The sequence below is a fragment of the Coregonus lavaretus genome, assembly GCF_964263955.1.
Source record: "Coregonus lavaretus genome assembly, chromosome: 10".
Taxonomy (NCBI): domain Eukaryota; kingdom Metazoa; phylum Chordata; class Actinopteri; order Salmoniformes; family Salmonidae; genus Coregonus; species Coregonus lavaretus.
In genome coordinates this window covers 37619963-37764141 of record NC_139997.1, presented here as the reverse complement: position 1 = coordinate 37764141, position 144179 = coordinate 37619963, and the positions used below count along the sequence as shown (strand labels likewise).

Here is a 144179-nt window from a genome sequence, read left to right as displayed (position 1 = left end):
TCAATTTCGAGTCTCATAGCAAATGGTCTGAATACTTATGTAAATAAGACATTTATGTTTTGGCTTTGTTATAAATTTGCAAAAACTTCTAAAAACCTGTTTAGGCTTTGGCATTATGGGGTATTGTGTGTAGATTGCTGAGTATTTAATTATTTAATACATTTTAGAATAAGGCTGTAACGTAACAATGTGTAGGAAAAAGTCAAGGGGTCTGAATACTTTCCGAAGGCACTGTAGTTGATGATCCCTGCCCTACTCCAATTCCAACCCCAACAACGAGTATATAGTATCAGTTCTCTATGTTTAACAATTAGTATGGAGCTGCGGCACGTAGTATTGTTTCTTCATCCTATGTAATGTATTCTTGGTGATGTTTGTTTTCCCTGTTCAAAGAAATTAGTCATTGAAGTTGTTGGGTTTATGTCCCATCCTACATTCTGATATTACCAGGTTCTGACCCCCCCCCCCCCCCCCCCTTGTTAAAGGGATAGTTATCCAAATTACAAAATTACATATTGGTTTTCTTTCTTCTGTCTATGAACCAGTTATGACAGCAACCCATGCATCCCGTGTTTATTGTGTGAATGAGTGATGCACACTATACACACACAAGCTATAACACACACACCTCATACTCACAAACACACACACATACATACACACACTCACTCACACATTCATTTACATTTACATTTTAGTCATTTAGCAGACGCTCTTATCCAGAGCGACTTACAGTTAGTGAATACATATTTTTTTTATACTCACACAGCCAACACTGCTGTCACATGTTATAGAGAGATTGAACCACTGGACACTTCCCATTTCACACTGTGTATTTAAATTCTGTATCTCTGACATAGCTCATTCTAATATTTCTACTACTGTACATTGTATTTTAGTTACACTGTTTATACACACCACATATTTATTTATATACTGGATTCTTGACATAGCGCATTCTAATATATCTACTGCTGTACATATTATTCTTAGTATATGTTTTGTAGATTCTCCAGGTGTACATACATAAAAATCGCATTTTGATTACTGCTGCAGTGCTATTTGAATTCTTATTTTTTTATTTAATGTCTGTCGCTCTCTCACTCTCTACCTTCTCTTTATCCCCCCTCATTCTCTTCTCTCTCCCTCCCCCTTCTTTCACCCCCTCCACCAGCTCCCTCCTCTCTCACACTCTCCGTCTTTCTCTCCCCTCTCTCCCCCTCCCTTACTCTCCCCCTTCTCTCGCTCTCCCTCCTCCCTCCTCCCCCCTCCAATCTCACTCCCTCCTTCTTTCCCTGCCTCCCCCTCGTCTCATCTCTCTCTCCCTCCTCTCTCTCCCCCATCCCTCCTTCACCCTCTTCCTCCTCTCTCCCCCACCCTCACTCTCCCCCTTTTATCTCTCTCCTCCCCCCTCCATTCTCTCTCCCTCCTTCTTTCCTTGCCTCCCCTGCCTCTAATTTCTCTCTCTCCCTCTCCCTTCTCTCTCTCCCTCCTCTCTTCCACAGACAGGCCGACAGACAGACACAGACAGACAGACAGGCTGACAGGCAGACAGACAGACAGACATGCAGGCAGTTAGGCAGGCAGACAGACAGACAATGTACGGCATCCTGGGGACACTCTTTAATGATACCTTGAGTTTCAAGTCTTTGCGTTAAGAATTGACCGTTCTACAGATGGAAGACAGTGTTTTTGTGTAACTGCAGCAGGGAGAGAATGAAAGGCCATGTTGAGGATGAATTAATACACTTCCTGTTGCCACAGAAAGCTGAACCTTATCACAGGGAATCCCTATAGGTTCATGATTGGTTGTGTGCAAGGATGGTTAGCTAGCTCAATAGCAGTCAACGGGGGCATCATGGTTATGTCAGGGCTGTAGATAATGCTTTTCTATGGAAGAAAAGCCTTGTTCTCTGTGGGACCAAGTTTTCACTGTGAAGAGTTAATTTCACATAGTCAGATGTAGGCTTGTGTTCATTGGGAGCATCTGTTGAACGATCCCAGGCTTGAATTTTGTTTCTAGCCTCAACCGTTCTGCCGATGTCGCTCAAAGCACATGAACTCTAGGTCAGGCTTCAAGTGAGGCCTACTTTTCTGCCATGTAGTGGGGGGAGGGGCAAATTAATTCATTGTTCATTGGATGAAGGTTAGGGTTATGTCTAGGATTGAGGCCCTAACTCTAACCCTGGCTTCATGTCCACATCCCGGCTCAACCCTAAACCTAGCCTCAACCCTAACCCTAACCCTAACCCTAGCTTTATATCAACTCCCGGCTCAACCCTAACCCAAAAAGTGGCGCCGGAGAAGGTGGCTGCCGTTTTACAGCCCTCTAACCAATTGTACTATTATGTGTGTTTTTTCGTGTTATTTGTAATTTATTCTGTACATAATGTTTCTGCCACGGTCTCTTATGACCAAAAAGAGCTTCTGGATATCAGGACAGTGATTACTCACCTCGTATTGAACAAATATATTTTCTTCAACGAGCCGGACGCGAAGGATATCCTACAGACACCCGACAAGGCCCAAATCCCTGTCATTCGCATGAGAAAGAGACAGAGATATCGTGGACATAGGTCGGGGTGCCTTGTAAGGATCCGACGGCGAGCGAGTAAACTGCCTCTTCCATCAATCCTATTAGCCAATGTTCAATCATTTGAGAACAAATTGGACGACCTAAGATTACGGTTATCCTACCAATGGGACATTAAAAACTGTAATATCTTATGTTTCACCGAGTCGTGGCTGAACGACGACATGGACAACATACAGCTACACGTCAGGATAGAACAGCTGACTCCGGTAAGACAAGGGGTGGCGGTCTGTGTATATTTGTAAACAACAGCTGGTGCACAAAATCTAATACTAAGGAAGTCTCTAGGTTTTGCTCTCCTGAGGTAGAGTATCTCACGATAAGCTGTAGACCACATTATTTACCAAGAGACTTTTCATCTATATTTTTTGTATCTACCACCACAAACCGAAGCTGGCATTAAGATTGCACTCAATGAGCTGTATAAGGCCATAAGTAAACAGGAAAACGCTCATCCAGAGGCAGCGATCCTAGTGGCTGGGGACTTTAATGCAGGGAAACTTACATCCGTTCTACCTAATTTCTACCAGCATGTGAAATATGCAACGGGAGGGAAAAAAAACTCTAGACCACCTTTACTCCACACACAGAGACGCATACAAAGCTCTCCCTAGCCCTCCATTTGGCAAATCTGACCATAACGCTATCCTCCTGATTCCTGCTTATAAGCAAAAACTAAAGCAGGAAGCACCAGTGACTCGGTTAATAAAAAAGTGGTCAGATGATGCAGATGCTAAGCTACAGGACTGTTTTGCTAGCACAGACTGGAATATGTTCAGGGATTCTTCAGATAGCATTGAGGAGTACACCACATCAGTCACTGGCTTCAACAATAAGTGCATCGATGTCCCCACAGTGACCATACGTACATACCCCAACCTGAAGCCATGGATTACAGGCAACATCCACACTGAGCTAAAGGGTAGAGCTGCCGCTTTCAAGGAGCGGGACTCTAACCCGGACGCTTATAAGAAATCCCGCTATGCCCTCTGACGAACCATCAAACAGGCAAAGAGTCAATACCGGACTAAGATTGAATCGTACTACACCGGCTCTGACACTCTTCGGATGTGGCAGGGCTTGAAAACTATTACAGACTACAAAAGGAAGAACAGCCGCGAGCTGCCCAGTGACACAAGCCTACCAGACAAGCTAAATCATTTCTATGCTCGCTTCGAGGCAAGCAACACTGAAGCATGCATGAGAGCACCAGCTGTTCCGGATGACTATGTGACCACGCTCTCCGTAGCCGATGTGAGTAAGACTTTTAAGCAGGTCAACATTCACAAGGCCGCAGGGCCAGACGGATTACCAGGACGTGTACTCCGAGCATGTGCTGACCAACTGGCAAATGTCTTCACTGACATTTTCAACATGTCCCTGACTGAGTCAGTAATACCAACATGTTTCAAGCAGACCACCATAGTCCCTGTGCCCAAGGACACTAAGATAACCTGCCTAAAGACTACCAACCCGTAGCACTCACGTCTGTAGCCATGAAGTGCTTTGAAAGGCTGATCATGGCTCACATCAACACCATTATCCCAGAAACCCTAGACCCACTCCAATTTGCATACCGCCCCAACAGATCCACAGATGATGCAATCTCTATTGCACTCCACACTGCCCTTTCCCACCTGGACAAGAGGAACACCTACGTGAGAATGCTGTTCATTGAATAAAGCTCAGCGTTCAACACCATAGTGCCTTCAAAGCTCATCACTAAGCTAAGGATCCTGGGACTAAACACCTCTCTCTGCAACTGGATCCTGGACTTCCTGACAGGCCGCCCCCAGGTGGTAAGGGTAGGTAACAACACATCTGCCACACTGATCCTCAACACGGGGGCCCCTCAGGGGTGCGTGCTCAGTCCCCTCCTGTACTCCCTGTTCACCCATGACTGCATGGCCAGGCACGACTCCAACACCATCAGAAAGGTGCTGACGACACAACAGTGGTAGGCCTGATCACCGACATCGATGAGACAGCCTATAGGGAGGAAGTCCGAGACCTGGCCGTGTAGTGCCAGCATAACAACCTCTCCCTCGACGTGATCAAGACAAAGGAGATGATTGTGGACTACAGGAAGAAAAAAAGAGGACTGAGCACGCCCCCATTCTCATCGACGGGGCTGTAGTGGAACAGGTTGAGAGCTTCAAGTTCCTTGGTGTGCACATCACCAACAAACTATCATGGTCCAAACACACCAAGACAGTCGTGAAGAGGGCACGACAAAGCCTATTCCCCCTCAGGAGACTGGAAAGATTTGGCATGGGTCCTCAGATCCTCAAAAAGTTATACAGCTGCACCATCGAAAGCATCCTGACTGGTTGCATCACCGCCTGTTATGGCAACTGCTCAGCCTCCGACCGCAAGGCACTACAGAGGGTAGTGCGTACGGCCCAGTACATCACTGGGGCCAAGCTTCCTACCATCCAGGACCTCTATGCCAGACGGTGTCAGAGGAAGGCCCTCAAAATTGTCAAAGACTCCAGCCACCCTAATCATAGACTGTTCTCTCTGCTACCGCATGGCAAGCGGTACCGTAGCGCCAAGTCTAGGTCCAAAAGGCTTCTCAACAGCTTCTACCCCCAAGCCATAAGACTCCTGAACAGCTAATCATTGCTACACAGACTATTTTCACTGCCCCCCCACCCCCACCCTCCTCTTTTACGCTGCTGCTACTCTGTTTATTATTTATGCATAGTCACTTTCACTCTACCCACGTGTACATATTACCTCAATTACCTCGACTAGCCGATGCCCCAACACATTGACTCTGCACCGGTACCCCCCTGTATATAGCCTCCCTGCTGTTAATTTATTTTACTGCTGCTCTTTAGTTATTTGCTTAAATTTTTTTTACTTAACACTTTATATTTTTTAAATCTTTAAAAAATGCATTGTTGGTTAAGGGCTTGTAAGTAAGCATTTCACTGTAATGTCTACACCTGTTGTATTCGGCGCATGTGGCAAATAACATTTGATTTGATTTGATTTTATCCCTAACCCTCGCTTCATGTCCACATCCCGGCTCGACCCTAACCCTAACTGTAGCTTCATATCATCTCCCGGCTCAACCCTAATCCTATCCCTAACCCTCACTTAATCTCCACATCTTGGCTCAACTCTAGCCATAACCCTAACACTAACTTCTAGTTCACATCCCGGCTCAACCCTAACTCCAAGAGCTGAGCCAAGATGTGGAGGGCTAGGGTTAGAGATATGGCTAGGGTTAGGGTTGAGCTGGGATGTGGACATGAAGCTAGGGTTAGGTTGAGTTTAGAGTTTGTCTGTCTGCCTGTCTGCCTGCTTCCCTGCCTGTCTGTCTGTCTGTCTGTCTGTCTGTGAGTTTATATATCTGTCTGCCTGTCTGTCTGTCTCTCTCTGTCTCTCTGTCTGTCTGCCTGTCTGAGTCTTTCACCAATTTACCCACCACCTATCACCAACTTCTTTGCCTTGAAGGCGATGTATTGACTTCTGCGCCAATACCCTTGATGCAAATCTATGCGTCAATATCCTCTCTGTGGAGGTGGGAAAGTGGAGAGAGAGGTGGAGGTGGGAGAGAGAGGGAGGGAGAGAAATAGATTAGAGGGAGGGAGGGGGGAGGAGGTATAGAGAGAGGGAGAGAAGAGGGTGTCATGTCTATGATACCTTTTTCTATGCATCCATATTGTGAGGCTAATCTTCCCCCATTGAGTGCAATGTATTCACTTAGGCATCAACCCTGTGACACTCATATTTTCACTTTGACTGCAATGTATTGACATGAACGTCAAGCCTATGACACTCATCTTTTCCTATTGACATAAGCGTCAACACTGTGACACATCTTTTCCCATTGACTGCAATTTATAAGACTAAATTGGTTGATGCTTATCTTTTCCCATTGATTGCTATGTATTGACATAAGCATCAACCCTGTGACACTCATTTTTTCACATTGAACCCAATATATTGAGAGAAACATCAAACCAGTGACAATCATCTTTTCCCATTGACTGCAATGCACTGAGAAAAACGTCAAACTGTGGCACTCATCTTTTCCATTGACTGCAATGTATTCAAAAAAACAACCATGTGACACTCATCTTTTCCCATTGACTGCAATGTATTGACAACATGTTTTTTCCCATTGACTGCAATGTATTGAGATAAACATCAACCTTGTGACACTCATATTTTCCCATTGACTGCAATGTACTGAGAAAAACTTCAACCCTGTGACACTCATCTTTTCCCATTGACTGCAATAGATTAGAGGGAAGGGGGAAAGAAGGAGGGAGATATAATAAAGGGGGAGGAAGTATAGAGGGAGAGGGTGAGGGAGGGAGGGAGGGAGGGAGGATTAGGTTTCATGTCTGTGATGGATTTTTCTATGCGTCCATATTGTGATGCTCATCTTCCCCCATTGAATGCAATGTATTCACTTAGGCATCAACCCTGTAACACTTTTCCCATTGACTGCAATTCATAAGATTCAATTGGTTGATGCTAATCTTTTCCCATTGACTGCAATGTATTGAGAAAAACGTCAACCCTGTGACTCTCATCTTTTCCCATTGACTGCAATGTATTGAGAAAAATGTCAACCCTGTGGCACTCATCTTTTCCCGTTGACTGAAATGTATTGAGAAAAACTTCAATTACTATTTTCTCTGAACAGGGGAAAGAAAATATCACCAAATTAACAGAGAATACATTACATGGGATCAAGAAACAATCCTCTGAGCCGCAGCTCCATACTACTTGTCAAACATAAAGAACTGATACTATATCATTGTTGTTGGGATGGAATTGGCGTGGGGGGTCCGTGGGTGGCTTCTGATATTTCTTTGGGATTCCTCATGTCTAATTTATTGTTCAAATTTGTTTTGTCCAAATCAGAGGTTAGAGTACGTACTATATTTACTGAATATTATATGAATCCTATAAATTAAAATGACCAATTTGTGTGCAATCAATTAGCTTAATTTCTCAGAGATCAAATTATATTTCAACAAAATAATGTTGCAGGAATGCTAATCTTATCTGTTTTTAACAACAAAAAACGATTTTAGAACCATCTGAGATGGTGGGTGTCGGAATCCTCTTTCTTGTGCTTTTTGAGGTGGAACGACCCTTAAGGCATTAAAGAATCAATGTGCATTATTAATTAAAATTACAATTGAACAGGTAAAGAGGTATGCTTAGAATATAATCTACGCAGAAAAATATACATAATGTTGACATGGAATTGGGCATAATGATTATGGTTCTATATTGCAGGAAAAAGCTGTCCCCTCTAAAATAATGGGAGCATGACGCCCCTGACCCAGAGGCTTGTGCTTTTCTGATGAGTACCTACTGCACTCATCTTCTCACTGAGGCCCACAGGACAACAGCAACTAGGCCTACACTACTACTCACTAACTTTAAGCATCAGTTGTCAGAGCACCTTACCGATCACTGCACCTGTACACAGCCCATCTGAAATTAGCTCACCCAACTACCTCATCCCCATATTGTTATTTATTTTGCTCTTTTGCACCCCAGTATCTCTATTTGCACATAATCTCTTGCACATCTATCATTCCAGTGTTAATACTAATTGTAATTATTTTGCACTATAGCCTATTTATTGCCTTACTTCCATAACTTGCTACATTTGCACACACTGTATATATATATTCTGTTGTATTTTTGACTTTATGTTTTGTTTTACCCCATATGTAACTCTGTGTTGTTGTTTTTATCGCACTGCTTTGCTTTATCTTGGCCAGGTCGCAGTTGTAAATGAGAACTTGTTCTCAACTGGCTTACCTGGTTAAATAAAGGTGAAATACAATTTTTAAAAATAAACTTGAGAGTCCAATCACAACCCTTTAAATAGGCAGAAGAAGGGTGTGAGCTAAAGCATTAGAGTTGAGAGAAACACACAAACAGCAAAACAAACAAAATACACATTCAATGGAGCGCCATGAAGACCTGACCCTAAGGCTGACCCTAAAATACTTCAGTTGTATCCTTCGGAAAATCTGACTGCTTCGCTAATCGCTATGTGTTCATGTCTGTGTGAGAAAGGATCCTCTGTGTTTTACTGGCTGCAGGAAGGCCACCTACAGAAGTGAGTGGGAGAACAATACTCTGAGGTAGAGGGGGGCTGGGTTGGAGTGCAGAGTGGAAGTGTCTCCTGGCCTTCCTCTGCTCATAGTTCTTGGCTTCACTCCACTGTTGTCCTTCTGTTGTTTCAAGGATTTTCCACCATTAAGTGTTGAGAGATAACGACCAGTTAATTACCTTAACAAGCCCCTAACGACACCCCTGAGAGGGCTGTGTGTTCCCAAAGCACCTGGCCCCATTGTTCCTCTCCCTGTGTGTGTGTGTGTGTGCGTGTGTGTGCGTGTGCGTGTGCGTATGTTTGTGGGTGGGGGTCCATGCGTGTGTGAGTGTGTGTGTTAGGGATGGCTGGCTTACTCAGTTCAAAAGATACAGAGAGTGCTCAAACAAACTAGAGGGTATTGGTTGTAGTAGCACTGTGCTGGAATACAGGATGTAGCCTAGCCTTGAAATTCTGGTCTGTACTGGTGGATTATAGTACAGTCATAGGTGGATAATTCACAGTAGGTATATTTTTATTTGTGTGTCTGGTCCCTTGTGATTTTTTTCTGATGGACATGACAGTGAACTTCTCTGGGTATTAATTCCTGTCATGTTTGCCATCAGAATACCATGGTTTACATGTACACACCTTTTTAGCAGCATTGGTCAGAACCTGACTGGGGCTATGGCCTGTATTGACTGTATATACATCCCAATACGCTATCTCACAATCACACAATAGAGGAGCTTAGAGACACTGTTTATATTCTTGAAATGTCATCATTGTTTGATTTGTGTTCTGCATGTCTGAACGTCCTGTGTGTGCTTTCCTCTGGTTGATATGGTTGTTCCTAACATTCCTCTTGTGGAGGTATTTATTTGCAGTGCTGTGGTGTTGTCAGTATACACTACCGGTCAAAAGTTATAGAACACCTACTCATTCTAGGGTTTTTCTTTATTTGTACTATTTTCTACATTGTAGAATAATAGTGAAGACATCAAAACTATGAAATAACACATATGGAATCATGTAGTGAAAAAAAAAGTGTTAAACAAATCAAAATATATTTTATATATGAGATTCTTCAAATAGCCACCATTTGCCTTGATGACAGCTTTGCACACTCTTGGCATTCTCTCAACCAGCTTCACCTGGAATGCTTTTCCAACAGTCTTGAAGGAGTTCCCACATATGCTGAGCACTTGTTGGCTGCTTTTCCTTCACTCTGCGGTCCGACTCATCCCAAACCATCTCAATTTGGTTGAGGTCGGGGGATTGTGGAGGCCAGGTCATCTGATGCAGCACTCCATCACTCCCCTTCTTTTTTTTCTATTTTTGTTCTTCTTTTTTTTTTAAATGTTTTTTATATATATACTCCCCTTTATTACTTTTCAACCCTGCCATCCTTTCCCTACTTGGGGTAAATTAGTGAACAACAATGCCCAGGCCTCTACTTCCAACCTATACTTACTATCTACACCTTATGGACACAGTCAATTTTACAATAATTCTATTTTATTTGTTTTTGCTCCTAAACTTCTTCTACTCTCAACCTCTCCAATCATTTTCATGATGTCCATCCGGTTTGCTTCTATATGCCATATCTTTCTAACTGTGCTCTTTCCCAAAAGCTCCCAACATACAACCTATATACTTATTATAGACACAGTATGCTTACATTATTAGTTATCTTGTTATTATTTGTTGTTATTTGTTATTAGTCCCATCCTTCAACTCCATTCAATACCTCCCATCTATCTCTTAACACCATCCATATAGGATTCCTATTTGCCATATATATTTCAACCGTACTGTGATGTTTTACAAAAGTTCTGAACCTTTCTATTCTCATTGCTTCTACAGATTGTGAATTAAAAATAAAAAAAATTGCTAAAAGTATTATTATATTATTGATCGATTGACTATGACTTTTCAGATCACCCAGTAATGCTATCTGCAAGGTTATCTCCAGGTAAATATTGCAATCCTTTAGCCATTCCTGGACCTGTGTCCAAAAACAAGCTACAAATGGACAGAACCAAAACAAATGATCTAATGATTCTGTCTCTTCACAGCAAAATCTGCAGAGCTGGGAAGATTGTATCCCCCATATAAATAACATTCTATTGGTAGCAAGATATATAATAATTTAAATTGAAAGATTCTAATTTTTGAATCCGGTGTCGTTTTGCGTGTCAGTTCATAAACACTATGCCATGGGATCGGTACGTCAAAGATCTCTTCCTAACTATTTTGCAATTTATATGGGACGGCTGTTTTTCTTAACCAATTATGTTCTTTAATGCAAGGCCGACAGACAAGTTCCTTACTTTCTCCCCCTTCCACTTTCCTCTTCCACTTTTGCGGTAAGGCTGCAATTATTTGGTTGTAATTTTGGATAGAGCAGACATTTCCATATGTTTTTGTTAGCTGCATGTGCGACATAACTCCACCAGTCCAACCGATGATATCATTTACGAAGATTATACCTTTTTTAAACATTCTGTCAAAAAATCCCCTTCTTGGTAAAATAGCTCTTACACAGCCTGGAGGTGTGTTGGGTCATTATCCTGTTGAAAAACAAATGATAGTCCCACTAAGCCCAAACCAGATGGGATGGCATATCGCTGCAGAATGCTGTGGTAGCCATGCTGGTTAAGTGTGCCTTGAATTCTAAATAAATCACAGACAGTGCTTTACGGTGGGAAATACACATGCGGCGATCATCCGTTCACTCACACCGCGTCTCACAAAGACATGGCGGTTGGAACCAGAAATCTCCAATTTGGACTCCAGACCAAAGGACACATTTTCACTGGTCTAATGTCCATTGCTCGTGTTTCTTGGCCCAAGCAAGTCTCTTCTTCTTATTGGTTTCCTTTACATAGTTTCCTTTAGTAGTGGTTTATTTGCAGCAATTCGACCATGAAGGCCTGATTCACACAGTCTCCTCTGAACAGTTGATGTTGAGATGTGTCTGTTATTTGAACTCTGTGAAGCATTTATTTGGGCTGCGATTTTTGAGGCTAGTAACTCTAATGAACTTATCCTCTGCAGCAGATGTAATTCTGGGTCTTCCATTCCTGTGGCAGCCCTCATGAGAGCCAGTTTCATCATAGCGCTTGATGGTTTTTGCGACTGCACTTCTTGACATTTCTCAAAGTTCTTGACATTTTCCGTATTGACTGACCTTCATGTCTTAAAGTAATGATGGACTGTCGTTTCTCTTTGCTTATTTGAGCTGTTCTTGCCATAATATGGACTTGGTCTTTTACCAAATAGGGCTATCTCCTGTATACCCCTCCCTACCTTGTCACAACACAACACAATTAAGAAGGGAAGAAATTCCACAAACACCTGTTAATTGAAATGCATTCCAGGTGACTACCTCATGAAGCTAGTTGAGAGAATGCCAAGAGTGTGCAAAGCTGTCATCAAGGCAAAGGGTGGCTGTTTGAAGAATCTCACATATATTGATTTGTTCAACACTTTTTTGGTTACTACATGATTCCATATGTGTTATTTCATAGTTTTGATGTCTTTACTATTATTTTACAATGTAGAAAATAGTAAAAATGAAGAAAACTCTTGAATAAGTAGGTGTTCTAAAACACCCAATCCCAACTCGACCCTCTGCCCAACCCTCCATGCACTTGTGTAGATCTAAGAGGTTATGTATGCAATGTGGGGAAAATTACTCCAAGCCTATCAGGGGGCAAAGTGAGGATTATGCATAGTGGATAGTGCATAGTGGTAGGGCCAGGGGGTCAATTTGGGATTATGTGTATCTGGGAAAGAGCAGCAGGCAATGAAGGCTCTCTCTCTCTCTCTCTCTCTCTCTCTCTCTCTCTCTCTCTCTCTCTCTCTCTCTCTCTCTCTCTCTCTCTCTCTCTCTCTCTCTCTCTCTCTCTCTCTCTCTCTCTCTCTCTCTCTCTCTCTCTCTCTCTCTCTCTCTCTCTCTCTCTCTCTCTCTCTCTCTCTCTCTCTCTCTCTCTCTCTCTCTCTCTCTCTCTCTCTCTCTCTAGGAGGTGGGTGGTGAGGGCAGAGTTAATCTAGTCATGGAGAGTACTCTGACAGCGCGGGACAGGATGGGGGTGCAGGACTTTGTCCTGCTGGAGAACTACACCAGCGAGGCGGCCTTCATTGAAAACTTGCGCCGACGTTTTGGGGAGAACCTCATTTATGTAAAGAATCATGTCATTATGGAAAAATTGGTCCTATAAAAATTATCGGCACATGCTTCGTAAACAACAGGTGTAAACTAACGCCCCCCACCAAAAAAAATTACACGAGAAAGGAATAACTACACAATGAGTAACGATAACTTGGCTATATACACGGGTACTAGTACCTAGTCGATGTGCAGGGGTAATTGAGGTAAATATGTACATATGGGTAGGGATAAAGTGACTAGGCAACAGGATAGATAATAAACAGTAACAGCAGCGTATGTGATGAGTCAAAAGAGATAGTGCCAAAAGGGTCAATGCAGATAGTCCAGGTAGCTAGCAATTGGTTAACGATTTAACTAACTATTTAGCAGTCTTATGGCTCGGGGGTAGAAGCTGTCCAGGGTCCTGTTGGTTCCAGACTTGGTGCATCGGTACTGCTTGCCGTGCGGTAGCAGAGAGAACAGTCTATGACTTGGGTGGCTGGAGTCTTTGAACATTTTTAGGGCCTTTCTCTGACACCGCCTGATATAGATGTCCTGGATGGCAGGTAGCTCTGCCCCAGTGATGTACTGTAGCGCCTGCAGTCGGATGCCAAGCAGTTGCCATACCAAGCGGTGATGCAGCCAGTCAAGATCCTCTCAATGGTGAAGCTGTATAACTTTTTGAGGATCTGAGGGCCCATGCCAAATCTTTTCAGCCTCCTGAGGGGGAAGAGGCATTGTCGTGCCCTCTTCACGGCTGATACTACATAGCTTTACATAATGTTTGGTTAAGGTTGATTTTATATCAGTGTTTGTGTGGGTTTTGTGTTTGATGGGTTGGTGATGGCAGTGTGCGGGTTTTGTCTCCCTGTATCAGACCTACATAGGGTCAGTGTTGGTGTCAGTGAACCCCAACAAGGACCTGGAGATCTACTCCAAGGTGCACATGGAGCGCTACCGAGGGGTCAGCTTCTACGAGATATCACCCCACATGTGAGTCACCCTCTGACCCCTGACCTCTGACCCCTGATCCTTAACCTCTCTCTGACTCAGCAGGACCAGCATGAGTGTGTAGATGTCTTTATGTACATACAGTAGGCCTACATATGAATCTGCATTGGGTACATTACATTTAAAGTATGTAGTGTGTGTTTGCTATATGATCGTGATCCACTGTATGTGAAAACACCAGTATGAGCTCAATCATTAGCTGATATCATGTTTGTATCCCACCCCTCTGTTTCTCTATACTGTAGCTTTGCGGTGTCAGACAACACGTACCGGGCCATGCGGACTGAGAGGAGGGACCAGTGTATCCTGATCTCTGGGGAGAGCGGAGCAGGGAAGACTGAGGCCTCCAAGAAGATCCTCCAGTACTACGCCACTACCTGCCCTGTCACTGACCACATGAGTACGCTCCGGGACCGCCTGCTGCAGTCCAACCCTGTTCTGGAGGTACCGTATACCCCCCGCCCCCTCCCAAGATCCCCTGCCAAGGATTTCTTCCCATGAGCACTTCTAAGGCTCTGGAGGAGGAAGAACATTTATAGCAGGGGTACTGAGACTGGTGTAACATCAATGAGAGAAATGAATGGCCCACTACAAAATCATGTTGCTTCAAAGAAGTAAATCTATTGGTGGATGAGGGAAATCATGTTGATACATTGCATATTTGAACCAATCTCTGACAAAGCCATAACAATAGATACGTCCTGCTGTGAACATGCTATTACTGTACTGTTAATGTTTCCTATCTCTCAGCTGTGTTTGATCTTATCTCTGTTGTTTCCCTCGCTCACTTCTTCTTTCTCTCTGTTTTCCTGGCTCTCTCTCTACAGGCCTTTGGGAATGCCAAAACATTGCGAAATGACAATTCCAGCCGTTTTGGCAAATACATGGATGTCCAGTTTGACTTCAGGGTAAGCCTGTTGTTCTTCCTTCCTTTGGCTCCTGGGTTAAGGGATTTTCCACACGTAATTCTACTATCGCTGACACTCCAATCCATCAAAAGATTGTGCATAGCTAAAACATTTTGCATTCAGATCTTAACATACTGCATGCCTTACTATGAGTCTAAGTCATGAGGGCATGATTCAGCTAAAAGCCGATTTATGGTCATTCCGGAATCTGCATTGGCTGTACAGCATTTACTGCGATGCAGCCTCTGCAGAAGTCCGGACATTCATACTTCTTGCGCTTTGCGGAGCAGAGCTGTTATGAAGAAAGTTGTCAAGGAAGTGAGTTTGTGTTTATATTGTGTCACATCCTCCGTACGGAGCCTCCGGACCGGATTTTCGGATCAAGCATAAATCGTCTTTAAAGCAGCTCTAACTGTGCCACTAGAGATCCTGGTTCGAATCCAGGCTCTGTCGCAGCCGGCCGCGACCGGGAGACTCATGGGCGGCGCACAATTGGCCCAGCGTCGTCCAGGGTAGGGGAGGGAATGGCCGGCAGGGATGTAGCTCAGTTGATAGAGCATGGCGTTTGCAACGCCAGGGTTGTGGGTTCGATTCCCACGGGGGGCCAGTATAAAAAAAATATATGTATTCACTAACTGTAAGTCGCTCTGGATAAGAGCGTCGACTAAAATGTAAAATGTAAAAATGTAATAGGACCACACTTAGCAGTACTTTGACTGTCCCTGTCCCTAACCTCCCCTAGGGGGCGTCGATAGGAGGCCACATCCTCAACTACCTGCTGGAGAAGTCCCGTGTGGTGCACCAGAACCATGGAGAGAGGAACTTCCATATTTTCTACCAGCTGCTCGAGGGAGGAAAACAGGACCTTCTCAGCAAGCTGGGCCTGGAGAGAAATGCCCAGAAATACCAATACCTGGTCAAGGTGTGTGTTTGTGCGTGCGCACGTGTGTGTGTGTGTGTGTGTGCAGTTATTTGATCAGTGATGTCCTGTTCCTCTCAGGGTTGCTGTCCTAGGGTGAGCTCCATCAATGATAAGAATGACTGGAAAACAGTGAGGAAGGCCCTGACTATCATCGGCTTACGTGAGGATGAGGTGGAGGTTAGAATTTTTTTTGTGTATAATAATACTGCACACCGTTTTTCACTGCAAACAAATTTCACTCAACCCAAAGTTTCACCATGACCATGCTTTAAATTTGTCTGTTCTCTCTCCCTCTTTAGGATCTGTGGAATATAATTGCCAGTGTCCTCCATCTTGGGAACACTCAGTTTGGAGAAGGAGAGAATGGGGAAAACCAGATCACCACTGAGCCACAGCTCAAATACCTGTCGAAGGTTGGAACTATGAAGATGAACGATACCCTCCTCCCCCCAACAAACACACACACACACAAACACACGCACACACACATATTCCCCATTCTAAAGGCAGATGTTGATGTTGTCCTGCTTGTTCTGCAGCTGCTGGGTGTGGATGGAGCAGCATTGAGAGAGGCTCTCACTCATAAGAAACTCACTGCCAAAGGGGAGGAGGTGAGTGTCTATGGTGGGCTGTTTCACTTGATACAGAACTATGCCTGGTAATATAATATAATGTAATATCCCACTTACAAACAAGTAAAGCAGTATGCCTTTGATGTGTATGGCATGCATATTTAGATTTTGGTTTTAAAGAGAGGGTACTGATACAGTTCAGCTGAGCCCAGAGGATAACACATTAAAGTATTTTGCATCTCTAATTTCCAATATGTACAGTACCAGTCAAAAGTTTGGACACACCTACTCATTCAAGGGTTTGTCTTTACTTTTACTATTTTCTACATTGTAGAATAATATTGAAGACATCAAAACTATGAAATAACACATATGGAATCAGGTAGTAACAAAAAAGTGTTAAACAAATTTTAAACAAATCTCAAATTTGGACTCATCAGACCAAAGGATAGATTTCCACCGGTCTAATGTCCATTGCTCGTGTTTCTTGGCCCAAGCAAGTCTCTTCTTCTTATTGGTGTCCTTTAGTAGTGGTTTCTTTGCAGCAATTCGACCATGAAGGCCTGATTCACACAATCTCCTCTGAACAGTTGATGTTGAGATGTGTCTGTTACTTGAACTCTGTGAAGCATTTATTTGAGCTGCAGTTTCTGAGGCTGGTAACTCTAATGAACTTATCCTCTGCAGCAGAGGTAACTCTGGGTCTTCCAATCCTGTGGCGGTCCTCATGAGAGCCAGTTTCATCATAGAGCTTGATGGTTTTTGCGACTGCACTTGAAGAAACTTTGAAAGTTCTTGAAATTTTCCGGATTGACTGACCTTCATGTCTTAAAGTAATGATGGACTATCGTTTCTCTTTGCTTATTTGAGCTGTTCTTTACGTAATATGGACTTGGACTTTTACTAAATAGGGCTATCTTCTGTATACCCCCCTACCTTGTCACAACACAACACAATTAAGAAGGAAAGAAATTCCACAAATTAACTTTTAACAAGGCACACCTGTTAATTGAAATGCATTCCAGGTGACTACCTCATGAAGCTGGTTGAGAGAATGCCAAGAGTGTGCAAAGCTGTCATCAAGGCAAAGGGTGGCTACTTTGAAGAATCTGTGTTATTTCATAATTTTGATGTCTTCACTATTATTCTGCAATGTAGAAAATAGTAAAAAATAAAGAAAAACCCTGGAATGAGTAGGTGTGTCCAAACTTTTGACTGGTACTGTATGTGTGTGTGTGCGCATGCATGCTCACTTGTGTGTGTTTGTGTTCCAGATGATCAGCCCGTTGAGTTTCGAGCAGGCTGTGGCAGCCCGTGATGCCTTGGCCAAAGCGGTGTACGGCCGTACCTTCACCTGGCTGGTGGTGAAGATCAACCAGTCTCTGGCTTTCAAGGTCTCACACAAGCATCACTCATGATAGCTAGCTAGCAAAACAATTTGCTTATTTGCTCGTAGTTACTGCTCCTCTCTTTGCTAGCTACCTAATGCTGCTTCCTACCTCCAAAACTGAGTGTATTGTGTGCTGTCTATCTGCAGGATGAAGTGTACAACAGCAGTAAAGGCTCATCATCAGTCATAGGACTGCTGGATATCTATGGCTTTGAGGTTTTCCAGCACAATAGGTACCTGAACACATTTTTGTTAATTTACTCAGTGCATGAATATGTGTTTAATAGCAATGTGTTGTACAGTATGTAATTGCTTTGCTTTGACTCAATTCAAGAATCACTCACCGATCTTAAATTAGTGGTAAATGTTGATAAAACCAAGTTTATGTTTTTCTCCAGGTCTCGTAAAATTGATCCTAATGACTTGCGTATCTGTACCTTGAGAGGAGCCCAAATTGAGTTAGTCCCCCTTTATAAGTATCTAGGTATTTGGATTGACGATAAGCTGTCCTTTAAAACACACATTGATAAACTGACAAATTAGTTGCGAGTAAAGATTGGTTTCCTATATAGAAATAAATCCTGTCTCACTTTTGAAAATAGGGGGAAGATTGTTCAAGCAACCCTCCTCCCAGGAACTGACTATGGCGACTCAATCTACATGCACGCTGCAGCCTCTGTGTTAAAACCTCTAGATTCAGTCTACCGTGGAAATAGGGCTAATGATGCATAGGGAAATTATCACCAGTGATAAAACGCAAGGCTGCGTGCCTTGCGTTTTATCACTGGTGATAATTTCCCTACGCATCATTAGCCCTATTTCCACGGGATTAGGTTTACTGGGGGAGATACGGTTTTGTAATGATGTGCACAAGCACATATCACCACATCTGTAATTTAAGTCCTGTCTGAATCTGCTATGTCTGTCATTTTTACATCGCAGAAGAGTAATAATTCCAGCCGAAAAAAACTACTGTTTTTCAACTAACTCCAAGGTCCTCTGATAATACTAGTCCTGTGCGAATCGAAATCCCTGTGTTTTGAGAGAAATGTCTGAGTTTGACAGGTGTTGCTCACGGTTGGAGCAAGAAAACAATAATTGATTCGATACATTTATGCTTAAAACAAAGTGCTACGCATAGCCTATATATGAAGGGCCTATATGTATGCATCAACTTTCACAGTGAATTATTTTGTTTATACGTTTTGTGCCATTGAATTGAACATCGGCAAATGCGTAAGTAAAAAAATATTGTTCCTATTTAATGCAACCCTTGCTGTTAATAGAGCGCAAAGCAGCATTACAACTGAGCTAAACTTTTGGATTTAGCAGTTAACTTTCTCATCCATAGCCTAAAAACGCATCTTAAGTGCAAGTGTACGGTTTAGCTCACATCTGCAGGCTGGGGGGCATTTAGGACGTCTTCTACTGCGGATCACTAAAATATCCTAATTTGATTGTGATCACATTTCCTCAATTCAAATATTATGGCCACACTATACCAAAGATGGTATGGTATGGTTTAGAAACTTGGGAGCCAAGCACGAGTTATCAGTGTAGCCTGTTCACCTGGACATGTTGATATACAGTGCCTTCAGAAAGTATTCATACCCGTCGATTTATTCCACATTTTGTTGTGTTACAGCCAGAATTCAAAATGTATTAAATAGATGTTTCTGTCACCCATCTACACACAATACCCCATAATGACAAAGTGAAAACATGGTTTTAGAAATGCTTTGCACATTTATTGAAAATGAAATACAGAAAAATCTAATTTACATACACTACCGGTCAAAAGTTTTAGAACACCTACTCATTCAAGGGTTTTTCTTTATTTGTACTATTTTCTACATTGTAGAATAATAGTGAAGACATCAACACTATGAAATAACACATATGGAATCAAGTGTTAAACAAATCAAAATATATTTTATATTTTACATTCTTCAAAGTAGCCACCCTTTGCCTTGATGACAGCTTTGCACACTCTTGGCATTCTCTAAACCAGCTTCATGAGGAATGCTTTTCCAACAGTCTTGAAGGAGTTCCCACATATGCTGAGCACTTGTTGGCTGCTTTTCCTTCCCTCTGCGGTCCGACTCATCCCAAACCATCTCAATTGGGTTGAGGTCGGGGGATTTTGGAGGCCAGGTCATCTGATGCAGCACTCCATCACTCTCCTTCTTGGTAAAATAGCCCTTACACAGCCTGGAGTTGTGTTGGGTCATTGTCCTGTTGAAAAACAAATGACAGTCCCACTAAGCCCAAACCAGATGGAATGGTGTATCGCTGCAGAACGCTGTGGTAGCCATGCTGGTTAAGTGTGCCTTGAATTCTAAATAAATCACAGACAGTGTGACCAGCAAAGCACCCCCACACCATAACACCTCCTCCTCCATGCTTTACAGTGGGAAATACACATGCAGAGGTCATCCGTTCACCCACACACTCCAGACCAAAGGACAGATTTCCACCGGTCTAATGTCCATTGCTCGTGTTTCTTGGCCCAAGCAAGTCTCTTCTTCTTATTGGTGTCCTTTAGTAGTGGTTTCTTTGCAGAAATTCGACCATGAAGGACTGATTCACACAGTCTCCTCTGAACAGTTGATGTTGAGATGTGTCTGTTACTTGAACTCTGTGAAGCATTAATTTGAGGCGGTCCTCATGAGAGCCAGTTTCATCATAGCGCTTGATGGTTTTTGTGACTGCACTTGAAGAAACGTTCAAATTTTCCGGATTGACTGACCTTCATGTCTTAAAGTAATAATGGACTGTCATTTCTCTTTGCTTATTTGAGCTTTTCTTGCCATAATATGGACTTGGTCTTTTACCAAACAGGGATATCTTCTCTATACCAACCCTACCTTGTCACAACACAATTGATTGGCTTAAACGCATTAAGAAGGAATGAAATTCCACAAATTAACAAGGTACACCTGTTAATTGAAATTCATTCCATGTGACTACCTCATGAAGCTGGTTGAGAGAATGCCAAGAGTGTGCAAAGCTGTCATCAAGACAAAGGGTGGCTATTTGAAGAATCTCAAATATAAAATATATTTTGATTTGTTTAACACTTTTTTGGTTACTACATGATTCAAAAGGTGTTATTTCATAGTTTTGATGTCTTCACTATTATTCTGCAATGTAGAAAATAGTAAAAATAAAAAAAATACCTTGATAGAGTAGGTGTGTCCAACCTTTTGACTGGTATTATAAATGTGATATTTCAGGTTTTTTATTTTTTATAAATTAGCAAAATTTTCAAGAAACCTGTTTTTGCTTTGTCATTATGGGGTATTGTGTGTAGATTGATGAGGGGAAAAAACAATTTCATCAATTTTAGAATAAGGCTGTAACGTAACAAAATGTGGAAAGCACTGTATATTTGTTTCTACTGCCCTTTTGAATGTAACGTAATTTATTTGAAGTGTTGTAACTGTAATTTTGTAGTGATCATGCTTAAATTTGTTGCTCACATTGCTTGAACTGTTGTTCTCAGGAATGAGACCCTGGTCTCAGTGGGTTCCCCTGGTTAAATAAAGGTTAATAAATAAATACAAAACATATTGTAGCACAGTTGTTTTGTGCCATATTTTTAACCCTAACCATCTCCCTGTAGTTTTGAGCAGTTCTGCATCAACTACTGCAATGAGAAGCTACAGCAGCTGTTCATTGAGCTCACCCTCAAGTCTGAGCAGGAGGAGTACAAGGCAGAGGGCATCACAGTGAGTCAGGGAGGGTTGAGGGGTACTCAGAGAAAGAGAGGGGTGTTTTCATTCAAATAGACAAAACAAGAATTAAGGTATACTAAGAAAAGCATATTGTCAAGTAGTGATGAGGGTGTAGTTCGCTAATGATACTGTGTATTTCAGTGGGAGCCGGTGAAGTACTTCGACAACAAGAATATCTGTGACCTGGTAGAGGAAAAGCACAAAGGCTTCATCTCCATCCTGGTGAGAATGACTGGCATTCACTTCAGTTTAGTAGTTTATTTGACTCTCTTTAGCCTTTCACCTCTTTCTAGTATCGCTCGCCCTCTGTCCTCTCCCTGTCTCTAGTTGAATGTTAATGTATAAATGTGGAATGTGTTTTAGGATGAGGAGTGTTTGAGACCAGGAGAGCCCAGCGATATCTCCTTCCTCAAGAAGCTTGAGGACACTTTGGGAGGCCATGCACATTTTGTCACGTGAGTCTCTTTTACACACACACATGCACAAAACACATGGGTGCCTTCACAGTTTGTTTGTGTATTTGCACCATATTCCAAATATGTTTTTGTGTGTATATTTGTGGCTCTGTATCTAATATATGATTTGTCTCTGTATGTCTGTCAGTCACAAGTTGGCGAATGGGAAGACTCGCAAGGCGGTGGGCAGAGAGGAGTTCAGACTGATTCATTATGCAGGAGAGGTCAACTACACTGTCAATGGTGAGCTAGCTAATCAATCTGGCAATAGTAAAACTGCAGAAAATAATTAACTGATTTCATCCTCACACATACTTTTTGTAATATTTTGTGTTCATCTGTATCAAAGGGTTTCTGGACAAGAACAATGACCTTCTCTACAGAAACCTGAAAGAGGCGAGGCTGGAGCAACAATGGAGAAATGAGAACACACAGACCACACACTCACACTCACCACACAACTACTACAGGTTTCCCATGATCTCTCTCAGATCTCCCACACATGGTTTATGTGTGTACACAACAGTAGGTATAGAGTGTGGGGGATGTTTTGGTGTGTTGTGTTTACATGGTTCTGTGGTGTGCTTTCTCTGTCCAGGTCATATGCCAGTCAGATAACCAGGTCCTGAGTCAGTGCTTCCACAGAGAGGAAGTGACTGACCAAAAACGCCCAGAAACAGTGAGATACGCACGCACACACACATAGACGCAAGCACGCACACACACACACACAGTTTGATATCTCACCACTCTGCTTCCCTCTGTAGGCTGCCACTCAGTTTAAGAACAGCCTGGCCAAACTGATAGAGATCCTGATGTCCAAGGAGCCATCCTATGTGCGCTGTATCAAACCCAACGATGCCAAGCAGTCAGGTAATCATACACCCTGTGAAGTCAATCAGTCAATTTATCAATCAATCAGTCAATTCAATATTCTCACTCTCCCCAGGGAGGTTTGATGAGGCTCTGGTCAGACACCAGGTCAAGTATCTGGGTCTGATGGAGAACCTGAGGGTCAGGAGAGCTGGGTTTGCCTACCGCCGATGCTACGAAGCCTTCCTACAGAGGTCAGTGTGTGTGTGTGTGTGTGTGTGTGTCTATATTATGTCACTCTGTTTACATGTTTCTATAACCACAGTTTCTATATTAACTATATACATTTCTGTAACCAAAGGTACAAGTCTCTGTGTCCCGGGACGTGGCCTAACTGGGAGGGCAGACTGGCTGATGGAGTAACCACACTGGTCCAACACCTGGGCTACAAACCAGAGGAATACAAACTGGGCAAGTAGGTACACACAGAGAGAGAAGGAAGGGGACATACATTTCCCTTAGTCATGTTGTGAGGAGAAACACGAGACAGTATGTCGTTGATGTATAATTCCATATCTCTTTGAAGGACCAAGATCTTCATCCGCTACCCTAAGACTCTGTTCAGCACTGAAGATGCCCTGGAGGCCAGGAGGCCTGCCCTTGGTGAGACTATACAGCAGGGAGGAGGATGACAAGGCCATTTGGGGGAAATTAATGTAATTAGCTAGGAGAATAACACAGATCATGATAAACAGAAGAGTAGCAGTAGCAGTGGAAAACAGGGAACTGCCCACTTGGTCAACTAAGCAGCAGCATGAGGATGGATAATACAGTAAGCTAATGTAATTATACTGAACAAAAATATAAACACAAGCTGCAACATGTTCAAAGATTTTACTGAGTTACAGTTCAAGGAAATTAGTCAATTCAAATAAATTCATTAGGCCCTAATCTATGGATTTCACATGACTGGGCAGGGGTGCAGCCATGGGTGGGACTTGGAGGGCATAGGCCCACCCACATAGGGAGCCAGGCCCAGCCAATCAGAATGAGTTTTTCCCCACAAAATGGCTTCATTACAGACATAAATATTCCTCAGCTGTCTTGGTTACACGTGGTCTGCGGTTGTGAGGCCGGTTGGAAGCCGCTTATGGTAGAGAAATGAACATTCAGTTCTCTGGCAACAGCTCTGGTGGACATTCCTGCAGTCAGCATGCCAATTACGCGCTCTCTCAAAACTTGAGACATCTGTGGCATTGTGTTATGTGAGAAAACTGCACTTTTTAAAGTGGCCTTTTCTTGTCCGCAGTACACTACCGATCAAAAGTTTTAGAACACCTACTCATTCAAGGGTTCTTCTTTATTTTTACTATTTTCTACATTGTAGAATAATATTGAAGACATCAAAACTATGAAATAACACATATGGAATCATGTAGTAACCAAAAAAGTGTTAAACAAATCAAAATATATTTTATATTTGAGATTCTTCAAATAGCCACCCTTTGCCTTGATGACAGCTTTGCACACTCTTGGCATTCTCTCAACCAGCTTCACCTGGAATGCTTTTCCAACAGTCTTGAAGGAGTTCCCACATATGCTGAGCACTTGTTGGCTGCTTTTCCTTCACTCTGCGGTCCGACTCATCCCAAACCATCTCAATTTGGTTGAGGTCGGGGGATTGTGGAGGCCAGGTCACCTGATGTAGCACTCCATCACTCTCCTTCTTGGTAAAATAGCCCTTACACAGCCTGGAGATGTGTTGGGTCATTGTCCTTTTGAAAAACAAATGATAGTCCCACTAAGCCCAAATTAGATGGGATGGTGTATCGCTGCAGAATGCTGTGGTAGCCATGCTGGTTAAGTGTGCCTTGAATTCTAAATAAATCACAGACAGTGTCACCAGCAAAGCACCCCCACACCGTAACACCTCCTCCTCCATGCGTTATGGTGGGAACTACACATGCGGAGATCATTCGTTCACACACACCGCGTCTCACAAAGACACGGCCGTTGGAACCAGAAATCTCCAATTTGGACTCCAGACCAAAGGACATATTTCCACCGGTCTAATGTCCATTGCTCGTGTTTCTTGGCCCAAGCAAGTCTTTTCTTCTTATTGGTGTCCTTTAGTAGTGGTTTCTTTGCAGCAATTCGGCCATGAAGGCCTGATTCACACAGTCTCCTCTGAACAGTTGATGTTGAGATGTGTCTGTTACTTGAACTCTGTGAAGCATTTATTTGGGCTGCAATTTCTGAGGCTGGTAACTCTAATGAACATATCCTCTGCAGCAGAGGTAACTCTGGGTCTTCCATTCCAGTGGCGGTCCTCATGAGAGCCAGTTTCATCATAGCGCTTGATGGTTTTTGTGACTGCACTTTCAAAGTTCTTGAAATCTTCCGGATTGACTGACCTTCATGTCTTAAAGTAATGATGGACTGTCGTTTCTCTTTGCTTATTTGAGCTGTTCTTGCCATAATATGGACTTGGTCTTTTACCAAATAGGGCTATCTTCTGCATACCACCCCTACCTTGTCACAACACAACTGATTGGCTCAAACGCATTAAGAGGGAAAGAAATTCCACAAATTAACTTTTAAGAAGGCACACCTGTTAATTGAAATGCATTCCAGGTGACTACCTCATGAAGCTGGTTGAGAGAATGCCAAGAGTGTGCAAAGCTGTCATCAAGGCAAAGGGTGGCTATTTGAAGAATCTCAAATATAAAATATATTTTGATTTGTTTAACACTTTTTTGGTTACTACATGATTCCATATGTGTTATTTCATAGTTTTGATGTCTTCACTATTATTCTACAATGTAGAAAATAGTAAAAATAAAGAAAAACCCTTGAATGAGTAGGTGTTCTAAAACTTTTGACCGGTAGTGTACAAGGTGCACCTGTGTAATGATCATGCTGTTTAATCAGCTTTTTGATATGCCCACCTTTCAGGTGGAATGGATTATCTTGGCAAAGGGGAAATGCTCACTAACATGGATGTAAACAAATGGTGCAGGAAAGTTGAGAGAAATACGTTTTTTGTGTGTATGGAAAATGTCTGGGATTTTATATTTGAATGAAACATGGGACCAACACTTTACATGTTGCATTTATATTTTTTTCAGTGTAGGATCAAATTAAACATGTCTGTTCTGTGGTCCAACCATTTTGTCTCCTCTTTTCCTGTGCTCTGCTCTAGTTCTCACCCTACAGACCTCATGGAGGGGTTACAGAGAGAGGGCCAAGTACCACCGCATCAGACAGGCAGGTGAGGGCCTGGATCTGCTTCTCAATTACTGCTTCCTCAAGCAGTTACACTGCAGCCACTTTCTTGATATCTGCAGAATCTATGAATGAAGTAATGCCGAGGATATGACTTTGTTGTTTGTTCTTATGAGCTCTGCACAGTTGTTGCTTGTTGTGGTGTGTCTGTGACATGACTGATTGCATCCTCTCTCTCTCGCACGCGCTCTATCTATCTATCTATCTATCTATCTATCTATCTATCTATCTATCTATCTATCTATCTATCTATCTATCTATCTATCTATCTATCTATCTATCTATCTATCTATCTATCTATCTATCTATCTATCTATCTATCTATCTATCTATCTATCTATCTAATCTATCTAATCTATCTAATCAGTTCTAGTGATCCAGTCTGCGTGGAGAGGGATGAAATCCCGCCAGAGGACCAGGCGTCGCAGACACGCTGTGGACATCATACGCAAGTTCATCAAAGGCTTCATCTACCGCCACTACGAGCGCTGTCCAGAAAACGAGTACTTCCTGGACCATCAGCGTTTCTCCTTCCTGATGACGCTGGTTAGGAACCCGCCTAAGAGTGTCCTGGACAAGAGCTGGCCCATCCCCCCACCTAGCCTCACTGAGGTACTACAACCAGCCCAACAACACTCCACACAAAACTCACTGAGGGACATTAAGCGTAAGCCAAGGGGTGACGGTGCAATGCATCTGACTGTTGTACCTTCAATGTTTTATTTGTATCTGTCCCTATGTCTGTGTAGGCATCAGAGCACCTGTGCATGCTGTGTATGCAGAACATGATGTGGGCCTACTGCAGGAGGATCCAGCCGGAGTGGAAGAAACAGGTAGGCTACTCTACTGTCTGTTACTGTCACTCACCTGACGGGAGCACATAGAAAGGATATTTCTGTCCTATTTCTATCCGTTTTTTAAATCTCACACACTCTCTCTCTGTCTCTCTCTGTCTCTCTCTCTCTCTGTGTCTCTCTCTCTCTCTCTCTGTGTCTCTGTCTCGGTCTCCTTTTCTACATTCTTTCTCCCTCTCACTCTCTCCAACCTCACTCTACAGGCATTTCTTCTGTCCTCTCTCTATAGATGGAGCAGAAGGTGTTAGCCAGTCAGATATTCAAGCACCAGAAGGACAGCTATCCCCAGAGTGTCCCTAAGCTGTTTGTGGCCTCCAGACTAAGTAGGGTCCACTCACTAACACAGTGTGCACACACTTCGAAACTTCACAAACCACATACTTGACAAACACACCACTGACAGATGTTCTCTCCTTTATACAGACAGTGAGGAGTTCAAAGTGATACCGACTCTGGGCAATGACAAAGTGAAGGTGAGTAATATGATATTGTAATACTATCCCCCTGTAGTGTTTGTGTCAGTTTGGACTGGAGTCTACCACGACCCCTGTCTCACCTCTGTCACTCTGCAGTTGTTGGCTGAGTAGTTTAATCCTGCTAATTGGCTGTTTCCTGTGTACAGCATCTTTACAATGTCATGTATTGCTTTGAATCAATATTGATACAGTTATACTTTGACAACTTTGGGTTTTTATGACAACCCCTCCCTCTTTCTGTCTCTCCCTCTCGCTCTGTCATTCTCTCTCTTTCTCTCTCCATCCCCCTCTACTTCTATCTGTCTGTGTCAGTATGGAGTTACAGTGACTAAGTATGATAGGAGGGGTTACAAGGCGCGGCCTCGCCAGCTGCTCCTCACCTCCTCCTTCGCCATGCTGGTGTCCGAAGCCAAGCTGAAGCAGAGGATCGACTACGCAGCCCTGAGGAGTGAGTCTGCTGGGGGCCATAGGGGATTGAGGGGCTGGGGGTGGTGGGCCAGGGGGGGTGTAACCTTGGTTATGAGGTAGTTGTAGTGTATGTGTCCAGTGTATAACAGGGTTCTTCTCTTTCCAGGCATCTCTGTGAGTTCTCTCAGTGATGGTTTCATGGTTCTGCACGTGGCCAGTGAGGACAACAAGCAGAAGGTAACAGGATGACCTCATCCTGGTCATTTTATCTAGCGGTTGTCATGGCGACATACTATCATGGTGCCGTAAAGTACAGTACCTAACCTCTGACCCCTTGTCTGCCCTGTAGAGTGATGTGGTGCTCCAGTGTGATCATGTGATCGAGGTGGTGACCAAGCTGGCCACTATGGCGGACAAGAAGAACAAGGTCAACATGAGCCAGGACAGGTGAGTTTGGCGCCTCTGATCATCTGGACACTGGATAGCTTCATGACATTTTTCTGAGTATCTTTGAGAGCCTGCTGACATTTGTCAACCCTTTCCAACTGTCATGCACTGTTAGTGATCATGACACTTTTCTATTTTATCCCTCTTCTCTCTCATCCCCTCTCACCCCCCACCCCTTCCCTCTTTTCCTACTCACCTCCCTCTGGTCTTCTCCTCCTGTCTGTTCCTGTGTGCAGTATTACATTTGCGGTGGCTCGGGGGAAGGAGGGGGTCATTGACTTCACCAGTGGACCAGAGCTGAAGGTGGCCAAAGGCAAGAAAGGACACCTGCTAGTGGTGAGTCAGGGGACGGGAGAGACCTATTATTATGAGGACAGCAGGGCTGAGGAAGGGAGGATGAGAAAGGGGGGTAGAGGAGAAGAGAGGACTTGTAGATGGAGCATGAGGAGGACTGGGATTGTAAAGTGGAAAGCAGTGGAGTTTAAAGATAGCTACCTCTTTCATCTCTATATTTTCACTGGAGGTTTTGACCAATAATCCACATTAGGCAATAACAATGACGCCATTTGTGAATTGACTTGTTTTGCAGACGGCTCCTAAACTCAACCCATGATGATGATGGGAAGTAATGACCGCCTCGCTGTAATCAACAGCGAACCAATCATTCCACAGGATGATTTCCTGCCATAGCCAATCAGATTATAGCCACACAGGAGTTGTTTTTCTTCTTTAAATGTGAGACCATAGCCATACACTCACTGCAAAAAAATTAGAATGATTATTTTCTCTGTTAAAACAATTGTACTTATTAATCTGCATTTATATACAGTTGAAGTCGGAAGTTATACACTTAAGTTGGAGTCATTAAATCACGTTTTTTAACCACTTCACAAATGTATTGTTAACAAACTATAGTTTTGGCAAGTCGGTTAGGACATCTACTTTGTGCATGACACAAGTCATTTTTCCAACAATTGTTTACAGACAGATTATTTCACAATTCCAGTGGGTCAGAAGTTGGCTTTGCCTTTAAACAGTTTGGAAAATTCCAGAAAATTATGTAATGGCTTTAGAAGCTTCTGATAGGCTAATTGACATCATTTGAGTCAATTGGAGGTGTACCTGTGGATGTATTTCAAGGCCTACCTTCAAACTCAGTGCCTCTTTGCTTGACATCATGGGAAAATCAAAAGAAATCAGCCAAGACCTCAGAAAACAAATTGTAGACCTCCACAAGTCTGGTTCATCCTTGGGAGCAATTTCCAAACCTCTGAAGGTACCACGTTCATCTTTACAAACAATAGTACGCAAGTATAAACACCATGGGACCACGCAGCCGTCATACCGCTCAGGAAGGAGACGCGTTCTGTCTCCTAGAGATTAACGTACTTTGGTGCAAAAAGTGTAAATAAATCCCAGAACAACAGCAAAGGACCTTGTGAAGATGCTGGAGGAAACAGGTACAAAAGTATCTATATCCACAGTAAAACGAGTCCTATATCGACCTAACCTGAAAGTCCGTTCAGCAAGGAAGAAGCCACTGCTCCAAAACCGCCATAAAAAAGCTAGACTACGGTTTGCAACTGCACATGGGGACAAAGATCGTACTTTTTGGAGAAATGTCCTCTGGTCTGATGAAACAAAAATAGAACTGTTTAGCCATAATGACCATCTCTATGTTTGGAGGAAAAATGGGGGGCTTGCAAGCCGAAGAACACCATCCCAACCGTGAAGCACGGGGGTGGCAGCATCATGCTGTGAGGGTGCTTTGCTGCAGGAGGAACTGGTGCACTTCACAAAATAGATGGCATCATGAGGAAGGAAAATTATGTGGGTATATTGAAGCAACATCTCAAGACATCAGTCAGGAAGTTAAAGCTTGGTCGCAAATGGGTCTTCCAAATGGACAATGACCCCAAGCATACTTCCAAAGTTGTGGCAAAATGGCTTAAAGACAACAAAGTCAAGGTATTGGAGTGGCCATCACAAAGCCCTGACTTCAATCCTATAGAACATTTGTGGGCAGAACTGAAAAAGCGTGTGCGAGCAAGGAGGCCTACAAACCTGACTCAGTTATACCAGCTCTGTCAGGAGGAATGGGCTAAAATTCACCCAACTTATTGTGGGAAGCTTGTGGAAGGCTACCCGAAACGTTTGACCCAAGTTAAACAATTTAAGGGCAATGCTACCAAATACTAATTGAGTGTATGTAAACTTCTGACCCACTGGGAATGTGATGAAATAAATAAAAGCTGAAATAAATCATTCTCTCTACTATTATTCTGACATTTCACATTCTTAAAATAAAGTGGTGATCCTAACTGACCTAAGACAGGGAGTTTGTACTATGATTAAATGACAGGAATTGTGAAAAACTGAGTTTAAATGTATTTGGGTAAGGTGTATGTGAACTTCCACTTCAACTGTAGTTATTGATTTAAAATGACATATCATATATAATGGATTCAGAGGTTTTGCCAGCATTCATAATACTTTGTTGTTTATCAGTGAAAGTCGTATTAAATGAAACCACGCATTTGAAAATATTATGCTTCATCTTTATTTTGTAGTCCTGTTTACAATATATTAGCTCTTGCATGTAATACAAATACAAAACAATATTTATATTTCCATAGTAACAACAATAAACAGCATTTTAAAATAAATAAGTAATAAATAATAAATAAATAGGCAAATAGGCATCTTTGGAAAGTGCAGTGAAGTGAGTGAGGGCTTTGGAAAAAGGGGATGTTGGGTAGTGTTTCTCAACACACTTCCAGTTCTCGGCTGTTAAAGTCAGAGAGAGAGAGAGAGAGAGAGAAAAGACGGAAACTCAGGGAGAAACCCAGAGGAGAGTAAGGATGTAACACTTACAGTAATACTACATGTAAACCTTGTTTCAGTCTAACAAAGTGAACAGAGCATATCTCAACAATGAGAAATCATGATCTTAGGGTAAATACCAGAAATTGAACACAATTGAAGTTGAAATAAGACCATGAGGTATTGACATCACTTGGCAATATTGAGTCACAGTAAAGTCTTTCTGTCAAAAGTAATACTGAATTACTTATAAATATTAATAATATTAATATAATTATTATTGGTATTAGCTGTCTTAACTTACTACTGCTGAAATAAACTGTGTGCATTGACTACATCAAATACTGTTGTGTTATGATTCATAATGCTATGTAAATTCTCACATCCAATAATATCCCTAGTCCACAAAATAATTTAAAAGCCACTCTGACCACAACTTTTACAGGCTAGTGCAGTACTATTATGCATTATTAATATGAATCCATGCACACCGTGTCTATCTGCCCCTGGGCTGGGCGCCTGGAGGACCACTTTGTTTGGTCTTCAGGAGGATGAAGTCTCTGGCCAGCTTGGTGAGGTAGCGCTCCAGGTCCCTGAGGATGACGTAGCCCTCCAGGCGGCTATTCCATAGGGACTTTGATGGGGCCTGGTGGCTGGCGGAAGGGCTCACTGGATGGGTCAGGGCTGGGGGAGAGGTGGGGCTCACACTGGAGCTGTTCACATACCTCAACTGTAAAGACCACAGACAGGTTTATCAGACTGAGCTCATTACTATATTCTCCTTACAGTGGATATACAGTAGCTGCTGAGTAATGGGTAGCTATGTGCACACCTAATTCAGTGTGCAAAGACAATAAGTATACACACAATGTGTGAACACCGCAAATGTGTATCTGTGCATGTGTTCGTTCATTAATTTATATGGTGCAAATTGTACCTGAAAGTTTACTTTTGTCATGAGATCCCGCAGGTCTGTCTGAATGCACTGTATACTCTCGGGTATGGTGAGTTTAGCCTTCCCCATGCTCCCCATCCGGTGGGCTGCCCTCTGTTCCACCTTATCCCCCTCCATCTCCTTTCTCTTCATATCCAGGTGAGCCCAGAAAGTGTGCAGGTCTCGAGAGGCAGCACTCAGACGCTCCCAGTCCTGTACAGGCCGGATCATAACATTATACACAATGTCCCTCCTACTCCATCGTACCTTTTAAAGCATTAAACCACCACAGGTTAACAGTGATTCATACACAGGTCACACACAAACACACACCTTCATCTGAAGCCAGTGGTAAAAGTCTGTAGAGAGGGATGGTATGGTTTGTAACTCCAGATCTCTGTCCTCAAACTGCTTGTCATCCAACAGCTCCTCTTTCTGACAAGACAAATGAGGGTACATTATGATAACAGCCTGTAGTAGGTGAGGATAGCTGTTGTCTGGGCATACAATCGCTAGCAGACTAGCCACCAGTAACAGAGGAGTCAACTCACATATCTCCTGAGCAGCTGCTGAACCCGGGCGTGGGTGCACCTGGTGGATTTGAGGGAGTATGAGTAGGCCTGGAGTAGGCCTGGAGTGGAAGAACAACATGGGTACACCCAGCTCAGGGTGAGGAAGAACAGGGGAAACAGAACGCGCCACCAAACAGCCATCTGGAGAGACAGGGAGAAGATGTATGATTGCTAAACTGCACAATCATGGCAACATGTATTAGAATCAATACTCATTACATGTTAATTGCTTGTGGAACTCTCTCTAATGGCTCTATTCAATTTGTATCGCAGAAGTTCAGCTTTACAGCGTGATTGAAATTTAAAGGCAGTGTTCCGGCGTTAGTGGAGACTGCATTGATGGATGGTAAATGCTACATATGTCAGCTCAATCGGAAATTACCTTTACATTTCTATTGCCCAATCTGTAATGCTTCAGCAATACAAATTGAATAGAGCCCTAAATATGTATTACTTTACAACCACAATACAAATACAGTACAAATTGTAGATCCTTGACAATCTAGTACCAGCCTACTATGGAAAACTGGAGAATTTGACAAGCTCGTTCCTTTCTTTTTAACCTAGTATCATTCTCCCATCACACTAACACAGACTTCTTAGTATCTAAGCCTTATAGAGATAAAGAAGTACACCACAGGTGGTCCAGCTATGGAACACCTGTAAAGCTCAACACTAGCTCAGAAAGTGAGCTCGAGAGACAGAGCAGACTTACCTTCTATCAATAACAATCTGTGATTGACATACATCCTAGTGGCATCCTTTGATATTTATATAAGTCTTTAGTTTCTCTTGTGGTCAAGTGTTATTCTCAGCAATTTGTGTTGTGGTTTCTGCACGATGATGATTCATCTCAATTGCCCATTTCTATGTAGAAGTTCGTAAACACATCATTACATCATTATTCCGTTTTCACTTTGAGATAAATAGGGACTAATATGATGTATAATTATGCTAATAAATGTTGTATAATTATGCTAATAAATGTTATCTTATTTTGATCGAACTCTACAGTTTTGTAACTTTTTACAGTGTAATTGCAATCTAACCTAATTAGTCATTATATATGATATTCTGATGAGTTTAGTAATTAAACTACATTTTTATTTTTGTATCTGATTTATTAGACCATTGGATTTATATTTTTTCCGGTATTGTGTTTAAAGACCTACAATCCCTCGTTTACTCTTTACATTAGTACTGGGCCAAATTATTTTAAACGGGGCTTATAAGTAGTTTATACACTGTTAGTTACTTGTTAATCGTTTATAAATAATTCATATACAGTTATAAAACAATGATTAAACTTGTGTGATTGTCATTTAGCTGCTTGCCAAATACTGTCATATAACCAAAATAACAATCACACAAACGCAGCCATTGTATTCCTAGCTGTTTATTACTAATCTATAAACTACAGGTAACTGCCAAAATAAAGGAATAACAACATAAAGTGTCTTAATAGGGCGCTGGGCCACCACGAGCCAGAACAGCTTCAATGGTGTTTTGTTAATGGTGGTGAAAAATGCTGTCTCAGGCGCTGCTCCAGAATCTCCCATAAGTGTTCAATTGGATTGAGCACTTTGGTTACTACATGTAATAATGTAGTAACCAAAATAGTTTTAAACAGATTCTTCAAATAGCCACCCTTTGCCTTGATGACAGCTTTGCACACTCTTGGCATTTTCTCAACCAGCTTCATGAGGTAGTCACCTGGAATGCATTTTAACTAACAGGTGTGCCTTCTTAAAAGTTAATTTGTGGAATTAATGTGTTTGAGCCAATCAGTTGTATTGTGACAAGGTAGGGGGGTATACAGAAGATAGCCCTATTTGGTAAAAGACCAAGTCCATATTATGGCAAGAACAGCTCAAATAAGCAAAGAGAAACAACAGTCTATCATTACTTTAAGACATGAAGGTCAGTCAATACGGAACATTTCAAGAACTTTGAAAGTTTCTTCAAGTACATTCGCAAAAGCCATCAAGCGCTATGATGAAACTGGCTCTCATGAGGACTGCCACAGGAATGGAAGACCCAGAGTTACCTCTGCTGCAGAGGATAAGTTCATTAGAGTTACCAGCCTCAGAAATTGCAGCCCAAATAAATGCTTCACAGAGTTGAAGTAACAGACACATCTCAACATCAACTGTTCAGAGGTGACTGTGTGAATCAGGCCTTCATGGTCGAATTGCTGCAAAGAAACCACTACTAAAGGACACCACTAAGAAGAAGAGACTTGCTTGGGCCAAGAAACACAAGCAATGGGTGTGGGTGAACGGATGATCTCCGCATGTGTATTTCCCACCCATTATTTCACTATGATAGAAAGAGCAGAGAGGAGTTTCTGTCCTGCCAATCTCCTGGTGATCCCCATGAATCAGCTGCCTGGAGGGGGACTGCCCTGGGAATGTCTCAGAGAACATCATCAGTACCATTTTTTGCCACCATTATGGTGTGGGCATGCTTTGCTGGTGACACTGTCAGTGATTTATTTAGAATTCAATGCACACTTAACCAGCATGGCTACCACAGCATTCTGCAGCGATACGCCATCCCATTTCGTTTGGGTTTAGTAGGACTATCATTCATTTTTCAACAGGACAATGACCAAAACACATCTCCAGGCTGTGTAAGGGCTATTTTACCAAGAAGGAGAGTGATGGAGTGCTGCATCAGATGACCTGGCCTCCACAATCCCCCGAGCTCAACCAAATTGAGATGGTTTGGGATGAGTCGGACGGCAGAGGGAAGGAAAAGCAGCCAACAAGTGCCCAGCATATGTGGGAACTCCTTCAAGACTGTTGGAAAAGCATTCCAAGTGAAGCTGGTTGAAAGAATGCCAAGAGTGTCCAAAGCTGTCATCAAGGGAAAGGGTGGCTATTTGAAGAATCTCAAATATAAAATATATTTCGATTTGTTGAAAAATTTTTTGGGTTACTACATGATTCCATATGTGTTATTTCATAGTTTTGATGTCTTCACTATTATTCTACAATGTAGAAAATAGTAAAAATAAAGAAAAACCCTTGAATGAGTAGGTGTGTCCAAACCTTTGACTGGTACTGTATATTTTTGTATAAATAAAAACAATTTTAAGTGTAGAAAGCACCTACAGCTGTTATCAAACATTTGTTACAGCTTACCTGTTGCTGCACAGTATGAGATGATAAGTCAAAAGAAAACATTTCACAAAGACAGACAGCGTTCTTGCATGCACACACACACACACTGTTTCAGTCATCATGGTGCGTACCCACTCTGGTCGTTGCACCATATAAATGATGTACAGTAAAGGGCAAAGGTGTGCAGGTAAAATGTGGTAATCAGACAGTGAAGGGATCAAAGGTCACTCAATAACCCTTTTGCCTAGACAATAATTTTCCCGCCACTGCACAATCATTGCTGCAAAGGCAGCAGTTTACTGTTTTTGACTTTCTGTCTTGCAAGTTATTTATACAATTTGACAGTTGAGATTTTAGGAAAATAAACATTTCAGGCAGTTTTAAAATTTACTTTTGATGAGAAAAAATATATTTGTAGGTTGTTGTATCATAGTGCCGTCTTGAGAGAGCATTGAGTCACCTCTGTCTGTTATACGCAGTCTGACTGAGTAATTGTGGTCTCTCTCTTTTTGCTTTCTCTTTCTATCTTCTCTCTAGATTACGAGCGAGCAAGAAAGAGAGGGTTGAGTCATTTTCTGTATTGCGGAAGAAGGCTGTTTCATCACAGTCTTATGCAGAGAGTGGCAGGTGGTTGCTGTTTGGCATACTCACCATTATTTCACTATGATAGAAAGAGCAGAGAGGAGTTTCTGTCCTGCCGATCTCCTGGTGATCCCCATGAATCAGCTGCCTGGAGGGGGACTGCCCTGGGAATGTCTCAGAGAACATCATCAGTACCATTTTGGGCATGCTTTGCTGGTGACAGTGTCAGTGATTTATTTAGAATTCAACACACACTTAACCAGCATGGCTACCACAGCATTCTGCAGCGATACGCCATCCCATTTCGTTTGGGTTTAGTAGGACTATCATTCATTTTTCAACAGGACAATGACCAAAACACATCTCCAGGCTGTGTAAGGGCTATTTTACCAAGAAGGAGAGTGATGGAGTGCTGCATCAGATGACCTGGCCTCCACAATCCCCCGAGCTCAACCAAATTGAGATGGTTTGGGATGAGTCGGACCGCAGAGTGAAGGAAAAGCAGCCAACAAATGCTCAGCATATGTGGGAACTCCTTCAAAACTGTTGGAAAAGCATTCCAGGTGAAGCTGGCTGAGAGAATGCCAAGAGTGTGCAAAGCTGTCATCAAGGCGAGGGGTGGCTATTTGAAGAATCTCAAATATAAAACATATTTTGATTTGTTTAACACTTTTTTGGTAACTACATGATTCCATGTGTTATTTCATAGTTTATGTCTTCACTATTATTATACAATGTAGAAAATAGTAAAAAATAAAGAAAAACCCTTGAAACTTTTGACTGGTAGTATATATGTGTTGTTACTGTTGTGGCCCCACTGGCCCGTGCACACAGGTCAGGTTCAGACCTGGAGAGAGGAAGTGGTCAGTGAACTACAGGTCCGTGGTCAGGACAACAGTGCTGATGGACAGATACAGTATCTACTTCCTATCCTTGGGGTGCAGAGAACTCTCACAGGGATGTGGTCTCAGGAGGGGCTGAGTGGGAGTGTGTGGGTGTGTGTGTTGTGGAGAAGAAGCTCTTTATGAGTCACATACATACATACTACCCCTTTCAAATTACACACATGACTCACCAGAAGGGCTTCCCTCATTCTCCTGACTCCCCCCTCTGCTCTCTCAGTTTGAATGAACACTGACAGAGATTCCCCGTCTCTGTCACTTTTAGTTTCATTACCTTTCCTTCCCATTTTTGGTAACCAAGAGAGCACTGATGATACCATGGAACACCAAAACGCTTGCTCAGCTCTGCTGTTTTGCAATGTGTGGACAGTACCTGACCTCAGCAATCCCTTTCCTTATATCTCTATCTCCCAATATACATCTGTACTCTGCCGTATTATTTGCACTAGAGAAGCCCTAAAGACAGTAAAAGGCATAAACTGTCAATATTAAATTGGATAGTAATTCTGTTTCCTCTCCCTTGTCACTATGAGAAATGTATTGGGAAAAGGTGCTATGCTGAAGAACAGTTCAGTGTTAGTCTAGATCCACTCGGGGGAGTGCTAGCCTAGAACCATTTCAGTGTCATTGCATACACGAATCTAAATGCACTAAGATGAGCTCTCCTTGTCCGAGCGATAACTTAGTTTTTGTACGTGATCCTTTCTCTCTCTGTATGCCAGGGTCAGAATCTTTCATGGACAGTACTGTCTGGATTTGTATCTTATGTAGACTTTGGACATGTACATATATTACTAACTGGGCCGTGCATGTGTAACATGCAGTGGCGATTTTAGCATGTAAATCTTGGTGGGGCAAAAAAATTATAACGTGGGATGCATGCCAGCAAAGCCACTACACAACATAACACTAAACAATACATTCGTTGCCCTATAACGGTGAAAAACAGTGCCTACATAAAGCTGTCCCAATAGCAGAGTCCCAACAGCAGTCCCAACACCTTATCACTGCTACACCTGGCTATCAGCGGAGCCTTGTCTGGCAGCGAAACAAGTTCATTCAGCCTCATTTACTGCCTTTAAAAAAACATAGCTGATATGGCTGACTCACCAGAAGGGCTTCCCTCATTCTAATGACTCCCCCCTCTGCTCTCTCAGTTTGAAGGAACACTGACAGAGATTCCCCCTGTCTCGGTCACTTTTAGTTTCAATACATCTATTTTAGTTTCATTACCTTTCCGTCCCATTTTTGGTAACCAAGAGAGCACTGATGCATGCCAGCAAAGCCACTACACAACACTAAACAATACATTCATTGCACTATAACGGTGAAAAAAGGTGCCCACAAACTGTTAGGGCCTACATAAAGCTGTCCCAATAGCAGAGCCCAAACAGCAGTCCCAACACCTTACCACTGCTACACCTGGCTATCAGCGGAGCGTTGTCTGGCAGCGAAACAGTTCATTCAGCCTCATTTACTGCCTTTAAAAAAACATAGCTGATATGGCTGACTTGCTTAAACAAATGTGGTTTCTACTGACAATTGAGATGTACAAACTATGGCATAAGGGGATGAAAAGCGGATAAGAGGCAATCCGTAATTTCGATTAAGACATTAATGAGCGAGCCAGGACGGACATAGTCAATATAACTATTTGTTCAGCACTTTTGAAATGTACAGCGACAGAATTCAGAACATGGGCCATTCTTACAGTGTTCTCCCTGTACACCAAGTCAGAACCGTAGGATAAATAAAGGGGGCATATAAGCAGACAATGAAAGCTCTTACAATATTCAATGATTACATTTCTCAAAAACAGGTTATAGGCTACATGTGCACCACCGGTGTCAGAACAGCAGGCGAAATTAAGAGGTGAAAATAGACCAAATTATTAGGGTGAAGCACATGGGCTACTAACAGCTTACTACACAACATACACTTAGTATTACTTTCTTAGCTACAGTATACATATCTCCCTGGCATATTACATCATTTATGCAGCAGCATATAAGACATTTTTGGACTCTCCTTGTTGTGATGTGCTCACTTCAACAGGAAGGTGGAGTTGCGGTCCTTCGTGGGCAAATTTTGTTATTAAAGAAAGAGGCCGGATTTATAATTCTGAGTTGGATGACCGTTCAAAACTTATTTTCCCAGTCTGAGCTCGTTTATTCCCGACTTCCCAGTTGCAATGCTTGCAGTTAGCCACTGTGACAGGTTTCCTTCCAAACCACTCATTGTTGAATTTGCCATTTCCAACTTGTTGTGTAATGTTTATGTCCAATGGCCGATGAGCACCGATACGTTTTATCTATAATTTCTCTTCATATGACAAGGATTAAAAAGGATTTGCCAGTAGATTGTCGACTTGATTCATGATGATGACTGCTAGCTATGATTTTGAAAGTAAGATGTTGACATGATCAGTCCAATCAAAGTTACTGTACATATAACGTGATTTGATGTCATTTTATCTGTGGCCAATGACCTTGAGCCTTCTTGGAAGGGCACTTCTAATGTAACTCTATGGGCAGGACCCAAACGGCTTGAATTTTCGATGTCTACCCTTACTAAGGACTGAGATTGGCGGTGATGTAGTGTCCCCATGAGTGACAGAACACTGAATGACAGGGCTTTTCCCCACCTGCCCTGAATAACGGGTCGCCACTGGTAACTTGGTGAAAGAAAACATTTGATTGCACCTAATTTTAACATTCTGTCATAAAGAGCATATGTTCAACTTAATAAAAAACATGTTTTCCATCTAAAGACGTAAAAAAATATACTAAAGTATTAAGTGACAAATAAAGTAACAGGGTTGTTCAGGGTTGAAGATGACATGTTAAATCAGCCATAAGTCCCCTTGTGACATGGGAAATGGAAGCTTGCAAGCTTCACCCAAAAAAATGCAATTGTTAAATAATTTCTAGCCTGTCTATCTATGGGTAAGAGGGTTGGGGTGTTACGCTCGACCCACTCAGTTTTCCACCACAAACAACCTAAAATGAAAATAGTAGAAAATGAATCACTAATCACATTAAATAAATAATATAATCTTCAGAAATGACTGTCCAAGCAAAAAAAATAAGTGTCAAGGCGTCAGTGTAATGCGGTAGGCGAAGTCAGGCGCAGGACACAGAGCTAATCAAAAGGCGTACTTTACTCGTAGGTAAATGTATGAACAAAAACCTCCACGCAGGGAGGAAACAAACCCGCACACTAACGACAACCAAAACATGAACAAACACGCACAACACACAATGTGAGACAGAGGGTTAAATAGGGAAGACATAACTACATGATGGGAAACAGGTGTGACCAATTAAGACAAAACAAGTCGAACATAGATACATGGATCGGTAGCAGCTAGTACTCCGGTGACGACGAATGCCGAAGCCTGCCCGAGCAAAGAGGAGGGGCAGCCTCGGCTGAATCCGTGACACTAAGACATTACAATCATGGTGAAATTGTGGGGTTAAGTGATGCATTTTGACACTTTAGCAAGTCTTTATTCATATAGAAAAAAATGATTTATTGAATTATCCATGTGGTCTATATTAAAGGGCACTTCATTGACTTTTAAACAGACTTTTAAAATTCAATATTGGTGCACAATTCCTACTTAAAATATGAAAAGGCACTCATTTCGTGGAACAACCCAACTATTACAGTGTTTGGATTGTGTCTATTACAGCGTATCCAGATTTGAATCCAGAAGCATGTGGATGTCCATGCATGTCAGATCACCGATTATAGACCAGTCAACAAGCCGTGTTACCTGAGCTGTGGAGCAGTGAAATGTGCTGTATATTCAATATCTCACAATTGTAACACTTTTTCAATAAAAGTTGAAGATTTAGTGGAATGTAACCTTTTCAGCAATGAGATCATATTCATCCTCTCAAAGGAAAAACAAATATCTTCTGTTATATTGTTTGATATTGTTTGCTGTAGAGCAACAGAGGACAGACAGCAGGACGACAGTAGGCTGACCTCATTCAACCAGGGCCTTTAGTGTTTGGATTGGACACTGCCTTAGTTCTTCAGAGGACGGCTGGATCTTTCATGGCCATAGAGACAAAAACTGAACAGTACAGAAAGTGAGTCACGTGGCAGACAGGCATCAAAGCATTAATTTACTGTTCGATTGAACGTTAGAATGGGGAAAACAAGTGACCCAAGCAACTTTGAGCGTGGTATGATCGTCGGTGCCAGGTGCGACAGTTCCAGTATCTCAGAAACGGCCAGCATCCTGGGTTTTTCACGCATGAGCACGACAGTGTCAAATCACACAAATGACTCACTAGTAGGGCTTCCATCATTCTCATGACTCCACCCTCTGCTCTGTCAGTTTGAAGGAACACTGACAGAGATTCCCCCTGTCTCGGTCACTTTTAGTTTCAATACATCTACACTACCGGTCAAAGGTTTTAGAACACCTACTCATTCAAGGGTTTTCTTTATTTTTACTATTTTCTACATTGTAGAATAGTAGTGAAGACATCAAAACGAGCTTCACCCAAAACAAGCTTCACCCAAAAAAATGCAATTGTTAAATAATTTCTAGCCTGTCTATCTATGGGTAAGAGGGTTGGGGTGTTACGCTCGACCCACTCAGTTTTCCACCACAAACAACCTAAAATGAAAATAGTAGAAAATGAATCACTAATCACATTAAATAAATAATAATCTTCAGAAATGACTGTCCAAGCAAAAAAAATAAGTGTCAAGGCGTCAGTGTAATGCGGTAGGCGAAGTCAGGCGCAGGACACAGAGCTAATCAAAAGGCGTACTTTACTCGTAGGTAAATGTATGAACAAAAACCTCCACGCAGGGAGGAAACAAACCCGCACACTAACAACAACCAAAACATGAACAAACACGCACAACACACAATGTGAGACAGAGGGTTAAATAGGGAAGACATAACTACATGATGGGAAACAGGTGTGACCAATTAAGACAAAACAAGTCGAACATAGATACATGGATCGGTAGCAGCTAGTACTCCGGTGACGACGAATGCCGAAGCCTGCCCGAGCAAGGAGGAGGGGCAGCCTCGGCTGAATCCGTGACACTAAGACATTACAATCATGGTGAAATTGTGGGGTTAAGTGATGCATTTTGACACTTTAGCAAGTCTTTATTCATATAGAAAAAATGATTTATTGAATTCTCCATGTGGTCTATATTAAAGGGCACTTCATTGACTTTTAAACAGACTTTTAAAATTCAATATTGGTCCACAATTCCTACTTAAAATATGAAAAGGCACTCATTTCGTGGAACAACCCAACTATTACAGTGTTTGGATTGTGTCTATTACAGCGTATCCAGATTTGAATCCAGAAGCATGTGGATGTCCATGCATGTCAGATCACCGATTATAGACCAGTCAACAAGCCGTGTTACCTGAGCTGTGGAGCAGTGAAATGTGCTGTATATTCAATATCTCACAATTGTAACACTTTTTCAATAAAAGTTGAAGATTTAGTGGAATGTAACCTTTTCAGCAATGAGATCATATTCATCCTCTCAAAGGAAAAACAAATATCTTCTGTTATATTGTTTGATATTGTTTGCTGTAGAGCAACAGAGGACAGACAGCAGGACGACAGTAGGCTGACCTCATTCAACCAGGGCCTTTAGTGTTTGGATTGGACACTGCCTTAGTTCTTCAGAGGATGGCTGGATCTTTCACGGCCATAGAGACAAAAACTGAACAGTACAGAAAGTGAGTCACGTGGCAGACAGGCATCAAAGCATTAATTTACTGTTCGATTGAACGTTAGAATGGGGAAAACAAGTGACCCAAGCAACTTTGAGCGTGGTATGATCGTCGGTGCCAGGTGCGACAGTTCCAGTATCTCAGAAACGGCCAGCATCCTGGGTTTTTCACGCATGAGCACGACAGTGTCAAATCACCAATTAAGACAAAACAAGTCGAACATAGATACATGGATCGGTAGCAGCTAGTACTCCGGTGACGACGAATGCCGAAGCCTGCCCGAGCAAGGAGGAGGGGCAGCCTCGGCTGAATCCGTGACACTAAGACATTACAATCATGGTGAAATTGTGGGGTTAAGTGATGCATTTTGACACTTTAGCAAGTCTTTATTCATATAGAAAAAATGATTTATTGAATTCTCCATGTGGTCTATATTAAAGGGCACTTCATTGACTTTTAAACAGACTTTTAAAATTCAATATTGGTGCACAATTCCTACTTAAAATATGAAAAGGCACTCATGTCATGGAACAACCCAACTATTACAGTGTTTGGATTGTGTCTATTACAGCGTATCCAGATTTGAATCCAGAAGCATGTGGATGTCCATGCATGTCAGATCACCGATTATAGACCAGTCAACAAGCCGTGTTACCTGAGCTGTGGAGCAGTGAAATGTGCTGTATATTCAATATCTCACAATTGTAACACTTTTTCAATAAAAGTTGAAGATTTAGTGGAATGTAACCTTTTCAGCAATGAGATCATATTCATCCTCTCAAAGGAAAAACAAATATCTTCTGTTATATTGTTTGATATTGTTTGCTGTAGAGCAACAGAGGACAGACAGCAGGACGACAGTAGGCTGACCTCATTCAACCAGGGCCTTTAGTGTTTGGATTGGACACTGCCTTAGTTCTTCAGAGGACGGCTGGATCTTTCACGGCCATAGAGACAAAAACTGAACAGTACAGAAAGTGAGTCACGTGGCAGACAGGCATCAAAGCATTAATTTACTGTTCGATTGAACGTTAGAATGGGGAAAACAAGTGACCCAAGCAACTTTGAGCGTGGTATGATCGTCGGTGCCAGGTGCGACAGTTCCAGTATCTCAGAAACGGCCAGCATCCTGGGTTTTTCACGCATGAGCACGACAGTGTCAAATCACACAAATGACTCACTAGTAGGGCTTCCATCATTCTCATGACTCCACCCTCTGCTCTGTCAGTTTGAAGGAACACTGACAGAGATTCCCCCTGTCTCGGTCACTTTTAGTTTCAATACATCTACACTACCGGTCAAAGGTTTTAGAACACCTACTCATTCAAGGGTTTTCTTTATTTTTACTATTTTCTACATTGTAGAATAGTAGTGAAGACATCAAAACGATGAAATAACATATGGAATCTTGTAGTAACCAAAAAAGTGTTAAACAAATCTAAATATATTTTATATTTGAGATTCTTCAAATAGCCACCCTTTGCCTTGATGACAGCTTTGCACACTCTTGGCATTCTCTCAACCATCTTCATGAGATAGTCACCTGGAATGCATATCAATTAACAGGTGTGCCTTCTTAAAAGTTAATTTAGGAATTTCTTTCCTTCTTAATGTGTTTGAGCCAATCAGTTGTGTTGTGACAAAATTTGTCAGACCGCAGAGTAAAGGAAAAGCAGCCAACAAGTGCTCAGCATATGTGGGAACTCCTTCAAGACTGTTGGAAAAGCATTCCAGGTGAAGCTGGTTGAGAGAATGCCAAGAGTGTGCAAAGCAAAGGGTGGCTAATTGAAGAATCTCAAACTTCTAAAACTTTTGACCGGTAGTGTCCATTTTTGGTAACCAAGAGAGCACTGACGATACCATGGAACACCAAAACGCTTGCTCTGCTCTGCTCTTTTGCAGTGTGCGGACAGTACCTGACCTCTGCAATCCATTTCCTTGTATCTCTATCTCCCACTGTACATCTTTACATTTTATTGCACTAGAGAAGCCCTAAAGACAGTAAAAAGCATAAACTGTCAATGTTAAATTGGATAGTAATTCTGTTTCCTCTCCCGGGGTCATTGTCACTGTGAGAAATGTATTGGGGAAAAGTGCTGTACAAATGAAATTGTATTGATTGCTTCAGTTTCTTGAGGGTCCAAATGCTGAAGAACAGTTCAGTGTTAGTCTAGATCCACTTGGGGGAGTGCTAGCATAGAACCTTTTCAGTGTGATTGCATACTCGAACCTGTAGTATCGGTGATCTATATCTGTCCATATTAGTTACTATGCTGTTACTAAGCAGTAATGTATTACGGCAGTGTTGTGTTATGACACCTAATAGGAAGTGCACATGCTACTATTGTGCCGGGAGCTGTAGGGCACGAGATGTTTTTACTAAACAACACTAAACTGTACTTACGTCTCCTGCCTGGTAATTTTTGACGAGGTGATTAAGCTTCTTAAACAGACATTGCTTGAAGGGAAGAATGTTGCGTGAGTAATGAAACTCAATATAATGATGTAAATCGTCAGTTACAGTGGGGGAAAAAAGTATTTAGTCAGCCACCAATTGTGCAAGTTCTCCCACTTAAAAAGATGAGAAAGGCCTGTAATTTTCATCATAGGTACACGTCAACTATGACAGACAAAATGAGAAAAAAACTCCAGAAAATCACATTGTAGGATTTTTAATGAATTTATTTGCAAATTATGGTGGAAAATAAGTATTTGGTCAATAACAAAAGTTTCTCAATACTTTGTTATATACCCTTTGTTGGCAATGACACAGGTCAAACGTTTTCTGTAAGTCTTCACAAGGTTTTCACGCACTGTTGCTGGTATTTTGGCCCATTCCTCCATGCAGATCTCCTCTAGAGCAGTGATGATTTGGGGCTGTCACTGGGCAACACAGACTTTCAACTCCCTCCAAAGATTTTCTATGGGGTTGAGATCTGGAGACTGGCTAGGCCACTCCAGGACCTTGAAATGCTTCTTACGAAGCCACTCCTTCGTTGCCTGGGCGGTGTGTTTGGGATCATTGTCATGCTGAAAGACCCAGCCACGTTTCATCTTCAATGCCCTTGCTGATGGAAGAAAAGGAGGTTTTCACTCAAAATCTCACGATACATGGCCCCATTCATTCTTTCCTTTACACGGATCAGTCGTCCTGGTCCCTTTGCAGAAAAACAGCCCCAAAGCATGATGTTTCCACCCCCATGCTTCACAGTAGGTATGGTGTTCTTTGGATCCAACTCAGCATTCTTTGTCCTCCAAACACGACGAGTTGAGTTTTTACCAAAAAGTTCTATTTTGGTTTCATCTGACCATATGACATTCTCCCAATCCTCTTCTGGATCATCCAAATGCACTCTAGCAAACTTCAGACGGGCCTGGACATGTACTGGCTTAAGCAGGGGGACACGTCTGGCACTGCAGGATTTGAGTCCCAGGCGGCGTAGTGTGTTACTGATGGTAGGCTTTGTTACTTTGGTTCCAGCTCTCTGCAGGTCATTCACTAGGTCCCCCCGTGTGGTTCTGGGATTTTTGATCACCGTTCTTGTGATCATTTTGACCCCACGGGGTGAGATCTTGCGTGGAGCCCCAGATCGAGGGAGATTATCAGTGGTCTTGTATGTCTTCCATTTCCTAATAATTGCTCCCACAGTTGATTTCTTCAAACCAAGCTGCTTACCTATTGCAGATTCAGTCTTCCCAGCCTGGTGCAGGTCTACAATTTTGTTTCTGGTGTCCTTTGACAGCTCTTTGGTCTTGGCCATAGTGGAGTTTGGAGTGTGACTGTTTGAGGTTGTGGACAGGTGTCTTTTATACTGATAACAAGTTCAAACAGGTGCCATTAATACAGGTAACGAGTGGAGGACAGAGGAGCCTCTTAAAGAAGAAGTTACAGGTCTGTGAGAGCCAGAAATCTTGCTTGTTTGTAGGTGACCAAATACTTATTTTCCACCATAATTTGCAAATAAATTCATTAAAAATCCTACAATGTGATTTTCGGGAGAAAAAAAATCTCAATTTGTATGTCATAGTTGACGTGTACCTATGATGAAAATTACAGGCATCTCTCATCTTTTTAAGTGGGAGAACTTGCACAATTGGTGGCTGACTAAATACTTTTTTTCCCCACTGTATTTTTTCCGCCAGTAGAAGACTGCTTATGCTAAGCGCTGCTTACAGGCACAGAGTTCGGGAGCTGCCAAATAGCAAGCCTATTGGAGTCATGAATAGCGACACTGCACTCTGGTGGTTAAAGTAAGACCTGTCATTGAACCTGTTGAAAATAGATGATCACAGTGTAGAAATAGTGTAAAGAAAATAGACGAAAAATAAGAAACGTAACACAGTGTGTACATTATTACAAATTAGTGCAGAGAATGAAGAAATTGCAGAAACTTCTGAAATGGAGAAAGTGAAGAATTAGATGAAAATTCTGAAAATGAAGGAATACAAGGAAACTGAACATTTGGTAGAGTACCAGAGTTTGAGGCTACAAAATAGGATTTTGATTCCTATTTATAGTGTTTTGAGCGTTGGCTGCCTGCAAATGAAATTAAAGATGAAAAGAAAAACGTATTTCTCAGTGTTTTGGTCTCAGTGTTTTGGGTCCAACTGAGTATGGATTGCTGAAAGGTCTCATTGAACCAATAAAAGCAGTGGAGTTGACCTATGCAGAACTGACTGAAACTCTCTCAAGGCATTTCAAGCCTAAGCCAATTCTCATTGCAAAACGCTTCAGATTCTACCAACATTACCAGAGTCAAGGGAAACCATGGCTGACTACATCCTTGCCTTGAAAAGGCTAGCAAGTACATGTGAGTTTGCACAATTTCTTGATGACGCTCTCCGAGACAAGTTTGTATGTGGTCTCACAGGTGAAGCATATCACAGACGGCTTCTGTCAGTGAAGGACTTGACTTTCAAGAAAGCCTGTGATATCGCACTTGGACTCGAGCTTGCCCACAGGGAATACTTTTGAGCTATCGGGACATACAGATCATCAGAAAGGAGTTCACAAAGTCAGTGACACACGTGGAGGAAAATGCTCACAAAAGTCACATTTTTCTCAGTCCCATCCTCAAGGCAACACAAGAACACAGCAGCCCACATCCCAAAATTCTAAGCCAAGTTGCTACAGATGTGAGGGAGATAATCATCAGCACATTGCATGTCGATTCCAAAATGAAAAGTGCCACAATTGTGGAAAGGTTGGACATTTACAGAGAGTATGTAAAGCTCCAAAACACACAGCAAGAGCGCACAAGGTGTCAGATGCAGCACAAGAAGAGGAAGGTACAGCTGAAATCGTATTGGAACTGTTCACAGTCTACACAGCTCAACAACAAAAAGATGGAATCTATCTCAGCATGGAGTTAGCTGGAAAACCAGTAAAAATGCAGCTGGACACCGGAGCATCTGTATCTCTTGTTCCAGAGAGAATCTACAAAGAAAAACTGAAAGAGTGCCCTCTTCAGCCAGCATCCATCCGCCTTTCACCATACACTGGTGACACTATTCCTGTGTTAGGGCAGATCCAAGTACCAGTCCAGTATGAGGGGAAGGAGTGGATGCTACCGCTTACCATTGTTAAACGAGAGAAACCAGCCTTGATAGGCAGAAACTGGCTACAGAAGATCAAACTGAACTTGGGAAATATCTTCAGTCTGAGAAATGAAAAACCAGTGAGTCAGGCTACACTCACTAACATGCTGGAGAAGCACAAATAACTTTTCAAAGATGGCTACGGCGAGATACAAGATTTCAGAGCAAAAGTCAGAGTGCAAGAAGGAACCAAGCTTATCTTTCACAAACCACGTCCAGTTCCCTATGCTCTTAAGGAAGCAGTAGAGAAAGAACTGGAGCGCCTAAAGAAGAATAACATCACGAAAGTGGAGAGGAGCGACTGGGCCACTCCGATCGTTGTAGTCCCAAAGAAAGACAAGACCGTCAGAATGTCAGAACGGAGACTACAAGGTCACAGTAAATTGCTGCATACTACCAGAGGAATATCCACTACCAAATGCTGAAGATCTGTTTGCCACTCTAGCTGGTGGGAAGGTTTTCAGTAAGCTGGACCTGTCATCCGCTTACCAGCAACTGAAGCTGGAACCGGAGTCAGAACAGTATCTGACTATCAATACACACAAGGTGCTAGTCAGATTCAATCGCTTGGCCTATGGGATCTCGACAGCGGCAGTGATATTCCAACACGCAATGGATCAGATCTTGGACGGCATAGACAATGTTGTGTGCTTCATGGACAACATCCTCGTGTCAGCACCAACCATTGAAGAGCACCCCGTAGTGCTGGACAAAGTAATGTCAAGATTTGAGAAATTACGGAGTGAGAATGAAACGCAGCAAGTATGAGTTCCTCCAGGACTCAGTGGAGTATCTCGGATACAATATTGACACACAAGGCCTGCACCCAACCAACAGCAAGGTGGAAGCAATCGTAAATGCACCAGCATCCACAAATGTCTCAGAGCTGAGGTCATTTTCGGGGCTCCTGAACTATTACGGAAAGTTTGTGGAAAACTTGTCCACATTGTTGCATCTGCTTCACCAACTGCTGCAGGCCGATACAAAGTGGAATTGGTCTCCACAATGCAAAGAAGCATTCAAGACTTGCAAACACTGTCTGCTAAAGAGCAAGTGGCTTGCCCACTACAACACAGAGATGAAGCTGAGACTTGTGTGTGATGCATCTCTATAAGGAGTAGAAGCCGTCGTCTCACATGTTCTACCATCAGGTGAAAAACACCCTATCGCATTTGCATCATGGACTTACCCCAAGTAAGAAAAATTATGCTCAAATTGAGAAGGAAGCCCTGAGTATAATATTCGGAGAGAAGAAGTTTCACAAATAACTCTACGGAAGGAAGTTCCAACTGCTGACAGATTACAAGCCTCTGTTGGCCATCCTTGGACCAAAATAAATAAATTAGTCATTTAGCAGACGCTCTTATCCAGAGCGACTTACAGGAGCAATTAGGGTTAAGTGCCTTGCTCAAGGGCACATTGACAGATTTTTCACCTAGTCGGCTCGGGGATTAGAACCAGTGACTTTTCGGTTACTGGCACAACGCTCTTAACCACTAAGCTACCAGCCATACAACCCTTGGCTGCACTTCGAATGCAACGTTGGGCTCTGATATTGCTAGTGTACGACTACGAGATCGAGGACAGACGTAGTCACTATCAAGACTACCATGTAAGTGACACAGACAGTGAAGATGATAGAGCAGTCTTCCAGATCTCTCTCATTGACGAACTGCCCATATCTGTTTCAGACATAGCAGAGGAAATAAGGAAAGACCCAGTGCTTTCAAAAGTATTGGACTTAACATTGGCCGGCTGGCCAACCTTCGTAAACGACGATAACCTTAGTCCATTCATCGAGAAGGTTGTGTTCTGTGGGGATCAAGGGTGGTGGTACCTCACAAATTCAAGAGGAGACTGCTATCTGACCTGCATGAGGGACATCCAGGGATCACTCGAATGAAAGCACTCGCCCGCAGTTATCTGTGATGGCCTGGACTGGATCAGGACATTCAGCAGCATTTATTCCACTGCTCACCCTGTGAAGCTGTTCGCAACAAGCCTGCTACTGCACCTCTTCATCCATGGTATTGGGCTACTACAACATGGGAACGCATCCATGTGGATTATGCCGAGATTGACGAGCAACATTTCCTTGTTGTCGTCGATGTCCATTCCAAGTGGATGGAAGTGTTCCCTACTCAACTGACCACAGCTGAGAAGACCATCAATCTTCTCAGACACCTGTTCACATCCTTTGGACTAGTCAAGGAGCTCATCTCAGACAATGGCCCTCCCTTCACGTCAAACGACATTGAAATATTTCTCAAGAACAACGGAGTAATGCACATCATGTCACCACCTTACCACCCAGCATCAAATGGAGCAGCGGAGAGAGCTGTGCAAACTTTTAAGAAGGCCTGGACTAGACTCGAGGTTCAGTCTGTGCCCACCCACCAAAGGCTTCCCCGTTTCCTGTTTACTTATCGTAACACATCACACACAGTAACGGAATGTACACCAGCTGAACTGTTTCTGAAACGCCAACCACGTAACCGCCTGACATTGTTGAAACCACACTGTGGCAAAGCACCAGCTACAGCAGAAGAAAGCTCATGACAGACACTCAAAGACTGTCAGATAATTCAAACAGGGAGAGAGGGTGATGGTGCATGATTTCAAACACCCCAAGCGCCTGTGGAACTCAGGTGTGATCTTGCAACGCAGAGGACCTTTAACTTACCAAGTCCAAGTTGGTCATCGCCATGTGTCACGGATTCTGCCGAGGCTGCCCCTCCTCCTTGCTCGGGCAGGCTTCGGTGTTCGTCGTCACCGGAATACTAGCTACTGCTGATCTATGTTCTATGTTTCTATGTTTCCTGTTGTTGTCTGATTGTCACACACCTGTTTCCTATCATGTCATTACTCCTTCCCTATTTAACCCTGTGGCTCCCATTGTGTTTTGTGCGTGTTTGTTTTTTGTTTCGTGTGTCGTTTGGTCAGCGGGTTTGTTCCTCCCTGTGTGGAGGTATTTTGCATTGGTTTCTTTACTTCCTCAGTAAAGTACGTTTTCATGGAGTTCTGTGTCCTGCGCCTGACTTCGATCCACCACATTACACTGACACTCGTGACAGAAACACGCACCAAAGATGGAGTCAGCAGGTACAGCCAGTCAGTCCGGATCGATGGAGGAACGCATTCAACGACAGGAGAGCATGATCCAGGCTCTCGGCACCGCTATGGAGAGAGTGGTAAATGCTATGGACCGATGGGAGAGAGGTGGCTTTCCTACACCTCCTCTAACCACTCAACCACCCATACCACTGCACCCCTTCGCCACCTGGGCCCAGTGGGATTCGGCTCTCGCTCCTGAGGGCATATGACGGTACACCAGCCGGGTGTCAGGGTTTCCTTCTCCAGGTAGAGCTCTACCTGGCAACCATTCACCCGGCGCCCTCGGGATACGAGAGCGTGTTCGCCCTCATCTCCTGTCTGTCGGGGAAGGCGCTCGAGTGGGCCAACGCCGAGTGGGGAGGAATTGACGCTACATCTGTCCGCTACGAGGATTTCACCCGCCGCTTCTGGGCGGTATTCGATCATCCACCGGAGGGGAGAGCGGCGGGCGAGCGTCTGTTCCACCTAAGACAGGAGAGGAGGAGCGCCCAGGATTTTGCGCTGGAATTCAGGACTCTGGCAGCCAGCGCAGGATGGAATGAGAGGGACCTGATCGACCACTATCGTTGCAGCCTAAGGGAGGACGTTCGGCGTGAACTGGCCTGCAGGGATACCAACCTCAACCTGGACCAACTGGTGGAGATGTCCATCAGGCTGGATAACCTGTTGGAGACCCGGGGACGTTCTGATCAGGGCCCGTTCATTCCATCTCCCAGCACCTCCGACCCTACCCCCATGGAGCTCGGAGGTGCTGCGCTTAGGGAGACCAGGAGAGGGGCCGTCCCCTGCACCAACTGTGGCCGCAGAGGACACACTGCGGGTCGGTGCTGGGGAGTGTCCCCAGGGAGTCGAGGCAGTAGGCAGAGCACTAGTCGACCATCTTAGGTGAGTAAGCACCCGACTCACCCAGAGCTCCCTGTTGGTCAGCTGTGTATTGAGGTAGTTTTCCCCAGAGGTTTCTCCTCATTCCCAGCATAAAGCGCTAGTAGATTCAGGCGCAGCTGGGAATTTAATTGATCGTCAGTTTTCACTTAGTTTAGGGATTCCCACTGTTCGTGTTGATGTGCCCTTTCCTGTACATGCATTAGATAGTCGCCCGTTAGGGTCAGGCCTAATCAGGGAGGTCACCGCACCACTCTTAATGAGGACGCAGGGGGTCATGAGGAAAGGATTAGTCTCTATCTGATTGATTTTCCTGTGTATCCTGTGGTGTTGGGACTCCCCTGGTTAACCACTCATGACCCCACTATTTCTTGGCAACAGAGGGATCTCAAGGGATGGTTCAGTCAGTGCTCAGGGAGGTGTGTAGGGGTTTTCGTAGGGGCTACTACGGTGGAGAGTCCAAACCAGGTCTCCACAATGCACATTCCTTCCGAGTATGCCGATTTGGCTCTCGTCTTCAGTAAAAAGAGGGCGACTAAATTACCACCCCATCGTCCGGGGGATTGTGCGATAAATCTGGAGAGAGTCAACCAGGAGGTGGGTAGGTTTCTGAGGTCGTATTGCCAGGACCGGCGGGGGAAGTGGTCGGTTTTCCTCCCCTGGGCAGAAATGTCCCAAAACTCACTCCGCCACTCCACTAACCTTACTCCATTCCAGTGTGTATTAGGTTATCAGCCGGTTCTGGCACCTTGGCATCAGAGCCAGATCGAGGCACCTGCGGTGGATGAATGGTTTCGAGTGCCGACCGCCACCGCAGTGAGGCTCCGGTGTATGCCCCGGGAGACCGGGTCTGGCTCTCAACCCGAAACCTGCCCCTTCGCCTGACCTGCCGGAAGCTGGGTCGGCGGTTTGTGGGGCCATTCAAAGTCCTGAGGAGATTGAACAAGGTATGTTATAGGTTACAGCTTCCTCCTGATTATCATATTAACCCCTCGTCCCATGTGTCTCTCCTCAGGCCGGTGGTAGCTGGTCCACTCCAGGAGTCTGAGATACGGGAGGTTCCTCCGCCCCCACTGGACATCGAGGGGGCACCGGCGTACTCGGTCCATTCCATCTTGGATTCGAGGCGTCGGGTGGGAGGCCTGCAGTATCTTGTGGAGTGGGAGGGGTACGGTCCGGAGGGACATCCTCGATCCCTCCATGTTGAGGGATTTCCACCGCAGTCATCCGACTCGCCCCGCGCCGTGTCCTCCTGGCCGTCCCCGAGGGGGGGGGGGGGGGGGGGGGGGAGTACTGTCACGGATTCTGCCGAGGCTTCCCCTCCTCCTTGCTCGGGCAGGCTTCGGTGTTCGTCGTCACCGGAATACTAGCTACTGCCGATCTATTTTCTATGTTTCCTGTTGTTGTCTGATTGTCACACACCTGTTTCCTATCATGTCATTACTCCTTCCCTATTTAACCCGGTGGCTCCCATTGTGTTTTGTTTCCTGCGCCTGACTTCGATCCACTGCATTACACTGACACTCGTGACACCATGTCAACATTCATGTGGATCATCTGGTACTGTTCAGCGCCCCAGCAGAGACATGCCGAGAGAACAAGAACAATTATGACCCACAGGACTATTCTCCTGACTGTGGACGTACGGGAGAGACAGAGCCTGACCTGCCACCTGAACCTGACCTTCCACCCAAACCTGGCCCACCACCGGAAGCCCAGGTGGAGCGGAGATATCCTGTTCAACAGCCAAGAGCACCTTAAAAGCTTGACCTGTGAGCTGAGCTGTTTCAGGAGGTAATGAATAGTAAAAACAAACACTTTAATATGTCCTAGATAAAAGGAAAGAAAAAGGACATTACCTGGGTTAGTTATCAGGGCAGAATATCACCTGGATTTGTGCTGGGCTCTGAAAAGTCTGCTTCAACCCAGTAGTTAAGAAATGTTTAAGAATACATTGTTCAGATATTGCATTAGTATTTCACAAATGTATTTACCTTGTTCTCTGGGAGTTAAAAGCAATGGGGGAGGAGTGTAGTATCGGTGATCTATAGCTGTCTATATTAGTTACTATGCTCTTACTAAGCAGTAATGTATTACGGCAGTGTTATGTTACGACACCTAATAGGAAGTGCACATGCTACTATTGGGCCGGGAGCTGTAGGGCACGAGATGTTTTTCTTAAGCAGCACTAAACTGTACTCCCATATCCTGCCTGCCACAATACAAATATTACAGAACCTATATGCACTAAGATGAGCTCTCCTTGTCCGAGAGATAACTTAGTTTTTGGATGTGATCCTTTCTCTCTCTGTTTGCCAGTCACGGTTCTCTAAGACCGAACCCAGAAGCAGACCAGGACAAGGTGAGTTGAATGAATGAGAGTGTTTATTTACAGATAAAAGATGCAGAATAGTCCAGGAGACGGAGTGGGTGGCGGAGATGAGTAGGTGGTGGTGAAGTGGCAGATGAACTGATGGCACGGCAGGGGTTGGGTGAAGGTTGCGGGAGAATGACTGTAGACAGAACAAACGGAGGTAAGTACAAGGCAGGTCAACAAGGTGCAAAAAAACAACAAAACTAACGCTAGTACTCAGAGGCTGATACGCTGGCAAAACATACTGTTTATGGCTAACGATCCGGCAGGGAATGGATGTCAGGTCAGAGCTTATGAAGGGGTGATGATCAGGACCAGGTGTGCCGAAGCTGATGAGAAGCAGGTGCGGGTAATCGAGAGATCACCCGCCTAGCAACGTCGCCCGGCAACCGGACAGGGTGCGTTCAGGCACCTTCGGGAAACAGGAGATACAGAGCAGAAAAACGGCAACACAGGCAGGAACAGACTCAGGACGCAGGGTTCATGACAGTACCCCCCCTCCGACGAACGCCACCGGGCAGACTACCCGGAGCGCCAGGATGGAGGCGGTAGAAGTCACGAAGGAGGTCAGCATCAAGGATCTGACGCCGAGGAATCCAACTCCTCTCCTCAGGACCATACCCCTCCCAGTCCACGAGATACTGGAAACCCCGGCCCCGCCGTCTGGAATCCATGATGCGGCGCACCGTGTAGACAGGACCTCCTCCGATCATCCGAGGAGGAGGAGGTGGAGGGGGCAACAGAGGGCTGAGGAGAACAGGCTTGAGGCAGGAGACATGGAAGGTGGGATGGACTCTGAGCGTACTAGGCAACTTGAGTCGAACCACAACAGGATTAATCACTCTCTCCACCACAAACGGACCAATGAACCTTGGCGACAGTTTCCTTGACTCAGTCCGCAGAGGAAGGTCCCGTGTAGCCAACCAGACCCTATCTCCGATTGCATAAGCGGGGGCTGGAATACGGCGACGATTCACCTGGAGCTGATAACGGTCAGAAACTCTAAGGAGGGCCTTTCTGGCCCGATGCCAGGTCCGGTGGCAACGACGAATGTGGGCCTGGACAGAGGGAACCGAGAGATCTTTCTCCTGAGAAGGAAACAAGGGGGGTTGGTAGCCGTATAGGCACTGGAAGGGAGACATCCCAGTGGCAGAAGTAGGGAGAGTATTGTGGGCATACTCAACCCAAGGCAACTGAGAGGCCTAGAGGTGGGGTTGGAGGAAACAAGGCAGCGCAGCGTGGATTCCATCTTCTGGTTGGCTCTCTCCGCCTGTCCATTAGATTGGGGGTGAAATCCAGATGTAAGACTGACTGTAGCTCCAATGGCCAAACAGAAGGGTTTCCAGACAGCAGAGGTGAACTGAGGGCCACGGTCGGAAACTATGTCACTGGGCAATCCGTGGACCCTGAAAACCTCCCTAACCAGGATCTTGGACGTCTCAGAGGCAGAGGGAAGCTTGGAGATGGGCACAAAGTGGGCGAACTTGCTGAATCGGTCCACAACAGTCAGAATGACCGTGTTCCCCTCAGAAGAGGGCAACCCAGTCACAAAGTCCAGAGCCAGATGCGACCATGGTCGCCGGGGGATCGGTAGGGGGTGAAGAAGTCCAGAGCTGGGCCGATTGGCACTCTTGTTCTGCGCACAAACTGGACAGGCAGCAACAAACCTCCGAGTATCTTCTCCCATGGCAGGCCACCAAAATCGTCTGCGTAGAAGCGCCATCGTCCGAGCCACGCCAGGATGACAAGCCATCTTGCTGGCGTGGGACCATTGGAGGACAGCCGAACGAACCGACTCAGGCACAAACAACCGACCGGGTGGACCGTTACCGGGGCCGGGCTGCGTCCGAAGGGCCGCCATAACCTCCTCCTCAATCCTCCACATAACGGCTCCCACGACAAGGTTCCGGGGAAGAATCGTCTCAGTCTTGGCCCCACTCTCCTCCGTCTTGGAGAACATCCGGGACAAGGCGTCCGCCTTGCCGTTCTTAGACCCCGGTCGGAACGTCAAGGAAAAATTAAAGCGTCCAAAAAACAACGACCACCTGGCCTGACGGGAGTTGAGACGTTTAGCCGATTGCACGTAAGCAAGATTCTTGTGGTCAGTCCAGACAACAAACGGTTGCTCCGCCCCCTCCAACCAGTGGCGCCACTCCTCCAAGGCAAGTTTCACCGCGAGAAGCTCCCGGTTACCCACATCGTAGTTCCTCTCCGTAGACGAAAGACGACGAGAGTAGTAGGCGCAGGGATAGAGTTTACCGTCAGTGGAGCATCGCTGGGACAGGATGGCACCAACACCCACATCAGACGCATCCACTTCAACGACTAACTGACGGGCAGTGTCAGGTTGAGAGAGAATCGGAGCGTTGGTGAATCGCCTCTTCAAATCCAGAAATGCTCGGTCCGCCTCAGGATTCCAACTGAAGGTTCTGGTACTAGAAGTCAGGGAAGTTAAAGGAGCGGCCACACGGCTGTAATCACGGATAAATCTCCGATAGAAATTCGCAAACCCCAGAAACCTCTGGAGCTGCAATCTCGTACCGGGCTGGGCCCAATCCAGAACCGCCCTAACCTTCTCTTGGTCCATCCTAATCTCTCCCCTGGAGATGATGTACCCGAGGAAGGATGTAGTGTGGGCGTGAAATTCACACTTCTCGGCCTTCACAAACAGGCGATTCTCCAGCAATCGCTGCAGAACCTGCTTGACATGCTGGACGTGGCTGGAAGGCTCCTTCGAGAAGATAAGAATGTCATCCAGGTAAACGAACACAAAAAGACCGATCATATCTCTCAGGACGTCATTCACCATACTCTGGAACACTGCTGGGGCATTGGTCAGTCCGAACGGCATCACCTGATACTCGAAATGACCCATCGGTGTATTGAAACCAGTCAACCACTCGTCCCCCTCTCTGATCCGGACCAGATGATACGCATTGCGTAGGTCCAGCTTGGTGAACACAGTAGCACCCTGTAAGGAGTCGAAAGCAGAGCTCATCAAGGGCAGGGGATACTTGTTATTGACCGTGATATCATTCAACCCCCGATAATCAATACAAGGTCGAAGAGAGCCATCATTTTTACTCACAAAGAAGAATCCTGCCCCCAGGGGTGATGACGAGGGACGAATGAGACCAGCAGCTAGGGACTCCTTTATGTAGGTCTCCAAAGCCTCACGTTCAGGTCGGGAGATGCTGTCTAACCGTCCCTTGGGATAGGCAGCTCCAGGGAACAGGTTTATGGCACAATCATATGGTCGGTGGGGAGGGAGTGACAGAGCCCTCTGCTTACTGAACACTTCCCCCAAATCGTGATATGTCTCGGGAACCAGGGACAAATCTGGGGGGTTAGCCTCAATCACCTGACTGGGAACAGAATGGGAACAGGCAGTCTTGAGGCAGTTAGCATGACAATCAATGCTCCAACTAGTTACCTTGCCAGTCACCCAATCGAACGTGGGATTGTGTTCTTTCAGCCAGGGGTATCCAAGGACCAGAGGAACATGGGAAGAAGGCAGAATGAAGAATGAGATAACCTCAGAATGATTCCCTGACAACAGCATCTTAACCGGTTCAGTCCTCATCGTGATACGTGCCAGACTACTGCCGTTCAGAGTGGTAGCTTCAATGGCTTCCGGTAATCGCTCCTTGGAAAGCCCCAGCTGTTCCACCACGTCGGCATCAATAAAGCTTCCATCGGCACCTGAATCGACGAAAGCGTTAATCGCTAAACTCTGATTCCTGTTCATGAGGGTAGCCGGGAAACGGGGTCTGACAGGGGTATTGAGAGGTTGGAACTGGCTCGCTAAAAGTCCTCCCAACTTTAGCGAGCCGAGCAGTTTGACGGCCGCTGGGAACAAGTGGAGATGTAATGTCCCGAACTACCACAGTAGAGGCAGCGGTTGGTCTTACGTCTATGTTGGCGCTCCTCCTTGGTTAACCCGTGCCGCCCCACTTGCATGGGTTCAGAATCTGGAGGCAGGACCTCTCCACTAATCCCGTGTGGTGGACAATGATTGACGCATTCTGGTCCACCTCCTGACCCGACTGGAAACTGAGAAGCTGATTGATTGGACGGGCCCCATTGCTTCTCCCTCCTTCTCTCTCGAACTCTGTTATCCACCCGAATAGACAAAGCTACCAAACTGTCCAGGTCACTAGGCTCCGGATAGGAGATCAACTCATCCTTGAGTTGCTCCGACAGCCCCTGGTAAAAGGCCGCTTGCAGTGACTCCTCATTCCACCCACTCTCCACAGCCAATGTCCTGAATTCGACTACGAAGTGTCATGGGCCTCTCACTCCACCGGGTTACCACCTTAATTTTCTTCCACTCTGCTCACCACTCTCTCTACTCAGCCTAACTAGCTCCACCTGTCCCTGCTCTGCTCTGCTCTAATTACTCTGCCAGCTGCGCTGCATTACCCACTACCTCTCCCAGTATTTAAGGCCCTGTCTTTCAGCTCTCCGGTGTCAGATCGTCTGCAAAGCTCACACCCGGAACCTGTTTTCTCGCGCTTCTGGCTCACCCTGGTTTTGTGACCCCGGACCTGCCTGTTTTTTGGATACTCTTCTGCCTCAGGAGATCCAGACCTGCTTCTGCCATTACGACTCCTGACTACTCTTCTATCCCGGTAACTCTGACCAGCCTTCTGCCTTGCTACTACGTATTTTGGATTTCCCTTTAACTGTACTGCTGCCTTGTTTCATTCCGCCCTGTTGTGTCTGTGTCTCCCCCCCCCAGGACTTCTGGACCACCCACCACCGGCTTCATAGGACGCATCGCTGCCACTGGGGGGGGCACAGACCCAGCACATTGGACGGGATCCCTGTTACCCCTGGAGCCTTCATTCACTCCCTACTTCCCTTTTCCCTTAAGTTTAATAAACTTTCTGGTGTGACGCAATTGTGGTCCTCTGGTCGTCTGTCTGAACCGTGACAGTACGATCTGACCATTATGGACTCAGCGCACACTTTCCCCGACATGGAAACCGATGAGCATGAGCAGCAGTTCCAGCAGCAGCAACAACAACTCGCCATGATCATTCAACTCCTCACCAACCTTACCCCAGCCAGTCTGCCCACCAGCCCTGCCCCCGAGTTACCTGCCCCGGTCATTGCAGCCGCTGCTCCGGAACCCAAGATTGGAAACCCCGAGCGGTTCAACGGCGATTCAACCCAGGTCCGGCCATTCCTGACTAGCTGCCGACTTCAGTTCTCCTTGCAGCCAAGGACCTTCGCCACGGAGGGGGCTAAAGTTGGGTATGCCATCACTCACCTGACGGGCCGAGCTCGACTCTGGGGAACAGCAGAGTTCGAACGTCAAACCCCCGCATGTGCAACCTTCGACCTGTTTGCTGAGGAGATGCTGAAGGTGTTTGACCTGGATTCACCCACCGCAGAGGCGTCTCGTGAACTGTTCAGTATTCGACAAGGCAGACGTACAGTCGCAGACCATTCCATCGACTTCCGAACCCTGGCTAGACGAAGTTCTTGGAACACACCATCGTTGGTGGACGCGTTCTTCCATAGTTTGGCTGACTATATCAAGGACGAGTTGGTCTCCCATGAACGGCCTTCCACTCTTGATGAAGCCATCGCACTGACTGTCAGGATCGACAGAAGGATACAGACCCGTCGTCGTGAGAGGGGGCGCCAAGGTCCACCTACTACCGGCATTCGGAGAGATCCGACTGGGCTCCTGTCATCTACTGCCACTCACCCAGGTCAGCTTGATCAGTCTGAGCCTATGGAGATTGGGCGAGCCTCTCTCACTCCTGCAGAGCGCCAGCGCCGCTTCACCTCAAACCTCTGCCTCTATTGTGGAGGTGATGGACATCGTGTGGTAACCTGCCCTTTAAAGGGCCGAAGCTCACCGGGCATAGGGGGAGTCCGGTTGAGTTCTATGACCATCCAGTCCTCCGACCGCAAACCCCTGCTGCAAGTTCACCTCCGCCTCTCTGACTCAACTCACACCCTGGCTGCTCTGGTGGATTCTGGCGCCGAAGCCAACATAATGGACATCAAGCTGGCACGCCAACTGGGACTGGAGAACCTCCGTTTGACACCTCCTATTCCTGCCCGGGCACTGGACGGACACTTACTCGGATCGGTCACTCATGTCACGGCCCCGGTCTCGATGGGTCTCTCCGGAAACCATCAAGAAACTATCCAGTTTCACCTGCTCCCCTCTCCAGGCCAACCCCTCATCCTGGGTTACCCATGGCTCCGCCGGCACAACCCTCAGCTCGACTGGGTGACCGGGGTGATCAGGGAGTGGGGAGAGGACTGCCACCGAACCTGCCTGCTTGCTGCCGCACTACCCCCTCGGCCAGTACCTACTAACTCCGCTCCTGACCTCTCCAATGTCCCAGAATGCTACCATGGTCTCAGAGAGGTGTTTAACAAAGCAAGAGCCACATCTCTGCCTCCTCACCGACCGTACGACTGTGCCATCGACCTCCTCCCTGGAACAGCTCCTCCAAGGGGTCGTCTTTATTCGTTGTCTGCTCCTGAAAGAAGGTCCATGGAGGACTACATCAATGGCTCTCTGTCCGCAGGATTAATCCGTTCATCTTCATCTCCTGCTGGTGCTGGCTTCTTCTTTGTGGGGAAGAAGGACGGATCTCTTCGCCCCTGCATCGACTACAGGGGACTCAACGACATCACAGTGAAAAACCGTTACCCTCTGCCTCTGCTCACCTCTGCTTTTGAGTTGCTCCAGGGAGCCACTGTTTTTACCAAGTTGGATCTCAGAAACGCTTACCACCTAGTGCGGATCCGGGAGGGAGATGAATGGAAAACCGCATTCAATACACCAACAGGCCACTACGAGTATCTGGTTATGCCTTTTGGCCTCACCAATGCTCCTGCTGTGTTCCAGGCTCTAGTGAATGATGTACTGCGGGACATGTTAAACAAGTTTGTCTTCGTTTACCTGGATGACATCTTAATCTACTCCAGAGACCTGTCTGAACACACCCGCCATGTCCAGCAAGTCCTTCATCGTCTTCTGGAGAATTCCCTCTACGCCAAGGCAGAGAAATGTGAGTTTCACGTCAAGACAGTGGCCTTCCTGGGGTACATAGTGGCAGAGGGAAGTATCCAAATGGATCCTGCCAAAGTATCAGCAGTCACTTCATGGCCAGTTCCGGAGAACAGAAAGAAGCTGCAACAGTTTCTGGGGTTTGCTAACTTCTATAGGAAGTTTATCCGGAACTACAGTACCGTTGCTGCCCCTCTCACTGCTCTAACCAGCACCAAGCAACCCTTCACCTGGACCCCAGCAGCCGACAAAGCCTTCAGTACCCTCAAGGTGAGGTTCACCTCCGCTCCCATCCTCCAGATGCCTGATGTGGACCGGCAATTCATTGTGGAGGTGGACGCCTCGGATGTGGGAGTTGGTGCTGTGATTTCTCAGTGGGCTGCGGAGGATAGGAAGCTCCATCCCTGTGCCTTTTTCTCACGTCGGTTGTCCCCCTCTGAGTGCAATTACGACATAGGGAACCGTGAGCTGCTGGCTGTGAAGCTTGCCTTGGAGGAGTGGCGTCACTGGCTGGAGGGGTCCACCATTCCATTTCTCGTTTGGACCGATCATAAGAACTTGGAGTACATCCGCACGGCCAAACGGTTGAACTCCAGGCAGTCCCGCTGGGCCCTGTTCTTCACCAGGTTTAATTTCACTCTGTCATACCGGCCTGGATCACGCAACACCAAGCCAGACGCCCTCTCCCGTCAATTCCAGAAGGATGACACCCCCTCCAAGGACCCTGTGTCGATTCTGCCAAGTCCCTGCATCGTTGCAGCTCTGACCTGGGCTGTTGAGGAACAGGTGCTGGAGGCTCTCCGTAACCAGCCAGGTCCCAGCACTTGCCCAGCTGACCGCCTTTTTGTCCCCGAAGACCTGAGGTCCCAGGTCGTTCAGTGGGGACATGACTCCCGCCTAGCTTGTCACCCTGGCTCCACCCGCACTTACAACCTGCTCGCCCAGAGGTTCTGGTGGCCCTCTCTGAGGAAGGATGTACGGGAATTCGTCCAAGCCTGCCCCATCTGCAACCAACACAAGTCGTCCTGCCAGCCCCCAGCCGGATTGTTGCAGCCCCTGCCTGTGCCCAGACGTCCCTGGTCTCACATCGCCCTTGACTTTGTCACGGGGCTGCCCCCTTCAAGGGGCATGACCGTCATTCTCACCATCGTTGACCGTTTCAGCAAGATGGCACACTTCATTCCCCTCCCCAAGCTCCCAACCGCCAAGGAGACCGCCCAGGTGGTCCTGGAACACGTCTTCCGGATCCACGGACTGCCAAGGGATGTAGTTTCTGACCGTGGTCCACAATTCTCCTCCGCTTTTTGGAAGGAGTTCTGTCACCTGCTGGGAGCCACAGTCAGTCTGACTTCCGGATTCCATCCCCAATCCAATGGGCAGTCAGAGCGGGCTAATCAGGAGCTCGAGAAGGCACTGCGATGCATGACTTCACGCAACCCCCACTCCTGGTCGCAGCAATTGACATGGGTGGAGTACGCACACAATTCTCTGACCTGCTCTGCCATCGGTATGTCCCCTTTCCAATGTGTTTATGGATACCAGCCTCCTCTATTTGCCAGCCAGGAAGAGGAGGTTACTTGCCCATCTGCACTTGCTTTTGCCCGTCGATGTCGCCGCACCTGGTCACAAGCCCGAGCCACACTCCTCAGATCCGTTGCCAGCTACACTACCGGGGCCAACCGTCGGAGAATTCCTGCTCCCACCTACCATGTTGGTCAAAGGGTGTGGTTGTCATCGAAGAACCTGCCACTCAGGGTGGAGTCGCAGAAGCTGGCACCTCGGTTCATTGGCCCATTCCCTATCATAAGAGTGATTAGCCCAACTGCTGTCCGGCTCCAACTGCCTAATTCCCTGAGGGTGCACCCCACTTTCCATGTGTCTAAGATTAAGCCCATCCATGAGAGTCCGCTGGTCCCTGCGGCGCCTGGTCCTCCTCCTCCGCGGCTCGTCGATGGTGGTCTGGTTTACACCGTCCGCCGCCTGCTTCGGTCCAGACGGAGGGGTAGGGGTCTCCAGTACCTCATTGACTGGGAGGGCTATGGACCTGAGGAGAGGACCTGGGTGCCAGCTAGTCGGATTGTGGATAGGACTCTCATCACCGCTTTCCACCAACGGCATCCTGATCAACCTGCAATCCGTAGGGGCCGCCCCAGAGGGGTCCCTAACCGTCCTGCCCGCTCGGCTTCCTGTCCTGTGCCTGATCCTGTCTCGGGACCTGTCCCATCTCCCGACCACGGCCCTCCGGCTTCCTCCGAGGATGAGGACGTTCACTCGGACCGTTCGGAGGAGTTCTAGCCCTCCTCCGGCTCCCCTCCTCCCGCCCGGCGTGGTGTTGCTCTTGGGACTTCTGGGGCCGTCCCTTGGGGGGGGGGTTCTGTCATGGGCCTCTCACTCCACCGGGTTACCACCTTAATTTTCTTCCACTCTGCTCACCACTCTCTCTACTCAGCCTAACTAGCTCCACCTGTCCCTGCTCTGCTCTGCTCTAATTACTCTGCCAGCTGCGCTGCATTACCCACTACCTCTCCCAGTATTTAAGGCCCTGTCTTTCAGCTCTCCGGTGTCAGATCGTCTGCAAAGCTCACACCCGGAACCTGTTTTCTCGCGCTTCTGGCTCACCCTGGTTTTGTGACCCCGGACCTGCCTGTTTTTTGGATACTCTTCTGCCTCAGGAGATCCAGACCTGCTTCTGCCATTACGACTCCTGACTACTCTTCTATCCCGGTAACTCTGACCAGCCTTCTGCCTTGCTACTACGTATTTTGGATTTCCCTTTAACTGTACTGCTGCCTTGTTTCATTCCGCCCTGTTGTGTCTGTGTCTCCCCCCCCCAGGACTTCTGGACCACCCACCACCGGCTTCATAGGACGCATCGCTGCCACTGGGGGGGGCACAGACCCAGCACATTGGACGGGATCCCTGTTACCCCTGGAGCCTTCATTCACTCCCTACTTCCCTTTTCCCTTAAGTTTAATAAACTTTCTGGTGTGACGCAATTGTGGTCCTCTGGTCGTCTGTCTGAACCGTGACACGAAGTCGGCAACGCTGCGAGTTCCTTGGCGAAGAGAAAACAGGCGCTTAGCTGCGTCCTTACCTCGGACTGGATGGTCAAACAGCTTCCTCATCTCTGCCGTGAACTGCTGGTATGACGCCATGCAGGTGTCCTGTCGTTCCCATACGGCTGAAGCCCACTCCAGGGCTCTACCACGCAGCAATTCAATAACAAAGGCTATCCTAGCCTTGTCTGTGGCGTAAGAGTGGGGCTGTAGATCGAACACTAATCCACACTGCATAAGAAAGGAACGGCATCTTCCCAAATCCCCTTCATACTTCTCAGGCGTCGGAACCTTGGGCTCACTGAAGGGCACAGCTCCAGAAGCGGCAGGCGAGAGAGGTGAAACCGGTGGTGGATTCTCCACCGGCAAACTGAGCTGAGCCTGGATCTTCGTCAGCCTGGCAGAAAAGTTCCGAACCGATAACGCTATCTCCTGTAGCGCCGTACTGTGTTGTCCCAACATCAGCTCCTGATGGGTAATGGCATGGCGAACAGAGTCCAGGTCCGCTGGGTTCATTTATGGCCGGATCGTTCTGTCACGGTTCTCTAAGACCGAACCCAGAAGCAGACCAGGACAAGGTGAGTTGAACGAATGAGAGTGTTTATTTACAGATAAAAGATGCAGAATAGTCCAGGAGACGGAGCGGGTGGCGGAGATGAGTAGGTGGTGGTGAAGTGGCAGATGAACTGATGGCACGGCAGGGGTTGGGTGAAGGTTCCGGGAGAATGACTGTAGACAGAACAAACGGAGGTAAGTACAAGGCAGGTCAACAAGGTGCAAAAAAACAACAAAACTAACGCTAGTACTCAGAGGCTGATACGCTGGCAAAACGTACTGTTTATGGCTAACGATCCGGCATGGAATGGATGTCAGGTCAGAGCTTATGAAGGGGTGATGATCAGGACCAGGTGTGCCGAAGCTGATGAGAAGCAGGAGCTGGTAATCGAGAGATCACCCGCCTAGCAACGTCGCCCGGCAACCGGACAGGGTGCGTTCAGGCACCTTCGGGAAACAGGAGAAACAGAGCAGAAAAACGGCAACACAGGCAGGAACAGACTCAGGATGCAGGGTTCATGACAGCCAGGGTCAGAATTTTTCATGGACAGTACTGTCTGGATTTTTATCTTGTGTAAACTTTGGACATGTACATATATTACTAACTGGGCCATTCCACCAAGTCGATGGCTTTTGAGATGTGTAACTTGGTGAAAGAAAACGTTTGATTGCACCTAATTTTATCATTCTGTCATAAAGAGTTCAACTTAATAAAAAACATGTTTTCCCATCTAAAGAGGTTAAATAAATAAAATACTATAGTAAAGGCCTATTAAGTACCAAATAAAGTAACAGGGTTGAAGTCCCCTTGTGACATGGAAGCGTCACCAAAAAAAATGCTATTGTTAAATCATTTCTAGCCTGTCTATGGGTAAGAGGGTTGGGGTGTTAAGCTCGACCCACTCAGTTTACCACAAAAAAACTGAAAATGGCCAAAAAGAGTAGAAAATGAATCACTAATCACATTAAATAAATAATAATCAGAAATGACTGTCCAAGCAACAAAATAACAAAGACTTTACAATCATGGTGAAAACCTGGAGACATTTTGGAGTTAAGATCTTCTTAGCAGTCACAGAGGGACATGTCAAAATGATGAATTTTGGCACTTTAGCAAGTCTTTATTCGTATATATATATTTTTTTTTTGATTTATTGAATAGTCCATGTGGTCTATATTAAAGGGCACTTCATTTAATATAACAGACTTTTTAAATTCTATATTGGTGCACAATTCCTACTTAAAATATGAAAAGGCACTCATTTCGTGGAACAACCCAACTATTACAGTGTTTGGATTGTGTCTATTACAGCGTATCCAGATTTGAATCCAGAAGCATGTGGATGTCCATGCATGTCAGATCACCGATTATAGACCAGTCAACATGCCGTGTTACCTGAGCAGTGAAATGTGCTGTATATCAAGGTAACATCTCACCACTTTTGTAACGACAACGCAGGGAGTCAGGAAGCAGGTGCAGATGGTGAGTTTAATAATAACAAACATAGAGAGTTACAAAACAAGAGAATTGTCTGGACATGAAAACAGAACCATTATTGCCTAATGACTGAGGTTGGTGAGGGCTATAAGAAGGGAGAGTAATCAGGGTGGCAATGAAGTCCAGGTGTGCTTAACGATGGGTAGCAGGTGTGCGCAATGATGGTTGCCAGGTGTGCGCAATGTGGGTTGCCAGGACTGGTGGTTAGTAGACCGGCGATGTCGAGCGCCGGAGGGAGGGAGCAGGAGTAGGCGTGACAACTTTTTCAACAAATACCTTTAAGTTGAAGATTTTGTGGACTGTAACCTCTTCAGCAATGTGATCATATTCTCAAAGGAAAAACAAATCTCTTGTCTGATATTGTTTGCTGTAGAGCAACAGAGGACAGACAGCAGGACGACAGTGGGCCGACCTCATTTGACCAGGGCCTTTAGTGTTTGGATTGGACACCCCCTTAGTTCTTCAGAGGACGGCTGGATCTTTCACAGCCATAGAGACAGAAACTGCACAGTAAGCACAATTAATATACTGTAAGGGCATTAATAAAACTTTCGGTAAAGTTTTAGAAGAACAAAGGGGATGTATCTTACACAGTAGATATTCTATGCTACTACACAGTTTATTGTTGAAACGCCATCGAATCAAGTATGTAGGCTGTCTTATTTACATTGGTCTCATCCCTCACACAAGCCTTTAAATACTGTGACACCCTGTGGAGATTGGGCCTGGGAGTGTTTAGGTTACTGTAAACTTGTTATCGTTTGATTGGTCAATGGTGGTTGGTTTTGGGTTGAAAGGTTACACCTTCAGATGTTAAGAAATTGAATTAAATGCCTTTGTTCTCTCTCTTATCCTGTATCCAGTCCATGGAGGAAACTTGTATGATCAGTTCTCATTTCCTATGCTTCTAGGCCTCTGGCCTAGTAAGCATCTCTTTGTTCATGCTTTGTTCTGTAAGTTAACCTTAGTTAATGCTTAGTAACTTAAGCTTTATGTCTTGTATGTGAATCCATTCATTGTACAATGTTAATTAAATATCTGCCTTTGGTATAGACAATTCTCAGACCAATTCTTGCTAGTCAACGTCAACTCATTGCCTATGCTTGCTTGTATATTTTTATTATCTTTATGGAGTCAGATAAACATTTTAATAGGCTAATTGCTTAGTCTTATTACCAGTCACATGTGAGGTATTTATAATATCATATATACTGAATATACACATGTCAAATTTTACTGTCCACTACAAGTACATTTATGACCAAGCAGTAAGCATTCATACATTATAATTATTATCTGAATATTGTCTCATGATTTACAAACTAATTGGGTGGACCATACCCAATGAATCATAGCATATAGCACAAGATGCTGACAAGACAAGGGACACACAAGGACAGAACAGGAGACGCAATGGCAAGGCAGACCATTGCTCCATAATGACTCCATGTGGCTTGTCCTTAAGTCCCTGTTTATGCAGATGTTGTTTGTCAGGGTCCAGGTGGAAGGATAGGTCAGCAAGTTTAAACCACCCCCCCGTCTCTTTCCAAAACATTGTTCCATTGTTACAGACACTGTGGGGGTTGGACCCATAGAGGTGTTCTGTTTAATCCCATGGTTGGACCCTATAAAAGGACCAGTGTGTCCATCCATCCTGTCACAGTACCTGGAACCACTTGGAGTCGTGATCATCCTCTCTGAGTTGTGAAAGTTTGAGTGTTAACCTCAGTCTCCCTCCACAAGAAGATGCAGGACTTCGCCTTCGCTGCCCTCTCCATCTGGCTGTGTCTGGGTGCCACCACTCTGGCAGAGTCCCACGGCCCACAACACTGCAGTAAGGATTATCTGCTTTATATCTACTTGTAGAAGTTCATGTTGCTGTGCACTGTGTAAAACTGTTGTTAGTTGTATGACTATTTCTGAAATATTGTTAAGGTTTATAGATTTGACAGTCTCTTCTAACTTAAATTATACCTATATGTCTACACATGATCTCTGAGTTTGAAAATCTGTCTAACTGCCGTCTTTGTCTTTTAGCATCACCTAATATGACTGGGGTCCTGACTGTGGTGAGTTGTCCATTAATCCATTAACCATTATCAATGTCCAGTTTCATGTAAGGACACTGTGTGGCTATTTTTCCATTATTTCAAAACCAAACCAGACTCTCAGCTCAGGCAATCCTGTTTTTGTCCACTGATGTTTTCTCTTAAACACAATTATATTGGGACAGTTGGCTAAGTTTTTGCAGGTACAGAATTGGGTCATATTCATCTCTCTCTCTTCCTCTTGCTTTTTCTCTGTTGATAAAACAGATGGCCCTTACAGGAGGTGAAATCAAGGCAACTGGACATTACAGCTACGACTCTACAGACAAGAAGCTACGTTTCACTGAAAGTGAGATGCACCTCAACAAGACTGAGCATCTGGAGGACTACCTGATGCTGTTTGAAGAGGTACCACTGAGAACTAACAGAAATACACACTTATAAGGCAAGATTTCAGTTGAGTCCAACCCAATTGTAATGCAGAAAAGCTGCTTTATAACATCACAAAGTCTACATGCATAACACACTTGTTACTGTGGTTATGACACTGCATCATCATGTGGTCCTCTGTAGCTCAGCTGGTAGAGCACGGCGCTTGTAACGCCAAGGTAGTGGGTTCGATCCCCAGGACCACCCATACACAAAAATGTATGCACGCACGACTGTAAGTCGCTTTGGATAAAAGCGTCTGCTAAATGGCATATTATTATTATAATATTATTATCATAACCGAGTCTTCCTCCATCTCTACCGTCTCTCTCAGGGGGTCTTCTATGACATTGACATGAAGAACCATTCCTGTAAGAAGATGTCTCTGCACTCTCATGCTCACGCTCTTGAACTCCCCGCTGGTGCAGCCCATCAGGTTGAGCTGTTTTTGGGGAGTAACACTGTTCAGGAGGAGAACATCAAAGTGAACATATGGATGGGATCCGTGGCTGAGACTAAGGGTGAGTATGATACGCATTAGGAGTCAGACTGTCAATGTGATTTTTATTAACAAAGTAATACATGATGGTTTATATACTGTATATTGGTTTATATAGCAAAGCTATTGAGGTGTATCAAATCAAAGCATTCACATAAAGTATACGTCTGTCCTAATGTCTGTCTGTCTATCTGATCTCCAGGCCAGTATTCTGTGTCAACTACTGTGGGAGAATGTCTACCACTTAGTACTTTCTACTCAACTGACTCCATCACACTCCTCTTCAGGTGTGTGACATACGTTTAACTTGCTTAAAGCAGTGTAAGGTCACTGAGATGTATGTAAAGTATGCTTTTACCATATTGCCCTATTACAGTACTAGATTTATTTGAAGATTGATGAAGATTTCGTTCTACACTGTATATCTGATTGTGCTTACGGTGTAGGTTCTTGCATGCCCAAAATCTTCATGTGTTTTCTCTTTTTCTCACAGTAATTCTGAAGTGGTCACTGAAGTGAAGGACCCTGAAGTGTTCACTCTGCCATCTTTCTGTGAGGCTGTGGAGCTGGAGGAGACTCCAGAGGGCCAGAATAATGACTTCTTCAATCTTTTCAACACGGTCTGAGACAGTGGCACCAGGATCTCCAGCCCCAACCCACCAAGAGCCTGGCCAGCTAATCCACCTAGATGTTTCTCTCTCTCTAATGACTACATTTGAGTGTTTTATTACAATCTCTCCTCTTCTGTTAGATAAGATATGTATTATAATTTACTTTCTTTATTGATTCCCCTTTGAAGACATTGCATAAAGATGGATCAGATGTAAAAAGGAAAGTTAATTTCAAGTTATCATGTTAATGTAATCTCTACGTTTGAACAGGATATAATGGGATATAACGTTTGTACCTTACACTATTAATCTGTCACTTTAAATTGCTAATGCGTAAGAGGTCTGCATAGGCAAATAAGATAATAAAAACTCCAAATCTTTTCCAGTCTCCAAATGTATTTTTTTATTACCGAAGTCATCTTCAACTTTTTCCACAAACATACATAAGAATATCTCATAATCTCTCGCTCTCGCTCTCTGAAACTAATTGCAGCCCCATAGCGTCTAGCCCCTGTAGCCCACATTGGCTAAGCTCTAGTCTCATTAATTAGTCATGCCCTTGATCCAGAACAATAGTGTCACTGTCTTTGTGTCTGTCAGTATTTCTGGGGGTAGGTTTACAGAAATGTATTTCACATTCACAGACATGGTCACTCGTGGCCTGTTGTAAATGGGGTTTGAAATCACTTTTAAACTATTTCTGGTTAACAGAGAGGGATGTGATACCTGAAAAAGCGATGAAGTCATGAAACCCAAAACAAGCAGGGAGACAGAGAGTGAACCCTATCTGGGGTGAGTTGCTGAGCATGAGGCCAGCTGCTGTCCTTGGTGCTGCAGCTGCCAGGGCTGGGATAGTGAGGCTGACTGGAACCCTCCTCCAAACATGCCGAAATGTGTAGGCCTACTGGCCCATTTCAGCACTACCACATGGGGGCCACTGCACAGCAGCAGTTGCAACAGTGGGGGACTAGTCAGTGTATCAAATTAAACTGTCAAAGCAACGCTACGAATCAGGCCTACCTAATTTATTCCTGGAGAAGAGAGATAACATACTTTTGTTTTCTGTAACGCTCAGTGCGAGGACCTTGGAAAGGCACTGGCAGTCTGGCACTACTCTTCCATTGACAGTAAAATAATAAAAGGCTGTGAGCGTTGAGGCGGGTCACGTGTCGATGGCTCCTTTGCCACTAGCCCATCAGTGCAAGTCTAGACGATGAGTCACAGGCGTTATTGAATGCACTTTCAGATAAGGAACATGCTTGTTGTTAATTACATGAAATCTTAGTTTCTCGCCGTCGTCATAGCAAATAGGCCTAATGTGCGTAAAAACTTGGACATCGGCTTGTTTTTTTTGGATTAACAATACATTTTATTAACTGTCTATTACTTTGAAATTGGTCGCACGGTGACTATTTAACTTTGAACCATGGCGATTGCACACGTTGCTACAGAATACGTTTTCTCCGACTTTTTATTGAAGGATCCAACAGAGTCGAAGTACAAAGGAGTGCGTCTGGAGCTGGCGGTAGACAAAATAGTAACTTTCATCGCGGTTGGTCTCCCTTTGTTACTTATTTCCCTCGCGTTTGCCCAGGAGGTGTCAGTAGGTGAGTTGAATTACTGATAGATTATCAGAACACACGCTAAAATGTTTAAATCGGTCGAATAAAGCATCTGGGTCAAACATAGAAATTGATAAAATAGTATTCTCTGTAGAATTGAGCGCACGCACTACATCAGAGCAGACTAGCGGGTTCTCTCGGCGAACAAACTCTGTCTTTCTTTGTTTAGTTTCTTGCAGTCCATTGCAGTCAAGCACTGTAGGCCTAAACAATAAAACACTGCTTCAATGATTTCAGTGCCAACATTTACACGAATGGATTCTTACATTCTCGTCAGATGATCTCGTAAACATGTCTAATCCCTGGGTCGTTCTTTGTCTGCTCCATATAGCCCATAACTAAAATTCAGACCACCACCGTCTGTCAAAGGAAAACAGGCAATTTCACTGAAATGTGTCGCCCCTGATTAACCTATCCAATATTGTTAAATGTTTATCTTGTTAAAACAGCTGTGTTGCTTGTCCCTCAAAATGTAGTCTTAGTTACATTTTAGCCTTCTTGTATTGTATGTTGTTCGAGAGCAGGCTCACAGCGCCGCCAACCTGCGTGAAGCAGTTAGATTGTAGTTATTTGAAAATGACTCAACAACCTCGTAAACAAATCCACACGGCCACACCCCTCCTTTCACTGCTTTTCATATTTGATCCTTTCTCAGTTGTAGTAGGCTCTAAAATTATTTATACTGAATAAAGTGACTGAGAGGTAGCAGGTAGATAAAAAGGTTTGTGAGTAAAATATGTAGCCTAATAGATTAATAAAATCATGGGGAAATAATTTCTAATGCTGAGTCACAGGCTAATTCTCACTTGGCAGTGTGTTAAAGGGTTACACATCAAGCAAATAACTAGGATACAGTGGAAATCAATGTATTTTTACCGTCCATCCTCAGCACTATGGGACAACAACAAGTGGCCTGTTCTAACCCTGTCCTCCAATCCCTTTATGTCTGAATGCAGGTACCCAGATCAGCTGTTTTGCCCCTACGAACTTCTCGTGGCGACAGGCGGCCTATGTTGACTCCTTCTGCTGGGCTGCGGTGCAGGAGCAGCAACCCAGTGTTGATGGAGTCAAGGGCGCGCCCCTATGGCTGCACAAGGTACAGACCCTCCTCAGTTAGCCAAGACCAATATGGGGACGTGCCCTGTGTCCCAATTCTCCTACCTTTCTCAAAGTGTGCATTTGTCCTCTTCTCCCCTTGCACAACTCACAAGTGCTTACTTACTGTAGGGCAGAACATAGAGAATTGGGACACATAGGTGGACTGTGTGGATTCAACATACAAAAAGCCATAATGTAGTGTAGTAATGTGGGTCAGTGGTCGGAGCAAAGGGGAGCTTCAGTCAGTGTGAGTGAGATTGACCTGTTAATGTGGCCCTAACAGTTATGGCTGCATGGGGAGTTGTGGAATAACGCTTCTCATTGGTAAACACAACGCAGCATTACATTTAGAATATTTATGATTGCAATACCCACCTGAGCTCTCAGGAGGGTTTAAATCAGGCCAGACTGTCAAGTAGAGTCAACACTATTCATCTACATTAAAGCCCTGTTACCATGGCCTCTACAATTATAATTATGCAGCCTCTTCTCAGACGACTGGGAGAGATACTCAGAGTGTTTCTTGATGAAGTGAATAATATCTCCATATGCAGGTTCAATAATAATCAAATCAAATTGTATTTGTCACATGCGCCGAATATAACAGGTGTAGACCTTACAGTGAAATGCTTACTTACAAGTCCTTAACCAACAATGCAGTTTTAAGAAAAAGAAGTGTTATGAAAGTATTTACTAAATAAACTGAAGAGAAAAAAAAGAAGAAGAAAAAGAGCAACAATAAAATGACAGTAACGAGGATATATACAGAGGTAATTGAGGTAATATGTACATGTAGGTAGAGGTAAAGTGACTATGAATAGATAATAAACAGAGAGTAGCAGCAGCGTAAAAATGGGGGGGGGGGTCAATGCAAGTAGTCCGGGTAGCCATTTAATTCGCTGTTCGGGAGTCTTATGGCTTCGGGGTAGAAGCTGTTAAGAAGCCTTTTGGACCTAGACTTTGCACTCCGGTACCGCTTGCCGTGCTGTAGCAGAGAGAACATTCTATGATTAGGGTGGCTGGAGTCTTTGGCAATTTTTAGGGCCTTCCTATAGTAATATCTCCATAATGCATGTCATTATGTTATAATCTGTCCTTGTAGTCGAGGCATTACAATTCCCACCGGTGAGAAGGAGAATTTAACATCTAAATTGGAGTGACATTTCTCAAAACTTTTCCAAACCGTGAGTCACAACTCATTCATCATAGGTCCAGGTGTATTAATTTGGTTTACTTCTGTGGCTCATACCAATGTGGGTCACACCAATCTTCTGTATTTTCCACAGTCAGTTCATGTGGATTGGTCATCTTTCTGGTTCTCATATTTAAAGGAGTTACGCAATTCTTGCTTTCTTTTTGGTTCCCTCTCACCTGCTTTTATTCCCCTCTGCCCTCCACCTCCAGTTCTTCCCCTACATCCTCCTGTTGTTGGCCATCCTCATGTACATCCCTGCTCTGTTCTGGCGCTTCACGGCCACCCCCCACCTCTCCTCTGACCTCAACTTCATAATGGAAGAGCTGGACCGCTCCTATAACCGAGCCATCAGACTGGCCAAGAGCCTGGCCTCATCTATAGACACCAAAAAAGTATCTGACGACTCCCCCAGGTAAACACTGCACTAGGACCTTGAACACTCCATCAACTTTAGATTACTTAGGTTAATTCTTTCTCTCTTCCACATGAGCTCAAAGACTCCTAAGGGCCAGATGTACTAAACGTTTGCACTCTTTTTTCAAAAGTGATAATAAAGTTTTGGATATAAGATAGTATAGTGATAATGGCTGGTTCCGAATAACTAATAATGGAACCTATAGAGATCAAATTAATTTTTATTTGCTTACGCTAGCCTACTAGCTATGCAGTCTGAAACAATGTTGGACTGATCTAGTTAAAACAGCAGAGAGAGTTGTTTGCCTGCGGAGGTGAACCTTGCGTTTCTCCCCCTTTAGTTTTATTAAAAGGATGGCTTAGTGTAGAAACACAAGCATGACCTTTTCAGAACAGCTACTGTTGCCTCACACAATGTTCTCATTTCCAGATGTCCATCAATGGAGTGTAGTGCCATCAGAGGACAAAGAGTTCATATGACAGCTTGTGAGAAACTCTGTGAGAATTTTAGATGAGATAAAATGCTCAATATTTTTCATTGACAGGGTCAGAATGAAAGAGAGAGAAACCTTATTAACCAGAAGAACAGGTAGTAAGAAATTGACTGATTTGAAAAAAAGAGTTGAAATAATTTGTTTGGCTTCGCAGCAGTGGAGACTATGCTGAACCCAGCCAGGCTATCAGATACAGTGTGTGTCTTTGTCTGAACTGTGATATAGGCAGAGCTGTTCATTAGATCAGCAATAGACAGTGCTCAACTCTATTTTCTTCAATAAACAGTGCTTAGAAGAATGCTACAATAGCCTAGGGTCAAATTGCATAGTACAACTATTAAAAAAATATCCAGCACTCACTTGATGAAGTTGCATCAATTCTTTTTTTTAATGTACTGCACGCATACACTACCGGTCAAAAGTTTTAGAACACCTACTCATTCAAGGGTTTTTCTTTATTTGTACTATTTTCTACATTGTAGAATAATAGTGAAGACATCAAAACTATGAAATAACACATATGGAATCATGTAGTAACCAAAATCCAGGCTCTGTCGTAGCCGGCCGTGACCGGGAGACCAATGGGGCGGCGCACAATTGGCCCAGCGTCGTCTAGGGTAGGGGAGGGAATGGCCGGCAGGGATGTAGCTCAGTTGGTAGAGCATGGCGTTTGCAACGCCAGGGTTGTGGGTTCGATTCCCACGGGGGTATGAAAAAATAAATAAATAATATAAGTCGCTCTGGATAAGAGCGTCTGCTAAATGACGTAAATGTAAATGTAAAAAAGTGTTAAACAAATCAAAATATATTTTATATTTGAGATTCTTCAAATAGCCACCCTTTGCCTTGATGACAGCTTTGCACACTCTTGGCATTCTCTCAACCAGCTTCACCTGGAATGCTTTTCCAACAGTCTTGAAGGAGTTCCCACATATGCTGAGCACTTGTTGGCTGCTTTTCCTTCACTCTGCGGTCCGACTCATCCCAAACCATCTCAATTTGGTTGAGCTCAGGGGATTGTGGAGGCCAGGTCATCTGATGCAGCACTCCATCACTCTCCTTCTTGGTAAAATAGCCCTTACACAGCCTGGAGGTGTGTTGGGTTATTGTCCTGTTGAAAAACAAATGATAGACCCACTAAGCTCAAACCAAATGGAATGGCATATAGCTGCAGAATACTGTGGTAGCCATGCTGGTTAAGTGTGCCTTGAATTCTAAATACAGTGGGGAGAACAAGTATTTGATACACTGCCGATTTTGCAGGTTTTCCTACATACAAAGCATGTAGAGGTCTGTAATTTTTATCATAGGTACACATCAACTGTGAGAGACGGAATCTAAAACAAAGATCCAGAAAATCACATTGTATGATTTTTAAGTAATTAATTTGCATTTTATTGCATGACATAAGTATTTGATCACCTACCAACCAGTAAGAATTCCGGCTCTCACAGACCTGTTAGTTTTTCTTTAAGAAGCCATTCTGTTCTCCACTCATTACCTGTATTAACTGCACCTGTTTGAACTCGTTACCTGTATAAAAGACACCTGTCCACACACTCAATCAAACAGACTCCAACCTCTCCACAATGGCCAAGACCAGAGAGCTGTGTAAGGACATCAGGGATAAAATTGTAGACCTGCACAAGGCTGGGATGGGCTACAGGACAATAGGCAAGCAGCTTGGTGAGAAGGCAACAACTGTTGGCGCAATTATTAGAAAATGGAAGAAGTTCAAGATGACGGTCAATCACCCTCGGTCTGGGGCTCCATGCATGATCTCACCTCATGGGGCATCAATGATCATGAGGAAGGTGAGGGATCAGCCCAGAACTCCACGGCAGGACCTGGTCAATGACCTGAAGAGAGCTGGGACCACAGTCTCAAAGAAAACCATTAGTAACACACTACGCCGTCATGGATTAAAATCCTGCAGCGCACGCAAGGTTCCCCTGCTCAAGCCAGCGCATGTCCAGGCCCATCTGAAGTTTGCCAATGACCATCTGGATGATCCAGAGGAGGAATGGGAGAAGGTAATGTGGTCTGATGAGACAAAAATTGAGCTTTTTGGTCTAAACTCCACTCGCCGTGTTTGGAGGAAGAAGAAGGATGAGTACAACCCCAAGAACACCATCCCAACCATGAAGCATGGAGGTGCAAACATCATTCTTTGGGGATGCTTTTCTGCAAAGGGGACAGGACGACTGCACCGTATTGAGGGGAGGATGGATGGGGCCATGTATCGCGAGATCTTGGCCAACAACCTCCTTCCCTCGGTAAGAGCATTGAAGATGGGTCGTGGCTGGGTCTTCCAGCATGACAACGACCGAAAACACACAGCCAGGGAAACTAAGGAGTGGCTCCGTAAGAAGCATCTCAAGGTCCTGGAGTGGCCTAGCCAGTGTCCAGACCTGAACCCAATAGAAAATCTCTGGAGGGAGCTGAAAGTCCGTATTGCCCAGCGATAGCCCCGAAACCTGAAGGATCTGGAGAAGGTCTGTATGGAGGAGTGGGCCAAAATCCCTGCTGCAGTGTGTGCAAACCTGGTCAAGACCTACAGGAAACATATGATCTCTGTAATTGCAAACAAAGGTTTCTGTACCAAATATTATGTTCTGCTTTTCTGATGTATCAAATACTTATGTCATGCAATAAAATGCAAATTAATTACTTAAAAATCATACAATGTGATTTTCTGGATTTTTGTTTTAGATTCCGTCTCTCACAGTTGAAGTGTACCTATGATAAAAATTACAGACCTCTACATGCTTTGTAAGTAGGAAAACCTGCAAAATCGGCAGTGTATCAAATACTTGTTCTCCCCACTGTATATCACAGACAGTGTCACCATCAAAGCACCCCCACACCATAACACCTCCTCCTCAATGCTTTACGGTGGGAAATACACACCGTTCATCCGTTCACCCACACAGCGTCTCACAAAGACACGGCGGTTGGAACCATCAGACTCATCAGACCAAAGGACAAATTTCCACTGGTCTAATGTCCATTGCTCGTGTTTCTTGGCCCAAGCAGGTCTCTTCTTCTTATTGGTGTCCTTTAGTAGTGGTTTCTTTGCAGCAATTCGAGCATGATGAAGGCCTGATTCACACAGTCTCCTCTGAACAGTTGATGTTGAGATGTGTCTGTTACTTGAACTCTGTGAAACATTTATTTGGGCTGCAATTTCTGAGGCTGGTAACTCTAATGAACTTATCCTCTGCAGCAGAGGTAACTCTGGGTCTTCCATTCCTGTGGCGGTCCTCATGAGAGCCAGTTTCATCATAGCGCTTGATGGTTTTTGCAACTGCACTTTAAGAAACGTTCAAAGTTCTTTCTAATTTCATCTAATGATGGACTGTTGTTTCTCTTTGATTATTTGAGCTGTTCTTGCCATAATATGGACTTGGTCTTTTATCAAATAGGGCTATCTTCTGTAAACCCCCCCCCCCCCCCCCCTACCTTGTCACAACACAACTGATTAGCTCAAATGCATTAAGAAGGAAATAAATTCCACAAATTAACATTTAAGAAGGCACACGTGTTAATTGAAATGCATTTTAGGTGACTACCTCATGAAGCTGGTTGAGAGAATGCCAAGAGTGTGCAAAGCTGTCATCAAAACAAATATATTTTGATTTGTTTAACACTTTTTTGGTTACTACATGATTCCATATGTGTTATTCCATAGTTTTGATGTCTTCACTATTATTCTTCAATGTAGAAAATAGTACAAATAAAGAAAAACCCTTGAATGAGTAGGTGTTCTAAAACTTTTGACCGGTAGTGTACGTACAAGCACGCTCAAATGACGTTCATGTAGGTTAGCTCAGAGATATTACCTAAAATACACAAAATAAATGTAACGCAACTGGATAATGGGAGTGCTGGCCCCTTTATCTAGAACATATACTATCCGGCTCCACCTAATCTCCCTGTGGTGTGTTGTGATGGCAGTGCCCTGGACCTGACTGAGGGCTGCTTTAAATACCCCCTGGTGGAGCAGTACCTGAAGACCAAACGTTTCTCCCGCTGGCTGGTGGTGAAGTACCTGGCGTGTCGGGTGATTACTCTGCTCACCCTGCTGCTGGCCTGCCTCTACCTTGGCTACTACATCCGCCTGGCCTCCATCACCGATGAGTTTGCCTGTGACGTGCGGACGGGGTTGCTGAGGAACAACAGTGCTGTTCCGGTGGCGGTGCAGTGTAAGCTGGTGGCGGTAGGGGTGTTCAGGCTGCTAAGCTACATCAACCTGGGGGTGTACATCCTGCTGTCTCCCCTGGTGGTGTACGCTACACTGGGCCCGGCCAGACAGAGCTCCCGCTTCCTCCGGCCCTACGAGATGTTGCCAGCCTTCGGCGCTCTGGACCTGGACACACCCTTCTACAATGACCTCAGCATGTACCTGCTCTTCCTGGAGGAGAACCTCAGTGAGCTTAAGTCCTATAAGTGTCTGCAGGTGGGTAACAACACTGCAATTTGTGTTTAGTCAAATTATATGGTCATTCAGCAGTGACCATGTGTTGCCCATATGGGTTTTTAAGTAATAATTTACAAGCATTGTGATCCCAACTAAGTGACTAATTGAAACCACAATAGATTACAATGGATTGCACTGTCTTTGGGTAGTGTCCACTTTGGAAAATATGTTTGGAATTATGTTATCCTGTAGAGACATTATTTAATGTCTGGTATTACCTTGAGGTATCAGCATGTCTATTTATGTGCTGTGTATCATTTGATACAGGTCCTGGAGCTGCTGAGAGAGGGAGGTGGTGAGGCCTTTGACACCATGTGTCTGCTGCAGACTCTGGGACAGGTTAAGACAGATGTGGTGGATGGGAAAAAATCCACTTCATACCAGGACAGCAAAGACAGCACCAAGCTTGGAGAGGAGGAGGACACAAACTCATCTGAGCTGAGAGGTGAGTGGGTGGCCCACAAATTGATTGGTATGGTCATCTTCCTCACATAATAAGGCTGATTTAGATGTTCAGCCACGATGTGGAGTTAAAGGAAAGATTTACCCATTTTTAATGTTATATCGTATTTATGCATCTCTTTGCGATGTTCTATCGATTCCCAGGGTTATTTCATGCGAATAGCTCAGACACACATTGTCACGCCTACTCCTGCTCCCTCCCTCCGGCGCTCAATGTCTCCGGTGTACTAACTACCGGTCCTGGCAACCCACATTGCACACACCCGGCAACCATCATTGTGCACACCTGCTCCCCATCGTTAAGCACACCTGGACTTCATCACCACCCTGAATACTCTTCCTTCATATAGCCCTCACCAACCTCCATCATCAGGCAGTATTGGTTCTGTTTTCATGTCCAGACGCTTTTCTTGTTTTGTAACTATGTTTGTAATGTATTTTATATTTTTTTAGGGGGTAGATCAGCTTTAAAATTGCAGGTAGATTGTAGCTTCCATCAATGTAATTGTCTGCATCACTTCCAATCCCCGATATATGTTTTTGCAAATATACAGTCATGGCCAAAATTGTTGGCACCCCTGAAATTTTTCCAGAAAATGAAGTATTTCTCACAGAAAAGTATTGAAATTACACATGTTTTGCTATGCACATGTTTATTTCCTTTGTGTGTATTGGAATAACACAAAACAAAACAGGAAAAAAGCAAATTTGACATAATTTCACACAAAACTAAAAAAATGGGCCGGACAAAGTTATTGGCACCCTTTCAAAATTGTGGATAAATAAGTTTGTTCCAAGCATGTGATGCTCCTTTAAACTCACCTGGGGCAAGTAACAGGTGTGGGCAATCTAAAAATCACACCTGAAAGCAGATAAAAAGGAGAGAAGTTGACTCAGTCTTTGCATTGTGTTTCTGTGTGTGCCACACTAAGCATGGAGAACAGAAAGAGGAAAAGAGAACTGTCTGAGGACTTGAGAACCAAAATTGTGGAAAAATATCAACAATCTCAAGGTTACAAGTCCATCTCCAGAGATCTAGATGTTCCTTTGTCCACAGTGCGCAACATGATCAAGAAGTTTGCAACCCATGGCACTGTAGCTAATCTCCCTGGACGTGGACGGAAGAGAAAAATTGATGAAAGGTTGCAACGCAGGATAGTCCGGATGGTGGATAAGCAGCCCCAAACAAGTTCCAAAGAAATTCAAGCTGTCCTGCAGGCTCAGGGTGCATCAGTGTCAGCGCGAACTATACGTCGAAATTTGAATGAAATGAAACGCTATGGCAGGAGACCCAGGAGGACCCCACTGCTGACACAGAGACATAAAAAAGCAAGACTACAGTTTGCCAAAATGTACATGAGTAAGCCAAATTCCTTCTGGGAGAACGTCTTATGGACAGATGAGACCAAGATAGAGCTTTTTGGTAAAGCACATCGTTCTACTGTTTACCGAAAATGTAATGAAGCCTTCAAAGAAAAGAACACAGTACCTACAGTCAAATATGGTGGAGGTTCAAAGATGTTTTGGGGTTGTTTTGCTGCCTCTGGCACTGGGTGCCTTGACTGTGTGCAAGGCATCATGAAATCTGAGGATTACCAAAGGATTTTGGGTCGCAATGTAGGGCCCAGTGTCAGAAAGCTGGGTTTGCGTCCGAGATCATGGGTCTTCCAGCAGGACAATGACCCCAAACATACTTCAAAAAGCACCCAGAAATGGATGGCAACAAAGCGCTGGAGAGTTCTGAAGTGGCCAGCAATGAGTCCAGATCTTAATCCCATTGAACACCTGTGGAGAGATCTTAAAATTGCTGTTGGGAAAAGGCACCCATCCAATATGAGAGACCTGGAGCAGTTTGCAAAAGAAGAGTGGTCCAAAATTCCGGGTGAGAGGTGTAAGAAGCTTATTGATGGTTATAGGAAGCGACTGATTTCAGTTATTTTTTCCAAAGGGTGTGCAACTAAATATTAAGTTAAGGGTGCCAATCATTTTGTCCGGCCCATTTTTTGAGTTTTGTGTGAAATTATGTCAAATTTGCTTTTTTCCTGTTTTTTTTGTGTTATTCCAATACACACAAAGGAAATAAACATGTGCATAGCAAAACATGTGTAATTTCAATACTTTTCTGTGAGAAATACTTCATTTTCTGGAAAAATTTCAGGGGTGCCAACAATTTTGGCCATGACTGTATACAGTGAAGGAAAAAAGTATTTGATCCCCTGTTGATTTTGTAAGTTTGCCCACTGACAAAGAAAAATGATCAGTCTATAATTTTAATGGTAGGTTTATTTGAACAGTGGGAGACAGAATAACAACAAAAAAATCCAGAAAATAACGCATGTCAAAAATGTTATAAATTCATTTGCATTTTAATGAGGGAAATAAGTATTTGACCCCCTCTCAATCAGAAAGATTTCTGGCTCCCAGGTGTCTTTTATACAGGTAACGAGCTGAGATTAGGAGCACACTCTTAAAGGGAGTGCTCCTAATCTCAGCTTGTTACCTGCATAAAAGACACCTGTCCACAGAAGCAATCAATCAATCAGATTCCAAACTCTCCACCATGGCCAAGACCAAAGAGCTCTCCAAAGATGTCAGGGACAAGATTGTAGACCTACACAAGGCTGGAATGGGCTACCAGACCATCGCCAAGCAGCTTGGTGAGAAGGTGACAACAGTTGGTGCGATTATTCGCAAATGGAAGAAACACAAAATAACTGTCAATCTCCCTCGGCCTGGGGCTCCATGCAAGATCTCCATGCAAGATCTCAAGCACATATACAGGCCCGTCTGAAGTTTGCCAATGAACATCTGAATGATTCAGAGGAGAACTGGGTGAAAGTGTTGTGGTCAGATGAGACCAAAATCGAGCTCTTTGGCATCAACTCAACTCGCCGTGTTTGGAGGAGGAGGAATGCTGTCTATGACCCCAAGAACACCATCCCCACCGTCAAACATGGAGGTGGAAACATTATGCGTTGGGGGTGTTTTTCTGCTAAGGGGACAGGACAACTTCACTGCATCAAAGGGACGATGGACGGGACTATGTACCGTCAAATCCTGGGTGAGAACCTCCTTCCCTCAGCCAGGCCATTGAAAATGGGTCGTGGATGGGTATTCCAGCATGACAATGACCCAAAACACACTGCCAAGGCAACAAAGGAGTGGCTCAAGAAGAACCACATTAAGGTCCTGGAGTGTCCTAGCCAGTCTCCAGACCTTAATCCCATAGAAAATCTGTGGAGGGAGCTGAAGGTTTGAGTTGCCAAACGTAAGCCTCGAAACCTTAATGACTTGGAGAAGATCTGCAAAGAGGAGTGGGACAAAATCCCTCCTGAGATGTGTGCAAACCTGGTGGCCAACTACAAGAAACGTCTGACCTCTGTGATTGCCAACAAGGGTTTTGCCACCAAGTACTAAGTCATGTTTTGCAGAGGGGTCAAATACTTATTTCCCTCATTAAAATGCAAATCAATTTATAAAATTTTTGACATGCGTTTTTCTGGATTTCTTTGTTGTTATTCAGTGTCTCTCACTGTTCAAATAAACCTACCATTAAAATTATAGACCGATCATGTCTTTGTCAGGGGGCAAACGTACAAAATCAGCAGGGGATCAAATACTTTTTTTCCTCACTGTATATACAGTCGTGGTCAAAAGTATTGAGAATGACAGAAATACTAATTTTCACAAAGTCTGCTGCCTCAGTTTTGATAATGCAATTTGCATATACTCCAGAATGTCATGAAGAGTGATCAGATGAATTGCAATTAATTGCAAAGTCCCTCTTTGCCATAAAAAGAACTTAATCCCCAAAAAACATTTCCACTGCATTTCAGCCCTGCCACAAAAGGACCAGCTGCCATCATGTCAGTGATTCTCTCGTTAACACAGGTGAGAGTGTTGACGTGGACAAGGCTGGAGATAACTCTGTCATGCTGATTGAGTTAGAAGAACAGACTGGAAGCTTTAAAAGGAGGGTGGTGCTTGAAATCATTGTTCTTCCTCTGTTAACCATGGTTACCTGCAAAGAAACACGTGGCGTCATCATTGCATTGCACAAAAAGGGCTTCACACACAAGGATATTGCTGCTAGTAAGATTGCACCTAAATCAACCATTTATCGGATCATCAAGAACTTCAAGGAGAGAGGTTCAATTGTTGTGAAGAAGGCATCAGGTTGCCCAAGAAAGTCCAGCAAGCGCCAGGACCGTCTCCTAAAGTTGATTCAGCTGCGGGATCGGGGCACCACTAGTGCAGAGCTTGCTCAGGAATGGCAGCAGGCAGGTGTGAGTGCATCTGCACGCACAGTGAGGCAAAGACTTTTGGAGGATGGCCTGGTGTCAAGAAGGGCAGCAAAGAAGCCACTTCTCTCCAGGAAAAACACCAGGGACAGACTGATATTCTGCAAAATGTACAGGGATTGGACTGCTGAGGACTGGGGTAAAGTCATTTTCTCTGATGAATCCCCTTTCCGATTGTTTGGGGCATCCGGAAAACACCATGTCCGGAGAAGACAAGGTGAGCGCTACCATCAGTCCTGTGTCATGCCAACAGTAAAGCATCCTGAGACCATTCATGTGTGGGGTTGCTTCTCAGCCAAGGGAGTTGGTACCATGAATAAAGAATGGTACCAACACATCCTCCGAGAGCAACTTCTCCCAACCGTCCAAGAACAGTTTGGTGACGATCAATGCCTTTTCCAGCATGATGGAGCACCTTGCTATAAGGCAAAAGTGATAACTAAGTGGCTCGGGGAACAAAACATCAACATTTTGGGTCCATGGCCAGGAAACTCCCCAGACCTTAATCCCATTGAGAACTTGTGGTCAATCCTCAAGAGGCGGGTGGACAAACAAAACCCCACAAATTCTGACAAACTCCAAGCATTGATTATGCAAGAATGGGCTGCCATCAGTCAGGATGTGGCCCAGAAGTTAATTGACAGCATGCCAGGGGCGGATTGCAGAGGTCTTGAAAAAGAAGGGTCAACACTGCAAATATTGACTCTTTGCATAAATTAATGTAAGTGTCAATAAAATCCTTTGACACTTATGGAATGCTTGTAATTATACTTCAGTATACCATAGTAACATCTGACAGAAATATCTCACAACACTGAAGCAGCAAACTTTGTGAAGACCAATACTTGTCATTTTCAAAACTTTTGACCACGACTGTATACACTACCAGTCAAATTTTTAGAACACCTACTCATTCAAGGGGTTTTCTTTATTTGTACTATTTATTTATCAGTTATTTATCAGAAGATAGTCCTATTTGGTAAAAGACCAAGTCCATATTATGGCAAGAACAGCTCAAATAAGCAAAGAGAAACGACAGTCCATCATCACTTTAAGACAACCATCAAGCGCTATGATGAAACTGGCTCTCATGAGGACCGCCACAGGAATGGAAGACCCAGAGTTACCTCTGCTGCAGAGGATAAGTTCATTAGCGTTACCAGCCTCAGAAATTGCAACCCAAATAAATGCTTTACAGAGTTCAAGTCACAGACACAGCTCAACATCAACTGTTCAGAGGTGACTGTGTGAATCAGGCCTTCATGGTCGAATTGCTGCAAAGAAACCACTACTAAAGGACACCAATAAGAAGAAGAGACTTGCTTGGGCTAAGAAACACGAGCAATGGACATTAGACCGGTGGAAATGTGTCCTTTGGTCTGGAGTCCAAATTGGATATTTTTGGTTCCAACGGCCGTGTCTTTGTGAGACGCGGTGTGGGTGAACGGATGATCTCCACATGTGTATTTCCCACCGTAAAGCATGGAAGAGGAGGTGTTATGGTGTGGGGGTGCTTTGCTGGTGACACTGTCTGTGATTTATTTAGAATTCAATGTACACTTAACCAGCATGGTACCACAGCATTCTGCAGTGATACGCCATCCCATCTGGTTTGGGCATAGTGGGACTATCATTTGTTTTTCAACAGGACAATGACCCAAAACACACCTCCAGGCTGTGTAAGGGCTATTTTACCAAGAGGGAGCGTGATGGAGTGCTGCATCAGATTACCTGGCCTCCACAATCCCCCGACCTCAACCAAATTGAGATGGTTTGGGATGAGTCGGACCGCAGGGTGAAGGAAAAGCAGCCAACAAGTGCTCAGCATATGTGGGAACTCCTTCAAGACTGTTGGAAAAGTATTCCAGGTGAAGCTGGTTGAGAGAATGGCAAGAGTGTGCAAAGCTGTCATCAAGGTGAGGGGTGGCTATTTGAAGAATCTAAAATATGTCTTGATTTGTTTAACACTTTTTTGGTTACTACAGGATTCCATGTGTTATTTCATAGTTTTGAATTCTTCACTATTATTCTACAATGTAGAAAATAGTAAAAAAAATAAAGAAAAACCCTTGAATGAGTAGGTGTTCTAAAACTTTTGACTGGTAGTTTATATACATACAGTGCCTTGCAAAAGTATTCATCCCCCTTGGCGTTTTTCCTATTTTGTTACATTACAACCTGTAATTTAAATGGATTTTATTTGGATTTCATGTAATGGACATACACAAAATAGTCCAAATTGGTGAAGTGAAAAAAAGCCCCTAAATAAGATCTGGTGCAACCAATTACCTTCAGAAGTCACATAATTAGTTAAATAAAGTCCACCTGTGTGCCATCTAAGTGTCACATGATCTGTCACATGATCTCAGTACACCTGTTCTGAAAGGCCCCATAGTCTGCAACACCACTAATTAAGGGGCACCACCAAGCAAGCAGCACCATGAAGACCAAGGAGCTCTCCACCAAACAGGTCAGGGACAAAGTTGTGGAGAAGTACAGATCAGGGTTGGGTTATAAAAAAATATCCAAAACTTTTAACATCCCACGGAGCACCATTAAATCCATTATTTAAAAAAATTGAAAGAATAGGGCACCACAACAAACCTGTCAAGAGAGGGCCGCCCACCAAAACTCACAGACCAGGCTAGGAGGGCATTAATCAGAGAGGCAACAAAGAGACCAAAGATAACCCTGAAGGAGCTGCAAAGCTCCACAGCGGAGATTAGAGTATCTGTCCATAGCACCACTTTAAGCCGTACACTCCACAGAGCTGGGCTTTACGGAAGAGTGGCCAGAAAAAACCATTGCTTAAAGAAAAAAATAAGCAAACACGTTTGGTGTTCGCCTAAAGCCATGTGGGAGACTCCCCAAACATATGGAAGAAGGTACTCTGGTCAGATGAGACTAAAATTGAGCTTTTTGGCCATCAAAGAAAACGCTATGTCTGGCGCAAACCCAACACCTCTCATCACCCCGAGAACACCATCCGTTTTTCATCGGCAGGGACTGGGAAACTGGTCAGAATTTAAGGAATGATGGATGGTGCTAAATACAGGGAACTTCTTGAGGGAAACCTGTTTCAGTCTTCCAGAGATTTGAGACTGGGACGGAGGTTCACCTTCCAGCAGGACAATGACCCTAAGCATACTGCTAAAGCAACACTCAAGTGGTTTAAGGGGAAACATTTAAATGTCTTGTATTGGCCTAGTCAAAGCCCAGACCTCAATCCAATTGAGAATCTGTGGTATTACTTAAAGATTGCTGTACACCAGCGGACCCCATCCAACTTGAAGGAGCTGGAGCAGTTTTGCCTTGAAGAATGGGAAAAAATCCCAGTGGCTTGAGTGTCAAGCTTATAGAGACATACCCCAAGAGACTTGCAGCTGTAATTGCTGCAAAAGGTGGCTCTACAAAGTATTGACTTTAGGGGGGTGAATAGTTATGCACGCTCAAGTTTTCTGCTGGTAGAGCACGGCGCTTGTAACGCCAAGGTAGTGGGTTCGATCCCCGGGACCACCCATACACAAAAAAAATTATGCACGTATGACTGTAAGTCGCTTTGGATAAAAGTGTCTTCTAAATGGCATATTATTATTATTATTTGTCTTATTTCTTGTTTGTTTCACCCCAAAAAATATTTAGCATCTTCAAAGTGGTAGGCATGTTGTGTAAATCAAATGATACAAACCCCCCCCCAAAATTCCAGATTGTAAGGCAACAAAATAGGAAAAATGCCAAGGGGGGTGAATACTTTCGCAAGCCACTGTATATATATATATATTTTTTTATATATTTTCCTTTATTACTTTCTTACCCTACCACCCCTCCCCTAATTGGAGTAAACTAGTGAACAACAACGCTTAGGCCTCTACTTCCAGCTTATACAGTGAGGGAAACAGGTATTTGATCCCCTGCTGATTTTGTACGTTTGCCCACTGACAAAGACATGATCAGTCTATAATTTTAATGGTAGGTTTATTTGAACAGTGAGAGACAGAATAACAACAAAAAGAATCCAGAAAAACGCATGTCAAAAATGTTATAAATTGATTTGCATTTTAATGAGGGAAATAAGTATTTGACCCCTATGCAAAACATGACTTAGTACTTGGTGGCAAAACCCTTGTTGGCAATCACAGAGGTCAGACATTTCTTGTAGTTGGCCACAAGGTTTGCACACATCTCAGGAGGGTTTTTGTCCCACTCCTCTTTGCAGATCTTCTCCAAGTCATTAAGGTTTCGAGGCTGACGTTTGGCAACTCGAACCTTCAGCTCCCTCCACAGATGTTCAATGTTTGACGGTGGGGATGGTGTTCTTGGGGACATAGGCAACATTCCTCCTCCTCCAAATACGGCGAGTTGAGTTGATGCCAAAGAGCTCGATTTTGGTCTCATCTGACCACAACACTTTCACCTAGTTCTCCTCTGAATCATTCAGATGTTCATTGGCAAACTTCAGACGGGGCTGTATATGTGCTTTCTTGAGCAGGGGGACCCAACATATACACAACAGGGGAGGGGCCGGGTGGGCATTCCGCCTCGGAGGCGGATCCGGCTCCGGGCATGACCACCACCCTCTAACAACCCCCCCGTAGCGCCCCTCGTCTGGTCTGGCCCCGCTGGCTGGAGCTGGACTGGACATCGGTGGAGCGGATTGCTTAGGCTTCGGTGTGGAGCAGCTGACCGGTACCTGACAAGGCACCGGTGAAACAGGCACGGGCTGTTCCCGGACTGACAACGCGCACCACAGGCTTGGTGCGGGGAGCAGGGACGGGCCGGACCGGGCTGGCGACGCGCACCACAGGCTTGGTGCGGGGAGCAGGAACGGGCCGGAACGGGCTGACGTCGCGCACCACTGGCTTGGTGCGGGGAGCAGGAACGGGCCGGACCGGGCTGACGACGCGCACCACAGGCTTGGTGCGGGGAGCAGGAACAGGCCGGGCCGGGCTGGCGACGCGCACCATTGGCTTGGTGCGAGGGGCGGGAACAGGCCCGGCCGGGCTGGCGATGCGCCCCATTGGCTTGGTGCGAGGGGCAGGAACAGGCCGGACCGGGCTGGCGACGCGCACCATTGGCTTGGTGCGAGGGGCAGGAACAGGCCGGGCCGGGCTGGCAACACGCACCATTGGCTTGGTGCGAGGGGCAGGAACGGGCCGGGCTGGCGACACGCACCATAGGCTTGGTGCGAGGGGCAGGAACAGGCCGGACCGGGCTGTGGAGACGGACTGGAGGTCTGGAGCGAAGAGCTGACACAACCCGTCCTGGCTGAATGCCTATTTTTACACACTCTGTGTGAGGCATCAGCACAGGACGTAAAGGGCTGTGTACTCGCACTGGCACTACAGCACGTGACACTGGCGCAGGATATCCGGGACCGAGGAGGGGTACTGGAGGCCACGAGCGTTGAGCCGGCACACTCCGTCCTGGCTGCATGCCCACCTTAGCACGACACGTGCGTGGTGCTCGCACAGGACGTACCGGACTGTGCCGGACCACTCGCGGCACAGTACGCAGCTCCGCATACCTCGGAACCTGCCCAGTCTCACGCTGCCTATCCTGAGTACGGGGAGTTGGCTCTGCTCTACCTCTAGGCTCCGCCAACCTCCCTTCCAGCCCCCCAAACCCGGTGGCCTCCTCTCCTAATCCCCAATCTCGCCCTGTAGCTGCCTCTAGCAGCCCCGTCGTCCATGCCGTGTGCCCCCCCCTAAAAATTTATTGGGGTTGCCTCTTGCGTGTCCGACGTCGGCCCGGTTGGCGCCGCTGCTCCTCTCTATGGCGCGCCACCACCGTCTCCTCCCACGGACGGCGATCCATACCGGCCTGGATTTCCTCCCAAGTCCAGGACCCCTGCCCGTCCAAGATCTCCTCCCAAGTCCAGGCTGTCGGCTCCTGGACACGCTGCTTGGTCCTGTTTTGGTGGGATCTTCTGTCACGATCGTCGAAAGGAGTGGACCAAGGCGCAGCGTGATACGAGTACATACTTTTATTTTAGTACTTACAAATTCACAAAATAACAAAACGATACGTGAAGTCCTCGGTTATACAATACAAACCAACACAGAACAAGATCCCACAAAAGACAAGTGCACAATAGGCTGCCTAAGTATGGTTCCCAATCAGAGACAACAAGCAACAGCTGATTCACGTTGCCTCTGATTGAGAACCACCTCGGCCAACATAGAAACACATAAACTAGATCGTGAACATAGAACACAAAACATAGACCCTACACACCCTGGCTCAACATATAAGAGTCCCCAGAGCCAGGGCGTGACATCACCGTTCTGATGATCATTGTAACTCCACGAGGTGAGATCTTGCATGGAGCCCCAGGCCGAGGGAGATAGACAGTTATTTTATGTTTTTTCCATTTGCGAATAATCGCACCAACTGTTGTCACCTTCTCACCAAGCTGCTTGGTGATGGTCTTGTAGCCCATTCCAGCCTTGTGTAGGTCTACAATCTTGTCCATGACATCCTTGGAGAGCTCTTTGGTCTTGGCCATGGTGGAGAGTTTGGAATCTGATTGATTGCTTCTGTGGACAGGTGTCTTTTATACAGGTAACAAGCTGAGATTAGGAGCACTCCCTTTAAGAGTGTGCTCCTAATCTCAGCTCGTTACCTCTATAAAAGACACCTGGGAGCCAGAAATCTTTCTGATTGAGAGGGGGTCAAATACTTATTTCCCTCATTAAAATGCAAATCAATTTATAACATTTTTGACATGCGTTTTTCTGGAATATTTTGTTGTTATTCTGTCTCTCACTGTTAAAATAAACCTACCATTAAAATTATAGACTGATCATTTCTTTGTCAGTGGGCAAACATACAAAATCAGCAGGGGATCAAATACTTTTTTCCCTCACTGTACATACTATATATATTTTATGGACACGGTCTATTTTACAATAGTTATATTTTGTTTGTTTTTACTCCTGTCCTTCCTCTACCCTCAACCTCTCCCATCTATTTCTGATGTCCATCCGGTTTGATTTCTATTTGCCATATCTTTCAAGCTGTGCTCTTTCACAAAAGTTATTAACCTATAACCTACAGTGGGGAAGAAAAGTATTTAGTCAGCCACCAATTGTGCAAGTTCTCCCACTTAAAAAGATGAGAGAGGCCTGTAATTTTCATCATAGGTACACGTCAACTATGACAGACAAATTGAGGAAAAACAATCCAGAAAATCACATTGTAGGATTTTTTATGAATTTATTTGTAAATTATGGTGGAAAATAAGTCTTTTGTCACCTACAAACAAGCAAGATTTCTGGCTCTCACAGACCTGTAACTTCTTCTTTAAGAGGCTCCTCTGTCCTCCACTCGTTACCTGTATTAATGGCACCTGTTTGAACTAGTTATCAGTATAAAAGACACCTGTCCACAACCTCAAACAGTCACACTCCAAACTCCACTATGGCCAAGACCAAAGAGCTGTCAAAGGACACCAGCAACGAAATTGTAGACCTGCACCAGGCTGGGAAGACTGAATCTGCAATAGGTAAGCAGCTTGGTTTGAAGAAATCAACTCTGGGAGCAATTATTAGGAAATGGAAGACATACAAGACCACTGATAATCTCCCTCGATCTGGGGCTCCACGCAAGATCTCACCCCGTGGGGTCAAAATGATCACAAGAACGGTGAGCAAAAATCCCAGAACCACACGGGGGGACCTAGTGAATGACCTGCAGAGCTGGGACTAAAGTAACAAAGCCTACCATCAGTAACACACTACGCCGCCAGGGACTCAAATCATGCAGTGCCAGACGTGTCCCCCTGCTTAAGCCAGTACATGTCCAGGCCCGTCTGAAGTTTGCTAGAGTGCATTTGGATGATCCAGAAGAGGATTGGGAGAATGTCATATGGTCAGATGAAACCAAAATAGAACTTTTTGGTAAAAACTCAACTCGTCGTGTTTGGAGGACAAAGAATGCTGAGTTGCATCCAAAGAACACCATACCTACTGTGAAGCATGGGGGTGGAAACATCATGCTTTGGGGCTGTTTTTCTGCAAAGGGACCAGGACGACTGATCCGTGTAAAGGAAAGAATGAATGTGGCCATGTATCGTGAGATTTTGAGTGAAAACCTCCTTCCATCAGCAAGGGCATTGAAGATGAAACGTGGCTGGGTCTTTCAGCATGACAATGATCCCAAACACATCGCCCGGGCAACGAAGGAGTGGCTTCGTAAGAAGCATTTCAAGGTCCTGGAGTGGCCTAGCCAGTCTCCAGATCTCAACCCCATAGAAAATCTTTGGAGGGAGTTGAAAGTCTGTGTTGCCCAGCGACAGCCCCAAAACATCACTGCTCTAGAGGAGATCTGCATGGAGGAATGGGCCAAAATACCAGCAACAGTGTGTGAAAACCTTGTGAAGACTTACCAAAAATGTTTGACCTGTGTCATTGCCAACAAAGGGTATATAACAAAGTATTGAGAAACTTTTGTTATGACCAAATACTTATTTTCCACCATAATTTGCAAATAAATTCATAAAAAATCCTACAATGTGATTTTCTGGAATTTATTTTTCTCATTTTGTCTGTCATAGTTGACGTGTACCTATGATGAAAATTACAGGCCTCTCTCATCTTTTTAAGTGGGAGAACTTGCACAATTGGTGGCTGACTAAATACTTTTTTCCCCCACTGTATATACGTTTTACGGACACAGTATGTTGTACATTAGTTATCTTATTAGTCCCAACCTTCAGCTCCATTCAACCCCTCCCTTCTATCTCTTAACACCATTCATATTGGATTTCTATTTGCCATATATTTTTCAACTGTGCTGTGCTGTTCTAAACAGCTTCTACCCCCAAGCCATAAGACTCCTGAACATCTAATCAAATGGCTACCCAGACTATTTGCATTGTCTCCCCCCAGCCCCCCCCCCCCCCCCCCCCCCCCCCTCTTTTACGCTGCTGCTACTCTCTGTTTATTATCTATTATCACTTTAATAACTCCACCTAAATGTATAAAGGGAACACTAAAATAACACATCATAGATCTGAATGAATGAATTTTCTTTACATAGTTGAATGTGCTGACAACAAAATCACACAAAAATTATCAATGGAAATCAAATGTATCAACCCATGGAGGTCTGGATTTGGAGTCACACTCAAAATTAAAGTGGAAAACCATACTACAGGCTGATCCAACTTTGATGTAATGTCCTTAAAACAAGTCAAAATGAGGCTCAGTAGTGTGTGTGGCCTCCACGTGCCTGTATGACCTCCCTACAACGCCTGGGCATGCTCCTGATTAGGTGGTGGATGGTCTCCTGAGGGATCTCCTCCCAGACCTGGACTAAAGCATCCGCCAACATTTACATTTACATTTTAGTCATTTAGCAGACGCTCTTATCCAGAGCGACTTACAGTTAGTGAATACATTTATTTTTTATACTGGCCCCACATGGGAATCGAACCCACAACCCTGGCGTTGCAAACGCCATGCTCTATCAACTGAGCTACATCCCTGCCGGCCATTCCCTCCCCTACCCTGAACGACGCTGGGCCAATTGTGCGCCGCCCATGAGTCTCCCGGTCACGGCCGGCTGCGACAGAGCCTGGATTCGAACCAGGATCTCTAGTGGCACAGATGTGCTCAATTGGATTCAGGTCTGGGGAACGATCGGGCCAGTCCATAGCATCAATGCCTTCCTCTTGCAGGAACTGCTGACACACTCCAGGCACATGAGGTCTAGCATTGTCTTGCATTAGGAGGAACCCAGGGCCAACCGCACCAGCATATGGTCTCACAAGGGGTCTGAGGATCTCATCTCGGTACCTAATGGCAGTCAGGCTACCTCTGGCGAGCACATGGAGGGCTGTGTGGCCCCCCAAAGAAATGACACCCCACACCATGACTGACCCACCGCCAAACCGGTCATGCTGGAGGATGTTGCAGGCAGCAGAACGTTCTTCACAGCGTCTCCAGACTCTGTCACGTCTGTCACATGTGCTCAGTGTGAACCTGCTTTCATCTGTGAAGAGCACAAGGCGCCAGTGGCGAATTTGCCAATCTTGGTGTTCTCTGGCAAATGCCAAACATCCTGCACGGTGTTGGGCTGTAAGCACAACCCCCACCTGTGGATGTCGGGCCCTCATACCACCCTCATGGAGTCTGTTTCTGACCGTTTGAGCAGACACATGCACATTTGTGGCCTGCTGGAGGTCATTTTGCAGGGCTCTGGCAGTGCTCCTCCTGCTCCTACTTGCACAAAGGCGGAGGTAGCGGTCCTGCTGCTGGGTTGTTGCCCTCCTACGGCCTCCTCCACGTCTCCTGATGTACTGGCCTGTCTCCTGGTAGCGCCTCCATGCTCTGGACACTACGCTGACAGACACAGCAAACCTTCTTGCCACAGCTCGCATTGATGTGCCATCCTGGATGAGCTGCACTACCTGAGCCACTTGTGTGGGTTGTAGACTCCGTCTCATGCTACCACTAGAGTGAAAGCGCCGCCAGCATTCAAAAGTGACCAAAACATCAGCCAGGAAGCATAGGAACTGAGAAGTGGTCTGTGGTCACCACCTGCAAAACCAGTCCTTTATTGGGGGTGTCTTGCTAATTGCCTATAATTTCCACCTGTTGTCTATTCCATTTGCACAACAGCATGTGAAATGTATTGTCAATCAGTGTTGCTTCCTAAGTGGACAGTTTGATTTCACAGAAGTGTGATTGACTTGGAGTTACATTGTGTTGTTTAAGTGTTCCCTTTATTTTTTTGAGCAGTGTATTACCTCAATTACCTCGACTAACCGGTGCCCCCGCACATTGACTCTGTGCCGGTACCCCCTGTATATTGCCTCGCTATTGTTATTTTACTGCTGCTCTTGAATTATTTGATACTTTTATTTCTTATTTGTTTAGGTATTCTTTCTTAAAACTGCATTGTTGGTTAAGGGTTTATAAGTAAGCATTTCACTGTAAGGTGTGCATGTGACGAATACAATTTGATTTGATTTGATTTGGTTTGATGTTTCACAAAAGTTCTGAACCTTTCTATTCTCATTGTTTCTACAGATTGTAAATTGAAAATATTTTTTTTGCTGAAAGTATTATTATATTATTGATCGATTGACTATGACTTTTCAGATCACCCCAGTAGTGCTATCTGCAGGGTTAGCTCCAGGTAAATATTGCAATTCTTCAGCCATTCCTGGACCTGTGACCAAAAACAAGCTACATATGGACAGTACCAAAAGAAATGTGACCGACCGCCTTGAATCGGTCTTATGTAGCTAAATTTGAAATTGTGTTTTTTACATTGGATAAAAGCAGAGACACAGAGCTACAAAATGGTATATCATACACTGCATTTAATGGAACAATGGGAAAGTAATTCTGCTTTGAAAGTTGATAAACTTCTAATCTCACTTTTGAGAAAATGGCCTTTGAATGTTTTGGTACCTAGCTCTTCTTTATCTATTTTATTTTTATTTATTTATTTAGTCAGCCACCAATTGTGCAAGTTCTCCCACTTAAATGGATGAGAGAGGCCTGTAATTTTCATCATAGGTACACGTCAACTATGACAGACAAAATGAGGGAAAAAAATCCAGAAAATCACATTGTAGGATTTTTAATGAATTTATTTGTAAATTATGGTGGAAAATAAGTATTTGGTCAATAACAAAAGTTTCTCAATACTTTGTTATATACTCTTTGTTGGCAATGACACAGGCCAAACGTTTTCTGTAAGTCTTCACAAGGTTTTCACCCACTGTTGCTGGTATTTTGGCCCATTCCTCCATGCAGATCTCCTCTAGAGCAGTGATGTTTTGGGGCTGTCGCTGGGCAACACGGACTTTCAACTCCCTCCAAAGATTTTCTATGGGGTTGAGATCTGGAGACTGGCTAGGCCACTCCAGGACCTTGAAATGCTTCTTACAAAGCCATTCCTTCGTTGCCCGGGCGGTGTGTTTGGGATCATTGTCATGCTGAAAGACCCAGCCACGTTTCATCTTCAATGCCCTTGCTGATGGAAGGAGGTTTTCACTCAAAATCTCACGATACATGGCCACATTCATTCTTTCCTTTACACGGATCAGTCGTCCTGGTCCCTTTGCAGAAAAACAGCCCCAAAGCATGATGTTTCCACCCCCATGCTTCACAGTAGGTATGGTGTTCTTTGGATGCAACTCAGCATTCTTTGTCCTCCAAACACGACAAGTTGAGTTTTTACCAAAAAGTTATATTTTGGTTTCATCTGACCATATGACATTCTCCCAATCCTCTTCTGGATCATCCAAATGCACTCTAGCAAACTTCAGACGGGCCTGGACATGTACTGGCTTAAGCAGGGGGACACGTCTGGCACTGCAGGATTTGAGTCCCTGGCGGCGTAGTGTGTTACTGATGGTAGGCTTTGTTACTTTGGTCCCAGCTCTCTGCAGGTCATTCACTAGGTCCCCCCGTGTGGTTCTTGGATTTTTGCTCACCGTTCTTGTGATCATTTTGACCCCACGGGGTGAGATCTTGCGTGGAGCCCCAGATCGAGGGAGATTATCAGTGGTCTTGTATGTCTTCCATTTCCTAATAATTGCTCCCACAGTTGATTTCTTCAAACCAAGCTGCTTACCTATTGCAGATTCAGTCTTCCCAGCCTGGTGCAGGTCTACAATTTTGTTTCTGGTGTCCTTTGACAGCTCTTTGGTCTTGGCCATAGTGGAGTTTGGAGTGTGACTGTTTGAGGTTGTGGACAGGTGTCTTTTTATACTGATAGCAAGTTCAAACAGGTGCCATTAATACAGGTAACGAGTGGAGGACAGAGGAGCCTCTTAAAGAAGAAGTTACAGGTCTGTGAGAGCCAGAAATCTTGCTTGTTTGTAGGTGACCAAATACTTATTTTCCACTATAATTTGCAAATAAATTCATAAAAAATCCTACAATGTGATTTTCTGGATTTTTTCTCTCAATTTGTCTGTCATAGTTGATGTGTACCTATGATGAACATTACAGGCCTCTCTTATCTTTTTAAGTGGGAGAACTTGCACAATTGGTGGCTGACTAAATACTTTTTTTCCCCACAGTACACCCATTCAGCTTCAGCCCCACTCATCTCGTTTCGCTCTTGGAGCATTCAGAGCGCACACTTGACGTTGGGGTAATAGAAATGTCTAAAAAGAGCAGTCTTATTTAACCAGCTTACTTGTTTAAAAAAAAAAACTTTTGAGGCTTTACAGTGGGGGTTTTTAGACAAGGAAGCTGGTTAAATAAAAGACTGCACTTTTCAGACAATGGCAATGTCTGTATTTTGCCAAATAACTCAAAATGGATGTATTTTGATGTTTTGAAGTTCTACACCATTTCATTCAGAATAATCTGTTCTTTCTAATTATGTAAATGTGGGTAGCATAGTATGCTGGGATCAATTGCTGGTAATTAAAACTTCACAATTATATTTTTACTCATGGAACTCTGAGGTCATCCAATTGTTTCCTATAGGGGGAATAGGGGTATGACTGTATTTAGCCAAATATCTCACAATGTGTATATTTACATGTTTTCAAGTCGGACATCATTTTAATCAGGAGAATCTCCTCTTCGTAATTATGTAAGTCTGGGCAGCGAGCTCGGTTGTCATCAATCACTAGACCAGAAATAGTTATAATTACTTCCTCATTACGCAGACATAAGCACAGTTGACACCATCGAGGTGCGGATGTTTACTTTCTACACAAGTAGTTTTTTCCAGTTTCGTCCTAAGAACAGATTGTAGTGGTAAAATAAAATGGGATACATTTTTTGTGCCATTTAGGGGAAATTGAATTCTAAGCATCACTGCAGTCAGAAGGTTAGTTTTAATTCATTTGCTATGGCCTCGCGCTAGTGTTCCAGCTCAGCCAACGTTCTTTGGCCGATTTTCAGCCTTGGGTGAATTTTGACTCGTTCTATTGTCTAGCCTACCATATTCAGTGTGTTGTGAGTTCGTAAATTCATCAGTTATTTTGTGCTCTGGCATACTCAGACTGAATTGACTAAAGCACCCGAAATGGTTACTTGCATAGTGGAGTCTTTTGTTAAGACATGTAGCTAGCTAGCTAGGTAAACAATGAACCTAGCTAGGTAAACAACATGTAAGATCATACACGTAACGTTAGCTAGCGAGCCAGTCAGCTAGAGTTAGCTAGTTAAGCAATGAACCATAGTGCCAACTCATGACGTTACTACCCTGCATGAATCTGCTGGTAGCTAACCAACCAGGTTCAATGTTAGCTAGCTAACATTAGGCTCTAACTAGCCCAGCAAACGGCTCTGAGATACCAATAATAACATCATACACGTAACATTAGCTAGTGAGCCAGCTAACGTTAGCTAGCTAACAGTACACTTTAACTTGAAATGAAACCACTTTCTGTCAAAATTAGAAACGTGTAATATCTGAAAATGTAGCTAGCTAGACTATCTTACCCATATATCATGCATGATGGACACGTCTCCCTGTCACGATGCCATGGTTGTCCTTAGTTTGAAGATGTAATCCGGAGACAGGTGTTTTCTCCATCTCCTTCGCTATCATACTCTAATTCCACTGATTTCAAAACTTGATCCTCCAGAAAGTGGAGAGCAACACTTATGCAGCTCTACTAAATAATATATATATATTTTTTAAGCTGCGTTAGACAGGATTACCTACACATACTGACCAGCTCAGATAGACAGAAGCCTTCTATATGGCAGACCGATCCAAACTCCTCTCTCGGCATGTCCAGCCCTCTCATTATCTCAGCCAATCATGGCTAGTGGGAAGGTTGCTGTCTTTTTCTGTGGCTTAAACAACTAGGCTCGTAATTTAACAATTGTATTCGTATTTACAGATTGGCATACAAGTTTGTTATTAAGGCACATGAAAGTTCACATGTTCCAGAAGGCATTTCTGCCAAAAAAAAACGCATTTTGATTTAAAAAAAACAAAGTTTACCTTCAAATGGCTCTCCTGTGAAGTTGTGACCCGCGACATACGCCTAGTTTCCTGCAACGAGTCACAAATGATCTAATGATTCTGTCTCTTCGCAGCAAAATCTGCAGAGCTGGGAAGATTGTATCCCCCATATAAATAACATTCTATTGGTTGCAAGAATTTTGTAAAATAATTTAAATTCTAAGTTTTGAATCCGGCGTCGTTTTGCGTATCAGTTCATAAACCCTGTGCCATGGAATTGGTACATCAAACATCTCTTCCCAACTATTTTGAAATCTATGGCCCCGTGTAGCTCAGTTGGTAGGGCATGGCGCTTGCAACGCCAGGGTTGTGGGTTCGATTCCCACGGGGGGCCAGTATGAAAAAAAAATATATATATATATGTTTGCACTCACTAACTGTAAGTCGCTCTGGATAAGAGCGTCTGCTAAATGACAAAATTGTATATGGCACGGCTGTCCATTGTTTGGTCCTTAAATTAAACTGGTATACTTTTTTATTTATCACCATTTTCTTTAACCAATTATGGTCTTTAATGCAGGGCCGACAGACAAGTTCCTTACTTTTTCCCCCTTCCACTTTCCTCTTCCATTTTCGCGGTAATGCTGCAATTAGTTGGTTGTAATTTTGGGTAGAGCAGACATTTCTTTATGTTTTTGTTAGCTGCGTGTGCGACATAGCTCCACCAGTCCCACCGATGATATAATTTACGAAGAGTATACTTTTTTATTTTTTTATTTTTTATAAATATAATGGTTTTCTATCAATTAGTATATTTGAGTTTAACCACAATATTTGTTGCATTATTTGTTCTGTCCTTTCTGGTGGATTAAATTGAAATTGCAACCAACTTTCTATGGCTTGTTTTAAAAATAGCGATATTTGGGAGATGTTTTCCTTTTCAAATAACTGAAAGTGAGAGGTTGTAATCTGAATAAATGGAAAAATATCATTCTTGAGCATAGGGTGAGACGTTCTTACTAATTGCTAGAAAACCCGTTTGGATTGAAGTATAACTTTTGTATGACTGAAGCCTTTAGTGAGAGGTCTAATGCTTTAATATTTAAGAATTTCTGTCCTCCAAATTCATATTCATTATATAAATAGGCCCGTTTAATTTTGTCTGGCTTGCCGTTCCAAATAAAATTGAATATTTTTTTTGAGGCTGTGGAGGGATCCAAGTTGTGGATTTAAAAGAAAACATGAATCACCAGCATACAATGACACCTTTGTTTATGTTCGTTATTATTAAACTCACCATCTGCACCTGCCTCCTGACTCTCTGCGTCGTCGTTACACACATGAAAACAAAAAATTCCCCAGGAATCGATAGAACATCTCTGAGTTGCAAAAATACGATATAACATTCAAAATGGGTGAATCTTTGCTTTAACCCCCTTTAACCTTGCCTGATCTTTTGTTCCCTCAGATTTCTCTACATTGTTGCTGGACGACAGGCCGAAGAAAGACAACAAGGACAAGACCTGCTGTGGTGGGAAAGAAGTACGCCAGAGAGTGGTCTAAAGTGTGTGTGTGTGCGTGCGTCTGTTTGTGTGTGAACAAGGGTCTTTAAGTTCAGGATTAGTTGATGCTGATCAATCTTTTTTTATCTGTAAACAAAAGTGCTGTGTTGCTATGTTACCGTACCTACCTTAGCACTAATACGATGGTACCTGTTGGTCTTATCAGGATCGATCAAGCACCTATTCATTTGTGCTCTGGAATGTAAGCCATTTATACATATAGAACCCAAAGCTGTTTACAGAACTGTAGTCCGCAGTTTCCCCATAGAGAAGCTCTCCTTTTCTGTTGTTTACTGCCAGAGTTACAAGGTGTTTGTCTGACTCCGAGTCAATAGGTAAATTCACATTGCACCTTATAGCCAATGGTTAAAAACCTCAGCCCTGGGCTAAGGGACATTTTAGCCTGGGCTAAGCAAGTGTTCACAGTTGCACATTCTAAAGTGGGCTAGCACCAACTTTAGCCCAGGGATAGCTGGCCATGCACTGAAGCAGGGTTAGCACCGACTTTTCGGGGCTAGCCCCAGAAACACGTTCCCAAAATAGCCAGTGTGAAACAATGTCAAGAACAAAGCCTAGAATGCTCACTGTCCAAGCACAAAAGCTGCACTGTCACTTAATTTGCATATGCTTGTGATGCCAGTAATGCGTTCTGCACGTTATTTTGACAAGTATTCATACAAACTCTACCGCTGGAAGGGCAGCAAACGCTCAATTTTCGTCTATTTTTCATAGATTTTCTATTGACATTTAATTGGATATACAGTGAGGGAAAAAAGTATTTGATCCCCTGCTGATTTTGTACGTTTGCCCACTGACAAAGAAATGATCAGTCTATAATTTTAATGGTAGGTTTATTTTAACAGTGAGAGACAGAATGACAACAAAAAAATCCCGAAAAACGCATGTACATTTTTCTATAAATTAATTTCCATTTTAATGAGGGAAATAAGTATTTGACCCCCTCTCAATCAGAAAGATGTCTTGCTCCCAGGTATCTTTTGTAGAGGTAACGAGCTGAGATTAGGAGCACACTCTTAAAGGAGGTGCTCCTAATCTCAGCTTGTTACCTGTATAAAAGACACCTGTCCACAGAAGCAATCAATCAATCAGATTCCAAACTCTCCACCATGGCCAAGACCAAAGAGCTCTCCAAGGATGTGATTGTAGACCTACACAAGGCTGGAATGGGCTACAAGACCATCGCCAAGCAGCTTGGTGAGAAGGTGACAACAGTTGGTGCGATTATTCGCAAATGGAAGAAACACAAAATAACTGTCAATCTCCCTCGGCCTGGGGCTCCATGCAAGATCTCACCTCGTGGAGTTGCAATGATCATCAGAACGGTGAGGAATCAGCCCAGAACTACACAGGAGGATCTTGTCAATGATCTCAAGGCAGCTGGGACCATAGTCACCAAGAAAACAATTGGTAACACACTACGCCGTGAAGGACTGAAATCCTGCAGCGCCCGCAAGGTCCCCCTACTCAAGAAAGCACATATACATGCCCGTCTGAAGTTTGCCAATGAACATCTGAATGATTCAGAGGAGAACTGGGTGAAAGTGTTGTGGTCAGATGAGACCAAAATGGAGCTCTTTGGCATCAACTCAACTCGCCATGTTTGGAGGAGGAGGAATGCTGCCTATGACCCCAAGAACACCATCCCCACCGTCAAACATGGAGGTGGAAACATTATGCTTTGGGGGTGTTTTTCTGCTAAGGGGTCAGGACAACTTCACCGCATCAAAGGGACGATGGACGGGGCCATGTACCGTCAAATCTTGGGTGAGAACCTCCTTCCCTCAGCCAGGACATTGAAAATGGGTCGTGGATGGGTATTCCAGCATGACAATGACCCAAAACACACGGCCAAGGCAACAAAGGAGTGGTTCAAGAAGAAGCACATTAAGGTCCTGGAGTGGCCTAGCCAGTCTCCAGACCTTAATCCCATAGAAAATCTGTGGAGGGAGCTGAAGGTTCGAGTTGCCAAACGTCAGCCTCGAAACCTTAATGACTTGGAGAAGATCTGCAAAGAGGAGTGGGACAAAATCCCTCCTAAGATGTTTGCAAACCTGGTGGCCAACAACAAAAAACGTCAGACCTCTGTGATTGCCAACAAGGGTTTTGCCACCAAGTACTAAGTCATGTTTTGCAGAGGGGTCAAATACTTATTTCCCTCATTAAAATGCAAATCAATTTATAACATTTTTGACATGCGTTTTTCTGGATTTTGTTGTTGTTATTCTTTCAAATTCTAGACTGATCATTTCTTTGTCAGTGGGCAAACGTACAAAATCAGCAGGGGATCAAATACTTTTTTCCCTCACTGTATATGTATTGCATTGCCTACAGTCGGAAGGGCCCGCCATTTGGGCAGCGCATTGCGACTGTCAGTTAAAAGTAGAGGCCTAGCCAGGCATTTGGAAAGAAAATGTATATTGTTGTAAAGAGAAGACAATTAAAAGACTCTAATCTGTCTTTTAGTTATCCAAGTTATCTAAATACTTTTTTTCCCCACTGTATACACTAGATGACTGATAGGGGGTGCTGAGTTGATGCCACCATGCCTCCATCTTGGCAACCCCACCATTGTAAAAAAATATTTTGGAAGCTGTAGAAATGCATTTATTAATGTCTACATTCGTTTTTGCCACATTTATTATATTAGAGATACCTTAACGCACACTTATATTATGTGAGCTAAACATAAAAATATAAAAACATTTTCCTTGAAGTATAATTTTTAGAGATTACTAATGTTACTGTCCCCACTACAACAACAAAATATGTAAATATATTTGTTAATTCTTTCTTCAAGAATCTCTGAAATAATTCTTCAAGAATCTCTTGAGTAACTCAATATGTCTAAGTAACAGTGTGCATTGAAGTATAAAGCGTTTGTGTGTAAAGTGAATGTGGAATGAAAGCGACTACAAGGCCTAGTGTTACTATAATGGTGAAGTATTTATGTAAACTACTGTATATGCAGTACTGTTCATAATGTTATTTAGCAATACTTCAAAGCAGTACTTCACAATAAGTGTGAGATTAAGCTGTTTTTATTTTAGTCTGTTTTATACCGTTTTATATCGATTGATGTTACATATTAGTTGCTATTTATTTTAATTGCAGATTAATGTAGATAGTCCTGTTGGTTTTCTTCATTTTGTATCTTATATACCACAGACAAAATTATGCACTGACTTCTTTGCAAATTAACATCACCAGGCACTTTTTATTTCATACACTCTTAGAAAATATGGTGCTATCTAGAACCTAAAAGGGTTCTTCGGCTGTCCCCATAGGATAACCCTTTGAACAACCGTTTTTGGTTCCAGGTAGAACCCTATTGGGTTCCATGTTCTACATGGAACCCAAAAGAGTTTTACCTGGACCCAAAAAGGGTTCACCTATGGGGACAGCCGAAGAACCCATTTGGAACCCTTTTTTCTAAGAGTGTAGGTGATGTACTGAATGACAAAGGATGGTTAATTGTTTTAAAAGTTTTTATTCTTTTAAATTACAATTAAAAGAGGCATATTGAAGTCTTGGTTCAGTCTTTCATTTTTTTATTATAAAATCACCCTTCACTATCATGATAAGCATCAAACTGACAGCACTATATTAAAAATGTATTTTTAGTTCGACATTCAGTCATTCATAAGGTATGAAAGGAAGGAGTTGATGTTTGGACTAACAGATAGAAAACTGCAGATGGACTGAGAAAACATGTCATTCTCAGAAGCAAATTTCACAGTAACAAATGGTATTAAAGTGGCACCCCAATGGTGGAACAAGCTCCCTCACGACGCCAGGACAGCGGAGTCACTCACCACCTTCCGGAGACCCTTGAAACCCCACCTCTTTAAGGAATACCTGGGATAGGATAAAGTAATCCTTCTACCCCCCCTTACCCCCCCCCCCCCCCCCCCTCTGGATAAGAGCGTCTGCTAAATGACGTAAATGTAAATGTAACGTTGCAGTATTTAGAGTAGAAGCATTCAATAAATCAAAGTTTTGAGGGTAAAGAATTATGTGAATTCCATCCTACACAGGGAGGTAGATGGAGATAATCCACTGGGCACACCACGCCATTTCAACGTGGAGAATTGGGTAATATTTGGTAGATACGTTGATCAATGAGATTCCAACCTATTTCACCCACTCAAAAAGACAGCCAAAAGTTTGATGAATGTCCAGTGTGTTATCATTATCATTATACTTCAACCATCTAAAAGCACGACCAAATTCCAATGAAAATTAATGTCTGGTTTTTGGTTTAGTTGTCACCTAAATGTGTTTTCACTGCGCTTTCAACCATTTAAAAGCACAACAAAGTTCAAAGAAAGATACCTAGTCAGTTGCGCAACTGAATACATTCAACCAAAATGTGTCTTCCACATTTAACCCAACCCCTCTGTATCAGAGAGGTGCGGGTGTCTGCCTTAATCAACATCCACGTCATCGCCGGCCAGGAAGCTGTGGTTGGGGGTTGACTGCCTTGCTCAAGGGCAGAACAGCAGATTTTTCCACCTTGGAGATTCAAACCAGCAACCTTTTGGTTACTAGCCTAACGTGCTTAACCACTAGGCTACCTGCTGCCCCAATTGAGAATACAATTGGGAATTGGGAATACAATGTCAGATGTTTTGTTTATTTATACAACAACTTACCCACTGGGCAAAAACTGGTTGAATCAACGTTGTTTCAATGTAATTTGTCAACGTATTGTGATGTGAAATCTATATGGTACACATTAGGTACACCACCCCGTTCACGAAAAATGGATCACTCCTACAGAAAGTGTGTATTGTGGCCATGGCTTGCTATATAAAGCAGGCAGACAGACATCGAGGCATTCAGTTACAGTTCGATTGAACGTTAGATTAGGCAAAACGAGTGACCTAAGTGACTTTGAGCGTGGTATGATCGTCGGTGCCAGGCACGCCGCATCCAGTATCACAGAAACGGCCACCCTCATGGGCTTTTCACGCACAACAGTGTCTAGGGTTTCCCGAGAATTGTGCGACAAACAAAAAACATCCAGTCAGCGGCAGTCCTGTGGGCGAAAAAAGCTTGTTGATGAGAGAGGTCGAAGGAGAATGGCAAGAATCCTGAAAGCTAACAGGTGGGCCAGAAACAGACAATTAATAGCGCAGTACAACAGTGGTGTGCAGAACGGCATCTCGGAATGTACAACTCGTCGATCCTTGTCACGGATGGGCAATTGCAGCAGATGACCACACCAGGTTCCACTCCTCTATCAGCTAAAAACAAGAAGAAGCGGCACAGGTGGGCATGGACCCATCCTGCGGTGGTGTACCGCCTTCCAATCTGCAGCAACTGCGTGATGCCATCGCGTCAGCATGGACCAACATCCCTGTGGAATTTTTCCGACTTGTAGAATCCATGCCCCGAAGAATTCACGCTGTTCTGGAGGCAAAGAGGGGTCTGACCCGGTACTAGATGGGTGTACCTAATAAACTGTCCAGAGTGTATTATCTGCTTATATACAGTGCCTTCAGAAAGTATTTACACACCTTGAATTTAAAATGGATTAAATTGACATTTTTTTGTCACTGGCCTACACATAATACCCCATAATGTCAGTGGAATTATGTTTTTCAAAATGTGTACAAATTAATAAAAAATGAAAAGCTGAAATGTCTTGATATGTAAGTATTCAACCCCTTTGTTATGGCAAGCCTAAATAAGTTTATGAGTAAGGATTTGCTTAACAAGTCACATAATAAGTTGCATGGACTTACTCTGCATGCAATAATAGTGTTTAACATGATTTGTGAATGACTACCTCATCTCTGTACTCCACACAATTATCTGTAAGGTCCCTCAGTCGAGCAGTGAATTTCAAACACAGATTCAACCACAAAGGTTTTCCAATGCCTCACAAAGAAGGGAGCCTATTGGTAGTACACCCAGTCACTACAGGTGTCCTTCCTAACTCAGTTGCCGGAGACGATGGAAACCACTCAGGGATTTCACCATGAGGCCAATGGTGACTTTACAACAGTTACAGAGTTTAATGGCTGTGATAGGAGAAAACTGAGGATGGATCAACAACATTGTAAATACTAACCTAATTGACAGAGTGAAAAGAAGGAAGTCTGTACATAATAAAAATATTCCAAAGCATGCATCCTGTTTGCAACAAGGCACTAAAGTAATACTGCAAAAATGTGGCAAAGTAATTCACTTTTTTGTCCTGAATACAAAGTGTTATGTTCGGGGCAAATCCAATACAGCACATTACTGAGTACCACTCTCCATATTTTAATGCCTGTAATTGTTAAGGACTGGGGAGTTTTTCGGGATAAAAAAGAAACAGAATGGAGCTAAGCACAGGCAAAATCCTAGAGGGAAAATTGGTTCAGTCTGCTTTTCGCCAGACACAGGACAATAACCTAATACACATCTACACTGGAGTTGCTTACCAAGAAGACAGTGAATGTTCCTGGGTGGCCGAGTTACAGTTTTTACTTAAATGTACTTGAATATATATGGTAACACCTGAAAATGGTTGTCTGGCAATGATCAACAACCACTTTGACAGGGCTTGAATAATTTTGAAAAGAATAATAGGTAAATGTTGCATAATCCAGGTGTGGAAGACTTACCCAGAAAGACCCAAAACTGTAATCGCTGCCAAAGGTGCTTCTGCAAAGTATTGAGTCAGGGTGTGAATACTTACGCTACCGGTCAAAAGTTTTAGAACACCTACACATTCAAGGGTTTTCTTTATTTTTACTATTTTCTACATTGTAAAATAATAGTGAAGACATCAAAACTATAAAATAACTCATATGGAATCATGTAGTAACCAAAAAAGTGTTAAACAAATCAAAATATATTTTATATGTGAGATTCTTCAAAGAGAATCTCACATATAAGCAAAGAGAAACGACAGTCCATCATTACTTTAAGACATGAAGGTCAGTCAATCCGGAAAATTTCAAGAACTTTGAAAGTTTCTTCAAGTGCAGTCGCAAAAACCATCAAGCGCTATGATGAAACTGGCTCTCATGAGGGCCGCCACAGGAATGGAAGACCCAGAATTACCTCTGCTGCAGAGGATAAGTTCATTAGAGTTACAAGCCTCAAAAATTGCAGCCCAAATAATTGCTTCACAGAGTTCAAGTAACAGACACATCTCAACATCAACTGTTCAGAGGAGACTGTGTGAATCAGGCCTTCATGGTCGAATTGCTGCAAAGAACCCACTACTAAAGGACACCAATAAGAAGACCAGTGAAAATGTGTCCTTTGGTCTGGAGTCCAAATTGGAGATTTTTGGTTCCAACCGCCATGTCTTTGTGAGACACGGTGTGGGTGAACGGATGATATCCGCATGTGTATTTCCCACCGTAAAGCATGGAGGAAGAGGTGTTATGGTGTGTGGGTGCTTTGCTGGTGACACTGTCTGTGATTCATTTAGAATTCAAGGCACACTTAACCAGCATGGCTACCACAGCATTCTGCAGCGATACTCCATCCCATCTGGTTTGGGCTTAGTGGGAATATCATTTGTTTTTCAACAGGACAATGACCCAACACACCTCCAGGCTGTGTAAGAGCTATTTTACCAAGAAGGGGAGTGATGGAGTGCTGCAAATTGAGATGGTTTTGGATGAGTCGGACCACAGAGTGAAGGAAAAGCAGCCAACAAGTGCTCAGCATATGTGGGAACTCCTTCAAGACTGTTGGAAAAGCATTCCAGGTGAAGCTGGTTGAGCGAATGCCAAGAGTGTGCAAAGCTGTCATCAAGGCAAAGGGTGGCTATTTGAAGAATCTCAAATATAAAATATATTTTGATTTGTTTAACACTTTTTTCTTTACTACATGATTCCATATGTGTTATTTCATAGTTTTGATGTCTTCACTATTATTCTACAATGTAGAAAATAGTATAAATAAAGAAAAACCCTAGAATGAGTAGGTGTTCTATAACTTTTGACCGGTAGTGTATGTAAATTACATATTTATTTATTTCATTTTCAATACATTTTCAAACATTTCTAAGAACATGTTTACACTTTGTCATTATGAGGTATTGTGTGCAGATGGGTGAGAAAAAAATATATTTAATCAATTTTGAATTTAGGCTGTAACACAACAAAATGTGGAATAAGTCAAGGGGTATGAATACTTTCTGTAGTGCCACCTGTGCTATTCACTTAGTCTGGCATTAATTCCAGTTTGTCTACAAATTAATAATTGATACTGTAAGTTGGATTCACGACTCCATCTCAACCAAAAATCTAAGTTAAAGAAAAGGACTAAATCAAACTTTATTTAACCCCTGATATCCAATTGGTAGTTACAATCTTGTCCCATCGCTGCAACTCCCCTATGAACTCGGGAGAGGTGAAGGTCGAGAGCCATGCGTCCTCCGAAACACGACCCTGCCAAGCCGCACTGCTCGCTTAACCCAGAAGCACCAATGTGTCGGAGGAAACACCATCCAGCTGGCGACCGAAGTCAGCTTGCAGGTGCCCGGCCCACCACAAAGAGTCGCTAGAACACAATGGGACAAGGAAATCCCGGCCGGCCAAACCCTCACCTCACCCGGACGACGCTTGGCCAATTGTGCGCCGCCTCATTGGTCTCCCGGTCACAGCCAGCTGTGACACAGCCTGGGATCAAACCCAGGTCTGTAAAGATGCCTCAAGCACTGCGATGCAGTGCCTTAGACCTCAGTGCCACTCGGGAGGCCCATTTAAAGTCCATTTAAAGTTAGATTTGATTTAGTCCTATTCTTTAACCTGGAGTTTTGGTTGAGATGGAGACGTGAATCCAACATAGTAATTCTTAATTTGTAGACAAACTGGAATTAATGCCAGACTAAGTCAGTGGCACAGATGGAACTATCCAAGCAGAAGATAAATCTCCTTCAAATGTTGATATTTGGTTGCGTTGACAACCAAACATAATTCAATATCACTGTGAAATACAATAAATAGCCTATTAACTTGTCGACAAGTTAACAAATTATACGTTTGATTCACGTCTCCAACTCAACCAAAAATAAAAGGTAAAGAATGGTATTAAGCCAGTGGCTCAGAAGGAACTATCCAAGCAGTAGATACATCCCCTATAAATGTTGATATTTGGTTGCGTTGTCAACCAAACACAATTCAATATTACTTTTGTAATACAGTAAATAGTAAATAGGCGGAGGCAGTAAATAGCCTGCATATTCAAGATAGCATGCAAAGGTCGTCGCAGGTCTGTGGAGATCTTCACAACTGCTGTAATAATCTGTGCAGATAATCTGTGCAGATTCTCAAACGGGGAAAAAAGAAAGGCAGAGGGGTTTGTTTCATGATTAACAACTCATGATGTAATTGTGTTAACATACAGGAACTCAAGTCCTTTTGTTCTCCCGATCTGGAATACCTCACCATTAAATGCCAATCTCATTACCTCCGAGATAATTTTCTTCGGTCATCGTCACTGCCGTGTATATTCCCCCCAAGCCGACACCATGACAGCTCTCAAGGAACTACACTGGACTATGTGCAAACTGGAAACCGCATATCCCGAGGCCACATTTATTGTAGCTGGGGACATTAATAAAGGAAATCAGAGGAATACTACCAAAATTCTATCAACGCGCAACACGGACCCTGGATCATTGCTATTTTCCCTTCAGGGACGGCGACAAGGCCCTCCCCCGCTATCCCTTTGGCAAATCAGATCATGCCTCCGTTCTGCTCCTCCCCATATATCAGAAACTTAAACAGCTCCCGTGGTAAGGACTGTTCAACGTTGGTCTGACCAATCGGAATCTATGCCTCAAGATTGTTTTGATCATGCCGACTGGGAAACATTCCGGGTCGCCTCTTTGAATAGTATCGATGTATACACAATCAAAAACCGTCGATAGATTGCAGCATTTGTGCAAAACTGAAAGTGCGAACCACCGCATTTAACCATGGCAAGGTGACTGGGAACATGGATGTGTACAAACATACCAGATAAGACCTCCGTAAGGCAATCAAAGAGGCAAAACAACAGTACAGTGTCGTGACATGCCTTTCATTATTGTGATGACTATTATTTATTGAATAATTACCTACTCTGTTTAATTGTTACTAGATTAAATTAATCATGTAACAGTTAACTCATTAGGAATTTGGAGCACCACAGGAAAAGTTGTTTAACTGATTACCGTTTCCCCGAATTAACTACGAGGCAAAAGTATTATTTGTTACGCGGAGTGGAACAGGGGAACCCAAGAGCAGACGAGACTGGGATGAAGTAACCAAGGTATTTATTGAGACACGGGGAGATGGAGTGCAGGTCAGGGGAGACTGCTGGAAACCAGGTGCGGAGGCTGCGGCTGGAGCGAGTGGGGTTGAGACAGGGTGAGCAGGTCCGGAGGGGAATCCAAGGGAGTAGTAGAGTGGGGAATCCAGGACAGAGTAGCAGGATGATGAGACGTGGGACTGGAGACAGGGACCAGAGTCAGAGAGGGCAGAACTGTAGCGGAGAGGAAAACAGCGTCAGGCAAGGAAAACAGGCACAACAGGATCTGAATAGTAACAAACGGCTAGAACCGTAGACTGACTGAGCAGAGATTACGATCTGGCAGTGTGGAAGTGGCAGGACTTAGTATTTGTAGAGGTCTTGATTATGGAACAGGTTGCAGCTGGTGGGGATCTGCTCTGACTCCAGCACACCTGTCTCCGCCCACACAATCACACACACACACACACACACACACACACACACACAGAGAGAGAGAGGGAGATGGAGAGAGTACTGGGGGAGTGGTGGCAGGTCAAGGAGACACAGGATGAGCAGTAGAGGGCGTTGCAGGAGCAGATGTGACATTATAATCACAATGATTTTGTTAGAAAGCTAAAATCACATTCCTATCTTCACGAAAACATTGTCTTCCTCCTTGATATTTTCTACACAAGGTAAAGGATGTAAACCTGATATCCACAGTGTAAAAGCTCTTCAAGTCACAATGTTTTCGTTATAACGCCTTTATACCATTTTTAATGACATCACAAAATAGACATTCATTTTCCATATTCCATTTCTCATCATTCCCAACATTTAGATGTTGAAATATATTGTCCCAATGTTCATTGTTGGATGTTGAAGTTTTGGGCGGCAAAAGTCTCTGAAACAAAGGACATTCCTTTCATCATACTAGAGGGCCAGAGATAGATTCTCCTATCTCTAATTTATGGCAGTATTAAGGTGTCAAGACCGGCACAGCCCCCCTGTGGGTAAGATGGTCTGGTTGTTGTCGGCCATTTGCCAAGCTGATATGAGGCCTTTGATCCTCACCCAGGGAGGGTCATGACAGTCCCCCTCTGATGGTTCAACCTTGGAAGGATTCTGCAAGTTTGCAACCCACCATAAAAAAAATGACCACGGGATGTCCTGGTTGTGGATCATCGTTGCAGGCCCGTCGTCCGGTGTCCAGGCTGGTAGATCTAGGCAGTAACTTACACAGACGTTAACAACGCACAACACTCAGGCAATACATCATTACATTTCCTCCCCAAAGGGGCGGCGTTGTGGCACTAACTGGTGGTCGTATGGGGAACTTGTTTGTGGCAATATCACTTCCTTAGTGTCAAAGGAAATACAAATTTAAAGAATAAAAACACAACAAAAGATATACAAAATATAGTTCCCCCACCTTAATCATCTACTTGGACTCTATTCTATGTACGTCCATGGTCTTGGCTAAATGACATTTGTCTAATGTCATATCTAGGGCAATCCTACTTGAAGGTGGTACTACTTGAAGGTGGTAGTTAAGGCACTCTCTAAAATGGTGCCCTGAATGACAAAGCTTCCATTGGTGGCACTACAGGGCTGACCTAGCAAACTCTGGAGAAGAAGCTGGGGATGCTGTGGATGGGTCACCTGATGGGGTTTCGGAATCTGTTGCCAGTTTCTGGAAATCGGGATTGCTTCCGTCCCACAGGTGATCCTAGCATAAGACCTCATTAGGTCTTCCATTGTGCGTGTGCGCCTGTGTACATAGTAGGTGCACACGCCAAGGGCAATAAGACCAAGGATCATGGTAACAGTCAGGATACTGTCTGGCACCGTCCAAGAGTGGGTGACAGACCAATCTTTTGTCTTATAGCCAATCGGGTCAAATAAAAGTGCCTCATTCAGTACGCTAAGATCAACAGTCATCGGTCCCTAATACTGAATTTGGTTTTGAATAGCTGGTGGTAACTCAACGGAATGTTTAGCAAAAGCGTCAGGCATTTCAATATCTGTGTCTATCCTGTCGTCAGGAAGTTGGTATAGGGCTAGGTCGTCTATGTGGATAATCGTCCCCTCTGGTACCTTAACAAAAATTGTCTGATTGGGGAGGTTCAGTTGGGTGATTGAGTCATGGCGTTCGTAAGTCATAGTAGCGCTGCAAGAGTGCTCTGTGAAGTGGCTTGGAGGGTTCAAACTGGCAGCAAACTAGACACCTCCTCACGTATTTTGCCACATCTTGTTCCATGTGAAGCCAGTGGGCCACCTGTCACAATGTTTCACATGTAGCCTTGACCCCCCAATGGCCCCCACATGGCTCGTCGTGGGCATGAGCTATCATTATCCCCCTCTGTGTTTTAGGAACCACCCACCTTTGTGTGGCGTCGGTTTCTGAAACATAAACCAGTAGGTCATCTACAAGTGTGAGGCGCTGTTTAGTTGCGTACAGCGAACGCAAGTCGTGTGAGCCTGTCAAAGCCAGCTCGGACACTGGGTGATTGATAGGATCAGACAAGAAAGCCATGAAAGTTGCGAGGGACTCATCTTGGTGTTGCATTGCTACCATGTCACCATTCAAGAATTAATTAGTTATCAACACATTATGTTTGTGCGAAGATGATTCCCGCGGTGCTACATGGCTATGTGTTACTGCAGACACCTTGGGCGCCTCTGTGATCATTGCGTCTCGAGCATCGAACACCCAAGCGGTGCCGTGAATTGCACCAGATTTCGCCATGCTATCAGCATGGTCGTTGCCAAGTTTGTCACGGCCAGGTGATTTGGAGTGTCCCTTGACTTTTTTCCAATACACCCGTATGTCGTGTTTGGTTATGAGGTCATCACAAGCTGGAATGAGCTCTTTGTTTTTCACTTCTTTGCCACTTGAAGTAGTCATGTGCTTTTGTTTCCAAAACGGCAAGTGGCATAAGAAGGTGAGTCTGGCATAGTTTGAGTCGGTGCAGATTGCCAGTTCTGACAAGTCGTGTTTTACCGCAGTTTGCAGTGTGATAAGTACACCAGCTACTTCTGCGAACTGGCTGGTGTTGTTGCCTAGCTGAAATTGAAGCGGTTTCCACAGAATGTCGTTGTGCCATACCAATCCCACACCAGCTTGCAAGTTGTCTAGCTGACGGTAAAAACAGCCATCTACAAATGCCAACGGCATGCCAAGACACACGTTGTCTTCGAAGTAGTGATGGTTCGATGGCAACGGCGGAGCTACGTCACATGGGGCTGGTGCGAAGTCAGTTTCTTCTTCACCGCAGCATTGACACACCGCCAAAGCCCCACCCAAAGGCAGGTTTTTTGCTTTTGCGTAGTTGACAACCACATCATGGCTTTGCAGCGTCATGAGCCAAGCCGTCTGGTGACATGTTTTTATGATCACCTTTTGTCCACCGACATAAGAGGTGAAGTGCTTGACCGCCTAGACTGTCGACAGCAGCGCTTTTTCGCAGTCTGAGTACTTGTGTTCAGCAGGGTAGAGTGTTTTGCTCGCGTAAGCAACCACACGTCTGTCTTGGTCGTATTTTTGGTACAACCCAGCACTAAGGCAGTGCTCTGAGAAACCTACTTCCAAAAAGAACGTCTTGTCTTTTATGGGGTAGACCAGGCAGGGTGCCGCAAAAAGCAGGTCTTTCAAGGAAGTCACAGCTTCGTCGTGAGTGGCATCCCAAACGAACGGGGTGTCTTTCTGAAGAAGACTGGTCAAGGCGTTTGTCACCTTTGGCAACTCTTGGTCGAGCTGTGTCATAGGCCAATGAGACGGAACCAGCTTGTTGAGTTGTCTATAGTCAATGGTAAGACGCCATTTACCCGTTGGTTTCAAAACAGGCCACATGGGAGCGCTGTACGTACTGTTACATTCCCTGATTATCTGTTTAGCTAATAGGGAGTCGATAATCTCTTGTACCTCCGAGTATGCTGCAAGCTGAATTTTGTATTGTCTCACAAATGTAGGAGCTGCTCCGGGAGGCGTAGGAATACGCACCACATGAATACCCGTAATCCCGCAATCCAGCGAGTCTGTTGACCAGATCTCTCTGTGTTTGTTAAATAAGTCCCGCAACTGATGTCTTTCAGTGTCATTGACAAGTGCGTCTGCCTCCGTCAGTAGCTGTAGTACCTGTGCATGGAAACCCGGATATGGTTCAGCAGCATTGTACAGGTCTTCATCAGGTGGTGATGGCTTGTCAATGGTGGGGGAATCATTAGAAGAAGAAGATGTGGTATCATCCTCCGTGACGATGGAGTATATCAACAGGTCGTTGTCAGAATCAACATCCAGCCTGAACGTTGATGTGTCGTCCAGTGGCAATACGGGAGTTATTGCGATTGCCTTTGACGGACAAGTAAAAAGCGTCCCTGTGATTGGAAGAGGCCCAATCACGGGAACAACAAGTTCAAAATCATGGAATGAGTAATCAATCAATGTTCCTAGCTGAGTGTGCCGAGGAATGGAAATATCAGTTTGAGTCAGATTCTGCACCAAGAGGTAAGTGGATCGGGCGTTTAGCTCCAACAGCAGGTTACCATTGATAGTTAGCCCCAATTCGAATAATTGCGGCGAAGGTTGGAAGAACACAGTGGTGCCTTCCATCCGGTAGCCGGGCACCAAGTTCAGTCTTATAGAAACCCCTGTGGTTCTTGCTGGTATCACCACGGTGGACTCAGTTATCACGTTGCAAGCTTCAGGAATAGTCTGCCCGGATGCCATTCGCACAGGGTTGAAAGACAAGGCATGTTGAGCTGGCTGCGCCAAATACCAAAGAACTTGGTGTATGGTATCGAGTTTAACATCCAATCTCACCAAAATGTCAGCTCCCACATAGACCGTATGCGGGAGGTTCACGACAACCAGTAAGTAGTGAAATACTTCCTTGTTTCCAATGCGGATCGATAGCGCACATACCCCTAAAGCGGTGAGTGTCGTCTGGGGAGTCGTTCCCAGTGGGAATCGGAATGTTTTCGGAACCAGGGGGTGGCAGTTAGCCGCTTTTGAAATGTTTGTTGAACATTTCCAAACTGATAGCAGATTTTCCGGACCAGGTTGCCAGTATGGCATCTTCAACCATTGTGCCGTTTAGGCACACGCCGCCTATCAGTGGAGGGCGGTATGTATCGGCTGGTGATTCACCCCAGTTACATAGGAAAACCTCATGTTCGGTAAGTTTCCGAGTTAAACTAGTCACCCTGTCATCTGCCACAAATGGCAGACTCATTACCAAGTTCACTGGGGGTATGTCAGTTGACGCTGCCGAACCGTCTTCGTCGCATAACGTATTGCATGTAGCCTTCGATGAAGGCGGTGGTGTCAGCGGAGTTATTGCGATTTGTGACCAGATTTGGTTGGATTTCCAATCCATCAGTGGTACCAAACGGTCTATTGAATCCATCCCAATCAGCATCTGCTCGGTGTCAATGCTAGTCATGTACACAGGGTGGACAAGTGACATGCTTTCGAAGTTCAGTTTTAGTAGGAAACGCTTGGTAAGAGGCGAGGTAGCCTGAGTGAAACCTTGAAGTTTAGTGTCGCATCGTTCTGTTTTTAACCAACGTTTAGCTGGGTCCACTGCCCTTTTGAGTTCATCCAGCAAAGTTTGAGATATGAGGGAAATAGTCGAACCCGAATCTATCAGTGCATCACAGGTCAAACAGTCCTCTAAGACAGCTTTGAGGTATGGCCTGTTCGAGTCGGCTTTTACATTTACATTTACATTTACATTTTAGTCATTTAGCAGACGCTCTTATCCAGAGCGACTTACAGGAGCAATTAGGGTTAAGTGCCTTGCTCAAGGGCACATTTACGTCATTTAGCAGACGCTCTTATCCAGAGCGACTCACCAATTGGTGCGTTCACCCTATAGCCAGTGGGATAATCACTTTACAATTATTATTTTTTTTGGGGGGGGGGGGGTGGGGGGGGGGGGTAGAAGGATTACTTTATCCTATCCCAGGTATTCCTTAAAAGGTGGGGTTTCAAATGTCTCCGGAAGGTGGTGAGTGACTCCGCTGTCCTGGCGTCGTGAGGGAGCTTGTTCCACCATTGGGGTGCCAGAGCAGCGAACAGTTTTGACTGGGCTGAGCGGGAACTATGCTTCCGCAGAGGAAGGGGAGCCAGCAGGCCAGAGGTGGATGAACGCAATGCCCTCGTTTGGGTGTAGGGACTGATCAGAGCCCGAAGGTACAGAGGTGCCGTTCCCCTCACTGCTCCATAGGCAAGCACCATGGTCTTGTAGCGGATGCGAGCTTCAACTGGAAGCCAGTGGAGTGTGCGGAGGAGGGGGGTGACGTGAGAGAACTTGGGAAGGTTGAACACCAGACGGGCTGCGGCATTCTGGATGAGTTGTAGGGGTTTAATGGCACAGGCAGGGAGGCCAGCCAACAGCGAGTTGCAGTAGTCCAGACGGGAGATGACAAGTGCCTGGATTAGGACCTGTGCCGCTTCCTGTGTAAGGCAGGGTCGTACTCTCCGAATGTTGTAGAGCATGAACCTGCAGGAGCGGGTCACCGCCTTGATGTTGGCAGAGAACGACAGGGTGTTGTCCAGGGTCACGCCTAGGCTCTTCGCACTCTGGGAGGAGGACACAGCGGAGTTGTCAACCGTGATGGCGAGATCATGGAACGGGCAGTCCTTCCCCGGGAGGAAGAGCAGCTCCGTCTTGCCAGGGTTCAGCTTGAGGTGGTGATCCGTCATCCATGCTGATATGTCTGCCAGACATGCAGAGATGCGATTCACCACCTGGTTATCAGAAGGGGGAAAGGAGAAGATTAGTTGTGTATCGTCAGCGTAGCAATGATAGGAGAGGCCATGTGAGGATATGACAGAGCCAAGTGACTTGGTGTATAGGGAGAAAAGGAGAGGGCCTAGAACTGAGCCCTGGGGGACACCAGTGGTGAGAGCACGTGGTGCGGAGACAGCTTCTCGCCACGCCACTTGGTAGGAGCGACCGGTCAGGTAGGACGCAATCCAGGAGTGAGCCGCGCCGGAGATGCCCAGCTCGGAGAGGGTGGAGAGGAGGATCTGATGGTTCACAGTATCAAAGGCAGCAGACAGGTCTAGAAGGACAAGAGCAGAGGAGAGAGAGTTAGCTTTAGCAGTGCGGAGAGCCTCCGTGACACAGAGAAGAGCAGTCTCAGTTGAATGACCAGTCCTGAAACCTGACTGGTTTGGATCAAGAAGGTCATTCTGAGAGAGATAGCAAGAGAGTTGGCTAAAGACGGCACGCTCAATAGTTTTGGAAAGAAAAGAAAGAAGGGATACTGGTCTGTAGTTGTTGACATCAGTGGGATCGAGTGTTGGTTTTTTGAGAAGGGGAGCAACTCTCGCTCTCTTGAAGACGGAAGGGACATGGCCAGCGGTCAAGGATGAGTTGATCAGCGAGGTGAGGTAGGGGAGAAGGTCACCGAAGAGAGGAGGGGATGGGGTCAAGCGGGCAGGTTGTTGGGCGGCCTGCAGTCACAAGTCGCAGGATTTTATCTGGAGAGAGAGGGGAGAAAGAAGTCAAAGCATAGGGTAGGGCAGTGTGAGTAGGACCAGCAGTGTCATTAGACTTAACAAACGAGGATCGAATGTCGTCAACCTTCTTTTCAAAGTGGTTGACGAAGTCATCCACAGAGAGAGAGGAGGGGGGGGCGGGGGGGGGAGGATTCAGGAGGGAGGAAAATGTGGCAAAGAGCTTCCTAGGGTTAGAGGCAGATGCTTGGAATTTAGAGTGGTAGAAAGTGGCCTTAGCAGCAGAAACAGATGAAGAAAATGTAGAGAGGAGGGAGTGAAAAGATGCCAGGTCGGCAGGGAGTTTAGTTTTCTTCCATTTCCGCTCCGCTGCCCGGAGCTCTGTTCTGTGAGCTCGCAATGAGTCATCAAGCCACGGAGCTGGAGGGGAGGACCGAGCCGGCCGGGAGGATAGGGGACACAGAGAGTCAAAGGATGCAGAAAGGGAGGAGAGGAGGGTTGAGGAGGCAGAATCAGGAGATTGGAGGGAGAAGGATTGAGCAGAGGGAAGAGATGATAGGATGGAAGAGGAGAGAGTAGTGGGAGAGAGAGAGCGAAGGTTGCGGCGGCGCATTACCATCTGTGTAGGGGCAGAGTGAGTAGTGTGGGAGGAGAGCGAGAGAGAAAAGGAAACAAAGTAGTGGTCGGAGACATGGAGGGGAGTTGCAGTGAGATTAGTAGAAGAGCAGCATCTAGTAAAGATGAGGTCAAGCGTATTGCCTGCCTTGTGAGTAGGGGGGGATGGTGAGAGGGTGAGGTCAAAAGAGGAGAGAAGTGGAAAAAGGAGGCAGAGAGAAATGAGTCAAATGTGGACATAGGGAGGTTGAAATCCCCCAAAACTGTGAGGGGTGAGCCATCCTCAGGAAAGGAACTTATCAAGGCGTCAAGCTCATTGATGAACTCTCCAAGGGAACCTGGAGGGCGATAGATGACAAGGATATTAAGCTTAAATGGGCTAGTGACTGTGACAGCATGGAATTCAAATGAGGAGATAGACAGATGGGTTAGGGGAAAAATTGAGAATGTCCACTTGGGAGAGATGAGGATTCCTGTGCCACCACCCCTCTGACCAGATGCTCTCGGGGTATGCGAGAACACATGGTCAGACGAGGAGAGAGCAGTAGGAGTAGCAGTGTTTTCAGTGGTAATCCATGTTTCCGTCAGCGCCAGGAAGTCGAGGGACTGGAGATTAGCATAGGCTGGGATGAAGTCAGCTTTGTTGGCAGCAGAACGGCAGTTCCAGAGGCTGCCTGAGACCTGGAACTCCAGGTGTGGGGTGCGTGCAGGGACCACCAGGTTAGAGAGGCAGCAGCCACGCGGTGTGGGGCGTTTGTGTAGCCTGTGCAGAGAGGAGAGAACAGGGATAGGCAGAGGCATAGTTGACAGGCTGTAGCAAATGGCTACAATAATGCAGAGGAGATCGGAATGAAATGAACTAAACATCGGGAGAGTAGAGAACAGGGCCTCCCTCACCAAAAACTTCTACTTCTAACAACTATAATTGTTTCACTGAACCACCCGAACAAAAACTCTACCAACTTCCACCTTTAGAAATCAGAATTGTTGTGAACCACAGCGGTTCAATGTTTAAAGGAATAGACTCAACCCACTTTATTCAGCTAGCTAACTATGACACCATAGCTAACTAGCATGCTAGCATCCAAAAACACACAGTTTAGCACCAACACTTGCATCCAAAAACACACAGTTTAGCGCCAACACTTGGTCACAACAAACCACCAATAGTGTGTTAACACACTAAGCAGATAATTCGTGTCCGTGTCTGTTGGCTAGCTAGCAATGGCCACTGTGTTGACCTTGTTTGAAGAACGGCTAGCTAGCTAGCTTCGTGCTACCCCCGGCACCGCCGAACAACAATGCCAACCCACAGTAACTAACCACAACAGCCCACGATGCCTAGCTATGACGCCATAGCTAACTAGCATGCTAGCATCCAATAACACACAGTTTAGCACCAATACTTGGTTACAACAAACCACCAAGAGTGTGTTAACACACTAAACAGATAATTCATGTCCGTGTCTAGTTTCTTTCGTAACGCAGCAAAAATTAAACGTTGGTTAGCTAGCACATTAACATTGGAAACAACTCTCCACCGTTGCACTAAACAGATAATTACCAATAAACGTTACCAGTAGCTACCCGCTAGCTAGCTAGCATACCAAGAGTGTGTTAACACACAAAACAGATAATTCATGTCCGTGTCAAGTTCCTTTCATAACGCAGCAAAAAAAATTAAACGTTGGCTAGCTAGCACATTAGCTAGCACATTAACATTGGAAACCACTCTCCACCATTGCACTAAACAGATAATAACCAATAAACGTTACCAGTAGCTACCCGCTAGCTAGCTAGCCTCGCGCTTCGCCGGGCTCAGCCGTAACAATACTTAAACAATACGTAAACAATACTTACCTACAATAATTGCCTACGGAAACCTACAATAACTACTAAATAAACTACCTACCTACCTACCTACGATCTAAATACATGGTTTAAGCTTTACTCAACACCATATGAGAAGCCAAGCTTACCTCCTGCTAGAGAAAAACACAACCTTTTCTTGTCATATCGCTAACAAAGTGGAGTGGGTTGGCAGAACGGAGTGGTGAGTTATCTGTGTTGATTTTTAAGACAGATTGCTGTACTTCGTGACCCAGTGGGTCCTCTGTCGGAATGGGGTACCTTGTGTGTCGCAACATCTACTGTATATCATGGCCTCTAGACAAAGCCCATCATGGGCTTTGAGTGAGGGCAGGGTTAAGATGAACGTTTCCGACCTCGCAAATGCCGTTAATTTCAGGGGACCCATTCTCCGGCAATTTCACGCCTAGTCATGGTGACTTATCATTTCCCTCTTTCTCAAAATGTTTTCGCTGCAGTACATCTCTTATCAGAGCTTCTAGAGAGCTTTGGGTTAGGTTTTGGTCGTCATCAAACCCTTTGTTACTCTTATTATGCTTGTTACCCTTGTTCCCTGACCATTTGTGAGGGTTAGATGCAGGAACGTAGTGGCCAGATCGACCTCTGCGGGACCTGTTTGGTTGGGGATGTTCTTTGTAGCTATCGTTACTGCGTTGGTCATCGGTGTGGTATGTACGTGGTAGCCGCCCACCTGGTGCATCATCTTTTTCCGCGTGTTGCTATTGTAGACAGATTAACCTTGTCACGTGTCTGTTGGACGTTCGCTTCAACAGGTAAAGCCTGTCAGTATTCGTAGCTTTTGGGTAGCCATCCAAGGCGTCCTCTTTGTCTGCTAAGAACGTCTCAGTGTCGTTTGGCTTACCTGGGGTCAAAGATGCGGAAGGTTTTGACGATTTTGTTAAGGCGTTCCGCGACAAGGGCACGGGGAGCGTCTGCTTCCTCTCGTGGGGAATTCTTGACCGAAGGGCCAAGAGGAAAAGCCTAATTGAAATTTTGTTGGGCTGAACGACCAAGATGAAAAGACTGAGGGACCCCTAAGAGAGGTGAAGTCTGAAACCTCCTGTCGTCTACACTCCTTCGTTCCCCAGGCTCCGGTTGCGAGCTTGGTTGCTCGGTTGGGTAGTCACGCAGTAGCACGTGGCTGTTCTGGAGTTCCTCCAGATGGTACCTAAGGGTGGTGTTCTGCTGCATCGCAGAGCTCACTTGGGAGCTGAGGGTATATATTTTAGATGTGTGAGTGTCGCAATTGCTCCGTTCGGCCTCACTCTTATCTGTTATAGTTTGCAGGGAGAGGTCTTGAGTGCGGAGCGAGCGATTCAGTGATGAGATGTCCTCCGTTTGCCTAGAGGTCAAGTTTTCCAACTTCCTCACCTGGGTTCTCTCATCTTTCATTCGGTCAGCGACTTCAATGAGTTCCGTTGTTTTGTCATCCAACTTGGTCAAGATGTTCATTAACTGATCGTCTTTGGTCTGCAGCTTTTGGAATAGAACATTATTGCTTTGAGAGGTGTCATTTAAAACTGCTTGCATGGCATCAAGTTGGTCGCCCTTGTTTTTAGCTAGTTCGTCAGATTCATCTAGTTTTGCGTGGACTTCATCGTATTTACTGTTGGCTAAATCGAGTTGTTCTTGTAGAAAACAGATTTGTTCGAGAGTTTGTGCTCGTTCTTCGTCATAAGTGTTTGCCAGATCTTTTAATTGATCCGTTCTCAAATGCAGCTCCTCGGCTAGCAGCATCTTGCCCTTGAGCAAGGCACTTAACCCTAATTGCTCCTGTAAGTCGCTCTGGATAAGAGCGTCTGCTAAATGACTAAAATTTTAAATTTTAAATGTAATCTTGTCTTTGTCAGCTTTTGTCATTAGCTTTCTGGTTCTCTCCACCTGTCCCTTCATCTCAACAGATTCTTGCTCGTGCTTCTGCTGAGCACAGTGGTATTGGACCAATACTGCTGGTGGGCATAGTTCAGGGCTAAACTGGAGAGAACCTTTACAAGGCCTGTGCCTGCCGGCCTATTTTGGAGGGCGTCAGTCGCGATTTCTGAAGCACGATAGACAGAGAGATAATACTTTGCTTCGGCCAACAACTATATCTTCTCATATTTCTTTAATTGACCGGCCCATATGTCCTAGTTCAAGAAATTAATACTGACCGAGTCTACTCGCTTCTGAAACGCGAGAGACAGAAATAGTACCACGTTATGGGCAACAAGTATATTCCTCAGAATAGCTCAATCGTCCGGCCCATATGTCCTGGCTACACACTGACTTTTCGTCAAATATACAACACTGGAGTCAATCTCTCCCTACTAGTATCTGGATGAAAAGGGACCACACACACCACTCTCAACAACAATCCTGCCTACAGCGCTATTGGTGTCCAACATATCTTTCTACACAATTCCTATAGACTGAATTCAACAGTTGTTGTAACGTGCCTTTCATTATTGTGATGACTATTATTTATCGAATAATTACCTACTATGTTTAATTGTTACTAGATTAAATTAATCATGTAACAATTAACTCATTAGGAATTTGGGGCACCACAGGAAAAGTTGTTTAACGAGTTACTGTTTTCCGAATTAACTCTAAAGATATCTAGATATCGCTTATCATTTAACAGTCATTTATTAATAATTTACCTCATATCAGTCTCATTCTGAAGGTCAGTCTCTTTAAGTCTGCACGAACCCGGGTCTTACTGATCATTCCGTACCACACAAATTGATTTAATTATTTATTTACTAACTAACTAAAAATGATAACACAAAATACAAACACATACATGGTATATGACCCTGATCTCTCTTTTGACGAACATATCAAGACTGTTTCTAGGACAGCTTTTTTCCATCTACGTAACATTGCAAAAATCAGAAATTTTCTGTCCAAAAATGATGCAGAAAAATTAATCCATGCATTTGTTACTTCTAGGTTAGACTACTGCAATGCTCTAAATAAACTTCAGTTAGTGCTAAATACGGCTGCTAGAATCCTGACTAGAACCAAGAAATTTGATCATATTACTCCAGTGCTAGCTTCCCTACACTGGCTTCCTGTTAAGGCAAGGGCTGATTTCAAGGTTTTACTGTTAACCTATAAAGCGTTACATGGGCTTGCTCCTACCTATCTTTCCGAGTTGGTCCTGCCGTACATACCAATACGTACGCTACGGTCACAAGACGCAGGCCTCCTAATTGTCCCTAGAATTTCTAAGCAAACAGCGGGAGGCAGGGCTTTCTCCTATAGATCTCCATTTTTATGGAACAGTCTGCCTACCCATGTGAGAGACGCAGACTCGGTCTCAACCTTTAAGTCTTTACTGAAGACTTATCTCTTCAGTAGGTCATATGATTGAGTGTAGTCTGGCCCAGGAGTGTGAAGGTGAACGGAAAGGCTCTGGAGCAACGAACAGCCCTTGCTGTCTCTGCCAGGCCGGTTCCCCTCTCTCCACTGGGGTTCTCTGCCTCTAACCCTGTTACAGGGGCTGAGTCACTGGCTTGCTGGTGCTCTTTCATGCCGTCCCTAGGAGGGGTGCGTCACTTGAGTGGGTTGAGTTACTGACGTGATCTTCCTGTCTGGGTTGGCGCCCCCCCTTGGTTTGTGCTGTGGTGGAGACCTCTGTGGGCTATACTCGGCCTTGTCTCAGGATTGTAAGTTGGTGGTTGAGGATATCCCTCTAGTGGTGCGGGGGCTGTGCTTTGGCAGAGTGGGTGGGGTTATATCCTTCCTGTTTGGCCCTGTCCGGGGGTTTCTTCGGATGGGGCCACAGTGTCTCCGGACCGCTCCTGTCTCAGCCTCCAGTATTTATGCTGCAGTAGTTTATGTGTCGGGGGGCTGGGGTTAGTTGCTTATACCTGGAGTACTTCTCCTGTCTTATCCAGTGTCCTGTGTGAATTTAAGTATGCTCTCTCTAATTCTCTCGTTCTCTCTTTCTCTCTGAGAACCTGAGCCCTAGGACCATCCGTCAGGACTACCGGGCATGCTGACACCTTGCTGTCCCCAGTCCGCCTGGCCTTGCTGCTATTCCAGTTTCAACTGTTCTGCCTGCGGTTACGAAACCCCTACCTGTCCCAGACCTGCTGTTTTCAACTCTTAATGATCGGCTATGAAAAGCCAACTGAGAGACCTGAGCCCTAGGACCATACGTCGGGACTACCGGCCGTGGTGACTCCTTGCTGTCCCCAGTCCGCCTGGCCTTGCTGCTATTCCAGTTTCAACTGTTCTGCCTGCGGTTATGGAACCCCTACCTGTCCCAGACCTGCTGTTTTCAACTCTTAATGATCGGCTATGAAAAGCCAACTGAGATTTATTCCTGATTATTATTTGACCATGCTTGTCACTTATGAACATTTTTGAACATCTTGACATGGTTCTGTTATAATCTCCACCCGGCACAGCCAGAAGAGGACTGGCCACCCCTCATAGCCTGGTTCCTCTCTAGGTTTCTTCCTAGGTTTTGGCCTTTCTAGGGAGTTTTTCCTAGCCACCGTGCTTCTACACCTGCATTACTAGCTGTTTGGGGTTTTAGGCTGGGTTTCTGTACAGCACTTCGAGATATTAGCTGATGTACGAAGGGCTATATAAAATAAAATTGATTGTATAGGTAGGGATTAGAAATGTAATACAATGAAAACGGGTCCCTAGCGGACTAACACAATATGACACTTGTTACAAAAGATGGCGATTTAAAGAGAGAGAGAGAGCGAGAGAAAACACTTGGATACACATGGACCTATACTCACAGTAATCCTAATACTTTGCCCAGAACTGCAACCCGTTAAGGAAGAAAAGCAATGCATGTATTTACGTGTTAGAGGTCTTCTGGTGTATCTCTGTTGGACCCAGGCCTTCGTGGGAAGGGGTCTATTGGGCCTTCTCTCTCGGATGGCCTTTTAGATGTAATGCTCAGATTGTCCACAAGAGGTCACAATGTCCTTCTTCTTAGTTGTCTGTTTACTTTCACTCGTTCTGGAAGTGGTCTTCTGAGGACGGCTAATCAGCCGTGTCGATGATCCCCTGTGGGGTGATGAGAGCAGTGTAGTAGACCTACTCAGCCGTAACGTTGATTGTTAGTTGAGGCAACTTTGTCTTCTTCACCTCGTGTTGATTTTCAGGGTCGGGACCAATATGGACAAAAGCTGTAGCTTGAGGTCCGTCTAGTCTGATCTGATCATTCTTATCTCATTATTTTATGCACTCTGGTAAAGAGGGGCGTTTCCATCATACTGCAAACTCTCTGAGCTCCCTCGGGCGTGGCTAGTTACGAGGCAAAAGTATTATTATCACTATGATTTTGTTAGAAAGCTAAAATCATATTCCTATCTTCACGAAAACATTGTCTTCCTCCTTGATATTTTCTACACAATGTAAAGGATGTAAACCTGATATCCACAGTGTAAAAGCTCTTCAAGTCACAATGTTCTCGTTATAACACCTTTATACAATTTTTTATGACATCACAAAATATACATTGATTTTCCATATTCCATTTCTCATCATTCCCAACGTTTAGATGTTGAAATATATTGTCCCAATGTTCATTGTTGGATGTTGAAGTTTTAGGCAGCAAAAGTCTCTGAAACAAAGGACATTCCTTTCACCATAATAGAGGGCCAGAGATAGATTATACAATCTCTAATTTATGGCAGTATTAAGGTGTCAAGACCGGCACAGCCCCCCTGTGGGTAAGATGGTCTGGTTGTTGTCGGCCATTTGCCAAGCTGATATGAGGCCTTTGATCCTCACCCAGGGAGAGTAATGACAACAGGGACAAAGTGGTGTCGAAATTCAATGGCTCAGACACGAGACGTACTGTATGTGGAAGGGACTCCAGACAATCATTTATTAGAAAGGGAAAGCCAGCCATGTCGCGGACACCGACGCCTCGCTCCCGAGGGAGATAAACAGGTTCTTCGCCCGCTTCTTGGAAAACAACATAGAGCCGCTGACGCTGGCCCGTGGCGATGACGAGGACTGTGCCCTCATTCTCCTTGGCCGACGTGAGTAAGTCATTTAAGCGTGTTAATCCTCGCAAGGCTGCCGGCCCAAACGGCATCCAAAGCCGCGTCCTCAGAGCATGTGCAGACCAGCTGGCTGGAGTGTTTACGGACATATTAAATATCTCCGTATCCCAGTCAGTTGTCCCCACTTGTTTCAAGAAGTCCACCATTGTTCCTGTACCTAAAAGAAAGCAAAGTTAACTGAACTAAATGACTATCACCCGTTGCGCTCACTTCTGTCATCATGAAGTGCTTTGAGAGGCTAATTAAGGACCATATCACCTCCACCTTGCCTGACACCCTAGACCCACTACAATTCACATATCGCCCCAACAGATCTTGACAACCTGAAATGGTCCCTTCACATAGACATTGTGGGGAAGAAGGCGCAATAGCGCCGTTTCAACCTAAAGAGGCTGAAGAAATTTGGCTTGACCCCTAAGACCCTCACAAAATGTTACAGATGCACCATTGAGAGCATCCTATCACCGCCTAGTATGGCAATAGCCCGCAACGGCAGGGCTCTCCAGAGGGCTGTCCCAACAGCAGAGTCCCAACAGCAGTCCCAACACCTTACCACTGCTATACCTGGCTATCAGCGGAGCCTTGTCTGGCAGCGAAACAGTTCATTCAGCCTCATTTATTGCCTTTAAATTTTTTTGCTGATATGGCTGACTTGCTTAAACAAATGTGGTTTCTGCTGACAATTGAGTTGTACAAACTATGGCATAAGGGGACGACGAGCGGATAAGAGGCAATCCGTAACTTCGATTAAGACATTAATGAGTGCGCTGGGACGGACGTAGTCAATATAACTATTTGTTCAGCACTTCTGAAATGCACAGCGACAGAATTCAGAACATGGGCCGTTCTTACAGTATTCTCCCTGTACACCAAGTCAGAACCATAGGATAAATAAAGGGGGGCATATAAACAGACAATGAAAGCTCTTACAACATTTGATGATTACATTTCTCAGGCTATAGGCTACATGTGCACCACCAAGTCAGAACAGTAGGCTAAATTACGAGGGGAAGATGAACCAAATTATTAGGGTGAGGCACATTGGCTACTAACAGCTTACTACACAACATACATTTAATATAACTTTCTTAGCTACAGTATAGATATCTCCCTGGTATATTACATCATTTATGCAGCAGCATACAAGACACTTTTGGACTCACCTTGTTGTGCTGTGCTCACTTGAATAGGAATGTGTTGCGGTGGCCATTCGTGTGCAAATTTTGTCATCAAACTTTGTAATCAAAGTCTGTCATTCTCTTGATTTATGAAGCTTTCAAGAAAACTGCGAAATCTGAAAAAAACAAGGTTGAATCATGATGACGTCAGTGATCTTCAGGTCGGAACTCTAGAAAGAGACCCGAGTTCCCGACTTGGAACTCCGAGTTGGATGACTGTTCAAAACGAATTTCCCAGTTGTCTTGAACTCACTGAAGTCTGAGATTTCCCAGTTCCGAGTTTCCAGTTGTTTTGAACATGGCAGAAGCCATGCTGGATTGACAGCATGGCCAATGTTGAATGTTTATCCTTTTAAGCTTGGAAAAGAGACCCTTAAACCCAGACATGGACCACACAGCCACTCCACTGAATAGCAGGCAAGTGATTGATTTGCAATGCTTGCAGTTAGCCACTGATTCCTTCCAAACCACTCATTGTTGAATTTGCGATTTCCAACTGGTTGTGTAATGTTTATGTCCAATGGCCGATGAGCACCGATAAGTTTTATCTATAATTTCTCTTCATTATTTCTCTTCATATGACAAGGATTGAAAAGGACTTGCCAGTAGATTGTCGACTTGATTCATGATGATGACTGCTAGCTTGCTAGCTAAGATATTGAAAGTATGATGTTGACATGATCAGTCCAATCAAAGCTACTATAGATATAACATGATTTGACGTCAGCACCCAAGGGGCTTGAATTTTCGAGCTCTACCCGTAGATTTTGTGGTGACGTACTGTCCCCATGAGTGACAGAACACTGAACCAATCACGGCGCAAATAGAGAACAATACCAACCCCTATGCTCCATATTTTCCCCTGGCTGCCCCACCACCACAGAAAGCACTGAGCTAGGCTGAAACACCTGCATTTTGGAGACGCCTTACTCAAGATAAAAATAAAGAGACCAAGTTTGTATGCTGCTTTATTAACTCAATTATTATTATTTATTTTTACATTGTTGGCAAGCTGATATGTGATACGTATTAATGCCAAATTAACATGCAAAACAGGCAATATATATATATATATATATATATATATATATACACTGCTCAAAAAAATAAAGGGAACACTTAAACAACACAATGTAACTCCAAGTCAATCACACTTCTGTGAAATCAAACTGTCCACTTAGGAAGCAACACTGATTGACAATACATTTCACATGCTGTTGTGCAAATGGAATAGACAACAGGTGGAAATTATAGGCAATTAGCAAGACACCCCCAATAAAGAAGTGATTCTGCAGGTGGTGACCACAGACCACTTCTCAGTTCCTATGCTTCCTGGCTGATGTTTTGGTCACTTTTGAATGCTGGCGGTGCTTTCACTCTAGTGGTAGCATGAGACGGAGTCTACAACCCACACAAGTGGCTCAGGTAGTGCAGCTCATCCAGGATGGCACATCAATGCGAGCTGTGGCAAGAAGGTTTGCTGTGTCTGTCAGCGTAGTGTCCAGAGCATGGAGGCGCTACCAGGAGACAGGCCAGTACATCAGGAGACGTGGAGGAGGCCGTAGGAGGGCAACAACCCAGCAGCAGGACCGCTACCTCCGCCTTTGTGCAAGGAGGAGCAGGAGGAGCACTGCCAGAGCCCTGCAAAATTACCTCCAGCAGGCCACAAATGTGCATGTGTCTGCTCAAACGGTCAGAAACAGACTCCATGAGGGTGGTATGAGGGCCCGACATCCACAGGTGGGGGTTGTACTTACAGCCCAACACCGTGTAGGACGTTAGGCATTTGCCAGAGAACACCAAGATTGGCAAATTCGCCACTGGCGCCCTGTGCTCTTCACAGATGAAAGCAGGTTCACACTGAGCACATGTGACAGACGTGACAGAGTCTGGAGACGCCGTGGAGAACGTTCTTCTGCCTGCAACATCCTCCAGCATGACCGGTTTGGCGGTGGGTCAGTCATGGTGTGGGGTGGCATTTCTTTGGGGGGCCGCACAGCCCTCCATGTGCTCGCCAGAGGTAGCCTGACTGCCATTAGGTACCGAGATGAGATCCTCAGACCCCTTGTGAGACCATATGCTGGTGCGGTTGGCCCTGGGTTCCTCCTAATGCAAGACAATGCTAGACCTCATGTGGCTGGAGTGTGTCAGCAGTTCCTGCAAGAGGAAGGCATTGATGCTATGGACTGGCCTGCCCGTTCCCCAGACCTGAATCCAATTGAGCACATCTGGGACATCATGTCTCGCTCCATCCACCAACGCCACGTTGCACCACAGACTGTCCAGGAGTTGGCGGATGCTTTAGTCCAGGTCTGGGAGGAGATCCCTCAGGAGACCATCCGCCACCTCATCAGGAGCATGCCCAGGCGTTGTAGGGAGGTCATACAGGCGCGTGGAGGCCACACACACTACTGAGCCTCATTTTGACTTGTTTTAAGGACATTACCTCAAAGTTGGATCAGCCTGTAGTGTGGTTTTCCACTTTAATTTTGAGGGTGACTCCAAATACAGACCTCCATGGGTTGATAAATTTGATTTCAATTGATACTTTTTGTGTGATTTTGTTGTCAGCACATTCAACTATGTAAAGAAAAAAGTATTTAATAAGATTATGTCATTCATTCAGATCTAGGATGTGTTGTTTAAGTGTTCCCTTTATTTTTTTGAGCACATGTGACAGACGTGACAGAGTCTGGATACGCCATGGAGCAGATTCTTGAGCAGATGGACCTTGCGGGCGCTGCAGGATTTCAGTCCTTCACGGCGTAGTGTGTTACCAATTGTTTTCTTGGTGACTATGGTCCCAGCTGCCTTGAGATCATTGACAAGATCCTCCCGTGTAGTTCTGGGCTGATTCCTCACCGTTCTCATGATCATTGCAACTCCACGAGGTGAGATCTTGCATGGAGCCCCAGGCCGAGGGAGATTGACAGTTATTTTGTGTTTCTTCCATTTGCAAATAATCGCACCAACTCTTGTCACCTTCTTACCAAGCTGCTTACCGATGGTCTTGTAGCTCATTCCTGCCTTGTGTAGGTCTACAATCTTGTCCCTGACATCCCTGGAGAGCTCTTTGGTCTTGGCCATGGTGGAGAGTTTGGAATCTGATTGATTGATTGCTTCAGTGGACAGGTGTCTTTTATTCAGGTAACAAACTGAGATTAGGAGCACTCCCTTTAAGAGTGTGCTCCTAATCTCAGCTCGTTACCTGTATAAAAGACACCTGGGAGCCAGAAATCTTTCTGATTGAGAGCGGGTCAAATACTTATTTACCTCATTAAAATGGAAATCAATTTATAACATTTTTGACATACGTTTTTCTGGATTTTGTTGTTGTTATTCTGTCTCTCACTGTTCAAATAAACCTACCATTAAAATTATAGACTGATAATTTCTTTGTCAGTGGGCAAATGTACAAAATCAGCAGGGGATCAAAAACTTTTTTCCCTCACTGTATATATACACTACCTGTAAAATAGTAGTGAAGACATCTAAACTATGAAATCACACATATGGAATCATGTAGTAAACTAAAAAGTGTTAAACAAATCAAAATATATTTTATATTTGAGATTCTTCAAATAGCCACCCTTTGCCTTAATGACAGCTTTGCACACTCTTGGCATTCTCTCAACAAGCTTCACCTGGAATGCTTTTCCAAAAGTCTTGAAGGAGTTCCCACATATGCTGAGCACTTGTTGGCTGCTTTTCCTTCACTCTGCGGTCCGACTCATCCCAAACCATCTCAATATGGTTGAGGTCGGAAGAGTGTGGAGGCCAGGTTATCTGATGCAGCACTCCATCCCTCTCGCTCTTGGTAAAATAGCCCTTAAACAGCGTGGAGGTGTGTTGGGTCTTTGTCCTGTTGAAAAACAAATGATAGTCCCACTAAGCCCAAACCAGATGGGATGGCGTATCACTGCAGAATGATGTGGTAGCCATGCTGGTTAAGTGTGCCTTGGATTCTAAATAAATCACAGACAGTGTCACCAGCAAAGCACCCCCACACCATAACACCTCTTCTTCCATGCGTTACGGTGGGAAAAACACATGCGGAGATCATCGGTTCACCCACACCGCGTCTCACAAAGACACAGCGGTTGGAACCAAAAATCTCAAATTTGGACTCCAGACCAAAGGACACATTTCCACCGGTCTCATGTCCATTGCTCGTGTTTCTTGGCCCAAGCAAGTCTCTTCTTCTTATTGGTCTCCTTTAGTAGTGGTTTCTTTGCAGCAATTCGGCCATGAAGGCCTGATTCACACAGTCTCCTCTGAACAGTTGATGTTGAGATGTGTCTGTTACTTGAACTCTGTGAAGCATTTATTTGTGCTGCAATTTCTGAGGCTGGTAACTCTAATGAACGTATCCTCTGCAGCAAATGTAACTCTTGGTCTTCCATTCCTGTGGTGGTCCTCATGAAAGCCAGTTTCATCATAGCGCTTGATGGTTATTGCGACTGTACTTGAAGAAACTTTCAAAGTTCTTGAAATGTTCCGTATTGACTGAGCTTTATGTCTTAAAGTAATAATGGGCTGTCATTTCTCTTTGCTTATTTGAGCTGTTCTTGCCATAATATGGACGTGGTCTTTTACCAAATAAGGCTATCTTCTGTATACCCCCCCCCCCCCCCCCCCCTCCACCTTCTCACAACACAACTTATTGGCTCAAATGCATTAAGAAGGAAAGAAATTCCACAAATTAACTTTTAAGAAGGCACACCTGTTAATTGCAATGCATTCCAGATGACTACCTCATGAAGCTGGTTGAGAGAATGCCAAGAGTGTGCAAATCTGTCATCAAGGCAAAGGGTGGCTATTTGAAGAATCTCAAATATATAATATATTTTGATTTGTTTAACACTTTTTTGGTTACTACATGATTCCATATGTTATTTCATAGTTTCGATGTCTTCACTATTATTCTACAATGTAGAAAATAGTAAAAATAAAGAAAAACCTTAGAATGAGTAGGTGTTATATAACTTTGGACCGGTAGTGTATATATATACTTTTTATTTAGTAATTCTTTTGCTCTTCCCCACCTGCCCTGAATGACGGGTCGCCACTGTGTATATACTTGTAGTCAAGGATCATCCTATATAAAAAATTAATAAAACATTCTGGATGTGTGTATTGTATTTTTTTATTGCTAGGTACTGTTGGAGCTAGAAAACACAAGCATTTTGCTGCACCTGCGATAACATCTGCAAAACTGTGTACGCAACCAATAAATGTTGATTTGGTTTCGATCACTTGCACCATGTACTTTTAATGTCATCTCAACTGCAATCCAGGTCATTTGGTTCTGCTATTAGATGAAGCCCAGTGATAACACATTACTCTGTTGTATAAATAAACAAAATATCTGACATTGTATTCCCATTTGAACTTTACTGTGATTTTAAATAGTTGAAAGCGCAGTGATAGACATGTTGGTGACAACTAAACCAAAAATCAGACATTGTTTTTTTATTGGAATTTGGTTGTGCTTTTACATATTTGAAAGCATAGTTATAACACATTGGAAATTCTATTAACTTTTGGCTGTCTTTCTGAGTGGGTGAATAAACGTTGTAATCTCATTGATCAACGTCTCAACAAAATATTACCCAATTATCCACATTGAAATGACGTGGTGTGCTCAGTGGGTAATGTGTTATCACTGTGCTTCATCTAATAGCACAACCAAATGACCTGAATTGCAGTTGAGATTACATTAAAGTACATGGTGCAAGTGATCAATGCCGTTTGAGATTCTGTGCAGATTATTACAGCAATTGTGAAGATTTCCACACACCTTCGACCTTGCACATGCACACTTTCTATGATTACATGAGAAGACATTTGTTGTTACAGTAACCTCAATATATGGCCATGGAGCTGTTACTCATTTCAAGGTTGAATAAATACTGTTACATTCGTTTGTAAGACAGCCTTAACATTAGGCTATTTACTGTTTTACACAAGTAATATTGAATTGTGTTTGGTTGACAACACAAACAAATATCAACATTTAAAGGAGATGTATCTACTGCTTGGACAGTTAGATCTGAGCCACTGGCTTAATCCTATTATTTTATTTCTTTATCTTTTCTTTTTGGTTGAGATGGAGACATGAATCCAACATATAATTTGTTAACTTGTCGACAAGTTAATAGGCTATTTACCCTTTTACAAGTAATATTGAATTGTGTTATTAACATTTGAAGGATATGTTTCTTTTGCTTGGATAGCTCCATCTTTGCCACTGAGTCTGGCTTTAATTCCAGTTTGTCTACAAATTTATAATTAATATGTTTGATTCACATCTCCATTTCAACCAAGTTAAAGAATAGGACTAAATCAAATCCAACTTTAAATGCACTTTTAATCCTATTCTTTAACTTTGATTTTTGGTTGAGATGGAGATGTGAATCCAACATATATATTATTAACTTATTATTATTATTTCCATTTGGAATCAACCAAAGCTTGAAACCCTAGGCCTATATGTGTTGTCTATTTAATTTTGAATCGTGGGCTGAATTTAAACAATAGCTGTTGATGACTTCCCAAATACTATATAGGCCTAAATAGCGTCATTGATGATAATTAATTAATAAAGTATGGTTACATTTAATTCGCTCTGTTGAACCTACCCTTTGGAATGACTTTGATAGCACCAGTGACTCTATTAAGTGGATATTTCTAAACAATCATTCTCACGATAACACATTGGTTATAGTCAGTGACTAATATCAAAGCTAAGCAGGGCTTAGTTAAAACTCTGGCTTTAAAACCCTGGATGGGAAAAACCGACAGGATTGCTGTAGATTGATCAACTCTCCACTAGGAGGTGCTGCCCAGCCTATTTTCTTTCTTATAGAGGATATTATGTTAAAGATCTGACATTTATACAAAGTTTGTCTATGTTGAAAATTGGTTAGCATGATGACATAATCCTGTGGTTGAAATTTTACCCCAAAAAAACAGGTGAGTTTTTTCAAATCCAATGTATATTCCATGTAGATTCCACTTCACAATACATTGACAAATTATGTTGCATTTTTTCTTTATTTAACCAGTTTGTGCCCAGTGGGAAGGTACTCCGAGTCCTTTGCCAGGAGGAACAATCAAGCGGTGATTAATGTGAATCAGCCTGCCATCTATCATATAGAGCTCTTGGGCTCTATTCAATCAGATCCGCTTTCGACATCTGCCGGTTAACGCTTGATCTGATTGAATCTAGGCCCTTATCAGGGGAATGATGTGTCCTCTGATGATTGATGTATTACAATTCCCTATCCCGGCTCAGGCTGCATGCTCAGGGAGAAATCACCTCTCAGCTTTTCTCCTTCTGACAAGTGTAATAGCTCTCTCCATTGACACATCTAGCTCTCCCCTGCTCATTATTATTGTACTGTCTCTGTTCTCGTTTCTCTCATGAAGTCTGTTTACCAAGATTAAATTTATTGTTAGTCTGTTTTCAAATGATTACGTGTATTGTTAGACCCTGTTGAATTCTTTAAAATTCTAATACAGGTATCTTTTGATGGCAGATAATTACCTCCCTAAAGAGCGAATGGAAGCTCTGTGTTCTAAGAACTTGTTTGAACTGATGATGTTGGTATGGATTCATGTTACACCAGCTTTCGAAGTTGTTTTATGAAAAATTGTCCAGATACTTGCATATCATTATGGTACAATGGTATTTACATATGAAGGTTGAAGTCACTTAGGGACAGTCAATGGGATGTATCACAAAATGAGGGTGATAAATGTACCTTTCTCTACACAGTAATTATTTTTCCAGGAACAGTGACAATACTCTACAGGTTTGACCCAGTCAGATCTCCCCCACTATTCTGCAGTAGGAGGGATCCAGATAATATTTTTAGTGCTCATGAAGATCAGTCTTCAAACAAAGCCATTACAATCCAATGATAGATTATTTACTTATTTTCCCAGCCTATTAGTATATAGATAGACCACAGTCTTTGGAAGCTACCACCCTCACATAACACACAACGGTTTTGTACATCTGGTACCAGCATGGAGTTCTTCCCAAGCTACTCTGGCCCTCCTGGTGTACGAAATCCCAATGACAACGGTAGGGAAGGAGCCAGAGAGAGGAAGATAACATGGGCTGACATCCGGACGGTGGAGGCCAGCAGAATGAAGTTCCTTCTCCTTCCCAGTGTGTACCACGTGTGTACCATGCACTCCCAAGCCCGACAAACATCCCAGCTGGAAAAGGAAGTCAGAAAGACCAGGCATAACAGAAAGGGCCAGTCTTCATCTGATTTGTCAGAAGCGGACTGACACGAGCTGACCTCGGAAGACGCCTCATCTTCCCCCAGGATATCATCAACACATCACTCAGACCTTGTCGAGAAGCATAAAGAACATCATCATGATCAATGATCAGTTCCCGAGGGAGATTGTAGAAAGGCGCAAAGTTCTGTATCCAATCTTCAAGGAAAACAGATTAAAAGGGAAACGTGTTGCACTCGTGGTGGATAAACTATATATTGACAACCAAATGTTCAGAGACACAAAGACTACTCCATGGCTATTCTAAAAGTTGTAATAGAGGAGTCGAATATTGGTGCACCTGATACTAGCAATGATAGGGATTGTAATATTAAATAACATTTATAGTAAGTATAGTATTTTATAAAAGGATAAAACGACATAACAAGCAGAATAATACATCTTTAAATACAAATAATTAGAACATGGCTTTTTTGGCGAGAGGTTGTTGTTTTGGCGGATGGTTGTTGTGGTTGGTCCTGTGTTCTCTCTGGCGTCCTTTCCCCCTTGCGGCAGATGTGGATGCTGTTGCGTTTGCACGCTCGGCCCATTTCTTCCGCAGTCGACCATGTGGTGTGCATTTTTGTGTTTGAAAAGGTGCGGCGTTAAGTGAGTGAGAGGGGAAATGGTTGCATATCCCAGAGCTGACCGGGGGTCTGTGAGCAGGGGTAGTGAGAGAGAGCTTTCAATTTTGTGTAGATGAGGGATATACATTTTTAAATATAGTATACATCTAATCTAATTTTTCATTGTCCTATCATATGATGGAAAGATCCCTAACCCTATAACCTGGACACCCACCTGAGCGACACATACACCAAAGAGAAGTTCCCATCTCTTTTATGGACCTGCTGTGAGTATGCAGCCTAAACAGAGAAATAAATGCGGTCAGAGACCTACTTGAGCAGCACCGCCCCCTCAAGATTCTGAGCATGCCTGGCAGGGTTGGTCCTACAAAGCCAGAGCCCCCTGATGGGAGAGCATAATATACAAGGAAATTCTCAAAGCTGCTAATGAGAACCTTGACGACCTTTTACCTAGCCGGTGGGGATTCCGGTGGGGTACGCCCACCCAGGTAGTGGCAGTGCTGGCAACACTGGCTGCAGTAACCCATGGGGAGGGGGTCACACTCGGACAATCAGAGAGGGGGTTTATCATTGTGGCCCAGGTGGCACAAAATAATCAAAGGTCTGACCGCACGGAGATGCTTGGGAAAATGGTTACAACAGGGGATCAGAGTGTTTGTGTCTCAGGTGAAGAGGGTGGATCTGATCTCCATCACCTAGGACTTGACATAGATTAAGTAGATTAATCAAATCTCACATTGTTATCAATTTCTGCTCAATCTGCATGCTTTCTCAATCAGCTTTAACTGTATGTGCACTCGTAAATCAAGTTATTTCTCGAGTTGGGCTCTGGGATATAACAGCTGTTGAGTATCTGATTTTATGGTGGATTGTGGAGGAGGGGGGTTGAGTGTGTTGGAGTATGTGAGTATGTGTGTGTGTGCTTGTCTGGCATCTGTTGTGGGGGGGTGGGGATGTTGGGGGGGAGGGGGGGGTATGGGATGGACCACGGGAATTATTTGCTAGGATAATAATTGCTTGTCAATGAATTAAATGTAATACAATGGCAATCTGGGTTATATGTTAAAATCCTACGCGTGAACTGACGACATTATTACGCATATTAATTGATAATGATGGAAAATAGGATATGCATAATTTTTTTAAAATAGTTATATAGATATATATAGAGGTGAAAGCATTGAATATGCTTTTGGCGGTTAATCTGCTTTTGTTTTGTGGGTGGCACTGTGTGCTGTTTTCGATGGATGGGTCCTGGCCTCTCGGGGCCTTAGGGATCCGGAGGGACGTGGGTGGGATGCTGATCACTGGGATGACGGCTCAACTTGGGATGGGGAGGGGCTTTAGCGGGGGAATTAGTGGAGAACAATTGAAGGGTTACTCCGTAGCAATGCAAATATCACAGTACAGCTATATGGACACTCAATCATTGCGGTATTTTTTATTGGTAAATTTACAAACATATATAATGATAAATAGACTTGAAACTTGTATCTCATTATGGTGTATGGTGAAATAAGTATAGCCAGTTATAATTGTAATGGCTTAGCTGATAACAACAAAAGAAGAACAATATTTACATGGCTCAAAGAGAAGGAATATAATATCTAATGTATACAGGAAACTCATTCAACAATTTGAGATGAAGTAGCGTGGAAAAAAGAATGGGGGGGGGGGGGGGAATATACTTCTCCCATGGGCAAAGAAATTCAAAAGGGGTGATGATATTAATTAATAGTAATTTCGATCCGAATGTGCAAATTGTCAAAATAGATACGCAAGGTAGATGGATTATTTTAAATATGTTATTGGACCATAAACAGATATGGCTCATTAACCTTTACGGACCAAATAATGATGATCCACAATTCTTTGACAATATATATAATAAATTATCAAGCCTGCAAGCAATTCAAGACAATATTATTATGGTGGGAGATTATAATACTGTTTTAAATAGCTCAATGGACCGTAAAGAAAATCACACCACAAACAATCATCCACATGCTCTTAAGGAAATTGTGAATGTCATGGATAGATTAGAACTAGTAGATATATGGAGGTTTAAATATACTGATCTAGTGAGATATACATGGCGGAGACTGAATCAAGCTAGTCGTCTTGACTTCTTTCTTATCTCATTCTCGTTGGCACCAAAAGTATAAAAAAGTGTTGATAGGGGACAGAATGCGGTCGGACCATCATATAATAGGCATATACATTACTCTTACTGAATTTCCACGTGGGCGAGGATATTGGAAATTTAATCAAAGCCTATTGGATGATAATTTATTTATAATTAGAACAAAGGAATTTATAACTGACTTTTTCCAACAAAACATAGGTTCAGCGAATCCCCTTATTGTATGGGACACTTTTAAATGTGCCTTTAGAGGCCATGCAATTCAGTACTCATCTCGAAAACAAAAGCAATTTAGGTCAAAAGAGTTTATACTAAGAAAGGAAATAGAAAGTCTAACAGAACAGATAGATGGCAATAAAAACTGTAACATAGAGGCTCAGAATAAATTAGAGGAAAAACAAAAATACATGGAGAAACTTATTCAAGAAAGATCAAGTGTAATATATTATAAAAATAAAGCAAACTGGATGGAATATGGGGAAAAATGCACAAAATTCTTTTTTAATCTTCAACATAGGAATGCTACCAAAAAAACCTGAATGAAACTGGTTACAATTGACGGAGTCACCCAAAATTCACCAAATGATATTTTGAAAGAAGAAACAAAGTACTTTAAGCATATGTTTTCTTTTCAGTCGCCTCCATCTCCTCTAACTGAAGCTAATTGTAGAGATTTTTTTCTATTAATAATGTCAAATTAACAGCCACACAGAAAGACTCATGTGAAGGTGAAATTACAGAGGAGGAACTTCTGGATGCAATTAAAGACTTTAAGTCTGGGAAAACTCCAGGGTTGGATGGCATACCAGTTGAGGTATACCAAACCTTTTTTGATATACTAAGAGGACCGTTATTAGCATGTTTTAACCACGCCTATGTAAATGGTAGATTATCTGACACTCAAGAAGAAGGTCTGATCTCATTATTACTGAAACAGGATACAAGTGGAAAATATAAAGATCCAGTCCATTTACAAAATTGGAGGTCCCATTCACTTCAGTGTTGTGATGCAAAAATCCTAGCAAAATGTATAGCGCATATAATTAAAAAGGTATTGTCGGATATTATTCATTCTAATCAGACAGGTTTTTTACATGGAAGATACATTGGAGATAATATAAGGCAAGTATTGGAAACAATAGAACACTATGGAAAATCTGGGAAACCAGGCCTGCTATTCATAGCAGACTTCGAAAAGGCATTTGATAAAGTTCGACTGGGGTTTATATATAAATGCCTGGAGCATTTCAATTTTGGAGTATCTCTTATAAAATGGGTTAAAATCATGTATAGTAACCCTAGGTGTAAAATAGTAAATAATGGCTATTTCTCAGAAAGTTTTAAACTGTCAAGAGGAGTGAAACAAGGTTGTCCACTATCGGCATATCTATTTATTGTGGCCATCGAGATGTTAGCTATTAAAATCAGATCCAATAATAATATCAGAGGATTAGAAATACAGGGCTTAAAAACAAAGGTGTCATTGTACGCTGATGATTCATGTTTTCTTTTAAATCCACAACTAGAATCCCTCCACAGCCTCATAGAGGATCTAGATACATTTTCTAACCTCTCTGGATTACAACCAAATAATGACAAATGTACTATATTACGTATTGGATCACTAAAAAATACAATTTTTACATTACCATGTAGTTTACCAATAAAATGGTCTGATGGTGATGTGGATATACTCGGAATACATATCCCAAAGGAAATACATGATCTCACTTCAATAAATTTTAATAGAAAGTTAGCAAAAATAGATAAGATCTTACTACCATGGAAAGGTAAATACCTGTCAATTTGTGGAAATATCACCCTGATTAACTCTTTAGTATTATCCCAGTTTACCTATTTGCTTATGGTCTTGCCTACGCCTAGCGAACAGTTTTTTAAATTATATGAGAAAAAAATATTCAATTTTATTTGGAACGGCAAGCTAGACAAAATTAAAAGGGCATATTTATATAATGAATATGAATTCGGAGGACAGAACTTATTAAATATTAAAGCATTAGACCTATCACTAAAAGCTTCAGTCATACAAAAGTTATACTTAAATCCGAACTGGTTCTCAAGCAAATTAGCAAGATTGTCTCACCCAATGTTCAAGAAAGGCCTTTTTCCCTTTATTCAGATTACAACAACTCATTTGCAGTTATTTGAAAAGGAAATCATCTCCCAAATATCACTATTTCTAAAACAAGCCATAGAAAGTTGGTTGCAATTTCAAATTAATCCTCCAGAAACGACAGAACAAATAATGCAACAAATATTGTGGTTCAATTCAAATATACTAATTGACAAAAAAAACTGTATTTTTTGACAGAATGTTTAAAAAAGGTATAATCTTCGTAAATTATATCATCGGTAGGACTGGTGGAGTTATGTCGCACATGCAGCTAACAAAAACATATGGAAATGTCTGCTCAACCAAATAATTGCAGCCAACCGCAAACGTGGAAGAGGAAAGTGGAAGGGGGAGAAAGTAAGGAACTTGTCTGTCGGCCTTGCATTAAAGAACATAATTGGTTAAGGAAAACTGTGATAAATAAAAAAGTATATCAGTTTCACTTAAGGACCAAAGGATTGACAGCCGTCCCATATAGATTGCAAAATAGTTGGGAAGAGATCTTTGACGTACCGATCCCATGGCATAGTGTTTATGAACTGACACGCAAAACGACACCGGATTCAAAAATTTGAATCTTTCAATTTAAATTATTATATAAAATTCTTGCTACCAATAGAATGTTATTTATATGGGGATACAATCTTCCCAGGTCTGCAGATTTTGATGAGAAGAGACAGAATCATTAGACCATTTGATTTGGTTCTGTCCATTTGTAGCTTGTTTTTGGACACAGGTCCAGGAATGGCTAAAGGATTGCAATATTTATCTGGAGCTAACCTTGCAGATAGCGTTACTGGGTGATCTGAAAAGTCATAGTCAATCGATCAATAATATAATAATACTTTTAGCAAAAAAGTTTTTTTTAAATTCACAATCTGTAGAAGCAATGAGAATAGAAAGGTTCAGAACTTTTGTAAAACATCACAGTATGGTTGAAATATATATGGCAAATAGAAATCCTATATGGATGGTGTTAAGAGATAGATGGGAGGTATTGAATAGAGTTGAAGGATGGGGCTAACAAAGATAGCTAATAATGTAAGCATACTGTGTCCATAATAAGTACAGTGGGGAGAACAAGTATTTGATACACTGCCGATTTTGCAGGTTCTCCTACTTACAAAGCATGTAGAGGTCTGTACTTTTTATCATAGGTACATTTCAACTGTGAGAGACGGAATCTAAAACAAAAATCCAGAAAATCACATTGTATCATTTTTAAGTAATTAATTTGCATTTTATTGCATGACATAAGTATTTGATACATCAGAAAAGCAGAACTTAATATTTGGTACAGAAACCTTTGTTTGCAATTACAGAGATCATATGTTTCCTGTAGGTCTTGACCAGGTTTGCACACACTGCAGCAGGGATTTTGGCCCACTCCTCCATACAGACCTTCTCCAGATCCTTCAGGTTTCGGGGCTGTCGCTGGGCAATACGGACTTTCAGCTCCCTCCAAAGATTTTCTATTGGTTCAGGTCTGGAGACTGGCTAGGTCACTCCAGGACCTCGAGATGCTTCTTACGGAGCCACTCCTTAGTTGCCCTGGCTGTGTGTTTCGGGTCGTTGTCATGCTGGAAGACCCAGCCACGACCCATCTTCAATGCTCTTACTGAGGGAAGGAGGTTGTTGGCCAAGATCTCGCGATACATGGCCCCATCCATCCTCCCCTCAATACGGTGCAGTCGTCCTGTCCCCTTTGCAGAAAAGCATCCCCAAAGAATGATGTTTCCACCTCCATGCTTCACGGTTGGGATGGTGTTCTTGGGGTTGTACTCATCCTTCTTCTGCCTCCAAACACGGCGAGTGGAGTTTAGACCAAAAAGCTCAATTTTTGTCTCATCAGACCACATGACCTTCTCCCATTCCTCCTCTGGATCATCCAGATGGTCTTGGCAAACTTCAGACGGGCCTGGACATGCGCTGGCTTGAGCAGGGGGACCTTGCGTGAGCTGCAGGATTTTAATCCATGACGGCATAGTGTGTTACTAATGGTTTTCTTTGAGACTGTGGTCCCAGCTCTCTTCAGGTCATTGACCAGGTCCTGCCGTGTAGTTCTGGGCTGATCCCTCACCTTCCTCATGATCATTGATGCCCCACAAGGTGAGATCTTGCATGGAGCCCCAGACCGAGGGTGATTGACCGTCATCTTGAACTTCTTCCATTTTCTAATAATTGCGCCAACAGTTGTTGCCTTCTCACCAAGCTGCTTGCCTATTGTCCTGTAGCCCATCCCAGCCTTGTGCAGGTCTACAATTTTATCCCTGATGTCCTTACACAGCTCTCTGGTCTTGGCCATTGTGGAGAGGTTGGAGTCTGTTTGATTGAGTGTGTGGACAGGTGTCTTTTATACAGGTAACGAGTTCAAACAGGTGCAGTTAATACAGGTAATGAGTGGAGAACAGGAGGGCTTCTTAAAGAAAAACTAACAGGTCTGTGAGAGCCGGAATTCTTACTGGTTGGTAGGTGATCAAATACTTATGTCATGCAATAAAATGCAAATTAATTACTTAAAAATCATACAATGTGATTTTCTGGATTTTTGTTTTAGATTCCGTCTCTCACAGTTGAAGTGTACCTATGATAAAAATTACAGACCTCTACATGCT

The 144179-nt window shown here is 44.1% G+C and overlaps 3 protein-coding genes across 3 annotated transcripts; all 3 read left to right on the top strand.

Moving 5' to 3' along the window:
* The first annotated feature begins 12706 nt into the window (after positions 1-12706).
* On the top strand, positions 12707-30646 carry LOC311135665 (unconventional myosin-Ic-like). Its single transcript, XM_084169688.1, has 30 exons — positions 12707-12859; positions 13706-13821; positions 14085-14283; positions 14667-14747; positions 15490-15669; positions 15748-15846; positions 15969-16082; positions 16209-16280; positions 17516-17635; positions 17779-17864; positions 21257-21362; positions 21510-21590; positions 21732-21823; positions 21972-22066; positions 22173-22219; positions 22422-22502; positions 22591-22696; positions 22773-22890; positions 22998-23111; positions 23223-23299; positions 25839-25907; positions 26289-26533; positions 26671-26754; positions 27005-27098; positions 27199-27248; positions 27564-27699; positions 27826-27896; positions 28009-28106; positions 28343-28442; positions 28696-30646. Exons 1-30 carry the CDS (start codon positions 12734-12736, stop codon positions 28717-28719), a joined length of 3081 nt encoding a protein of 1026 aa, XP_084025814.1. The 5' UTR covers positions 12707-12733; the 3' UTR covers positions 28720-30646.
* A 37904-nt stretch (positions 30647-68550) lies between these two features.
* LOC311135691 (ependymin-2) lies at positions 68551-70866 on the top strand. The gene is made up of 6 exons (XM_084169712.1): positions 68551-68725; positions 68929-68960; positions 69207-69347; positions 69703-69889; positions 70070-70154; positions 70361-70866. The coding sequence occupies exons 1-6, from the start codon at positions 68638-68640 to the stop codon at positions 70491-70493; spliced, it is 666 nt and encodes a 221-aa protein (XP_084025838.1). The 5' UTR covers positions 68551-68637; the 3' UTR covers positions 70494-70866.
* Positions 70867-71693: 827 nt separating this feature from the next.
* Positions 71694-101002, top strand: LOC311136319 (pannexin-1-like; the record flags this gene model as incomplete). The annotated part of the gene is made up of 6 exons (XM_084170440.1): positions 71694-72085; positions 73057-73196; positions 74603-74805; positions 79259-79760; positions 80049-80226; positions 100908-101002. The coding sequence occupies exons 1-6, from the start codon at positions 71905-71907 to the stop codon at positions 101000-101002; spliced, it is 1299 nt and encodes a 432-aa protein (XP_084026566.1). The 5' UTR covers positions 71694-71904.
* Between the last annotated feature and the right edge of the window lie 43177 nt (positions 101003-144179).

Coding starts and splice junctions, on each gene's coding strand:
- LOC311135665 (XM_084169688.1), top strand. CDS start 12,734: ATGGAGAGTACTCTGACAGCGCGGGACAGGATGGGGGTGCAGGACTTT. Junction 14,748..15,489: donor ATGTCCAGTTTGACTTCAGG/GTAAGCCTGTTG, acceptor AACCTCCCCTAG/GGGGCGTCGATAGGAGGCCA. Junction 22,697..22,772: donor CAACGATGCCAAGCAGTCAG/GTAATCATACAC, acceptor CACTCTCCCCAG/GGAGGTTTGATGAGGCTCTG.
- LOC311135691 (XM_084169712.1), top strand. CDS start 68,638: ATGCAGGACTTCGCCTTCGCTGCCCTCTCCATCTGGCTGTGTCTGGGT. Junction 68,726..68,928: donor CCACGGCCCACAACACTGCA/GTAAGGATTATC, acceptor TTTGTCTTTTAG/CATCACCTAATATGACTGGG. Junction 70,155..70,360: donor TCCATCACACTCCTCTTCAG/GTGTGTGACATA, acceptor TTTTTCTCACAG/TAATTCTGAAGTGGTCACTG.